Source organism: Callithrix jacchus, chromosome 10, assembly GCF_049354715.1.
Source record: "Callithrix jacchus isolate 240 chromosome 10, calJac240_pri, whole genome shotgun sequence".
NCBI lineage: Eukaryota > Metazoa > Chordata > Mammalia > Primates > Cebidae > Callithrix > Callithrix jacchus.
In genome coordinates this window covers 2,248,595-2,382,942 of record NC_133511.1, presented here as the reverse complement: position 1 = coordinate 2,382,942, position 134,348 = coordinate 2,248,595, and the positions used below count along the sequence as shown (strand labels likewise).

General features: G+C 41.9%; 1 protein-coding gene and 1 long non-coding RNA gene across 21 annotated transcripts; both read left to right on the top strand.

Annotated features, from left to right (window-relative positions):
- The first annotated feature begins 14,598 nt into the window (after positions 1-14,598).
- LOC144578021 (uncharacterized) lies at positions 14,599-18,448 on the top strand. The gene is made up of 3 exons (XR_013522966.1): positions 14,599-14,719; positions 17,718-17,806; positions 18,313-18,448. It is a non-coding gene; the product is annotated as an uncharacterized LOC144578021 (long non-coding RNA).
- Positions 18,449-19,320: 872 nt separating this feature from the next.
- LOC144578020 (uncharacterized) lies at positions 19,321-83,310 on the top strand. 20 transcript variants are annotated; one of them, XR_013522952.1, is made up of 9 exons: positions 19,321-19,439; positions 49,049-49,407; positions 52,374-52,671; positions 55,612-55,685; positions 59,350-59,529; positions 63,463-63,599; positions 77,287-77,365; positions 82,087-82,141; positions 82,516-83,310. XR_013522952.1 is itself a non-coding variant. In XM_078339355.1 (7 exons), the coding sequence occupies exons 2-6, from the start codon at positions 49,302-49,304 to the stop codon at positions 82,095-82,097; spliced, it is 363 nt and encodes a 120-aa protein (XP_078195481.1). In that variant the 5' UTR covers positions 19,321-19,439; positions 49,049-49,301; the 3' UTR covers positions 82,098-82,141; positions 82,516-83,310. The 20 variants fall into 20 exon arrangements, 2 of the variants coding, with proteins under 2 accessions (XP_078195481.1, XP_078195482.1); XR_013522947.1 differs by lacking the exons at positions 52,374-52,671; positions 55,612-55,685; positions 59,350-59,529 and adding exons at positions 64,283-64,312; positions 78,920-79,041; XR_013522957.1 differs by lacking the exons at positions 52,374-52,671; positions 55,612-55,685 and adding an exon at positions 64,283-64,312.
- Positions 83,311-134,348: the final 51,038 nt, after the last annotated feature.

The window sequence follows — 134,348 nt, the reverse complement described above, 5'->3', positions numbered from 1 at the left end:
GCCTGTGCCTCACCATGGCCTCTGCAGGCTTCTCTTCTGCCTCCTAGTGGACACTCCAGGCCATCTCCTGCCTCATGGTGGTTTTTCTTCTCTGCACTGGCCTCACAGTGGCCTCTTCCGGATCCAGCTCTATAGGTCTTTGATTGCCAGCAGCATCAAAAGGCCCGAAGCTTCCCTGGACTCTCATTTGTTCACTTTTTAGCAGTGTGCCTTGGCTGAACACCTGTCTCTACTTTTAACCTGGAGAGTGTATTTTTGACAGATTTGTAGTAAATTCTGCCTGTGTCTTTTTACAGTGATGTCTCTGTTATTTACTGTCTAATGGTTTTTCTTGTCTTCTGGGGGTTCGGGGGAATGGGCCTCTGCTTGCACTGTTTGTCTTTGCCATGGACGTGGTAGCTTCTCATTTCATGTCTTCAATTTTATATTTTTTACAGTTAATTTTTTTTTCCTTAGGGTCTTGCTCTGTCACCCAGGCTGGAGCGTTGTCATGTGATCATGGCCTCACTGCAGCCTTGGCCTTTTGGCCTCCACTGATTTTCCCAAGTCAGCATCTTGAGTAGCGTAGACTACAGGCATCTGCCACCATCCCTGACTAATTTCTGATTTTGTTTGAGAGGTTGGTTCTCATTCTGTTGCCTTAGGCTGGTCTTAAACTTTTGGACAAAAGCAATCCTCTTGCCCGGGCCTCTCGATGTGCTGAGATTACAAGCCTGAGCCATCCATAGCCTGTCGTTTGCTTGCCATGAAGTATTAAGAATTTTGATTAATATACCATGATTATATACATTTGTGAATAGATACTTTAAAGTTTTCTCGGATACCAATTTTTTCTTTTCTTTTTCTTTTTTTTTTTTTTGAGGCAAGATACTGCTTTGTCATTCAGGCTGAAGCACAGTGGTGTGATCTTGACTCACTGCAACCTCTGCCTTTTTGGCTTAAGTCATCCTCCCACCTCAGCCTCTTGAGTGGCTGGGACCCTAGGTACAAGCCGCCATGCCCATCTAATTTTTATATTTGTTGTAGAGATGGGATCTCACCATGTTTCCCAGGCCAGTCTCAAACTCCTGGGCTCAAGTGATACTCCCACCTCAACCTCCCCCTGTGCTGGGATTATAAGTGTGAACCACTACACCTGACCTGCCATTCTCTTTTCATGGATCATTAAGAATTTACCTTTTGATTAGTATACTATAAATGTATATGTAGATATGTGTGTATATTTATATATGAGTATATGTGTGTATATATTTACATAGAGTACACACACTCCCACATATACATTGTGAAAGAGATATTTCCAAACCTAGAAAAATTTTTTTTTGAGACAGAGTCTCACTCTGTTGCCAGGTGCCAGGCTGGAGTGCAATGGCGCGATCCCAGCTCACTGCAGCCTCCGCCTCACGGGTTCAAGCGATTCTCCTGCCTCAGCCTCCCGAGTAGCTGGGACTACAGGCACCTGCCACAACACCCACCTAATTTTTGTATTTTAGTAGAGACAGGTTTCACCATGTTGGCCAGGATGGTCTCGATCTCTTGACCTTGTGATCCTCCCGCCTTGGCCTCACAAAGTACTGGGATTACAGGCATGGGATTACACTGCACCTGACCCATACCTAGAAATTAATAAGCTTCTTCCAGCTTTTGAAACCACCCTTAGCACAAACACGAAATAAGTACAAATTATTATTATTAATGACCATGGACCAAGATGACCGTGAGTTAATAGTACTTTCCACCTCAATCACCTTCCAGCGGAGCATCTCAAAGGGCTGAATATATCTGAACATCATACCCTTTCACATAGATGAGGATGCTTTGTAATTATTACTTCTCTTGAGACCTCAGTGTGACCCTTAACGGGTGAAATGATAGAGATGTTGAATAACAGGTTTGGTCAGTAAATAGTTATTGCATTTGGTTTGTCATGACAAGCTCCTGGCCTAGCAAATGTAATATTGCAGAATTGTGTGTGTGTGTGTGTGTGTGTGTGTGTGAACATTCTTGATGTGGGGGTAGAAGTAGGGGGTTGAATTTGATGAAACCGGAAGCGGGCAGGTTGCTGGGAGGGGCACTTGTTTTGGCAGCAGCTGTGTAACTCTACAGTTAAGAAATAATTGTAAGCCTCAGTTTTGTCTCCTGGAAAATAAAGATTTCCAGAAATAATTCCTGCCTTGATATGTCAATTAGGTGGTCCACTACATGCAAAATATCTAGTATATAATAGGTGCTGAATAAATACTACTTTCTGCAGTTCATTCTTAATCACTGCTTATTTTAAAAAGTTTAGAATAAGAAAGGCTTTTATAAAAATTATTTGTAATTATAATATAAAATCCAAGTCCTATAGAAAAGTACAAAGAAGCTGGGCACGGTGGCTCACGCCTGAAATTCCAGCACTTTGGGAGGCTAAGGCAGGAAGATTACTTGAAGTCAGGATTTTGAGACCAAAATGAGCAACATAGCAAGATCCCATCTATAAAAAATTAAAAACCAGTTATGGTAATGGGCACCTGTAGTCCCAACTACTTGGGAGGCTGGGGCAGGTGGATCACTAGAACCCAGGAGTTTGAGACTTCAGCCTGGGCAACAGAGTGAGATCCTGTCTGAGAGAAAGAGAGATAGAGAGAGAGAGAGAGAGAGAGAGAGAGAGAGAGAAAGAGAATAGAAAAGCAAGTAATAAATCATGAAATTATGGCTGGGCACAATATCTCATGCCTGCAATCCCAGCACTATGGGAGGCCAAGCTGGGCAGATCACTTGAAATCTGGAGTTTGAGACCAGCGTGGTCAACATGGCAAAACCCCATCTCTACTAAAAATTCAAATATTAGCCCGGTGTCGTGGTGGGTGCCTGTAATCTCAACTACTCAGGAGGCTGAGGGATGAGAATCACTTGAGCCTGGGAGGTGGAGGTTGCAGTGAGCCAAGATTGTAGCATTCCACTCCAGCCTAGGCAACAGAGTGAGACTTTGTCTCAAAAACGAAAACAAAAGAAAGGTGATAATTAATTCAAAACTCTTTTTGTGCAGCTAGGTAGTTAGAGAAATAAACGGATTAAAAATAACTACGTAATTTATATGTGTTTTAGTTTAAATATATATAACTTCTATTTTGCTTGATAAAACAGAAATGGATTAAAAATAACCACGTATTTTGTATGTGCTTTAGCTTAAATATATATAACTTTTATTTTGCTTGATACAACAGAGGCTTAGGAAACAGAAGCTGAAGTAAGGTGGCAACATTTCTCAACTTCAGATAAATGCCCATGTGCAAGCTATATCTTTTCATTCAACATTCATTAAAATTATGAAAAAAGATAAGTGTCATAATCCTTTTTAATCTGCAGTTTCTATTTTCACCCACAACTGCTTCAAAATCTATTTTCTATTTTTGAAATTAGTGCATGTTTGAGACTTCCTGTTTAATGCATGTATACTTGGATGACATCTTTCTTGGGAGAATATTCTTGATTCATTTTCCATGTTTTTAGTTCTTTCTTTAAGTTCTGACTCTATTGTCATCTGGTTCTGGCTGGAGCTGTAGGCAGGTCTGAGGCTGGCTGAAGGTGCTTCTCACATATGCATTATGTTTTCCTGCTGAAAGTCCAGTGGAGTACTTTTTTTTTTTTTAATCATTGATGTTCAATAGCTTAGCCAGATAACTCTAGGCCAGTCATTCTGCATTAGTTTTTCCAGGTATATGGGGTGCCCTTTGACTACTAATTATGTACTTCCCTCTCTCTGCATTCCTTTCTTTCCTTCTTTCTTCTTCACTCTCTTTCCTTTCCCTTCCTCCCTCCCTTCCTCCCTTCCTTCCCTTCTTCCTTCCTTCCCTTTCTCCCTCCCTCCATTCTTACATTCTTCTTTCTTTCAAGACAGGGCCTTGGTCTGTCACCCAGGTTCTAGAACAAAGTGGTGTCACCATAGCTCACTGCAGCCTCAAACTTCTGGGCTCAAAAAATCTTCCCGCCTCAGCCTCCCACGTACTTGGGACAACAGGCGTGTACCACCACACCAGGCTAATTTTTGTTACTTTTCTAAAGATGGGGTTTTGCTATGTTGCCCAGGCTTTTCTTGAACTCCTGGCCTCAAGCTCTCCTCCCACCTTAGCCTTTTAAGGCACTGGGATTATAGGTGTGAGCCACTGTGCCCAGCCCTGTTTTTTTGTTTTTTAGGTTCTCTAACTGAGGGTCACCAACTGACAGCCCAGTGTTAGACTACTATCTCTAATTTCCATGACTTTTTTCAGTTGCTTTAATGTAGCTCTTTTTTCCTCTCATTCACTTTGTTTTTTATTTTTATTTTTTTGAGACGCAGTCTTACTCTGTCACCCAGGCTAAAGTGCAGTGGTGCAATCTCAGCTCACTGCAAACCTTTGCCTCCCAAGTTCAAGTGATTCTCCTGCCTCAGCATTCCAAAGTAGCTAGGATTACAGGTGTACACCACCACACCCAGCTAATTTTTGTATTTTTAGTAGATATGGGGTTTTGCCATGTTTGCCAGTCTGGTCTCAAACTCCTGACCTCAGGTGATCCACCCGCCTTGATCTCCCAAATTGCTGGGATTACAGGTGTTAACCACCGCACCCGGCTGCCGCATTTTCTTTATTTTTTCTATTGATGGAAGAAAAGTTGGGTTGATTTCTATTCTTCACCATTGTGAATAGTTGTCTGCACATTTTTTTACACTTGTCATCTCTTCCCTTGAATATGAACTTAGTGCCCTGCTTCTGTAAGTAGAATACGGTGGAGGTGTTGCTCATAATGTGCCAAAGTTAGCTCATAAAAGATGATACTGTTTCCACTTGGCTCTCCCTGGGATGGGTGCACTTAGAACTCATTCACCATTTTGTGAGAAAGCCCAGACCATGTAGGGAGGTTACATGTGGGTGTTCCACCAGATAGCCCCAGCTGAGGCCCTAGCTGACAGCCCACATTTACCAGAAGATATTTGAGCAAGGAAACCTTCGAGACTATTCTAACTCCATACTCTTTGAAGGCAACCACATCCTGAGCCAGAATTCCCTAGGTGAGTCCAATCAGCCCCCAGAATTATGAGAAGACTAACAAGCATCATTGTAACTTTATACCTTGTGGTGGTTTTTTGTTGTTGTTGGTTGGTGTGTGTGTGTGTGTGTGTTAGTTTGTTTTCTGAGACAGAGTCTCACTCTGTCCCTTAGGCTGGAGTGCAGTAGCATGATCTCAGCTCACTGCAATCTCTGCCTCCAGAGTTCAAGTGATTCTCCTGTCTCAGCCTCCTGAGTAGCTAGGGTAGCTAGGATTACAGGCATGTGCTACCACACCTGGCTAATTTTTGTATTTTTAGTAAAGAGGTTTCATTGTGTTGGCCAGGCTGGTCTCTAACTCCTAAGCTCATGATTTGCCTCCCTTGGCCTTCCAGCTACTGTGATTACAGGCATGAGCCACCATGCCCAGCTGGTATGTTACATAGCAATATGTAGCAAATACACAAAGGCATCTTCCAATATAAATATTATGTCACTTCTCCACTTGACAGCATTTAATGGTTTACAATTGAGTGTAAAATAAAGACAAAACCCAATCCTAAATGCATCTGACAAGGGATTAATAACCCTTAAGTATATACGGAGCTCAGGGGAAACAAAATCAATAGAAAAAAAAAGCTCAATAATCTGATTTAAATGGACAATAGGTCAGAATAGACATTCCTCAAAAGGACATACAAATGGCAAACGAATAAATGAAAAGGTGTTCAACATCACTGATCATCAGAGAAATGCAAATTAAAAATACAATGAGCTATCATCCCACCCCAGTTTAAATGGCTTATATCCAAAAGTCAGGCAAGAACAGATGCTAATGAGGATGTGGAGAAAATGGAACACTGGTACACTATTGGTGGGAATATAAATTAGTGCAACCACTATGGAGAATGGTTTGGAGCGTCCTCAAAAAACTAAAAAGAATGCTATTTTATGACACAGTAATTCTACCACTGGGTATATACTCAAAAGGAAAAAAATCTGTATATCAAAGAAATATCTATATTTCTATATTTATTGCCACACTATTCACAGTGGCCAAGATTTGGAAGCAATCTAAATGTCCATTAAGAGGTGAATGGATAAAGAAAATGTGGTACATATACACAATAGAATATTATTCAGCCATGAAAAATAATAGAATCCTGTTATTTGCAACAACATGGGTAGAACTGGAGATCATTATGTTAACTAAAATAAGCCAGACACAGAAAGACAAATTTTGCATGCTCCCAGTCATTTGTAGGTGCTAAAAATTAAAGCAATTAACTCATGGAAATAGAGAGTAGAATGATGGTTACCAGAGGCTGGGGAGGGTAGTGGGCTGGAAGGGGTACACAGGAATAATTAATGGGTACAAAAATACAGTTAGAAAGAATAAGATGTAGTGCTTGGTAGTACAACAGAGTGACAATGGTAAACAATAATTTATTATATATTTTAAAACAGCTAAAAGAGGCCAGGCATGGTGGTTTATGCCTGTAATCCCAGAACTTTGGGAGGCCAAGGTGGGAGGATCACCTGAGGTCAGGAGTTCGAGACCAGCTTGACATGGCAAAACACTGTCTTTACTAAAAATACAAAAAAGAGCTGGGCTTGGTGGTGTGTGCCTGTAGTCCTAGCTACTCAGGAGGCTGAGGCTGGAGAATCACTTGAACCTGGGGGTTGGGGTGGTGGATGTTGCAGTGAGGCGAGATTGCACCTCTGCACTCCAGCCCAGGAGACAGAGCTATGCTTCATCTAAAAAAAAAAAAAGAAAGAAAGAAAGAAAAAAGGAAAAGAGCACAACTGAATTGTTTGTAAAACAAAGAAGGCATAGATGCTTAAGGTGAGGCATATTCCATTTACCCTGATGTGATTATTACACATTGCATGACTGTATCAGAACATCTCATGTACCCTATAAATATATAGGCCTACTATGTACCCACAAAAATTAAAAGTAAAGCATTTTAAACCCCCAACCTTGGCCAGATGTAGGGTGCAAACCTGTAATTACAAGGCTTTTTGAGGTCAGCATGGGAGGATCACTTGAGTCTGGGAGTTTGAGACCCACCTAGGCAACACAGCCAGACTCCCGTCTCTAATAACAATGAAAAACAAATTAGCCAGTCCTGGTGGAGTTTATGCCTATAGTCCCAGCTACTTGAGAAGCTGAGATGACAGAATACCTTGAACCCAGGAGAGGTTGAGGCTGCAGTGAGCTATGATTGCACCACTGCACTCCAGCCTGGGTAACAAAGTGAGACCGTGTCTCTTAAAAAAAAAAAACAATCCAGGCCGGGCATGGTGGCTCACGCCTGTAATCCCAGCACTTTGGGAGGCCAAGATGGGTGGATCACGAGGTCAAGAAATCAAGACCATCCTGGCCAACATGGTGAAACCCTGTCTCTAGTAAAAAATACAAAAAAATTAGCCAGGTGTGGTGGCACACACCTGTGGTCTCAGCTACTCAGGAGGCTGAGGCAGAAGAATCGCTTTAACCCAGGAGGTAAAGGTTGCAGTGAGCCAAGATTTCACCACTACACTCCAGCCTGTAGACAGAGCAAGACTTCGTCTCAAAAATAAAAAATAAAAAACCAATCCTAGCACAATCTGATCCTACCTGCCACCTCTATTCTTTTCCTCTTGCTCATTGTGCATCGGGCATCTGGGCTTCTTTTCTGCTTCTGTAAATGCCAAGTTATTTCCCTCTTCAGGACCATTGCACATGCTCTTCTCTGCCCAAAATGGACTTCCACACCTCCTGCCATGGCTGCATTTCTGTCATGTTTTAGACCTCAGCTCACACATCATCTCTGCAGAGAAATTCTCCCTCATCCTGTGAAGGGAGAATCATCCTCCTCTGCATTGCCTTGTCCTGTCTCGTTCTGTCAAAGCAGATATGACACTCAACAATCAACTTGTTATTTATTGAATTGCTTGTCTGCATGTTCTACTCCCAAACTCACCTTGAATCAGAACAGAAGATCCCTATGTCAGGAGTCTCATCTTGCTCATTCTCAGAACCTAATCTAGTAATTGCACATAGTAGGTACACAATAAATGTTATTAGAATGAATAAGTATTAACAGGCTGATCAAGTTGGCTCATGCCTGTAATTTCAGTGCTTTGGGAGGCCAAGGCGGGTACAGGAGTTTGAGACCAGCCTGGTCAACATAGTGAAACCCATCTCTGCTAAAAATACAAAAATTTGCTGGGTGTGGTGGTGCAAACCTGTAATCCCAGCTACTCGAGAGGCTGAGGCAGGAGAACTCCTTGAACCTGGGAGGTGGAGGTTTCAGTGAACCAGAGGTTGCAGTGAGCCAAAAATGTGCCACTACACTCCAGCCAGGGCAACAGAGTGAGTCTCCACCTCAAAAAAAAAAAAAAAAAAAAAAAAAAGGTAAAATGTATGAATAAGCATGAAGGAAGGGAAATTTTGTGATTTGCCACCTTTACATGGAAATCCTACTTAACATTGATATTTTCTATCTGGTGTTATTTCTATAATAGAAAATTGAAACTGAGTTAATTAAAAAAAAATGAGGCTGGGCATGGTGATTCATGCCTGTAATCCCAGCACCTTGGGAGGCTGAGGTGGGGGAATCACATGAGGCTAGGAGTTTAAGACCAGCCTGGGCAACATACAGAGACCCCTGTCTCTGCAAAAGTAACTTTTATTTAACCAGGTATGCCAGGCACAGTGGCTCATGCCTGTAATCCCAGCACTTTGGGAGGCTGAGGTGGGTGGATCACCTGAGGTCAGGAGTTTGAGACCAGCCTAGTCAATATGGCAAAACCCCATCTTTACTAAAAATACAAAAAAATAGCCAGATATGGTGGTGAATGCCTGTAATCCCAGCTACTCGGGAAGCTGAAGCGGGAGAACTGCTTGAATCTGGGAGGCAGAGTTTGCAGTGAGCCAAGATCAAACCATTGCACTCCAGTCTGGACAAGAGTAAAACCCCATCTTGAAAAAAAAAAATTAACCACATGTGGTGGCATGTGTCTGTAGTCCCAGCTACTCAGGAGACTGAAGTGGGAGGAGAACTTGAGCCCAGGAGATAGAGGCTGCAGTAAGCCATGATTTCACTGCTGCACTCCAGCCTGAGTGACAGAGCTACACCTTATCTCTAAAAACAAAAACAAAGCAAAAAAAAAAAAAAAAAAAGGCCGGGCACTGTGGCTCACACCCGTAGTCCAGCACTTTGGGAGGCCAAGGTGGGTGGATCACCTGAGGTCAGGAGTTTGAGAACAGCCTGGCCAACATGGTGAAGCCCTGTCTCCACTAAAAAATATAAAAATAAGCCCAGCATGGTGGCAAGTGCTTGTAATTTCAGCTACTTGGGAGGCTGAGGCAAGAGAATTGCTTGAACTCGGGAGGTGGAAGTTGCAGGAGATGGAGGGGCAAGAGTGGGAGCAGGACATCTGGTGAGGAGCAGCCATATCAACATCTTTTGATCACTCCAGGCCATGTTTTGAGTGGGGCCTCTGCAAGAAAGTGACCCAGCCTCGGATGCCTTAATTCTGACACTCAGTGCTGGTGGAAGCCCTGTGAGGTCACACTGTGGCGGCTTCTTGGGAAAGTGTTGGCTCTTCAAAATCAACATTTTGGTTTATTCCTTTGATGCTGGAGGCAATGACCTGTTTCTCCTCACATGTCTGCTCAAGATAGTTACAAATTTAGTAAAGATGGGGTTTCGCCATGTTGGCCAGGCAGGTCTTGAACTCCTGACCTCAGATGATCTCCCCCCTTGGACTCCCAAAGTGCTGGGATTACAGGTGTGAGACACTGTGCCCCGCCCTTCTCCCATTTTTGTTCAATTTTTCCTTTTCTTCTCTTTCTTTCTGCCTCCTCATTTTTTCCTTGATATCCTGGAAACCATAGGGAATATATATAAATCATAATTCCAAGGGCAATCTAAAAAATGTTTTAGAGAGAAGGTCTTACTCTGTCACTTAGGCTGGAATGTAGTGGTGAGATCTCGGCTGACTGCAACCTCCATCTCCTGGGCTCAAGTGATCCTCATGCCTGAGCCCCCAAAGTAGCTAGGACTACAGGTGTGCAGCACTGCACCCAGCTAATCTGAAAAAAATCATTTTTGGACCAATAGAGTTTTGCTATGCTGCGCAGGCTGGTCTTGAACTCCTGGCCTCAAGTGATCCTCCTCCCTTGGCTTCCCAAAGTGTTAGGATTACAAGAATGAGTCACTATACCTGGCTACTTTTTTAATGGAGAAGAGTCCAAGAAACACTATCTCTGATATAAACACCAGCAAAACTCTTGAAGTGTCACTTTTCTTCACTCTCCATTTTTTCCCTTTGCTTGTCTCTTGACATCAAATTTCATTAAATGCCTCTAGATACAACTTTCCAATTCTCCTCCTTTTTTTTTTTTTTTTCTGAAGACATAGTGTTGCTCTCTCCACCAGGCTGTAATGCAGTAGAGTGATCTCAGCTGACTACAGCCTCTGCCTCCTGAGTTCAAGCAATTCTCATGCCTCAGACTCCCCCGAGTTCCTGGGATTATAGGTGCCAGCCACCATGCCTGGTTAATTTTTGTATTTTTAGTACAGATGGGGTTTCACCATGTTGGCCAGCTGGTCTCTAACTTCTAACCTCAAGCACATGCACGTAATCCCAGCTACTTGGAGACTGACACAGAAGAATAGCTGGTACCCAGGAGGTGGAGGTTGCAGTGAGCCGAGATGGCACCATTGCACTCCAGCCTAAGTGACAGAGTGAGACTCTGTCTCAAAATAAATAAAGAAATATATTAATTAATGGTTTAATTAATTAATTAATATATTTTTATATTAATTAATTAATATAAAAGTCAGCCCTGACACCCCAGACTTCTGGAAAAGGAGTTTGGAGCTGTGCCCAAGGATCCCAGCCTTTGCCCTCAATTGCAAACAGATTGGAGTGTCTCTTAGCTCAGGAGTTTGTGCTGCTCAAGAGTTGCACAAACACAAAGTTGAGAAACTCTGCTTGCTGAAAGTGGTCGAAAAGGCAAAGGACAAACCAGTTGTCCTCTAAAGTGGAGGCAGTTCTATTCCATGTTGGGCTAAGATCTTGGAGAATGCAGGCAGGGAGCAAGTTTTGCTGGTTTTCCAGTGAGAGACCCCCCTGTGGTAAGAGAGGCTCTTCTCTCTCTACCTGGTGAGTTACTACCTCTCTTTGGTATCCAATTTTCTCAGGTTTAAAATTACCATTGCTCATACCTGTAATTCCAGCATTTTGGGAGGCCAATGTGAGCAGATCACGAGGTCAAGAGATCAAGACCATCCCAGCTAACATGGTGAAACCCTGTCTCTACTAAAAATATAAAAATTAGTCAGGTATGGTGGCAGGTGGAAGCCCAGGAATAAATTATTCAAAAACTCATTGAGGAATTGCAAGATACTGGGAAGTCTCTACTTAGGGAGTTTTGGAATAAACAGAAGTATAAACATTCATAGGAGTTAGATTTGAAGACAACTGCTTTTAACATACAGACGCATCCGGAAGTTAGCATCTTGGCGAGAGTTATTTATTATATGTTTTCGTTTGAACAAAGAACACGCACACTGATGATCTCAAAAGTGTTCTTATCCTCATATAGTGAAGGAAATGTATGCAAGGCAAGGTGAACGTGGTACGCAGGGAGATCCAGGCACAGCTGCTGTTTGGCTTTGCTGTTGGCTGCCAGGTGGACTGTGGGCAAATGAACTCACCACTTTGTGAATGGCCCTAAGAGAGGAAATCCTAAAAAGATCCCAGGACTTGCAGCAGTCACACAGGAGATTGAGTCTTCAAGGGAACAGAGTGCTGGAGAACACAGAGACACTTAGGTTAGCTAAAGAAGATGAAACATGAGGCTGGGCACAGCGCTTCATACCTGTAGTCTCAACACTTTGGGAGGCCAAGGCAGAAGGATCACTTGAGCCCAGGAGGTTGAGGCTGGCCTGAGCGACATAGTGAGACCCCCCATCTCTACAAAAAATAAAAAGAAACCAACCGGGCCAGGCCCGGCTGCTCACACCTGTAACCTCAGCACTTTGGGAGGCCGAGGCTGGCAGATCATGAGGTCAGGAGTTCAAGACTAGCTTGACCAACATGGTGAAACCCTGTCTCTACTAAAGATACAAAAAATTAGCCATGCATGGTGTCATATATCTGCAATCCCAGCTACTCTGGAGGCTGAGGCAGAAGAATTGCTTGAACCCAGGAGGTGGAGGTTGCAGTGAGCTGAGATTGTGCCATTTCACTCCCGCCTGAGCAACAGCGTAAAACTTCATCTCAAAATAATAATAATAATAATAAGAAACCAATCAGGTATGGTGGCATGCACCTGTAGTCTCAGCTACTCAGGAGGCTGAGGTGGAGAATCGCATGAGCCTGGGGAGGTGAGACCCTGTCAAAGAGAAAGAGATTGAGGAGGAGGAAGAGGAAGAAAAAGAAGGAGAAGCAGAAAGAGGAGGAAAAGGAGGAAGAAGAAGAAGAAGGAGAAGAAAGAGGAGGAGGAAGAAGAGGAAGAAGAAATAGAATAAAAAGAATCTGGCCAAGCACAGTGGCCTATGCCTGTAATCCTAGCACTTTGGGAGGCTGAGGCAGATGGATCACCTGAGGCAAGAAGTTCAAGACCAGCCAGACCAAGATGGTAAAATGCTGTCTCTACTAAAATTACAAAAATTAGCGGGGCATGGGTAGCAGGCACCTGTAATCCCAGCTACTCGGGGGCCTGAGGCAAGAGAATCGCTTGAACCCAGGAGGCAGAAGTTGCAGTGAGCTGAGATTATGCTACTGCATTAGAGTCTGGGCGACAGAGTGAGATTCTGTCACAAAAAAAAGAAGAAGAAAAAGAAAATGAAAAGGAAACAAAAAGAAGAAGAAGAAAGAAGAGGAAATAGAAGAAGAAATTGTTTCTGAGTGGCCATGAAGAATATGGAGAAAACCCACCCTATCTCTTGCTGGGTCTATGGGGAAAATGTTGATTGAGGCAGAGGAGGTCTTCCAAGAGAGACTAGGTTTGGTGAGTAAGAGAGTCACAAAGCTAGAAGGAAGGGAAGATATTGAAGTTACTCTTACTGCATAATATGTAATCCCAAAACTTTAGGCTCTTAAAATAATAATCTGTTTTTTTTTCTCATGGTCTGGGAGTTGACTGGGTTCAGGTAGGTGATTTTCACTCAGAATCTCTCATGCTGTTGCAGTGGCTGGGACTGCAGTCAGTACAAAGCCTTCTTCAGTCTCCTGTCTGGCAACTGATGTTGACTGTCTTCTGATACCTGTGCTGGGACTGTGGATTGGAAGATCAAAATGTGGCCTCTCCCTGTGATCTGGGCTTCCACACAGCATGGTGACTGGGTGAAAGAGCAAGCATCCCGGGAAGACCACGGACAAATGGTGTCACCTCTTATGACATACCTTGAATCACTTCTGACAGTCACAGACCTTCTCAAATTCAAAGGTAAGGAGGACAGACCTGACCTCATCATGGAACAATGTTAAGGTTATGTTTGAAGAAGCACATGCAATTATTATTGTTATTATTATTAATATTATTAAGAGGGAGTCTTGGGGCTGGGTGCAGTAGCTCATGCCTGTAATCGCAGCACTTTGGGAGGCCGTGGCAGGCAGATCACCTGAGGTTGGGAGTTCAAGACCAGCCTAACGTGGAGAAACCCCATCTCTACTAAAAATACGAAATCAGCCTAGCTTGATGGTGCATGCCTGTAATCCCAGCTACTCGGGATGCTGAGGCAGGAGAATCACTTGAACCTGGAGGCAGAGGTTTTGGTGAGCTGAGGTCATGGCACTGCACTCCAGCCTGGGCAACAAGAGCAAAACTCTGCCTCAAAAAAAAAAAAAAAGAGAGAGAGAGAGAGTCTTTCTCTGTCACCCAGGCTGGAGTGCAGTGGTACAATCTTGACTCACTGCAACTTCTGCCTCCCGGGTTCAAGCAATTCTCCTGCCTCAGCCTCCCAAGTTAGCTGGGATTACAGGTGCGTGCCACCACACCCAGCTAATTTTTGTACTTTTAGTATAGATGGTGTTTCACCATGTTGTCCCGACGGGTCTCAAACTCCTGACCTCAGGTGATCCACCTGCCTAGGCCCCCCAAAGTGCTAGGATTACAGGTGTGAGCCACTGCATCCAGTACATGCTATTAATAAAAAGTCAGAAAACAGCCAGATGTGGTGATTCATGCCTGTAACCCTGTACTTTGGGAGGCTGAAGTGGGTGATCACTTAGGTCAGGACTTGGTGATCAGCCCAAGTAACATAATGAGACTCTCCATCTCTATAAAAATTAAATATTAAAAGCCAGAAAATGACAGATATTGGCAAGGATGCAGAGAAAAGGGAATGATTATACACTGTTGGTGGGAATGTGAATGAGTACAATCATTATGGAAAATAGTACAGAGACTTCTCACAGAAGGAAAAATAGAATTGCCAACCAGCAATCTCACTACTAGGTATCTACCCAAAGGGAAATAAATCAATATATGAAAAAGTATCTGTACTCATATGTGTATCACAGCACTATTCATAGTAGCAAATATATGGAATCAACCTAAGTGTCCATTCAACAGATGACTGGATAAAGAAAATGTGGTACATATACACCATGAAATGTGACCCAGCCACAAGAAGAATGAAATCATGCCTTTTCCAGCAGTGTGGATAGAATGGAGGACGTATCCTCAGCGAACTCACTCAGAAGTAAAGTCAAGTACTGGTGGTTCTTATGCGTGGGAGTTAAACAATAGGTACACTGAAGACTCCAAAAGATGGGAGGAGGATGAGGGGTGAATATTCTCCTTTGGAGTACAGTGTTCACTATTTGGTCATGGATACACTCAAAGCCCAGACCTCAGCGCTCCACAGTAAGAAAACCTGCACCTATACCTGCTAAAGAGATCAAACATTTTTTCGGTTTTAATTATTAAAAAATTCAACTGGCCGAGTGGAGTGGCTCACAACTATAATCCCAGCACTTTGGGAGGCCAAAGCAGGTGAATCAACGGAGTTTGGGAGTTTGAGACCAGCCTGACAATATGGCAAAACCTTTTCTACTAAAAATACAAAAATTAGCCAGCCTGTGGTGACATGCACCTTTATTCCCAGCTACTTGTGAGGCTGAAGCAGGAGAATCACTTGAACCCAGGAGGCAGTCCAGGAAGTAAAAAATTGTGTTGCTGAAAGAGTCTTTGTCTTAGTGCTAATTTTTCTTTGCAGTACCTAGCATCTATTTCCAACACTACCTGAGGCCAGAAGTGTGAGAGCAGCCTGGGCAATATAGCAAGACACCATCTGTATGAAATTTAAGAAAATTAGTCAAGCATGGTGGTGCAGACCTGCAGCTGGGATTACAGGCACGCACCACCATGCCCAGCTAATTAGTAGAGACAGGGTTTCACCATGTTGGTCAGGCTGGTCTCGACCTGCTTGACCGCAAGTCATCCACCTGCCTTGGCCTCCCAAAGTGCTGGGATTAGAGGCATGAGGTGCTGTATCTGGTCCCAAACTGTTTTTGTTACAGACAGGGTCTCCCTCTGTCATCCAGACTGGAGTGCAGTGGCACAATCATAGCTCACTGCACCCTTGAACTCCTGGGCTCAAGCAGTCCTCCCTCTTAACCTCCCACAGAGCTGGGACCACAGCAACTTTTCTACTTCCCACAATTCCCTCCTCTTTTACTTTATAGTTTTTCTTTTTAAACCTTTTAAAACATATTTTGGCTTAGTTGTTCTGCCTGAGTTTTTGAAAGAAAAAGCTTCTCTTTCTTTTCTCTTTACACTCTTTTTTTAGTTTTACTTCCCATCTCTATCTCTCTTTCATACACACTTTCTCTCACTATTTTCTGACATACGTCAACCCTTTTTTAACATTTTGCTGGCCAGAGAGGGACTCGCCTTGGGCTGCTGCTTGTGTTACTGGCTGTAAATACCTTCCTGCTTATCACATTGCTCAATGACTTTGCAGGGCTAAGTGCCTGGAATTTTTCTTGAAGAAATTCAAGATTTTTTTTTTAATGTTTGTGCTTGTGTGGGCCTGCAGGCTGCTGCCCCTTCTCACTTGGAGCACCTGAATTGACAGAGGCAGTATTTACACATGCAATCAATACTATCTCACTCATCAATTCCACTCCTAATGTATTCCCAATAGAAATGAGGGCCTATGCTGGCTGGGCAGGGTGACTCATGCCTGTAATCCCAGCACTTTGGGAGGCTGAGGTGGGTGGCTCACCTGAGGTCAAGAGTTCAAGACCAGCCTGACCAATATGATGAAACCCCATCCCTACTAAATACACATACAAAAAAATTAGCCAAGTGTGGTGGCACATGCCTGTAATCCCAGCTACTTGTGAGACTAAGGCAGGAGATTCACTTGAACCCAGGAGGCAGAGGTTGCAGTGAGTCATGATTATGCCATTGCACTCCAGCCTGGGCAACAAGAGCAAAACTCTCCAATTAAAAAAAGAAAACATTTTGGAGGCCAAGGCGGGCAGATCACCTGAGGTCGGGAGTTCAAGACCAGCCTGACCAACATGGTGAAACCCCATCTTAAAAAATAAAAATAAAATGTCCACCGAAATTCATTTATAGAATGTTCATAGCAACTTAATTCAATATAGCTAAAAATAAGCCAGGTGTCTAACAGCAGTAGAATGGATAAATAAAATTGTGGATATCTAATATAATGGATTATTACACAGTAATGAAAAATGACAGTCACTATCTGCAATAACAGTTAATCAAGAGATCTCATTATCTGAGTAAAGGAATCTATAAGAAGGGAAGCTGCAGGAATCCACTTACATTTATGAAAATCATTAGGGATGCAGAGTGAGGATTTTTTTTTTTGAATCAGGGTCTCACTCTGTCATCCAGGTGGGAGTGCAGTGGGGCAATGTCGGCTCATTGCAGCCTCAACCCACATCCCCGTCCCAAGACCCCTGGGCTCAATCAGTCCTCCCCCTCAGCCTCCCAAGTGACTGGAACAACAGGCAAGCACCCCAACACCTGGCTAATTTTGTGTATTTTTTGCAGACACCAGAGCTCCCTATGTTGCTCTGGCTTGTCTCAAACTGCTGGCCTCAAGCAGTCCTCCTGCCTCAGCCTCTCAAAATGATGTGAGAGGAGAGAGTGAGGATGTTTTTGAGGACTGTGGTAAATAGCCTCCTCATATTCATGTCCTGTATAATCCTCTCCCTTTGAGCATGGGCTGGACCTAGGGACTATTGGGACTCTTGGGACTCTTTTATTTTCTTCTTTTCTTTTCTTGTTTGAGATGGAGTTTCACCTTCTAGGCCAGGCTAAAGTGCAGTGGTGCAATTTCAGCTCACTTCAACCTCTGCCTCCTGAGTTTAGGTGATTCTCCTGCCTCAACTTCCCAAGTAGCTGGGATTACAGGCATGTTCCACTACGTCCAGCTAATCTTTGTATTTTTAGTCGAGACAGTGTTTCACCACATTGGTTGGGCTGGTCTTGAATTCCTGACCTCAGGTGATCCACACCTCGACCTCTTAAAATTCTGGGATTACGGGCGTGAGCCATTGTGCCTTGCTGGACCTAGGTGCTATTTTCTCAGTAGCAATAGAATACGAGAAAGTGATGGGATGTCACTTCTGGGATCAGGTTACAAAAAAGGACTGTGATCTCTCTTTTTCTTTTTCTCTCTCTTCCTCTTACTCCTCCCTGGCCCTGGGGCAAGCCAGCTGCTTCTTATGAAGAGGTGCAAGTGGCAAGAACTGAGGTCTCCAGCCAACAGACAGAGAGGACCTGAGGCCTGCCAGCAGCCATGGAAGTGAGTTTGAATGAGGGTGGTAAAGCCTTGTGAGAGCTGTAGCCCTGGCTGACAGCTTGATTGTATCCTCATGAGAGCCTGAGCCAGAGGACACAGCGAACCTCACCCAGATTCCTAACCCACTGAAACTGTGAGGAAAAAACAACTTTATTGTTTGTTAAGCTGCTAAATTTGGGGCAATTTTTACCCAACAATAGGTAACAAATACAAGGATATAGCTTATTACTCAAAATTGCTATATAAAACCCCTGAAAAATTGAAAGCTGCAACTAGGAAAACACTGAGTGTCTCCAAGAACAATGTGTTTAATCTTGGAGACAGTGAGAAAAGGGCATACATGCGTTTTCCTTTTAGTTTTGGCCACCAGGAAGCTCAGAGCCAAATGTATGACCCAATTTTAATAACTGTGTAAGCCCCTATAACCTGCTTATCTGTGTTCTTATTCCTGGCATTTCATTTTATTCTGACATTTTCTCTCTCTCTCTCTTTTTTTTTTTTGAAACAAGACGGAGTTTCACTCTTGTTGCCCAGGCTAGAGTGCAGTGGTGAGATCTCGGCTCACTGCAAACTCCGTCTTCCAGGTTCAAGGGATTCTCCTGCCTCAGCCTCCCAAGTAGCAGTTGGGATCACAGTCATGTGTCACCACGCCTGACTAATTTTGTATTTTTAGTAGAGACGGGGTTTCTCCATGTTAGTCAGACTGGTCTTGAACTCCTGACCTCCGATAATCCGCCTGTCTCGGCCTCCCAAAGTGCTGGGATTACAGGCATGAGCCACCGCTGCTGGGCCTGACTTTTCCTTAATTTAGTACTGATTTTATTAGCTCATCTATATTTTTCTATATGATATGAATTACGGTAAGCCACCTCAAATTCAGTTTACAGAGAAACACGCATTCGTAAATTTGTCTTTTTTTTTTTTTGAGACTTTTACTCTATAGCCTAGGATGGAGTGCAGTGGCACGATCTCGGCTCACTGCAACCTCTGCCTACCAGGTTCAAGTGATTCTCGTGCCACAGCCTCCCACGTAACTAGGATTACAGGGGCGTACCATCATGCCTGGCTAATTACTTATTTTTATTTTTAGTAGAGACAGGGGTTTCACCATGTAGGCCAGGCTAGTCTGGAACTCCTGACCTCAAGTGATCCACCTGCCTCGGCCTCCCAAAGTGTTGGGATTGCAGGTGTGAGCCACCGCGCGCAGCCCACAAATCATTTTTTTAAAATAGTTTTGTAATTTAAAACATAGTTCCGCCGATTAAAAAAAAAGTTTTGCACGGGTTGAACACATTCCTGGAGGTGGTGGTGGGAAGATCAGGTCCTAGGAGCGTGGGAAGATCAGGCGCTCCGGCCAATCCAGCCTCCCTGGCGGTGGCGCGCCCTGTCCCCTCCTTCCGCGCTTGCGCGCGCCTCCCCCGCTCCTCCGGCCTCACTCCTTTCGGGGCGGTTGCGCGACGTGCGTGTGGGGGCCGGGCCCGGAACACACGACCGAGCCAATGGGGTGCTGCGGCGATGGTGGGGTCGGCGGCAGCGGCGGCGGCGGCGGCGGAGCAGGAGAAGGAGCGGACCCCGAGCACCAGGCCTTCTTCAGCCCGGGGCCTTGGGTGAAGCGCTCTGCTGCCCTTGCCTCCAGGTAGCCGGCGTTGCGGAGTGGGCTGGGAGCCGCCGCGCGGGGCGAGGTGTAGGCCGGGGGTGGGGAGCGCTAGGCGGGACCTCCGGCCTGGCGTCAGCGGGGACGGGCCACGGGAGAACTGACGGGGTCGGGGTCCGGGCGGGCAGGGGGCGGCTGAGCCCAGGCTGCGCGGCGAAGGTGGCGGGGCCTCGAAGTCGCCAGGGAGGGATGAGGTGACAGAATGCAGTCGGGAGGCGGGGCGGGCGGGCGGGGGCCGCGCTGGGCTGGAGCGCCAGGGTCTGAGGAGGGTGGATCCCAGCCCGCCTGACAGGTTTCCTGGTTCTCGGGAGGTGGGCCGGGGGTATGGGACCCTGTCCCGCACCTGCGAGGCCAGCGGCCACCTCTTGCCCCTCATCGCTGCAGACGAGGCTTTGGGGCTGGTGCCGACTCGGGGTCTTCCTCGTGCCAGGACAGGTGTTTCCGTGGTCAGGCCTCTTTGTACTCCAGAGCTAGTGAGAATTTGCAGACTTCCTGGGACAGTGACATTTGCAGGCAAACACGAATTTGACCCTACTCTGGAAGAAGATACCGACACTTAACATATCTGATTTCTTTGATTTCCCCTCGTATATATTTCAGTGTGCCAGGAGAGGGAAATGGTGTGCGTTTGGGTCTGATTAAGCTTCATCGGAGTAAAGGACAAGTATGTTATGTGTTTGGTGGTGTTTTAGGCATTGGGATGACTTAAACGTTGTTGTTGATTAGAATAATCAACATTTTATTTTAACGCATTAAAATTTGGATGCAAGTTACTTTGAAAAAGGGAGGAATTTACATTTTAAAGCTGACTGCTGTTTTTTTGTGTGTTTGTTTGTTATTTGGGGGGGATTAAAAACGGAACACAAGTCGAAGGAATGATTCCAGAATTGATAGGTTATAATTTTAATAGAGACTGTGTCTAATATTTAGATGTTTATTAACATGTTTGTTAGCAGTAGTCACATTTGAGCAATTTCTTCCCCTCCTGTTGATTGGTAAATTGGTACGTAGACAGAAATGTATAGCTCACTAGTTTATTTCGACTCACATATTGTTGATTACATGAACAAGGTAGCGTTGGAGTTTGTTTTGTTATTGGCTACAAATTTCAGGGTGCAGATCTTTCCACTTAGCCTTCTCATGGACCTGTCTCATTTGCTCTTAAACTAAAATCCTCTAGCTTTTTACAGGGGAAATAATTATCACATGGCCAAATGAAACGTTTTGAAATGCATTTAAAATGTAAGTATTAGTTTACAGGGACAATACATAGATGTGACAAAAAGCTCACATATGTTGTTGGTGGTTATTCTGAACCAAGCTACTAGTCTGCTTAGACTCTCGGATACCCTTTGAGAAACATTGTCTTTTATACAAAATTTTTATGTTATTTCCACTTTGGGAAAGGACTTTTAAACTCGTAAGTACCTTCCACTTGAAGTTAGTTGAATGAATAAATATATAAAGAAAACATGCAGCAGCACATTTCAAGTATTTAAGAAATAAGAACTAAAAATAACTTTTAATCCTAGGTTAATATGGAATTTAAGCAGAATTATGATCAATTTTAGATTTTTTTTGAAACAAGTAGTCTAAAATAAATGGATCTTTTAAGATTGGGGCATGGAAGGAGTACTTTACTGTATGCTTAAGTTCTTAAGATTGGCTTTCTTTAAAAAAGACAGTTTTGAACCATTTCATAAGCATACACTCTAAATATTCTCATAGTTATATATCCTACAAGAGCTGACTGTGCATTATAAAACGTCAAGAAGTATATTGAAAGTATATATAAGTACATGTAAGACTAAAGGTAACTGGATCTCTTTATAGTTTTAAATGTAAATTTAATATGTTGTGACTGAAAGTATTGTTTCAGTGTGTAAGCTGTGGACATAAAACAGTTTAACTTAGATGCTTGTTAAAGGATAGGTAAAAAGATATGCTAATAAGAAGAGTAAACGACTTACTTGCCATCTGTACAGGGAAATTATTTTAAGAAATTTATTCGGTTTGATCAGCCTGTTTATAAACTACTTGCAAAAATCAAGTAATTTATAAGCTACTCATTGAATAAATGAATTTACAGGTCAACTTATTTTGGAATACTTTAGAAACAGTCTGATCAAAATCGCATATGTATATATACATATACAATCACATATACATATATAGACTAATTTTCTTTTGGATGTAGGTAGACAAAACATTGAAAATTTTTATTTTGTCTAGTTGAAAGAGACTTTAAGTGAAAGATGATTATTGGACACCTCAAGTTAGTTTATTTTGAGTAGTGATTTCCATGTAGCAGTACTACTCGAAGATGTGACTCTTAGGAAAAGAAAGTTTGAGCCCAGGCCTGGTGCGGTGGCTCATGCCTATAATACCAGCACTTTGGGGAGCCGAGGCAGGTGGATAACCTGAAGTTGAGAGTTCGAGACCAGCCTGACCAACATGGAGAAACCCAGTTTTTACTAAAAATATAAAATTAGGTGGGTGGGCATGGTGGTGCATGCCTGTAATCCCAGCTACTCGGGAGGCTTAGACAGGAGAATTGCTTGAACCCGGAAGACGGAGGTTGTGATGAGCCGAGATCGCACCACTGCACTCCAGCCTTGTCAACAAGAATGAAACTCCGTCTCGAAAAAAAAGAAAAGGAAAAAAAAAGTTTGAGCCCAGAGAAAAGTTAACAGATGAAAAAGATTCTGAAGAAAGTCCTCTTCCAGGATCCAGTGTCAGCACATGGTTTTGGATTGCTTATACTCAATTTGATTCTCATTTCACAATCCCCATATGTCCTGATTTAAACAGAATAAGGTAGAGGTTAAAGAGAGAATCTGGAGGGGCATGTGTTATCTGTGTGTAAAGTCGCCTATTATTTTGGGGCCATAATGATGTAAAGGGCCAGACTTTTAGATTAGAAATATTTTCCCAAAATAAGGAGGCTACAATAGAAACGCAGATTTATTTAATTTTTTTGAGACAGAGTCTCGCTCTGTCGCCAGGCGGGAGTGCAGTGGCATGATCTCAGCTCACTGCAGGCTCTGCCTCTTGGGTTCAAGTGATTCTCCTGTGTCAGCTTCCTGAGTAGCGGGGATTATAGGTACATGCCACCAAGCCTAGCTAATTATTGTATTTTTAGTAGAGACAGGGTTTCACCATGTTGGCCAGGATGGTCTCGATCTCTTGACTTCATGAGCTACCGTGCCTGGCCTGATTTTTTATTTCTACCAGGTACAGCCAATAAATACAAACATCACACCACTGTCTCCTGTCACCATCATTTCATTTAACAAAAGGATATTTACACTCAAACAGTTGGAAAGAACAGAATCTCTCAGAATAAATTTTATTTTTTATTTTTTTGAGTTGGAGTCTTGCTCTTTCACCAGTCTGGAGTGCAGTGGGACGATCAATCTTGGCTCACTGCAACCTCCGCCCCCTTGGATCTAGTGATTCTTCTGCCTCAGCATCCTAAGTACCTGGGACTACAGGCGCACCACCACACCCAGCTAATTTTTGTATTTGTAGTAGAGATGGGGTTTCACCATGTTGGCCAGGATGGTCTTGATCGCTTGACCTCGTGATCTACCCGCCTCGGCCTCCCAGAGTGCTAGTATTACAGGCATGAGCCACTGCACCCAGCCAGAATAAAAGATCTTTAAATGGAATCATTTAGTTATATTGAAAAGTTTACTTTCAGACCAGCTTGGCTAACATGGTGAAACCCTGTCACTACTAAAAATATAAAATTGACTAGGCGTGGTGATATGCACCTGTAATCCAAGCCACTCCAAAGGCAGAGGCAGGCGAATCACTTGAATCCGGGAGGCAAAGGTTGCAGTAAGCACAGATGGTGCTATTTTACTCCAGCTGGGCTACAAGAGCAAAACTTCATCTCAAAAAAAAAAAAAGTTTATTTTGTGTCCTTACTTTCTCCCATTTTCTCATAAATCGGTGAAAATTCTGCAAACTTACACCAGCCTGCCAGCTAACACTAAGTTAGCCCTCCCTGACCCCTTGGTTTGGTAAACTGAGCTCAAATCTAAGGGATTGGGCAGTGGGGGGAGGCTTCTGGCTCTCCCAGTTCTTAAACTTGTGGCCTTATGTTCATGGTGCCTCAATTTCTTATGTTAAATCGGAATTTTTACACCTACTTAGGGGTTGGCTCACCTGTAATCCCAGCACTTTGGGAGGCTGATACCTGGCAGATCTCTTCAGCTCAGGACTTTCAGACCAGCTTGGGCAACAGGGCAAAACCGTCTCTCAAAAAAATACAAAAATTAACCGGGCATGGTGGTGCATGCCTCCAGTTCCAGCTTCTTGGGAGGTTGAGGTGTGAGGATCACTTGATCCCAGGAGGCTGAGGCCACTGTGGGGTGAGCCATGATGGTGCCACTCTACTCCAGCCTGAGTGGTAGAGAGAGATCCTGTCTCAAAAAACAAACATCAAACAAACCTACTTTGACAGATGAATGTTAGGATGAAAAATGATTACATATATGTTCCTGAAATAAAGTCTGTCCTCAGTTATAGCTGTTACAATTGATTGGAGATGTTACTTTTTTTTTTCAATGTTTGATAATAAATGCCTTTAAGTATAAGTTTCTTGTATATAGTTATTTATATGTTTAAATGTTAATTGTTTTAATGTATTTTATTGCTGATCATGGCATAACATAAAGATGTGTTCATTTAAAACACTTTTGAAGTTGTTCAAGAGAAGCTAATATGCAGAATATTCTTTTTTTTTTTTTTTGAGACAGAGCCTTGCTCTGTCAACGAGGCTGGAGTGCAGTGGTGCGATCTTGACTCACTGGAACCTCCACCTCCCAGGTTCAAGCGATTCTCTTGCCTCAGCCTCTCAAGTAGCTGGGGTTACAGGCACCCACCACCATGCCCGGCAAATTTTTGTGTTTTTAGTAGAGACAGGGTCCCACCATGTTGGCCAGACTGGTCTTGAACTCCTGACCTCAGGTGATCCACCCACCTTGGCGGATGACTCAGAGGTTCCTAAAAAGTCATCAAACCAGATGACACAAAACTCAAATGACATTTCACTTTGTTTTGGTTTATTCTGTTTGAGATAAGAGTGCAATGGGCATCCAACTAATCTTTTCTGGAATCTTTTGTAGAGATGGGGTTTGTCTCTGATGTTCAGGCTAGTCTTAAACTCCTGGACTCAGGTGACCTGCCCACCTTAACCCCCCAAAGCACTGAAATTACAGGCCTGCACTGTGTAATTTGCCACATGACACAGCCCAATAACAAAGAAGAAACCCCACGGGTCCAGTGTCTATTCCTATGGGTGGATTGATGGCTGGGAAATCCCAGGAGGAGCCAAAAGAGCAGCCATGGCACCCCCCAGGTCCTGGTCCTCTCAGGGTGCCCTGAGGTGACCAGTACAGAAGTGGGTGTGGCTTAGGGCTGGGGGAGGGAAGAGGTTGGGGATGTGGTGGGATCTGAGTTGGGGAGGGGGACAGGAGAAGGGGAGGGAAGGGAAGGGGGGGATATTGGGCACCTGGAGGAGGGGGTCTGGGAAAGGATCTCTTTCAAACGAAATCTTCAAAGGCATGTGGGAGGTTCAGCTACAAGTCAGGGAGAAAGTCTATTAGGGAAGCCATAGGACACTCAGGGCCAGAAAGCAGGAAGCTCAGGAGCAATTAGATGGAGACCAGGGCTCTGGTTTCTGCCACACCTTCTCCTGTCTGGGCACTGCCTAAGCAACCCTAGGGCTTTATACTCCCCCTCCACCAATCCTAGCCCCAGAACGTGGTACCTCACAGTGGACTCCAAGGAGCACTCACTTCCTCCAATGCCCCTACCCCATCTCAGCACCCCCATGTGCCTCCCAAGGCTCTCTGGAACCTTCACAGACCAGATTTCTGGTCTTCCCCACCAGCTCCCTGTCCCTGCTTCTGGGCGGCTTCTTCCTTCCTGAGCTCCCAGGGTTTCTCATGGTCAGTCTTGGCTGCAAAACATAAGAAACAAATGGTGGCAGGATGGCAGGAAGAAACTCACACACAAGCAGAGTGGGAGGCTCCACAGCCCCCTCTCAGCCATTCATATTCTAAGCAACAAAACATCAGAAGGATGAGGAAAGTCCCAATAGTAAACCATCTCTGTCACATCCATTCAGTGATCCATCTATCATCCTGTATCTTGCCAACAAATGTTGAGCTACACTGGTTTAAGCATGCATGGTACATTTACAAAAATTAATCCAACTTATTTTGTTCTTCAAGCAAATCTCAATGTATTTCAGACAAATCCAATCACACATCAGGTTTCTGATCACAGAATTGTGCTAGAAGTCAATGATTAAAAGCTAATCAAAAATTATTATATGCTTGGAAATTCAAAGTGCTTTTATAAAATATGAGTAGAAGAAAGAATTCAAAGTAAAACAAGACTGGCTTTACACTCAGTGAGAAGATCATAACATGGCAATCAAATGGCTCCCTCTGGCCAGGGAATTCTATGTGGCACAAGGTTGTGTGGTCTCAAATCACCTCTAACACACCTAGACATGTTAACATCTGAAACAAGGTGATGGTGTCACTTATCTATATTATCTTACTGCCTGTGAAGGTGGACTTTTAATTCTGAATCCTAATGAGGGGGAGAAAACCAAGTTGACTCTCATGGTTGAGCTCCCAGGGATGTCCAAGGAATCTGTGCATTTTGAGAGACAAGGTTATTCAACCTCTCTTCTGGGGGGATTTGGCCACAATACCCAGAGGGATCGGCAGCATCATGAGTGATGGCTAGGGAGTGCCAAGCTGATGAGCAGGACCCAGGGGTCTGGTGACCAGGTCAGACCCCTACTGTCCATTATCTTTCCTGGACCCATCCTCAGCTAAATGTCCAAAAGGCCTGCTTCTGCCTAATCACACAGAGTGTGCTCAGATGTCCTCGGGCCTCTTGCAGCTGAAAATTGCTGCTTTAAATTTCGTTACAATTTACTATGAAATAAAGTTATTGTAAACTGCAAATATTTTATTCATGCTACAAATGGAAAGCCGATGCCTTTATTATAAATAGAAAAACAACCCTGAGACACAAGGAAAACAAAACCAAAACAGGGATAACACAACTATGGCATTTAATTCTATTCATATGCTCTCACCTGCATAAAGAGCCCCAGATTTGGGTTGTCTTGGTTGTAAAAGGAGAGACCGAGTAAGTGGATGTTGAAGTCAGATTAGCTCAAAAGTGAATGGCAAAGTGTACAATGATGTCCATGAAGGGTTGCTGGGGTCACCTTGATCATAGCCCAAGCAGAGATAGGGTAAGGAAGGAGATGTGAGCAGAAGTTGGGGCCTCCAACTGGGGAGGTGATTCATGCAGCCCAGGAAAGACTCCCGAAAGTTAGGGTCGACCTCCCTTGCAGGCAGTTTCTTCATGGAGGCAAGGCCAGGCACCTTAGATTTGAGGCGAGCTGTGTGACGCTGGGCTGGTTTCCTTCCACACAATGGGAGTGTCAATGTCTGTGTCAAAGACTGTCTGAGGACAGGAATAAGCAATCTGTTTAGCACCTGTGTACTGAGTGTCATCACCTCCCAGGGACATCTTTCCTTCCAAAGCTGGCACCTTGGAAGGTCCTTGGCCACTAAAGGCAATGTTGATGATAACAGCAGCAAATCATCATTTATGGCTGATGATGGAGGGCCAGGGGTTAGGGCTCCTAGGTCCTTGATAAGAATGAAGGTCTGGGGACTCCTGGGGACAGCTGAGTGAGTCCTGTAGGACTCCTGGGTCCCCAGGGGCCAGGTCTGTCTTCAGTGGCACTGGGCCTAGGCTGGGATGCTGAGGCAGCCACTGGAGCATCAACAGGACAAACAGCCACAGAGGCAGTGGATCCATCAGAGGTGGCAGGTATAGGATCATCTGTCCACCAAGTAGAGTCACCAAGCCTGGCTGACCACTGCCCCATAGATGATGCCCTGTCCCTTGCCTCATACTTTGACAGGGCAGCGGCTGGCATCTGGGGCCTCACGGGGCATCACTCTAAGACCTCTGTGTCCTGGTTATTAAATGAGCACTTAAGTCACCCAGGGTCACTGGAACAAAGAGGAAGAATCAGGCCCCACGATTTTTTGGGACCGTGTTTAGCACAGGAAAATGCACAGAATGTGTGCATGAGATGGGGAACTGTTTGTGTGGGAGCCAATATTTTATGACCTCCAGCCCTAATCTGAGCACTCTCTCGTGCAATCTGAAAGAAACAGGAGTCTTGCAGGAAAGATAGTGCCTGGATTTAACTTAAAGGAACTAAAATCCTGAATGCTCACACTCCTGATATCCTTCCAAATCAACTCTCAATGCTCCCATTTTCTCCATTGTCATATAAGGTAAGTGAGGCAGTCAGAGATTTACTAACTCAGTGTCACTCAGCTGATTCTGAGTTCATATTGGTCATAGCTGAACAAACTGCTTTTTCTGAAGTTTACCCTGTTTGCTGCTGCTGATTTTGTACAGCTCTGCGACAAACTCCACCTGGTTGAGGATAAAGCAAATCTGAGGTGACTCCATCCTGCTGTCATTTCCCATCAATTCCCCACTCTCCTCCTCTGCCCCTCCACAGTCTCCCACACAGGCTGACACCATATGGTGGCCCTAATGGAGTCCAAGTATTTCAGGTTCTCCTCCGGGCCTCTTGAAGGTGGAGGTAATTATGGGATTGCTTTGACTCAGGAGATGTGAGTGGAAGTGAAATGTGTCACCTCAAGGCAAAAGAGTTGGAAGCCGTTGAGACTGGCCACCCTTTCCCTCATCTCTTAGAGCCGCTGATAGGTCCCATGTAGAGGCTGCTTCTTTATTTTGGTGGCAGATGAGGGGATGTGGAACACAGAGCCCAGGAGAGCCATGGAGGATGTGCAGCATGATCAGAAAAAGTCTTCGGTGTTGTAAATTTTCATTTTTGGATGCTGCTTATTACCTACAATGATACCTGGTCCATCGTAGCAGGTACTCACCATCTATTCCGTGCTCTGTGAAGCAGACTAGCCTACCGTCAGAACATAAACTGGTTGAAAGGCACATGTAAGTTTCAGTTCCAGCTCTGCCTCTTATTAACTGCAACCTCAGGCATTTAACTTTCAGTCTGAGCCTTAGTTTCAACTCTGGAAAATGGGTTGGTTATACTGCTTCAGGTTGTGGAGAGAATGAAACGAAATCAAAATGCATGTAGAGCATTGAGTCCAGGGCCTGGCACACACAGTGAGTACTTTATATTAGCCATGGAACTTCATAATGCATATTGATTGTCAGTATTCAGACAATGTGGCAAAGTATTACCAAAAAAAGTAAACATTTGTATATGTATTTTTTCAATCTTTATTTAAACAGATAGGATTAAACTATGAATATTCTTTCATATCCAGTGTTTTTCTCTTAATAGTGATTGCTAAAAATTTTTTCATCTCGGGCTCACCACGATGGCTCACACCTGTACTCCCAGAACTTTGGGAGTCTAAGGCAGGTGGATCACAAAATCAGGAGTTTGAGACCAGCTTGGCCAATATAGTGAAACCCCTGTCTCTACTAAAAATACAAAAAGTAACCAAGCGTGGTGCATGCACCTGTAGTACCAGCTACTTGAGAGGCTGAGGCAAAAGAAATGCTTGAACCTGAGAGGTGGGGGCTGCAGTGAGCCAAGATCGTGTACATATATATATACACACACACACACACATACACATATAATCTCAGAAACAAAAGATCTTATGAAATCATTTTAAATGCCAAGATAATGTTTAATTTAATGAATAATTTAATTATTACTGTTGGACTTTTTGTAGATTGCACAGAGCATTCAAAACAAATGAAGGAGAATTAAAAAGTATAACATGTTGTAAAATAAATGGGATTTTAAAATTTTATTAAAAATATAGAACTATATATGTAATATAAAATGCATTTCTAATTATGAATCATGTTAAAAATAGTTTAGAAGCTGCTGATTTTGATTTCTGTTTCAAATTTTGCAAAATAATTTTTTTTTTCTTTTTTAAAGACACAGTCTCTCTCTGTCACCCAGGCTGGAGTACTGTGGTGCAATCTCGGCTCACTTCAATTTCTGACTCCCAGGTCCAACCGATTCTCCTGCCTCAGCCTCCCAACTAGCTGAGACTACAGCCATGTGCCACCTTGCCCTGCTAATTTTGTGTTTTTAGTAGAGACAAAGTTTCTCTATGTTCGTCAGGCTGGTCCTGAACTCCTGACCTCACGTGATCCACTCGACTCAGCCTCCCAAAGTTCTGGGATTACAGGCATGAGCCACAACTCCTGCCTAAATTTTGTAGGATAATAAATAGCCTTTTGAAGTACCACTGGGCACTTGTCTGGTTGTTTTTCTTTAGGTTAACATGCCAGCAATGATTCTTTTTGAGTTTCTGACCAAGGCAGTGGGTTTTATCCAAATAAGACAAGGACTCCACCCTATCTCTAAGCCACTTACATGAAAGGAAAAAGCCAGTACTGTGACTGCCTACACTTCCCCCAGCATGATCACCTGTGAGACGTGGGGCAGCAGAGACCCAGGAACTGTTCAAGGGTACAGGGCCCCATCTGTGTGCGCTCACTCACCTTCCTCAGGTACTCGCATGGGGGATGGCACTGACTTTAAGTGCTGCTGCAGCTCCTTGGTGAGCTGGCCCTGGTCATGGGACAGGAGCTGTGGGGTCAGGACAATAGAGGGCTTCACCACCTGCAGAATAGGAACAGAAACTCATGATGAGGGCCAATCTATTAGATAATTAACTTTTTAAAAAGTCTCTTGAATGAGTGGAAAAACAAGGCGATGCTTGAGCCTGTGGTGGTCAGGAGCATGGGGGCCTCAGAAAAGGTCAGAACCAAGTTCAAACTCCTGTACTTTGGATTTCTACTTCAGGCCATGCAAAACTTTTTTACCCCTCTTCACCTCAGTTTCCTTTCGTGTGAAATGGAAAGAATTTCATTCCTCATTCAGTTTCTGTCAAGGATTCTAAAACACCCAACTCATTTAAATGCATCATTATTTCTGTCATAACTAGTGGGATCAATTTCACTGATATTGGATATATAGTTCTGTGCCTGAAACCTACAAAAGGGAAAATCTTATGTCTACAAAGTGTCAGTGATTTGTCATTGCTATATTATTAATCATAACTGTATTTAACCACACAAGGCCTTGGACATGGCTGGTGCTCAGTACACACTTGCTCAATCAACGCATATGGGCTCTGCAGCCACTGTTAGGTTCTATTCAGCCTCCACCACTTACTAGCTGAGTGATCTAGGCAAGATAATTCATGTCTTTATGTCTCCATGGCCTTCTCTATACGAGATAGATAATAAGAATCCCCAGCTCCTTAGGTTGTTGCCAGGGGTGAGTGATTTGGCAAATAGTAGGGGCTTGTTAAACATTAGATGTGATGAACTCCTTCCAGATCTTCGTTTGCAGAGCCACAGAAGAGGTCATAGTGCCACCTGGTGACCGTAGAGTGTAAGTACACTTGATCACCAACATGCTCTCCCTCCACCATAGGTACAAGACTGGGTAGTTACCTCCTGGAGGTTTCTGCTGCATCTGCCTTCTCAGAGCTCATGTAAAGACTTGTATTTCCTCCTTGCATTTCCACAGATGGTATTCAGGTTGCCCAACACAGCTGGGTGATCCACACAGGGCAGTGACTGCCTGTGCCAGCCCTGTGAAGTAGCCAGAGGATCATTATTCCTTTCTTGTAAAGCTCTGGGCAGATGCCAGGGCTGGGGTAACCCTTGCCCTCAAGTTTCTTGCTTTGAAGGGTCACATTTTCTTTTGGCAAGGAAGGCAAAGGTCACAGGAAACCAGAGACCTGTGACCTCTCTGTGCCATGGGTTCAAACTATAAAGACCTGAACACTCTATGCTAAAAGCCCAAGATTCTGGTGCTCCCCAAGGCTTCTCACCTCATGGCCTCTGCTGAGGGAAGATGAGCTTTGGGAGCTTGTAGCAAGCAGTCTCCTCAGCACAAAACCTCTTGTAAACTTCAAACTGTGTCTAAAACATTCATGCACATTTTGCATACTGTTTCCCATATGTCAGCATGTTAAAAAAAAAAAAACAAACAAAAAAACCACAATTTCCTAAATATGTGAGAGAAATGGATATTGTAGAACAATGTGACTTTTAAAAACATGTTATTTAGGCCGGGCATGATGGTTCATGCCTGTAATCTCAGCACTTTGGGATGCTGAGGTGGGCAGATCACCTGAGGTCAGGAGTTAGAGACCAGCCTGACCAACAAGGAGAAACCTTGTATCTACTAAAAATACAAAATTGTCTGGGCGTGGAGGTATATCCCTGTAATTCCGGCTACTCGAGAGGCTGAGGCAGGAGAATCACTTAAACCTGGGAGGCGGAGGTTGTAGTGAGCTGAGATCATGCCATTGCACTCCAGCCTGGGCAACAAGAGCAAAACTCCATTTCAAAAAACAAACCAAAAAAACTGAGTCTCAGAATGGTGAAGCACTTTGTCTAATGTGATTCAGCTAGTAAGTGTTGAGACCTTGCATCTAATCAAAGCCCATCTCATTCTAAAGGCCATGCTATGTGTTCTCCGGCCCATGGAGAATAATTTTAATACAATCATTGACATTTCTGCACAACAATGTTTTTGTGTCAAGTCCAAGAGTGCCTCCTATACCTTCTATAACACTGGCATTCTGGTCACTAAAGATGCCATTCTAATGTGTAATCATGGAGATATGACCAAAGTCATTATGTGTGTACACCCATTATCCTGTACACATTCTTCCTTTTTCTGATGAAATTCAAGGACCCTTTTTGATTACTTAGCAAAACTGAGCTTTAAAGGGAATAAGGTTTCACCGGGTGCAGTGTCTGACACCTGTAATCCCAGCACTTTGGGAGGCTGAGGTGGGTGGATCACGAGGTCGAGAGATTGAGACCATCCTGGCCAACATGGTGAAACCCCATCTCTACTAAAAATACAAAAATTAGCTGGGCATGGTGGCACACACCTGTGGGTCTAACTACTTGGGAGGCTCAGAAAGGAGAATTGCTTGAATCAGGGATGCAGAGGTTGCAGTGAGCTGAGGTCATGCCACTGCACTCCAGCCTGGTGACAGAGCAAGACTCTACACACACGCACACACACACACGCACGCACACACACACATACACAAATACACACATGTATTAAAAGGGTTAAGGTTTTTATATCCATGAAAGTTTCTATATTGCCTTTGAAGTCTCTGGTTAAATGAATATTCTTCTAATAGTGACCTGTGATTTTGTTTTGATCAAGTCTTTTGAAACTTGACATCTTTGATGGGTTTCTCCAGCATCAAAATCCTAAATCAAGTCTTTTTGGCTTAAAATTAACCTTGGGATTTTTCAGCTGGGTCCCTCAGGGAGTATAAAGAATGTATTTCTCATCTTGTCAAAATATTAAATGATTCGATTTAGTTGGTAGATTGTGGGTGGGCATTGTCAAATGTGGTGATGCTGCGTGGGAGGGCATTGTCAAATGAGATGACATTAGATCTCATCTCAGTTATATTTTTGGGTATGTTGTTGATATACATGTTCAAAAAATTATATACATTTGTGCAAATTGAATATGTTATGACTTGTAATTTTGATTGTTAGGCTAAATATCTGCCAAAGTTATATTTGTATAAATGTGTTATTGATGTCTGGGCATGGTCACTCACGCCTGTAATCCCAGCATGTTGGGAGACAGAGACAAGTGGATCAAATGAGATCAGGAGTTCAAGACCAGCCTGACCAATGTGGTGAAACCCCGTCTCTACTAACATTAAAAAATTAGGCTGGTGTGGTATCAGGCACCTGTAATCCCAGCTACGCAAGAAGTTTAAACAGGAGAATCACTTGATCCCAAGAGGCAGAGGTTGCAGTGGTCTGAGATCACACCCATTGCACTCCAGCCTGGGCAACGAGAGTGAAACTCCATCAAAAAAAGAAAAGAAGTACAAAAATCAGCCTGGCGTGGTGGCATATGCCTGCAGTCCCAGCTACTCAGGAGGCTGAGACAGGAGAATTTCTTGAACCCAGGAGGTGGAGGTTGTAGTGAGCTGAGATTGTGCCATTGCACTCCAGCCTAGGCAACAGAACAAGACTTCATCTCAAAAAAGAATAACAAAAAAAGTTATTAATGTATTCAGAGGATTATATGAAATTTATATAAGTCTGGTGGTCCTGATGTGATGCTGTCAGTCAGGATTCTGGTTACTCTCTTAAAATGCTGCACATAAGACTACTAACTAAATTTTCTTGTGGATTGGAAACGTTCAGCAGATTTTCATCATAACTATTGATTCCATCATCCATATTTACTGTTTTGAATTCTCTAAAAATATCTGTAATCAGCAACATTCCAAATTCAAATTTTCTTTTTCTTTTCTTTTTTAAGATGGAATCTCACTCTGTCACCTATGCTGGAGTGCAGTGGTAACATCTCGGCTCACAGCAACCTCTGTCTCCTGGGTTCAAGCGATTTTCCTGCCTCAGCCTCCCAAGTAGCTGGGACTACAGGCGCCTGCCACCATACCTAGCTAATTGATGACAGTTGAGGCAGGGTTTCACCATGTTGGCCAAGCTGGTCTCTAACTCCTGACCTCATGATCTGCCACCCACCTCAGCCTCCCAAAGCCCTGGGATTACAGCCGCGAGCCACCATGCCTGGCCCCCAAATTTGCTTTTCATGGAAAAAAACTCTACCGTGTCCTCTTGAACACAGGATTCTGATAACTCACAACAATGAACTACCCAGGCTTCACCACTATGTAATATAGGCATGTCAGAAACTCACAGGTACACACCTACAATACATTAAAAATAAATTTTTTTAGAAAAATTAAAGCCGCAGGCCCAGTGGCTCATGCCTGTAATCTTAGCACTTTGGGAGGCCAAGGCAGGCAGATCACTTATTGTCAGGAGTTCAAGACAAGCCTGGCTGACACAGTGAAACCCCATCTCTACTAAAAATACAAAACTTAGCCAGGCATGGTGGTGCATGCCTGTAATCCTAGCTACTGGGGAGGCTGAGGCATGACAATTGCTTGAACCTGGGAGCCAGAGGTTGCAGTGAGCCAAAATTGTGCCACTGCACTCCAGCCTGGCCAACGGGAGCAACACTCCATCTCAAAAAATAAATGAACTTAAGCCCCTGTATGGCCCAAGGGAGGTTGGCACCAGTGTGGCCTGATATAATGGTGCCATGTAACTGTTCATTTCAGTTGGGACATGGGGAAACTTCTGCCACCTGCCAGGCTCTGGCCCAATGTAAAGCTAAAGTCTAGAGGGCTGGGGGTTGTGGGAGACAGGACTGTCACCCCAGGATTATCAGAGAGAGAGGGGCTCCTGGCTCTTATTTCTGCAGAAGCCACTATACTGACAGGTCCCTCACTCCAAGGAGCCTCCTGCACTTGCCCACAGCTTTCTTTGGTTTCACTTCCAGTTTCTTAGGGCTGTCCTTCCCTACTGTGGGTCCCTCCACTCCCCACTCAAGATCTGGGCACTGGTGGTGCTAGACATCTTGTGCCCTGTCCAAGGCTGGTAGATAAGAAATGACCCTTGTCTCTGTCAAGGTCATAATCATCCACACCCAGGTGGGGTGATCCCACCTCTGGGAGGTGTCTTGCAGAAGCGCTGCCAGGAGTGTGAGGTGGCTTGCCTCCACAAGCTGTGTGCGCAGCAGCATGGGGTGGCCAGGGAGTTGCAGGGCATCCCACACTATAACCCATGAGGCCGCCTCTATGGACTGATGGGGGATCAGTGCAGGGTGGTAAGGGCTAGGGCCAGGTCTGAAGGGAAAATGGGCTCACGTTCACGTGAGTGAGAAAGGCCGTGTATGTGTCCAGGTGTGTCAGGTCATGCAGAGCATATCTTGAAAGGCACACAAGTGATGAATCAAAGAGGTTGCCTCAGGCAAGATCACTGGGATCTGGCAATGGGGTGGGAGGGAAACCAGTTTTTTGTTGTGAAGTCATTGGATGCTTTGAATTTTTGTTTAAATCATGTGCATGCATAATTGTTTATCCCCCCAACCCCACCTCCGCTCCAAGAACAGAAGAAAAGAAAGACAGTTTGTTTCTTAAACTAGTTTGCTGGAAGGCTGGACATCCTATTTTGCTTGTTTTCCTGGAGATTTAGGTTAAAATTAATTAGGGCTTTTGAGTCAGACTGTCTGGGTTCAAGGCCTGGCTGCCCCATTTTGTAGCTTCTCGGACAAGTTGCTTAACTTCTGTGAGCTTTTATTTTCTCTCCTGTAAAATGGCACAATATTATTGACATTATTATTATTTTTTATTTTTTTTTTAAATTTTTTATTGGATTTTAGGTTTTGGGGTACATGAGCAGAGCATGCAAGACAGTTGCATAGGAACACACATGGCAGTGTGCTTTTCTTTCTTTCTCCCCTTCACCCACATTTGGCATTTCTCCCCAGGCTATCCCTCCCCACCTCCCCCTCCCTCTGGCCCTCCCCTTTTCCCCCCAATAGACCCCAGTGTTTAGTACTCCCCTTTCTGTGTCCATGTGTTCTCATTTTTCATCACCCACCTATGAGTGAGAATATGCGGTGTTTCATTTTCTGTTCTTGTGTCAGTTTGCTGAGGATGACGTTCTCCAGATTCGTCCATGTCCCTACAAACGACACAAAGTCATCATTTCTGATTGCTGCATAATATTCCATGGTGTATATGTGCCACATTTTTCCAATCCAGTCTATTATCAATGGGCATTTTGGTTGATTCCAGGTCTTTGCTATTGTAAACAGTGCTGCAATGAACATTCGTGTGCATGTGTCCTTATAGTAGAACGATTTATAGTCTTTTGGATATATACCCAGTAATGGGATTGCTGGGTCAAATGGAATTTCTATTTCTAAGGCCTTGAGGAATCGCCACACTGTCTTCCACAATGGTTGAACTAATTTACACTCCCACCAACAGTGTAAAAGTGTTCCTTTTTCTCCACATCCTCTCCAGCATCTGTTGTCTCCAGATTTTTTAATGATCGCCATTCTAACTGGCGTGAGATAGTATCTCAATGTGGTTTTGATTTGCATCTCTCTGATGACCAGTGACGATGAGCATTTTTTCATATGATTGTTGGCCTCATATATGTTTTCTTTCGTAAAGTGTCTGTTCATATCCTTTGCCCACTTTTGAATGGGCTTGTTTGTTTTTTTCCTGTAAATCCGTTTGAGTTCTTTGTAAATTCTGGATATCAGCCCTTTGTCAGATGGGTAGACTGCAAAAATTTTTTCCCATTCTGTTGGTTGCCGATCCACTCTAGTGACTGTTTCTTTTGCCGTGCAGAAGCTGTGGAGTTTGATTAGGTCCCATTTGTCTATTTTGGCTTTTGTTGCCAATGCTTTTGGTGTTTTGTTCATGAAGTCCTTGCCTACTCCTATGTCCTGGATAGTTTTGCCTAGATTTCCTTCTAGGGTTTTTATGGTGCCAGGTCTTATGTTTAAGTCTTTAATCCATCTGGAGTTAATTTTAGTGTAAGGTGTCAGGAAGGGGTCCAGTTTCTGCTTTCTGCACATGGCTAGGCAGTTTTCCCAACACCATTTGTTAAACAGGGAATCCTTTCCCCCTTGCTTGTTTTTGTCAGGTTTATCAAAGATTGTATAGTTGTAGATGTGTTGTGTTGCCTCCGGTGCCTCTGTTTTGTTCCATTGGTCTATACCTCTGTTTTGGTACCAGTACCATGCTGTTTTGATTACTGTAGCCTTGTAGTATAGTTTGAAATCCGGTAGTGTGATGCCCCCTGCTGTGTTCTTTTTGCTTAGAATTGACTTGGCTATGCGGGCTCTCTTTTGCTTCCATATGAAGTTCATGGTGGTTTTTTTCCAGTTCTGTGAAGAAACTCGATGGTAGCTTGATGGGGATAGCGTTGATTCTGTAAATTACTTTGGGCAGTATAGCCATTTTCACGATGTTAATTCTTCCTAACCATGAACATGGAATGTTTCTCCATCTGTTTGTGTCCTCTCTGATTTCGTTGAGCAGTGGTTTGTAGTTCTCCTTGAAGAGGTCCCTTACGTTCCTTGTGAGTTGTATTCCAAGGTATTTTATTCTTTTTGTAGCAATTGTGAATAGCAGTTCGTTCTTGATTTGGCTTTCTTTAAGTCTGTTATTGGTGTAGACGAATGCTTGTGATTTTTGCACATTGATTTTATATCCTGAGACTTTGCTGAAGTTGCTTATCAGTTTCAGGAGTTTTTGGGCTGAGGCGATGGGGTCTTCTAGGTATCCCCTTCTGGTACACCTATCAAACGTAGATTAGGTCTTTTCACATAGTCCCACATTTCTTGAAGACTTTGTTCATTCCTTTTTGTGCTTTTTTCTCTAATCTTGGTTTCTCGTTTTATTTCATTGAGTTGGTCTTCGACTTCAGATATTCTTTCTTCTGCTTGGTCAATTCGGCTATTGAAACATGTGCATGCTTCGTGAAGTTCTCGTATTGTGTTTTTCAGCTCCTTTAATTCATTCATATTCCTCTCTAAGTTATCCATTCTTGTTATCATTTCCTCATATCTTTTTTTAAGTTCCTTAGTTTCTTTGCATTGATTTAATACATGTTCTTTTAGCTCACAAAAGTTTCTCATTATCCATCTTCTGAAGTCTAATTCCGTCATTTCGTCACAGTCATTCTCCGTCCAGCTTTGCTCCCTTGCTGGTGAGGAGTTTTGGTCCTTTCTAGGCGGCGAGGTGTTCTGGTTTCGGGTGTTTTCCTCCTTTTTTCGCTGGTTTCTTCCCATCTTTGTGGGTTTATCCACTTGTCATCTGCGTAGTTGCTGACTTTTTGATTGGGTCTCTGAGTGGACACCCAGATTGTTGATGATGAAGTATTTCTGTTACTTGGTTTTCCTTCTACCAGCCTAGCCCCTTCGCTGTACGACTGCTGAGGTCCACTCCAGGCCCTGCTAGTCTGGGGTGCACCTCTAGCAGCTGTGGCACAGTGAGGGATGCTACCCGTTTCTTTTTCTGCTATCTTTGTCCCAGGATGCCTGCCAAATGCCAGTCTTTTGGATATAGAGGGGTCAGGGAGCTGCTTGAGGAGACAGTCTGTACTTTTTTGGAGCTCAATTGCTGAGCTGTGAGCTCTGTTGTTCATTCAGGGCTGTTAGGCTGCTATGTTTGATTCTGCTGCAACAGAACTCATTAAAAAAAACCCTTTTTTTCTCAAATGCTCTGTGTTGGGGGGTTCGGGCTTTATTTTTCGATGTCCGATGAGGTGTCCTGCCCAGCTAGAAGGCAGACTAGCCACTGTTTGGCTGCCAAGGCTCCGCCCTGCTGTTGTGTGATTCACCCTGTTTCTGCAGGCTCTGCTGTGGTCTCCGCCACGCCCCACGGCAGAGTCTCTTCGTTCTAGGGTGTTACCTCAGCAACGGCAGGCTGCATCAGCAGTGGGCGTGTATCTCAGTAGGGACGGGTTGCCTCGGCAACGGCTGGCTGCGTCAGCAGTGGGCGTGTATCTCAGTTGGGGCGGGTTGCCTTGGCAACGGCTGGCTGCATCAGCAGTGGGCGTGTATCTCAGTTGGGGCAGGTTGCCTCGGTAGTGGTGGACGCCCCTCCCCCACAGAGCGTCTCGGACCGTCTGCTCGGGATAGTTTGAAATTGCGGTTTTGTTCATCCCACTGGGTATCCCAAACGATCTGTCCCTGCAATCCCCTGGGCTGGCCTACTGTCCAAGTCTTGTTCAGTCTCAAGTCCAGCCCTCTCAAGTCTCAGGTTGCTGGTTCAACAGGGCACCCGGACAAGCGCGCCCTGTGGGGATTGCTGGGTAGGGCTGGCCGCCGCCGCCCCGGCTGCCGGCTTTGCCAGGCAGACCTACTGCCTGGCATCCTGTGTCTTTTTTATACTTGGGATTTTCCCATTCTGTGGGCAACAGAGATCAGTCTGGAAATGCAGCTCTGACTCACCATTTGCGGATTCAACAAGAGCTCCAATCCTCGACATTATTATTATTATTTGGAGACAGGATCTCCATCTCTCACCCCAGTTGGAGAGCAGTGGCATGGCGTGATCAAAGCTCGCTGCCGCCTCGACATCCTGGGCTTAAGTGATCCTCCCACCTCAGCCTCCTGAATAGCTGAGACTACAAACATGAACCATCATGTGCAGCTAATTTTTTTTTTTTTGAGACAGAGTCTTGCTCTGTCACCAGGTTGTAGTGTAGTGGTGCGATCTTGGCTCACTGCAACATCCACCTCCTGGGTTCAAGCAATTTTCCTGCCTCAGCCTCTCAAGTAGCTAGGACTACAAGCATGAGCCACCACACCTGGCTAACTTTTGTATTTTTAGTAGAGACAGAGTTTCACCATGTTGGCTATGATGGTCTCAATCTCTTGACCTCATGATCTGCCCACCTCAGCCTCCCAAAGTGCTGGAATTACAGGCATGAGCCACCACCATAGCCAATTTTTTGTAGAGACAGGAGTCTTGCTTTGTTGGCCAGGCTGGTCTCCAACTCCTGGGCTCAAGCAGTCTTCCTACCTGGGCCCCCTAAAATGCCAGGATTACTGGCATGAGCCACCCCCGCCATCAGCCTGATGTTAATATGTTGATATTAATGTGATACAAACAGTTCCTGCCTTATAGGCTTGTTGCGTGGCTTCAATGAGACAGTGCAGGGAGATGCCTGAGAAAGTGCCAGGCACCCCCATTACATGAAGGCAAGACTCAGCATCTACAGTACACTCCCACTGCTACAGGAGGTGGATTGGATGGAGATCTTCATGCCTATTTGCAGATGAGTAGGTTGAGGTTCAAAGTAACAAAGTCCTGGGGTAAGAGGCCTGGTTGGGGCCACTCATGCACTGGATCTATTAGTGACCTGCTGTGGGAACTTGGGATGGTACCTTCCCCTCATCAATGAATTGATGGGGTTAGAAAGGCTCTCCTGGGAATTGTGAAATGTGGGGTCTCCAAATGCTGGTGACAAGTGAGGTGGCAGCACCTCAGAGCCTGTTCCAGGCACCAGGGCCAGGCATCCACCCTCAGGCTTAGGGGTTTCCATCTGCATCCTTGGCCAGCACACCTGTTTTACCAAGTACACAACTTCCCTGGGGTCTTGTTCAGTAGAATCCAGATTCTGACCCAGAAGGTGCTCCCTGGAGAGGCCAGTGCTGTTGGTCCGAGGACCACACTTTGAGTAGCCAAGGTCTGAATTTGATGTGGGTCATGGTATACACCTGTGTAAAAAGCTATCAAGGCCAGACGCAGTGGCTAATGCCTGTAATCTCAGCATTTTGGGAGGCCAAGGTGGGTGGATCACCTGAGGTCAGGAGTTCAAGACCAGCCTGGCCAACGTGGTGAAACCCCTCTACTAAAAAATTTTTAGAAGGAGGATCCAAGTTGGCTGATTAGGAGCAGCTCAGGATTGCAGCTTCAAGCAAAAGCGTGGTGTGTGAGTGGACGCTGCATTTCCAGTTGGATTTTTATTGCCCACAGACCAGAAGATTCCCAGGCAAAGGAGCCACACGGGTCACCAGTGTGACTGTTCTTGCTGGTGTGGTAGGTCTCTGAACAAAATACGTGGGTCCAGGCATCATTTAGCTGGTGACTGGAGCTCCTGGGAGACAGAGTCATCCATTCAACTGATAAAAAGGGGACTGAAACAGGGAGCCAGGCCAGGAGATTCCCAGGCAAAAAATTGCCATGAATCTCCATGCAGCTGTTTCAGCCAGTGCAGAGGTTTGCTGCAAGGGAAATCACACAGATCCTGGTGCCTTTTCAATAGGTGACTGGAATGCCTGAGAGACAGAGTTGCTCATTCAGCCAATAAAAAAGGGACTGAAACAGGGAGACAAGCCAGGAGATTCCTGGGCAAAAAAGTGCCATGAGCCTCCAGCAGCTGTTTCAGCCAGTGCAGCGGGTCTACACACAGGAAATCACACAAATCCAGGTGCCGTTTCAACTGGTGACTGGGATGCCTTGGAGACAGAGTCAACCATACAACTAAAAAAAAAGGGGTGGGGGGTCTATGACAGAGAGCCAGGTTATCAGGCTCGGCCAGTCCCATCCCCACAAAAAACAATCTGAGACACTCTGTATTGAGAGTTTTACAGCAAGCACAGCTGAACTTGGGGTGGTCCAGCTCTGTGGGGGAGCGGTGTTTACCATTACCGAGGCAGTCCACCACTACCAAGGTAGTCCACTATTGTTGAGGCAGCCTGCCATTGCCAAGGCAGTTCTAACTATACTCCTATAAACAGGACTGCAGGAAAGTTCACATGGCAGCTGGATGGAGCCCACAGCAGCTCAGCAAAGCCTCTGCAGGCACACTGTGACTAGGCTGCCTCCTTACTGGGCAGGGCAGCCCTGATAAAAGGTAGCAGCATGACAGAAACTTATAAGTAAAGCCCTAACTCCCTGGGGCAGAGCACCTGGGGTTAAAAAAAAAAAAAGGTGTTTATGAGTTCTGCTGCAGCAGACTTAAACGTACCTGCCCAGAAGCTCTGAATGGAACAATGGAGCTCACAGCTCAGCACTTGAGCTCCTATAAAGGACAGACTGTCTCCTCGAGTAGCTCCCTGACCCCCATATATCCAAAGAATCACCTCATAAAGGAGAGCTCAGACACATCTGGCAGGTATCCTTCTGGGACAAAGCAGAAGAAGAAACTGGCAGCAACCCTTACTATTCTGCAGCCACTGCAGCTGATCCCCAGGCAAGCAGGGCCTGGAGTAGACCTCAGCAGTCCTACAGCATAGGGGCCTGATGGTTAGAAGGAAAAGTAAGAAACAGAAAGAAATAACTTCATCATCAGCAAACTGGACGTCCACTCAGAGACCCAATCTGAAAGTCAATGACTACAAAGATGGAAAGAAACCAGCACAAAAAGGATGAAAACACCTGAAACCAGAATGCCTCTCCCCCTACAAGGGATCACAACTCCTCACCAGCAAGGGAACAAGGCTGGATGGAGAATGAGTGTGATGAATTGACAGAAACAGGCTTCGCAAGGTGGATAATAAACTTCTGTGAGCTAAAAGAACATTTTCTAACCCAATACAAAGAAACTAAGAATGTTGTAAAAATGTTTGATGAAATGCTAATGAGAATAAACAGCTTAGAGGGGAATGTAAGTGAATTGATGGAGCTGAAAAACACAACATAAGAACTTTGCGAAGTATACACAAGTTTCAACAGCTGAATTGATGAAGCAGAAGAAAGGATATCAGAGGTTGAAGATCAACTCAATGAAATAAAATGAGAAGGCAAGATTAGAGAAAAAAGGGTAAAAAGAAATGAATAAAATATCCAAGAAATATGGGACTATGTGAAAAGACCTAACCTACGTTTGATAGATGTACCTGAATATGATGGAGAGAATGAATTCAAAATGGAAAATACTCTTCAGGATATTATTCAGGAAAACTTCCCCAATCTAGCAAGGCAGGCCAATATTCAAAGCCACGAAATACAGAGAACATTACAAAGATATTTCTTAAGAAGAGCAACCCTAAAACCCATAATTGTCAGATTCACCAGGGTTGAAATGAAGGAGAAAATGCTAAGGGCAGCCAGAGAGAAAGGTCGGGTTACCCACAAAGAGAAGCCCATCAGACTCACAGCACATCTCTCAGCAGAAACCTTACAAGCCAGAAGAGAGTGGGGGCCAATATTCAACATCCTTAAAGAAAAGAACTTTCAACCCAGTATTTTGTATGCAGCCAAACTAAGCTTCATAAATGAAGGAGAAATAAAATTCTTTATGAACAAGCAATTACTCAGAGATTTCATCACCACCAGGCATGCTTTACAAGAGCTCCTGAAAGAAGCACTAAACATAGAAAGAAACAACTAGCACCAATGACTCCAAAAATGTACCAAATGGTAAAGAGCCTCAACACAATGAAGAAACTGCATCAACTAATGGGTAAAACAGTCAGCTAGCATCAAAATGGCATGATCAGATTCATACGTAACAATATTAACCTTAAGTGTAAATGGGCTAAACACCACAGTCAAAAGACACAGACTGGCAAGTTAGGTAAAAAGCCAAAACCTATTGGTGTGCTGTATCCAGGAAACCCATCTCACATGCAAGAATACACACAGGCTCAAAATAAAGCAATGAAGGAAAATTTACCGAGCAAATGGAGAGCAAAAGCAGGAGTTGCAATTCTTGTCTTTAATAAAATAGACTTTAAACCAACAAAGATCAAAAGAGACAAAGAAGGATGTTACATAATGGTAAAAGGATCAATGCAAGAAGAAGAGCTAATGATCCTAGATATATACGCAACCAATACAGGAGCACCCAGATATATAAAGCAAGTTCTTAATGACTTATAAAGAGAGTTAGGCTCCCACACAATAATAGTGGGAGACTTTAACACCCCACTGTCAATATTAGATCAACGAGACAGAAAATTAACAAGGATATCCAGGACTTGAACTCAGACCTGGACCAAGCAAACCAAATAGACATTTACAGAACTCACCACCCCAAATCCACAGAATATACGTTCTTCTGAGCATCACATCATACCTACTCTAAAATTGATCACATGATTGGAAGTAAATCACTTCTCAACAAATGCAAAAGAATGGAAATCATAACAAACAGTCTCTGAGACCACAGTGCAATCAAGTTAAAACTCAAAATTCAGAAACTAACTGAGAACCACACAGCTTCATGGAAACTGAGCAACTGGCTCTTGAATGTTCCCTGGATAAACCATGAAATGAAGGCAGAAATAAAGATGTTCTTTGAAACCAGCGAAAATGAAGACACAACATACCAGAATCTCTGGGGCACATTTAAAGCAGTGTCTGGAGGAAAATATTTAGCAATAAATGCCCACATGAGAAGCAAGGACAGATCTAAAATTGATACCCTACTGTCAAAATTGAAAGAGCTAGAGGAGCAAGATCAAAAAAACTCAAAACCTAGCAGAAGACGAGAAATAACTAAGATCAGAGCAGAGCTGAAGGAGATAGAGACATAAAAAACCCTTCAAAAAAATCAATAAATCCAGGAGCTGATTTTTCAAAAAGATCAACAAAATAGACCACTAGCCATATTAATTAAAAAAGAGAGAATAATCAAATAGATGCAATTATAAACAATAAAGGGGATATCACCACAGAGTCCACAGAAATACAAACCATCATCAGTGATTATCACAAACAACTCTGTGCACATAAACTAGTAAACCTGGAAAAAATGGATAAATTCCTGAATCCTTGCATCCTCCCAAGCCTACACCAGAAAGAAGTCAAAACCCTGAATAAACCAATAACAAGAGCTGAAGTTGGGGCAGCAATGAATAGCCTACTACCCAAAAAAAGCCCAGGTCCTGATGGGTTCACAGCTGAATTCTACCAGACATACAAAGAGGAGCTGGTACTATTCCTTATGAAACTATTCCAAACAATCCAAAAAAAGGGAATCCTTCCCAAATTATTTTGTGAGACCAACATCATCCTGATACCAAAATCCGGCAGAGACTCAACAAGAAAAGAAAACTTCAGGCCAATATCCATGATGAACATAGATGCAAAAATCTTCAATAAAATACTGGCAAACAGATGGCAACAGCACATCAAAAAGCTTATCCACCATGATGAAGTAGGCTTCATCCCAGGGATGCAAGGCTGGTTCAACATACACAAGTCTATAAACATAAATCACCACATACACAGAACCAGAGACAAAAACCACATGATTATTTCAATTGATGCAGAGAAGGCCTTTGACAAAATTCAACAGCCTTTATGCTAAAAACCCTCAATAAACTAGGTATTGATGGAATGTATCTCAAAATAATAAAAGCTATTTATGACACACCAACAGCCAATATCTTACTGAATGGGCAAAAACTGGAAGCATTCTCTTTGAAATCTGGCACTAGACAAGTATGCCCTCTCTCACCACTCATATTCAATATAATATTGGAAGTTCTAGCCATAGCAGTCAGGCAAGAACAAGAAATAAAGTGTATTTGAATAGGAAAGGAGGAAGTCAAATTGTCTCTATTAGCAGACAACATGATTGTATATTTAGAAGACCCCATCGTCTCAGCCCAAAATCCCCTGAAACTGATAAGCAACTTCAGCAAAGTCTCAGGATACAAAATCAATGTGCAAAAATCACAAGCATTCCTATACATCAATAACAGACTTAAAGAGAGCCAAATCAAGAACAAACTGCCATTCACAGTTGCTACAAAGAGAATAACATACCTAGGAATACAACTAACAAAGAACATAAAGTACCTCTTCAAGGAAAACTACAAACCACTGCTCGATGAAATAAGACAGGACACAAACAGATGGAGAAACATTCCATGTTCATGGTTAGGAAGAATCAATATTGTGAAAATGGCCATACTGCCCAAAGTAATTTACAGATTCAGTGCTATCTCCATCAAGCTACCAATGACTTTCTTCACAGAACTGGAAAAAACCACCATGAACTTCATATGGAACCAAAAGAGAGCTCGCATAGACAAGTCAATTCTAAGCAAAAAGAACAAAGCTAGAGGTATTACACTATCAGACTTTAAACTATACTACAATGATACAGTAATCAAAACAGCATGGTACTGGTACCAAAACTGAGATATAGACCAATGGAACAGAACAGAGGCCTCAAAGGCAACACCACATATCTACAAGCATCTGATCTTTGACAAACCTGACAAAAACAAACAATGGGGAAAGGATTCCCTGTTTAATAAATGGTGCTGGGAAAACTGGGTAGCCATGTGCAGAAAGCAGAAACTCGACCCCTTCCTGACACCATACACTAAAATTAACTCCAGATGGATTAAAGACTTTAACATAAGACCTAACACTATAAAAACCCTAGAAGGGTTGGGCACGGTGGCTCACGCCTAAAATCCCAGCACTTTGGGAGGCTGAGGTGTGTGGATCACGAGGTCAAGAGATTGAGACCATCCTGGTCAATGAGGTGAAACCCCATCTATACTAAAAATACAAGAATTAGCTGGGCATGGTGGTGTGCGCCTGTAGACCCAGCTACTTGAGAGGCTGGGGCAGGAGAATTGCTTGAACCCAGAAGACAGAGGTTGCGGTGAGCCGAGATCATGCCATTGCACTCCAGTCTGGGTAACAACAGCGAAACACTATCTCAAGAAAGAAAAAAAAACCCTAGAAGAAAATCTAGGCAAAACCATTCAGGACACAGGTATAGGCAAGGACTTCATGACCAAAACACCAAAAGCATTGGCAACAAAAGCCAAAATAGACAAATGGGAACTAATCAAACTCCACAGCTTCTACATAGCAAAAGAAACAGTTATTAGAGTGAATCAGCAACCAACAGAATGGGAAAAAATTTTTGCGATCTACCCATCTGACAAAGGGCTGATATCCAGAATCTACAAAGAACTAAAAGAGATTTACAAGAAAAAAACAAGCCCATTTAAAAGTGGGCGAAGGTTATGAACAGACACTTTACAAAAGAAGACATACATGAGGCCAACAAACATAAAAACAATGCTCATCATCACTGGTCATTAGAGAAATGCAAATCAAAACTACACTGAGATACCATCTCACACCAGTAAGAATGGTGATCATTAAAAAATCTGGAGACAACAGATGCTGGAGAGGATGTGGAAAAATAGGAACACTTTTACACTGTTGGTGGGAGTGTAAATTAGTTCAACCATTGTGGAAGACAGTGTGGCAATTCCTCAAGGACCTAGAAATAGAAATTCCATTTGACTCAGCAATTTCATTTTCTGGTATATCTCCAAAGAATTATAAATTTTTCTACTATAAGGACACATGCACACAAATGTTCATTGCAGCACTGTTTATGATAGCAAAGACTCTGAACCAACCCAAATGCCCATTGATGATAGACTTGATAGGGAAAATGTGGCACATATACACCATGGAATATTATGCAGCCATCAAAAACGGTGAGTTTGTGTCGTTTGTAGGGACATGGATGAACCTGGAAACCATCAATTCTCAGCAAACTGACACAAGAACAGAAAATCAAACACCACATGTTCTCACTCATAGGCAGGTGTTGAACAATTAGAACACATGGTCACAAGGAGGGGAGCATCACACGCGGGTCTTTCAGGGGAAAATGGGGGGGGTGGGGAGTTAGGAAGAGAGAGCATGGGGAGAAATGTCAGATATAGGTGATGGGGAGGAGGGCAGCAAATCACACTGCCATGTGTATACCTATGCAACAATCTTGTATGTTCTTCACATGTACCCCAAAACCTAAAATGCAATTAAGAAAAAAATAATTTAAAAAAATTTCTTTAAATTAGCTGGGCATGGTGGCATGTACCTGTAATCTCAGCTACTGGGGAGGCTGAGGGGAGAGAATTGCTTGAATGTGGGTGGGGGTGGCTAACTGAGCCGAGACCATGCCATTGTACTTTAGTGTGGGACACAGAGCAAGACTCCACCTCAAAAAAATAAAAATAAAAACCCAAAAAGATGAATGCACTCTTACTATAGAGGTTATGCCTCCCTTAAAAAAATTTCAAACATACACACATGCACATGCATGCACGTGTACACGCACGTGTGCACACACACAAACACACACACAAACACACACAATTCTGAGTTCTATATTGACAGAAAGTTGCACATAAAATAACATAAAAAAATCCAGCCCTTGAAGTGTTGCAGATAAACTCAGAGTGTTAATGAACCATGAGCCAAATGAGGGGTACTGGCCACCCAAGGTACCCCTTAGCCCTCCTCTCCCCTCACTCACCCCATCTCCTGTACATTCACGCCCCAACACACACTTCCATCCAGGTGTCGGGCGGGATGCAGGCGCCTCACCCTCCAGCAGCCCTGCCTTTCTCTGGAAATGCATGTGGTCTCTAGCTCTTTTTGGCAGGAGACAAAGCCACCAGCTTTGTTCCTTGGCCCCAGCAGGAGGAGGAAAGGGAGAATTTCCTTAGGAGAGGTTCCAGCAGAGGGATTTCTGCTTCAAAGGGAGCATAGCACTTCAGCCAGCTGAGCGCTGTGGCACCACCCTCCAGAAGGGTCCTGGTACCCCTCGTGCCCAGCATGCAGATCCAGGCTGGGTCTGCAGTACAGACCACTCTCCTCCTGTCTCCTGCTCCCTCCCTTGCAGTTGGTGACCCCTGAGGTCTCCTCTGAGTGGCCTCTGTCCTTGGTTACCCACCCACCCTGTCCCCTGTCCTTGTCCCCTTGGTGGAGATGGATATCTCCTTCCTTTTCCCCCACCTGCCCCACTGCCTCACTCTTGTCATTTATTTCCTCACTTAGGTCCTCTTCCCTGGAGGGCCATGTTGTTGCTGAGAGACCCGGCATGCCTCCCTGTGTCCCATGCTTGTTGCTGGAATCTTCACACTGCCCTGCTGTGACGTGGGCCACTGCATCACCTCTCTGTGCCTTGGTTTCCTTGCCTCTAAAGATAGGCCTCGTGGGATTGTTTGTAAGGATGAGCATCAAAATGCAAGCTGAGTCCTTAGAATTCTCAGCACATAGCAAGTGCTCAATAAACTGCCTGGCTGCTGTTCACTGGGGATACAGTTCTTTTGCTCTCTGGATATCTGATTATGCTTTGTCCCTTCCTCACAGGGCCATCTGTCAATGCTGGTGAGCTGAGCTCAGCCAAGGAGCCAGCCCCTCCTGCTGGTCCCAGATCCATCCAGTTTGGAGTGTGTGCACCAACCCTGTGACTCCCTCCACTTCACCGCCTGGGTACAAAGGAAGAGACCAGGACAGCAGCAGAAAGGAGTGCTGCTCATGTGGCTCTTCCCAGAAGCGGGAGCCTCCCAGGCCAGGAATGTGAAACCATTTTGCAGATGAACAAGAGGAAGCCAGAGAGGTTATGAGACAGACCCAAGTGGGCTCGCTCTTCAGTCTTGCTGTCTGGAGTCTGGAATGTGGGCCCATGTCTGGAACTGCTGTGCCCAGGCAGCTTGCCTGGAAATCAGGTAGCATGGGTAAACCCCCAAATCCCCCTGTGGCAGACGATGAATTTGTCGTGGCTGCACACCTCTGTTTTGCTTCCAAGAAATTAAACTTTGGCAGCTGGAAAGGGATGGAGTGGGGCGGGTGGGGTACAGCAAGACCAGGAAACAGAACTGTCATCTAATGTCTGCAGAAGGTGGTAGAGCCAGCAAGTGGGATTAAGCACCTCTGTGCTTTGTGGCAATTACCATGTCTAAATCTCTAACTCTCTCACTGCCACAGAAAGGGTTTCTGTTTCCATTTTATAGATAAGCAAACTGAGGCTCAGAGAAGTAAAGTTTTTTGCCCAGGAGACTCATAGCTGGAAGGAGGCAGGGCTGGAATTGATAATTTTTTTTTGAATGTTCAAAAGATACTTCTTATTTGCCTGTTTAAAAAAAAAATTATCCCTTACTTTAGACAATTAGTAAAAGTTACAGGAACCAACAAAAGGTGAAGGAGAGAGCTGTCATTCAAGGCTTTTCCAAAAGAGGTATCAATGTGAAGAATAGTAAAGAGACACATTATGGAATTAAAAAATTTTAAAAACTTCTTACAATAAGTCAATATTTGTCATAAAATCTTGTTTTTGGCCAGGCACAGTGGCTCACACCTGTAATCCCAGCACTTTGGGAGGCCAAGGTGGGCAGATCACTTGAGGTCAGGAATTCAAGACCAAACATGGTGAAATCCCGTTTCTACCAAAAGTAGAAAAATTAGCTGTGCTTGGTAGCACATGGCTGTAATCCCAGCTACTCAGGAGGCCGAGGCAGGAGAATCACTTGAACCCGGGAGGCAGAGGTTTCAGTGAGCCAAGATTGCATCACTGTACTCCAACCTGGGTGACAGAGCAAGACTCTGTTTAAAAAAATATATATTGTTTTAACCAATCATTTAGTTTTGTATTACTGTATTTTAGAGATGTATTTCTAGAGATACATGTTACAGATGCATCTCTAGAATGATTTTTATAACTTCTTTATAATTATAACCAACTGAATTATATAAATTTTTTTTTTACTAACCTTATTATGACTTATATAGACCATTCACAGTGCAATTTTTTTTTTTTCAAACAGGGTCTTTGTCACTCAAGCTGGAGTGCAGTGGCATGATCATAACTCACTATAGCCTCAGCCTCCCTGATTCAAGCAATCCTCCTGCCTCAGCTGCCTCAGTAGCTGAGACTACAGGCACCCAACACCACACCTGGCTAATTTTTTATTTTTTGTAGAGTCAGGGCTCACTGTGTTTCCCAGGCTGGTCTCTAAATCCTGGACTCAAGTGATCCCCTCACCTCAGCCTCTCAAAGTGCTGGGATTACAGGTGTGAGCCACCATGCCTGGCCCCAGGCTAGATTTCAGACCCAAGCCCTCACCTCATAGGCTGCAGAACTGAGCTCACATTCCATTGTAGGGGGAGACAAGTGATGAACAAATAAGATTAATATAGGTAAATGATGTTTTGCAGGAAATTAAATGATGAGATGATAGGACAGAGGATGATAGCAAAGGTGTGGAATCTAGACCAGCCACATGGTGGAGGTGGGGGGACTCTTGGCAGAAGCCATGTTTGAACTCAGATGGGGAGGAAGAGGAGGAGCCAGGCATGTGTATGTTAGAGGGAATAGTGTCCTGGGCACAGCGACAGCATGTGCAGAGGCCCTGGGGTGAGACTGAGCCTGGTGTGCTGGAGGAACAGAAAGGCCTTCATGGCTAGAGTTCTGTGAGTGATGAGCAGGAAGGCGCTGGGGCTGCAGAAGTAGGCAGGGGCCTGGCAGGTCACGTCAGGGAGTTTGGGTTTATTCCGAGGGCAGCCAGAAACCACCAGGAAGGTTAACCAGATTTCCAGGAGGCTCCCCACACCTGGGATCAGATTCTGGCTTTGAGAGGCCGAGGTGGGTGGATCACAAGGTCAGGAGATTGAGACCATCCTGGCTAACATGGTAAAACCCTGTCTCTAGTAAAAATGCAAAACATTAGCCAGGCATGGGGGCACTCCCCTGTCATCCCAGCTGCTTGGGAGGCTGAGGCAGGAGAATCGCTTGAATCTGGGAGACGGAGGTTGCAGTGAGCTGAAATCACGCCACTGCACTCCAGCCTGGGAACAGAGTGAGACTGCATCTCCAAAAAAATTAAAAAGATGGGGGGACGGGATGTCAGCCAGGGGCATTGGCTCATGCCTGTCATTCCAGCGCTTTAGGAGACTGAGGCAGGAGGAATACTTGAGCCCAGGAATTTAAGACTAGCCTGGGGAACATAGAAAGCCCCAACTCTACTATACATATATATATATGTATGTGTGTGTATAGTATATATATATGTGTGTATATAGTATATATGTGTGTGTGTGTGTGTACGTACATATACACTATATATAGTATATAGTATAGTGTATATGTACGTACACACACACATATATATAGTACATATATAGTATACATACTATATACTATATATATGTATAGTATATATATAATTAGGCGGGAGTGGCGGCACATGCCTGTAGTCCCATCTACTCTGGAGGCTGAGGTGGGAGGATCATCTGAGTTTGCAAGGTCGAGGCTGCAGTGAGCTGTGGTAGTGCCATCCTTTCTTTGCAGAGCAGGCCTGAATACCAAGCCCTTGGTACCGAGCTGATGACCATGAATGGTGCCCAGTATTTCTGCAGTTGTCTCTGTTAGCATCCATGCAGCACCTTCTCAGATCCAAGGCTGATCACATCCTGGCTCCTTGGGGGTCCTCCTGCCCAGAGGACTTAGAGTTCACTATGTTTCCAGGCTGGTCTCTAACTCCTGGACTCAGGGTGATCCTCCCACCTCAGCCTCTCAAAGTGCTGGGATTACAGGTGTGAGCCACTGGGCCTCACCCAGGGCTAGAATTCAGACCCAAGGGGAGGAACCTGGAGATGGCCCAGCTCCCAGAGCTCCCCATTCCTGTTTCCCTTCCAGGGCCAACTCAGTGAGATTTCCATGGACATCAAGCATTCTTTCCAAGGAGGGTCCAAAGAGCAAGCTCCTGTGCCTCTGAGGATGGGTGTGGGTCAGGAAGCCTCAGTTTATCAACTTGTGAAAGTGTCACAGTAACCTCAGACCTCTTCAGCACTGGTTCCCTGATTTGAGAATTTCAAAGATCAGCAGACTTAAAAATATAAATATTGAGGCAGGGGTTCCTAAACCCTGGGCCACAGACTGGTACTGGTTTGTGGCCTGTTAGGAACCAGGCTGTACAGCAGGAGGTGAACAGCAGGTGAGTGAATGAAGCTTCATCTGTGTTACAGCCACTCCCCATTGCTTGCATTCCTGCCTGAGGTCTGCCTGCTGTCAGATTGGCATTAGATCTCATACGAATGCAAATCCCTATTGTGAGCTACACATGCGAGTGATCTAGACTGCATACTCCTTATAAGAATCTAATACCCGATGATCTGTCACCTGAGGTCAGGAGTTCGAGACCAGCCTGGCCAACATGGTGAAACTCCATCTCTTCTAAAAATACGAAAGATTATTTGGGTGTGGTGGCAGGTGTGTAGAATCCCAGCCACTCCGGAGGCTGAGGCAGGAGAATTGCTTGAACCTGGGAGGCTGAGGCTGCAGTGAGCTAAGGGTCACAACACTGCCTGGGCAACAAGAATGAAACTCCATCTCAAAAAAAAGAAAAAGAAAAAAATTGTCAGGACACCTTGCTGGACCCTCAGTAAGTGCTAACACTGCCTAAGGGCACTAGCCATCTTTTGTCACTGCCTTCCATTACCCCAGGTGGGACCATTTTGTTGCAGGAAAACAAGCTCAGGGCTCCCAGTGATTCTACATTATGGTGAATTATATAATTATTTTGTTATAGATTACAATGTAATAATAACAGAAATAAAGTACACAATAAGTGTAATGTGCTTGAATCATCCGGAAACCATCACCGCCCATGGAAAAACTGTCTTCCATGAAATTGGTCCCTGGGCTGGGACCAGTGAGCGCGGTGGCTCGTACCAGTAATCCTAGCAGTTTGGGAGGCTGAGGTGGGTGGATTACCTGAGGTCAGGAGTTTGAGGCCAGCCTGGCCAACATGGTGAAACCCCGTATCTACTAAAAATACAAAAATTAGCTGGGCGCAGTGGTGGGCACCTGTAATCTCTGCTACTCAGCAGGCTGAAGCAGAGAATCACTTGAATCTGGGAGGCAGAGGTTGCAGTGAGCCAAGATCACACCACTGTACTCCAGCCTGGGCAACAGAGTGAGACTCCATCTTAAAAAAAAAAAAAAAAAAAAGGAAAGAAAGAAACTGGTCCCTGTGACTAAAAGGGTGGGGGCTGCTGTATGGAAGGATTGGTAGAGTTAACTACCAATTTAAAAAATTTCCCAAGCACCGAGTTGTGAAGAAACCAAATACTATCTGTGGTTTTCATTCCTTCCTGAAAGGAAAGATAATTAGCTGGTGCATGTGTGTCAGCTCCTATCGTGAGATAAAAGCTGGGACCTGAAATGCCAGGTGCGGCTCTGGATGCTTAAGAACTCACTGTGGGATGCATGCCCGGGGACACAACTGTGAGGTGGCAGATCTGGGATTCAAGTCCCCAGGGGCCGCCTCCCCTATCTGCACTTTGCACCCCTAAAGCCAGTGGTCCTCAAGCATCAGCAGGCACCAGTGTTACCTGCAGCACCCACCTGGAGGTGGGTCTGAGAATGGGCATTCCTCACCTGTCCCCAGGTGGTGCCAGTGCTGCTGGCCCCAGGAGGTCACCCTTCAAGTACCACTCCTCATGGGGGCTGAGCAGGGTGGGTCTGCCTGAATTCCAGCACCCTGGGAGGCTGAGGCTGGGGGATCCCTTGAGGCTAGGAGTTCAAGACCAGCCTGGACAACACAGCAAGCCCCTATCTCTTTAAAAAAAAAACCATACACACTTACATGCATATATACATGCTTGCATACACACATACATGCATTCCACCACTCTCTGCTCTCCTATGCCCCAGATGAGTTTCCGCTTTTTGAAAAACCTACTCACTTGTTTTGGTTTCTCATTTTGCTTTGAAGACGTCGGATATCAAACCCATTCTGGGACCCATCATATGGGTCAGGGCACCAGGTCTGGGGCTGCCCCACTTCCAGGGCTGTGTTCCCATCTGACAAGTAGGAAAATAGTGACTTCCATCGTCTCTCTCCAGGAGGCCAAAGGTATGAGGAGGGGAACTCAAGAGAGATGGTTGGTGAGGAATCTTCCGGAAGATGGACACTGCCCTCAGGCAGTGTTAGCACTTACTAAGGGTCTAGGGTGTCCAGACATGATTTCCTTTCTTTTTCTTTTTCTTTCTCTTTCTCTTTCTTTCACTCTCTCTCTCTCCCCTTCCCCCTCCCCCTCCCCCTTCCCCCTCCCCCTCTTCCCCCCTCCCCTTTCCCCTTCCCTTCCCTTTCTCCTCCCCTTCCCCCTTTTCTTCCCTTCCCTTTCTTTTCTTTTTCTTTCTTGTTTTGTTCTTGTTGCTCAGGCAGGAGTGCAATGGTGCAACCTGCTAGCACACACAGATAACTTTTTTTTTTTTTTGAGACGGTGTTTCAGTCTTGCTGCCCAGGCTGCAGTGGGTTCAAGCAATTCTCCTGCCTCAGCCTCCCAAGTAGCTAGGCTTACAAGCATGTGCCACCATGTCCCACTAATTTTGTATTTTTAGTAGAGACAGGGTTTCTCCATGTTGGTCAGGCTGGTCTCGAACTCTTGACCTCAGGTGATCTGCTCACCTTGGCCTCCCAAAGTGTTGAGATTACATGCATGAAACATCACATCTGACCCAGACACCATTTTCTGTATTGATCTATCAAATTTTTGTTGTGAGCTTTTTGGGCTCCAGGCAGCCACTATTTTCCTGTTTTACATCAACTCATTTAATTTCCCTTATGAGGTAAGAGCTGTCATCCCCATTTTACAGGTGAAGAGACAGGCACAGAGAGGCTGAGTTCCTTGCCTGAGGTTTCACAGCAAGTAAGAGGCAAGGCCAGGATTCCAGGCCAAATCAGGAGGCTCCCGGCTCTCTGTTGCCCAGCTCTGGTCTTCTTAATGAGATCCCAGAATAAGGCTAGGATGGAGTGGGGAGCTGTGCCTGGCACTACTGCTAGCTTTCCAGGTGTAATAAGTTTAAAGTGTCCCCCAAAACGTAAATCCACATTCTAACCCCCAGAACCTGTGACTGTGATCTCATTTAGAAGAAGAGCTTTGAAGCTGTCATTAAGGATCTGATGATCTGGAAATGAGAACATTGGTGGACCCCAAATCCAAGGTGAGGTGTTCCTGGAAGAGAGAGGTGGAGGGAGATTTGGGACACAGATACAGAGCGGAGGGGGCCTTGTGCAGATGGAGGTGGAGGCTGGAATCACAAAGTTCCAAGCCAAGGAATGCCTGGAGCCACCAGAAGCTGGAAGAGACAAGGAAGGGGCCTCCCTTCAATCCTCTGGAGGAAGCAGAGCCCTGCTGAAGCCTTGACTTCAGACTTCTGGCCTCCAGAACTGTATGAAAATCAAGTTCTATTGTTTTAAGCCACTAAGTTCATAACTTGTTACTTTCAGCCTCAGGAAATTGACATGCTTGATAAAATCTCTCCCCTCTCTGGGCCTCTGTGTCTTCACCTCTGTGCCCACCATGCAGCTTCTGGCTCCCCTGCTCACTAAACCCTGACACCAGCTGGCCAGGGACCCCTCTGTACCTGTGGGGAGTATAGTGGGCCACCGGCCTCCCAAAACTGCACTGAGCAGGCCCTTCTGGGCTTATGCCTGGAGCTGCCTCCCTCGACAGACGCACTGGGCTGGGATCAAGAGGTGTGGGCTCTGCTGCAGACCTCAGTGGCCTTGGACAAGACACTGTTGTCCCTTGGGCCTGTTTGATCTGGGAGATGGGAGCTTTCTCACCTGCTCGGTTTGCTGGGAGAATACACAGGGTTCTTTAAACATGACAGGGTCTCAGTCTTTCGTGGACATCATTGTCATTGGTTTATTATCTATCTATCTATCTATCATCTATCTACCTACCTACCTACCTACCTACTACATATCTATCTACCTACCTGTATATCTGTTGAGATGGGGTCTTGCTGTATTGCCCAGGCTGAACCACAGTGGTGCAGTCATGGCTTACTGTAGCATTGACTGCCCAGGCTCAAGCAGTTCTCCCACCCAGCCTCTCAAGTAGCTGGGACCACAGGCACATGCCCTCATGCCCAACTAACTTTATTTTTATTATTATGTGTATAGATAAGGTCTTGCTATGTTTTGCAAGCTGGGCTCAACTCCTGGGCTCAAGCAGTACCCCCACCTCAGCCTCCCAGAGTGGTAGGATTACAGACATAATATGCTGAGCCCAGTCTTTTTTAAATTTTGAATTATTTTATTATTTTTTGAGCCAGAGTCTCACTCTGTCACCCAGGCTGGAGTGGAATAGCATGATCTCAGCTCACTGCAACCTCTGCCTTGTGGATTTTGAGCAATTCTTTTGCCTCAGCTCCCCAAGTAGCTGGGATTACAGGCGCCTACCACCATGCCCAGCTAATTTTTGATAGAGACAAGGTTTTCACCATGTTGGCCAGGCTGGTCCTAGACTCCTGACCTTAAGTGATCTACCCACCTTGGCCTCCTAACATGCTGGGATTACAGGTATAAGCCACCATGCCTGGCCTATTTTATTTTACTTTATTTTGCTTATAGAGTCAGAGTCTCACTATGTTGCCCAGGCTGATCTCGAACTCCTGGGCTTAAGCAGTCCTCCCTTCTTGGTCTCCCAAGATGCTAGAATTACAGGTGTGAGCCACCACGCCAGCCCATTGTCATTCTTGTAATGAGTTTTTCCTGAGTCTCTCCTACATGCCTGGCTGGACATGAAACCCCTCTCAAGGAATAGGCTTTCTCTCACATTCAATAGGCTTGCTCTCACATTTGCTTTCACATTCAATAGGGTGAGTCCAATGCTGATGACCTTCATTTTAGTAATGAGGACACTGAGGTCCAGAGCAGTTAAGACTTATGAAGGTGCACAAACTGGCCCAGGTTCTCTGACGTTTTAGTGCCCTGTGACTCCTGGGAGTTTGCTGGTGGATGGGCAGGGGACAGCTGGTGATGTGCCATGTTGGGATGGGGGAAGAGCAGGCAGAAGGGTGTTCCAGGCCAAAGGTACACTTGCATGAAATCCAGGAGTGTGGACTTTGATGCTGGGTAAGGCTGGGGCAGTGAGGGGCCTGAGAAGGCCGATTGGCTGCAGTCAAAGTTGGCTAAGCATGGTGTTCTTTGTGTTTCTGAGGCTGACCTCTGTGAACTCTGAGAGAGAGAAGGGATGCTTGTGTGTGCTCACGTGCATGTGTGCCCAACAGTGAGGTGTGGCAGTCTTGTGAGACGTAGCCCATGTACAAGCAGCTCCATCATGTGTGGAGGGCTGCTTGGAGGCCATAGGCCTGGGATCTTGAATGTGTGTGTCTGTTTCCACTGGTGGAAAATGGGTGTATCTCTTAGGAGGAGCTAGGAATGTGAGTTGGCCTGAGGTCCAGGGAGAGAAAGCCTATGGCTGCAAGTGGGCAGGCCACATGAGAGGGGTCTGGGAACATTTGTGTCCATGTGCATGCATGTACCTCACAGTGTATGCACCAGTGGATGAGTATATGCATGCCTGTGTATGCAGTCATGCACACACATATGCATGTGTGTGTATCTATGCTTATGTGTATGTGAGTGCATGTGCCTCTGTGTGTCTGCTTGTGTCTGTGTACAAGCCTGAGTTTATGTGCATGTGAGTTTTGCTTTCACATTCAATGCTAGTCAGAGGCTCCAGTTCCTGTAAACCTCATGGTCTCATTTTCCAGCAGACATCACACAGCAGTGGCATTGGGCACAACAGCCTAGTCTAGTTCTGGCCTATTGCCTCCCCTTTTCAAGCCTCTGGCTGCAGGGTGTAGAGGGGATATAGGAGAAGGCAGGACACCTGACGCCCAGCTGGCTGCAAGCACCACCATTCCTGGCATCTGTGGCATGAAGCCACCCATGGGAGTCTGATGAAAGTCACATTACTGGGACTGGGTAGGGCAGAGCTGTCCTGGGAAATATGGGTACACCTTCATTGTATTAAAAGTGAAAATCAGATCACGCCTCTCCTCTGTTTCTCTTCAAATGCTCCAAAGAGTCCCTGTTGCATTTAAAACAAAACACCAGTCTCTAACTGGTATCTCTGGCATCATTAGGGCCCCGCTGGCCAGAAAGACTGGGGAAGGAACCGCCCATGACATATCCACTGTGTGACTCTGGGCTTTGGGTCCCTTACTGTAAAAGCAGAGTAGGAAGTCCTTGGAGGGGACAGGGATGATCGTGTGCTTGTGGCTGTTCCTCTGGCCAGTGGGTAGATGCTGGGAGGCTCTGGAGTCTTGGCCATGAAGGAGACAGTCCTCCCAGTGGGCCAGAATCTTTTCACTTTCCATATAGCCTATGAGACAGCAAAGAGTGGTTGCTTCCTCATGCTTTTTAAAAATTTTGACTCTATATTTTATTTTTTGTGACAGGATCTTGCTCTGTTGCACAGGTGGGGTGCAGTGGCACGATCAGCACTTACTGCAGCTTCTACCTCTCAGGCTCAAATGATACTCCCACCTCAGCCTCCAGAGTAGCTGGGAACACAGGTGTGCACCATCACACCTGGCTAGTTTTTAAATTTTGTCTAGAAACAGGGTTTTCCTATCTTGCCCAGACTTGTCTCAAACTCCTGAGCTCAAGTAATCCTCCCATCTCTGCTTCCCAAAGTGCTGGGATTACAGGTGTGGGTCCCCATGCCATTTCTGTGCCACTAGGAAATAACACTGGCTTGCCATGGTTGGCATTTCTGTTTTTCCGGAGTGAAATGGATGAATGCTGCTTTTTTAACCCTGAAACTACCCCCACATGGTTGGTACTAAAATTTTCACTCTTATTTGGCAGATGGAGAACTGAGTCCTGTTAAAGAACGTGCTTAGGATCACATGCTAAGAGGTGGTCAGGTGGAATGCAAGTCCAGGCAGGTGCTAGCTTGAGAGCCACTGCTCTATCAAGCCCTTCTCAGGCTTCCACTCAGGCAAAGGGAGGAGGAAGGACCCTCGGACAGGAGCAGCGTGAGCAAAGGTGTGGAGCTGGGACTGAGGATGGCATGTCAGGAGAAAGAGAGAAGAGCTCTGTGGCCAGGGGCGGGGGGAGAAGCATGAGGTCAAAATGGAGATGCAAGAGGAGGGAAGGGTGTGGAGGTCCTTGAATGCTGGCATGAACACTCTGGGCATTCCAGGGGGTGGGCAGCACAGGGGAGGGGGTGTCTAGCCAGCTCCCGTAGTGCTCTGGCTCAAACTGTCTTTGTATCAGGCAAGGGCACCTGCATGGATCCAGTTGCTCAAGCCCCAGACCCTGGCTCCATCCTTGACTTCTTTGTCTCCCTTCATCGGGCCATAGGGAGTAGACTGAAACCACAGCTCCAGCCTCCTGGCTGGTATCTCCGCTCCTCTGCTCCCACAGCCCAGTCTTCACCTGGCAGCCAGTGGCGTCTACTGAAAATGAAAATCAGATCCTCTCTCTCTCTCTCTCAACATGGAATATCTGTCTGTTGCCAAGGCTGGAGTGCAGTGGCGCAATTTTGGCTAACTGCAACCTCCACTTCCTGGGTTTAAGCAATTCTCCTGCCCCAGCCTCCCAAGTAGATGGGATTACAGGCCGCCCACCACCACGCCTGGCTAATTTTTGTATTTTTAGTAGAGATGGGTTTTCACCATGTTGGCCAGGCTAGTCTCAAACTCCTGACCTGAAGTGATTCTCCTACTTTGGCCTCCTAAAGTGCCGGGACTACAGATGTGAGCCATGGCACACAGCCTGTCTCTCTCTTTCTCTGTCTGCTCCAGAGAATGCCTGTTCCTGATGCATTTAGAACAAAATCCAAATTCTTTTAAGTGGCCTGTGAGTCTCTACCCGATCTTGCCTCACCGACTCTTCCCCAACCACTGCGTACCCACACTGGCCTTTCTATTCCTCATACACACCAGTTCACTCCTGCCACAAGGCCTTCACATTCGCCATTCCCTCTGGTAGGAGTGCCCTTCCCCAGGCCACCAGCCCCTTCTCATCATTCAGGTCTCAGCAGAGGGAGCCTGCCCAGATAAGCCCCTCTCCCCCTCCCTCCTAGTTTATTTACTTCATCTGCATGTGCTCAGCACCCAAAACTGTCTCTTGCTCTCTCCCTGCCTTCACTAGATTATAAACTCCATAAAAGCAGGGTCTTGTTCACTGCCATACCCCAGGCATTCAGTGAGCACTCGTTGAGTGCAGAAATTAGACTATCTTCTTCTCTGTAAAATTGGGTCACATCACACTTCCCAGCAGTGCGGTGGTGTGGCTTAGGGTAGTGCTTGTACACAGCTGGACTTCTTCCCTACTGGCCCGAGTTACCTAGTCACCCCTCCTGGAGCTTAGCCTCCTCCAGCTCCCTCAAGCCCTCTGCCCTGGCAGCAAACACCTTAGCAGAGGGGCTGTCCTCCAGACCCTTTGAGTGGCCTGTGAGTCTCTACCCGATCTTGCCTCACCTACCTTTGCAGCCAGGCCTTGCTGCCCACAGATCCCTGAGGACATCTGGGGAGGTTTTCACCCAGAACCCAGCCCCAGGCTCATGCAAATTCTGTCTCCCAGTCCAGCAGCCAGTGGCCTCCTTCATTCGGCCTTTTTAAAAAAATTTTTGGGCTGACTCACACTTCCTTTGTCCCCAGCTGGGTTCACTCAAGTGTCATTGTTCTGCAAGGCTGAAATTGAGTCCCTCAGAAGCAATCTCCAGTGCAGGGGTGCTGTATGCTTCAGTGAACCTCAAATAGGGGTTAGACCCCCTAGAAAACCTCATCCCAGGACAGTTGGGAAACTCCCCCTCAACTGGTGGTCAGGGCATTCTGGGTTAGAGAAACCGCTTTGGGGCTTTGACAGGTGTCCATTTTGTCCATCCCTTGCCTCTCCACCTAACCCCTTCCCAAAGTCACTCAGAAAAGTGCCCCTGCTGCCCTGGGGGGTGCATTTCAACATCTCATGTTCCCTGCTTTCCTTCCTTCCCCATGAAATGGGGCGTTCAGATGCAGCACACTTCTCTGAAGGTTGGTTTCTTTCTGTGCAAACACGTGGAGTGATGCATGGTCTTGATTTTCTAGAACAGTTACACTTTAACATAATTGCAGTTATTTTGAAAAAAAATGTACAACAATATACTGGCTTGAGTTTCTTGTTTCTGTCCTTGGAAGAGTTTTTTTTGTGTAAATAAAGTCACACTGCTCAGAGGGAAATAAATCCCTGAGGAATTCCCTGGAGAGAAATGGATGGGTGATATTTAACCCATTTTCTCCCATCTCCAGTAGAAAGAACTGGAGTTTTGGAGTTAGGTTGATTTCTGGATCCTTTTTTTGTGGGGGCAGTAGAGACAGGGTCTTGTTTTGTTATCCAAGCTGCAGTGCAATGGCTCGATAACAGCTTACTGCAGCCTCAACTTGCCAGGCTCAAGTGCTCCACCTCAGCCTCCCGAGTAGCTGGGACTACAGGCACATACTGCCATGCCTGGCCAATTTTTTAATTTTTTGTAGAGATGGGTGTCTCCCTGTGTTACCCAGGCTGGTTTTGAACTCCTGGGCTCAAGCAATCCTCCTGTCTTGGCCTCCCAAACTGTTGGGATTATAGGTGTGAGCCACTGCGCCAGACCTGAAACTATTTTTAATAAATGGAAGTGAAATTCACATAACAAAATTAACTAATTTAAAATGAACAATTCAGTGATGTTTAGTAAATTTAGTGTTGTGTAACTACCACCTCTCTTTAGTTGTAAAACATTTTCATCATCCCCCAAGGAAAGGCAACTCTGTATCCATTAAGCAGTCACTCTTCACTTCCTCTTCTCTGTGATAGTTAACTTACTATCTTTCGTAATAGTTAACATTCTTAACTAACGTCCATGATAGTTATTTTCCTCTTCTCTGTGATAGTTAACTTACTTCTAGTTACCTATTTTCTCTGTGATAGGTACCACTGGGCTTTCTTAGCTGAGGTCCCTGAAGAGGAAAAAAGTGTTTTCCAGTTGGGCTACCACCTGTGACAAGTTGTCATACACATGGATTTTGGATTCTTTTTTTTTTTTTAATTGCATTTTAGGTTTTGGGGTACATGTGCAGAACATGCAAGATAGTTGCATAGGTACACACGTGGCAGTGTGATTTGCTGCCTTCCTCCCCTTCACCCACATCTGGCATTTCTCCTTATGCTATACCTCCCCAGCTCCCCCCAACACTGTCCCTCCCCTATTCCCCCCAATAGACCCCAGTGTGTAGTGCTCCCCTCCCTGTGTCCATGTGTTCTCATTGTTCATCACCTACCTATGAGTGAGAATATGAGGTATTTCATTTTCTGTTCTTGTGTCAGTTTGCTGAGAATGATGTTCTCCAGATTCATCCATGTCCCTACAAAGGACACGAACTCATCGTTTTTGATGGCTGCATAATAATCCATGGTGTATATGTGCCACATTTTTCCAGTCCAGTCTATCATTGATGGGCATTTGGGTTGGTTCCAGGTCTTTGCTATTGTAAACAGTGCTGCAATGAACATTCGTGTGCATGTGTCCTTGTAATAGAACGATTTATATTCACCTCTCAGCAATGGGAGTGTACCTCAGTAGGGTCCAATTGGCTTGGTAATGGCAGACGCCCCTCCCCCACTTAGCTACACCATTTTGGGTTCAGCTGTGCCCAAGTGAAACTCTCAACCCTGAGCATTTTCAAATTTCCGTTTTGTTTGTCCCCGTGGGGGTGAAACCCGCTGACCCTGATCGCCTGGCTCCCTGCCTCTGAGCACTTTTTTTTTTAAGTTGAATGGTTGACTCTTTCCCAGGTGTTTTAGTTGCCTGCTGAAAGGGCACCGGGATCTGTGTGATTTCCCATGAAGTGACCCACTGTGCTGGCTCAAACGCCACTTCCCAGGAATCTCCTGGTCTGGCTCACTGTCTAAGTCCCATTTAGTCAGATGGATATGCTAATCTGTTCTTTCAAATCTCAGATTGCCAGTTTAACAGGGCACTTGGACCAGTGCATTTTGTGTGGAGTGTGCGGAGTGCTGCTGTGCTGTGGCCCCGGTTGAAGCGGCCCCGCCAGCCGAAACAGCTGCGCTGGCGTCCCATGTCTCTCCTACACCTGGTAATTTTCCCATTCTGTTGGCAACAAAGATCCATCTGGAAATGCAGCTTTGACTCACCCTCTGCGCCTTTACTGAGAGCTGCAATCCTGAGTTGTTCTTACCATGCCATCTTGAATCCTTGACCTCAATTAAATTTCCAAACCATTTAGAAAATAAAATCCTGGCCTGGTGCAGTGGCTCAAGCCTGTAATCCCAGCACTTTGGGAGGCTGAGGCAGGTGGATCACAAGGTCAACAGATAGAGACCATCCTGGTCAACATGGTGAAATCCCGTCTCTACTAAAAATACAAAAAATTGGCTGGGAATGGTGGCGCGTGCCTGTAGTTCCAGCTACTCAGGAGGCTGAGGCAGGAGAATTGCCTGAACCCAGGAGGTGGAGGTTGCGGTGAGCCGAGATCACGCCATTGCACTCCAGCCTGGGTAACAAGAGCAAAACTTTGTCTCAAAAAAAAAAAAGAAAGAAAAAATAAAATAAAATTCTACACAACAAATAGGTGTCTAGAAACTCTAATTTTTCTCTAGAAAAAGAGAAAAGAGAGAGAGGAACAGAGACCAGAGATGACACAACTCTTCATTAAAACATGATTTTGCACTAAGTGACACAAACTGCCCTCCTAGATTACATAGAAGTGTCCTATGATCACCAGGTTTTAATTTCTTAACATGTTATTCATCTGTTTAGGTTTTGGATTTTTGTCCTTGTTTAATCTTGGTAAGTTTTGTGTGTCAAAGAATTAATTTCCACTAACTTTTCTACTTTGTTGGCATGCAATTGCTGATAGTAGCCACTAATGATTGTTCAGTTTTCTGAAGTATTACTTTTAATGTCTCCTTCCTCACCTCTGATTTTATTGATTCGTATATTCTCTGCTTTTTAGTTGGCCTATCTATTTGTCAATTGTTTTACTTTTCAAAAATTCAAGTTTTTGTCTCATTATCTTTTGTATTTTTTTCCCACTCTAATCTTTATTATTTCGTTGCTTCTGATTTTGGGTTTGGTTTGGTCTTTTTATTCTGGTTAACTAAGATGTATTGTTAAATTATTTATTTGAAGTTTTTCTGTTTTTTATGTAGTTACTTAAAGTTACTTATTTTTCTTTTATAATAGTACCTTATTTGATATATTGCACAAGTTTTGCTATACTATGTTTTCATTATCATTTGCTGCAATAAATTGTTTTATTTTTTTTAACGTTTCTATTGACCTGATTATTCAGGAGCATGTTGTTTAATGTCCATGTGTTTGTACAGTTTCTGATATTCATTTTTTTAAATTGATTTCCAGTTTTATTTTATTGCAGTCAGAGAAAATGCTTGATATTACTTCAGTTTTTTGAATGTTCATAGACATGTTTTGTTACCTAATATATTGGCTATCCTTGAAATTAACCCATGTGCTAAGGAAAAGAATGTGTATTCTGTGGCTAGTGGATAAAATTTTTGGTAAATTTTAATTAGGTTTATTTGTTCTATAGTGCAGATTAAATCTGATGTTTCTTTGCAGGTTATCTGACCGGAAGGTCTATCCAATGACTAAAGTGGGTTGTGGAAGTGGCCAGCCATTATTATATTGAAGTTTCTTTCTTTAGCTATTATAATATTTGCTTCATTTATCTAGGTGCTTTAGTGTTGGGTGCATATATATTTCTGATTATTATATTTTCTTGATATAATAAGATATATTTATCTCTTCCTACAGTCTTTTCTTGAAATCTATTTTTATCTGGAATGAGTATAGCTATTTCTGGTTTTTTTTTTTTTTTTGGTTTCTAGTTGCATGGAATACCTTTTTTTATTCTTTCATTTTAAGTCTAAATGTATCTTTATAGGTAAAGTATTTTTTGTAGGATACAGATTATTGTCTTGCTTCTCTATCCGTTCTTCCACTATTTGCCTTTTGGCTGGCTTATTTATTTACATTCAATGTTATTATTCACAAGTAATCACTTACTCCTGCCATTTTGTTATTTGTTGTCTGACTGATTTTTGTCCTCTCTTCCTTCTTTTCTTCCTGCCAGTATTCCTTTTAGTGACGGTATTTCTCTTGTAATATAATCTAATTTCTTGTTTTTTTTTTCCTGTACATCTGTGGTATGCATTTTGATTTAAAATTACCATGAAGCTTGAAAATAATGTCTTATAACCCGTCAGTTTAAACCATGGACAATTTAACACTGAGTGCATAAACAAAGAAATAAGCAAAACAACTAATAAAAACATGATACTTTAACTTCATTGCCATTCTTCTAAACTTTTTGTGGTTTCTCTTTATTCCCTATTTTTCTGGCTATGTTTTGGAAAGGTGTAATTTTTTTTTCGGTTTATTGTTTACTCTTTCTGAGATTTTTGCGCACCATAATTACTATATTCTGTGTTTTTCTGCGTGCTATTACTAGTGAGTTTTGTACCTTCAGGTGATTTCTTATTGTTCGGTAACTTTTTTTTCTTTCAGATTAAGAACTCCCTTTAGCATTTCTTATAGAACAGGTCTTTGTTAATGAAATTTCTCAGTATTTGTTTGTCTGGAAAAGTTCTTATTTCTTCTTGAAATTTAAAGGACGTTTTTGCCAGATATATTATTCTAAAGTAAAAGTCTTTTTCTTTCTTCAGCTCTTTAGCTATGTCATGCCGCTCTCTCAGCCTGTACATTTTCCACTAAAAAGTCTGCTCTCAAATGTATTGGAGTTCCACTGAATGTTATTTGTTTCTCTTCTCTTGCTGCTTTTGGAGTTCTTTATCCTTTATCTTTGTGAGGTTAGTTAAGTGGCTTGAGGTGGTCTTCTCTGGGTTAAATCTGCTTGGTGTTCCATAACCTTCTTGTACTTAAATGTTGATATCGAATGTTGGGGAATTGTTCAATAGTATTTAACATTATTTCTTTGAATAAATGTTTAACTCTTACCTCTTTCTCTACCTCCTCTTTAAGGCCAATAACTGTCAGATTTGCTATTTTGAGGCTTTTTTTTCCTGATTCTTTAGCCATGCTTTATTTTTTATTCATTTTTGTCTCCTCTGACTTTGTATTTTGAAGTACTCTGACTTCAAGTGTACTAAATCTATCTTTTCCTTGATTAATTCTTTTAAGTAATTCTGATGCATTCTTCAGTATGCCCATTGCATTTTAACTTCAGAATTTCTGCTGTTATTCTTTTTATTTTAATCTCATCGTTAAATTTATCTGATAAAATTTTGAATTCCTTCTCTGTGTTGTATTGCATTTCTTTGAATTACCTCAAGCAACTATTTTTGATTTCCTGTATGAAAGGCAACATATTTCTTTTATTCAAGGATTTGTCCCTGGTGCCTTATTTAGCTTGTTTGGTGGTGTCTTGTTTTTCTTGATGGTTTTGATACTTGTAGATGTTCGTCTGGATCTGGGCATTGAAGAGTTCAGTCTTTATTGTAGTCTTCACAGTCTGGGCTTGTTTGTGTTTATTATTTTTGAAAAAACTTTCCAGGTATTTAAAGAGACCCGGGCCCCAAATCCAATAACACAGTAATTTATGCAAACAAATAGAGGTATTGCCTTGGTGGTCTTGGATTAACATCAAGAAAAATTATCTTGATTTATCAAGTAGACTCTTGACCTCTTCTCTTACTTTCTCTCAAACAAGCAAAGTATCTTTTTCTGTTCTGAGGCATGTGGAGCTAGGATTGGGTAACATAAGCACCCCTGTGACTATCCCCACTGGGACTTTGCTGGTTCACACCTGAAGTAGGCATGGAACTTGGTCTTACTCAAGGCCCACTGTAACCACTACTTGGCCACCATATAAATTTATTCAAAGTCCTAGGGCTCTGTGACTAATAGGGGCAAAGCCAGCCAGGTTTTTGTCTCTACCTCCAGGGTGGCAAGTTATCCTAGCCATGAGTAAGTCCATAGATGCTATCTGGGAGCTAGAGATTGAAGTATAAATTTTTAATATTTACCTGTTCTTCTATTTTACTGTAGCTAACCTGGCACTTAGGCCATAAGACAAAAAATTTTCTACTTTTCCTTCCCTCATCTGCAGGGAGAGGAGCCTCTTCTGTAGCTGCCAAAACCACTGGCCCATGGAGGAGGTTCTGCCAGATCATCATCAATTTCTTACTTCGAGCCTGAGGACTCTTCAGTAAGCTTGTGATACATTCTGCAATGACTGGGACTCAACCTTTGGCCCAGGATGAGTGTAGAAATGCTGACCAAGACCCTAGGCCTGGACTAAGAAACTCTAAGATTTTGCTTGGTGCTCTACCCCACCATGGCTGAGCTTGTATATGAGGTGCAATATAGAACTTTCTTTACTTTTTGCCCTGCTTTTCTCAAACAGAAGTATTTCACCATAGCTACCACAGTAGCTGGAAATATGCTGGCTCACACCTGAAGTTAGTACTTCTCAGAGACCAATGCCTATGGTGTATGACCTGGGTGTTGCTGTTTTTTATTCTGAGTACAGAGGTGCTTTGGTGAACAGTTGATGAATTCTGCCAGATATTTACTGACATGGCAGCATTGAGTTTAATGTGAAGTCCTCCAGTCACTGTGCTGTCCCTCTCCCAAAGTCACAGGTTTCTCTGTGTTACATGGCTGCTTCTGGGTGGGGGTCGGGGAGTGGTGTTGTGAGCACTCCCTTAGCTGCTCTGGCTGGTGTCTCAGTAGGCCACATTCTCCCACCCCGACCCCCACATTCCACTGGTCCTAAGCCCAGCTTGGTAGCATGATTTGCCTAATAATTGATGTCCTGTGGGCTAGATGGCTCCTTCAGTTCTCAGGGTTCAATGGCACTTGAACTCGTGGTGGCAAGTCTTCTAAAGACTCAAGTTCCCAACATTGAGATGGGAGATTTTCCTTTTGCTAGTGCCAATTCTAATGTTTCCTTCATTGTCAGATGTTAGCTGATTACAGCCTGGTTCTGCTTTTCACTGTCACAGGGAAGTACTGAGTTTATTCCAAGGCCTCACAATCTGTGCTCTCCCTCTCCCAAACATACAATCTCTGCATCATGGGGCCACTACTGATGGTTAAAAAAGGGGTGACATTGGTGCTTTTAGACTCATTTGTTTTGTCTTCTCCAATGTCTCTTTCAGTGATTGCTCACCTAATTTTTGGTCCCTTTGACAGTGCTTCCTGCATGTAGTGAGTTGAAAAAATTTGTGTTTTTGTATGGGGGATGAGTGGCCTAGGATTTTTTTCTGCCTTCTAACTCTGTCCCTGCCTTAAACTTTTAGATTATGCAGTTTGTTACCTGGATATATTGTGTGATGCTGTGATATGTGAAATATTGATCCCATCACCATGTTAGTGAACATATATTATGGGATATAATTGATCCCATCACCAAGGTAGTGAGCATAGCACCAGTAGTTTCTCACCTCTGCCCTCCTTCTTTCCTTCTTTAGCTAGTAATCCTCAGTGTCTATTGTTGACATCTTTATATTCATGAATACCTATGTTTAGAACCAACTTATAGGCAAGAGCATGTGGTATTTGATTTTCTGTTCCTGCGTTTTTTTCCTTAGCATGATAACCTCCAGATGCATTGATGTTGCTGCACAGTATTTCATGGTGTATATGTAGCATATATTTCTATTCAATTCATTGATTTACACACAAGTTAATTCCATGCATTCCCTATTATGAATAGTAATATGATGAACATACAAATGCATGTGGGTTTTCTTTCTTTTGTAGAATTTTAAATTTTCTTTTGGATATATACTCAGTAATGGAATTGCTCGTGGAATAATACTTCTGTTTTAAATTCTTTGAAAATATTCCAAACTGCTTTTCACAGTGCCTGACATTTTGGGGGGCTAGAGAATGACAGTGGCAACTGATTTGATTCAGATATCACTAATTCTAATATGAGCTGTATTGGAGGATCATCGCAGAGTGAATTGCTGCTGTATCCACAAGAAAATAAGTATAAAACTCTCAGGATAGCACCTAATTTTTGTATTTTTAGTAGAGATGGGGTTTCACCATGTTGGCCAGGCTTGTCTCAAATTCCTGACCTCAAATGATCCACCTGCCTCGGCCTCCTAAAGTGCTGGAATTACAGATGTGAGCCACAGCACCCAGCCAGCCCTATTTATTTATTTTTTCTAATTTTTTTATTGCATTTTAGGTTTTGGGGTACATGTGCAGAGCATGCAATACAGTTGCATAGGTACACACATGACAGTGTGTTCTGTTTGCTTTCATCCCTTCACCCACATTTGGCGTTTCTCCCCAGGCTATCTCTCCCCACCTCCCCCTCCCCCTGGCCCTCCCCTTTTCCCCCCAATAGACCCCAGTGTTTAGTACTCCCCTCTCTGTGTCCATAAGTTCTCATTTTTCATCACCTGCCTATGAGTGAGAATATGCAGTGTTTCATTTTCTGTTCTTGTGTCAGTTTGCTGAGAATCATGTTCTCCAGATTCATCCATGTCCCTACAAACGACGCGAACTCATCATTTCTGATTGCTGCATAATATTCCATGGTGTATATGTGCCACATTTTTCCAACCCAGTCTATTATCAATGGGCATTTGGGTTGATTCCAGGTCTTTGCTATTGTAAACAGTGCTGCAATAAACATTCGTGTGCATGTGTCCTTATAGTAGAATGATTTATAGTCCTTTGGGTATATACCCAGTAATGGGATTGCTGGGTCAAATGGAATTTCTATATCTAAGGCCTTGAGGAATCGCCACACTGTCTTCCACAATGGTTGGACTAATTTACACTCCCACCAACCGTGTAAAAGTGTTCCTTTTTCTCCACATCCTCTCCAGCATCTGTTGTCTCCAGATTTTTTAATGATCGCCATTCTAACTGGCGTGAGATGGTATCTCAATGTGGTTTTGATTTGCATCTCTCTGATGACCAGTGATGATGAGCATTTTTTCATATGATTGTTGGCCTCATATATGTCTTCTTTCGTAAAGTGTCGGTTCATATCCTTTGCCCACTTTTGAATGGGCTTGTTTGTTTTTTTCTTGTAAATCTGTTTGAGTTCTTTGTAAATTCTGGATATGAGCCCTTTGTCAGATGGGTAAACTGCAAACATTTTTTCCCATTCTGTTGGTTGCCGATCCACTCTAATGACTGTTTCTTTTGCCATGCAGAAGCTGTGGAGTTTCATTAGGTTCCATTTGTCTATTTTGGCTTTTTTTGCCAATGCTTTTGGTGTTTTGGTCATGAAGTCCTTGCCTACTGCTATGTCCTGAATGGTTTTGCCTAGATTTCCTTCTAGGGTTTTTATGGTGCCAGGTCTTATGTTTAAGTCTTTAATCCATCTGGAGTTAATTTTAGTGTAAGGTGTCAGGAAGGGGTCCAGTTTCTGCTTTCTGCACATGGCTAGCCAGTTTTCTCAACACCATTTGTTAAATAGGGAATCCTTTCCCCATTGCTTGTTTTTGTCAGGTTTATCAAAGATTATATAGTTGTAGATATGTTGTGTTTCCTCCGGTGCCTCTGTTTTGTTCCATTGGTCTATACCTCTGTTTTGGTACCAGTACCATGCTGTTTTGATTACTGTAACCTTGTAGTATAGTTTGAAATCCGGTAGTGTGATGCCCCCTGCTGTGTTCCTTTTTGCTTAGAATTGACTTGGCTATGCGGGCTCTCTTTTGGTTCCATATGAAGTTCATGGTGGTTTTTTCCAGTTCTGTGAAGAAAGTCAGTGGTAGCTTGATGGGGATAGCATTGATTCTGTAAATTACTTTGGGCAGTATAGCCATTTTCACAATATTAATTCTTCCTAACCATGAACATGGAATGTTTCTCCATCTGTTTGTGTCCTCTCTGATTTCGTTGAGCAGTGGTTTGTAGTTCTCCTTGAAGAGGTCCCTTACGTTCCTTGTGAGTTGTCTTCCAAGGTATTTAATTCTTTTTGTAGCAATTGTGAATGGCAGTTCGTTCTTGATTTGGCTTTCTTTAAGTCTGTTATTGGTGTAGACGAATGCTTGTGATTTTTTCAGATTGATTTTATATCCTGAGACTTTGCTGAAGTTGCTTATCAGTTTCAGGAGTTTTTGGGCTGAGGCGATGGGGTCTTCTAGGTATACTATCATGTCGTCTGCAAATAGAGACAATTTGGTTTCCACCTTTCCATTTGAATACCCTTTATTTCTTTTTCTTGCCTGATTGCTCTGGCTAGAACTTCCAGTACTATATTGAATAGGAGTGGTGAGAGAGGGCATCCTTGTCTAGTGCCAGATTTCAAAGGGAATGCTTCCAGTTTTTGCCCATTCAGTATGATATTGGCTGTTGGTTTGTCATAAATAGCTTTTATTACTTTGAGATATGTTCCATTGATACCGAGTTTATTGAGGGTTTTTAGCATAAAGGGCTGTTGTATTTTGTCAAATGCCTTCTCTGCGTCAATTGAGATAATCATGTGGTTTTTGTTTTTGGTTCTGTTTATGTGGTGAATTACGTCGATAGACTTGCGTATGTTGAACCAGCCTTGCATCCCCAGGATGAATCCTACTTGATCGTGATGAATAAGTTTTTTGACTTGCTGTTGGAATCGGCTTGCCAATATTTTATTGAAGATTTTTGCATCTATGTTCATCATGGATATTGGCTGGAAGTTTTCTTTTCTTGTTGGGTCTCTGCCTGGTTTTGGTATCAGGATGATGTTGGTCTCATAAAATGATTTGGGAAGGATTCCCTCTTTTTGGATTATTTGGAATAGTTTCAGAAGGAATGGTGCCAGCTCCTTTTTGTGTGTCTGGTAGAATTCGGCTGTGAACCCGTCTGGACCTGGGCTTTTTTTGTGTTGTAGGCTCTTAATTGCTGCCTCGACTTCAGACCTTGTTATTGGTCTATTCATAGTTTCAGCTTCCTCCTGGTTTAGGCTTGGGAGGACGCAGGAGTCCAGGAATTTATCTGTTTTTTCCAGGTTTACTAGTTTATGTGCATAGAGTTGTTTGTAATATTCTCTGATGATGGTTTGAATTTCTGTGGAGTCTGTGGTGATTTCCCCTTTATCATTTATTATTGCATCTATTTGGTTGTTCTCTCTTTTATTTTTAATCAATCTGGCTAGTGGTCTATTTTGTTGATCTTTTCAAAAAACCAGCTCTTGGATTTATTGATTTTTTGAAGGGTTTTTTGTGTCTCAATCTCCTTCAGCTCAGCTCTGGTCTTAGTTATTTCTTGTCTTCTGCTGGGTTTTGAGTTTTTTTGATCTTGCTCCTCTAGCTCTTTCAATTTTGACGATAGGGTGTCAATTTTGGATCTCTCCATTCTCCTCATATGGGCACTTATTGCTATATACTTTCCTCTAGAGACTGCTTTAAATGTGTCCCAGAGGTTCTGGCACGTTGTGTCTTCGTTCTCATTGGTTTCGAACAACTTCTTTATTTCTGCCTTCATTTCATTGTTCACCCAGTCAACATTCAAGAGCCAGTTGTTCAGTTTCCATGAAGCTGTGCGGTTCTGGGTCGGTTTCTGAATTCTGAGTTCTAACTTGATTGCACTATGGTCTGAGAGGCTGTTTGTTATGATTTCAGTTGTTTAGCATTTGCTGAGCAGTGCTTTACTTCCAATTATGTGGTCAATTTTAAAGTAGGTGTGATGTGGTGCTGAGAAGAATGTATATTCTGTGGATTTGGGGTGGAGAGTTCTGTAAATGTCTATCACGTTTGCTTGCTCCAGGTCTGAGTTCAAGCCCTGGATATCCTTGTTGATTTTCTGTCTGGTTGATCTGTCTAATATTGACAGTGGAGTTTTAAAGTCTCCCACTATTATTGTGTGGGAGTCTAAGTCTCTTTGTAAGTCATTAAGAACTTGCCTTATGTATCTGGGTGCTCCTGCATTGGGTCCATATATGTTTAGGATCGTTAGCTCTTCTTGTTGTATCGATCCTTTTACCATTATGTAATGGCCTTCTTTGTTTCTTTTGATCTTTGTTGCTTTAAAGTCTATTTTATCAGAGATGAGAATTGCAACTCCTGCTTATTTTTGCTCTCCATTTGCTTGGTAAATCTTCCTCCATCCCTTTATTTTGAGTCTTTGTGTATCCTTGCATGTGAGATTGGTTTCCTGAATACAGCACACTTATGGGTTTTGGATTTTTATCCAGTTTGCCAGTCTGTGTCTTTTGATTGGTGCATTTAGTCCATTTACATTTAGGGTTAATATTGTTATGTATGAATTTGATACTGCCATTTTGATGCTAAGTGGCTGTTTTGTCCTTTAGTTGTTGTAGATTCTTCATTATGTTGATGCTCTTTAGCATTCAGTGTGATTTTGGAATGGCTGGTACTGGTTGTTCCTTTCTATGTGTAGTGCCTCTTTCAGGAGCTCTTGTAAAGCAGGCCTGGTGGTGACAAAATCTCTGAGTACTTGCTTGTTCGCAAAGGATTTTATTTTTCCTTCACTTCTGAAGCTCAGTTTGGCTGGATATGAAATTCTGGGTTGAAAGTTCTTTTCTTTAAGGATGTTGAATATTGGCCCCCACTCTCTTCTGGCTTGTAGTGTTTCTGCCCAGAGATCTGCTGTGAGTCTAATGGGCTTCTCTTCGTGGGTGACCCGACCTTTCTCTCTGGCTGCCCTTAGTATTTTCTCCTTCATTTCAACCTTGTCGAATCTGATGATTATGTGCCTTGGGGTTGCTCTTTTTGGGGAATATCTTTGTGGTGTTCTCTGTATTTCCTGCATTTGATTGTTGACCTGTCTTGCTAGGTGGGGGAAATTTTCCTGGATGATGTCCTGAAGAGTATTTTCCAGCTTGGATTCATTCTCTTCGTCCTCTTCTGGTACACCTATCAAACGTAGGTTAGGTCTTTTCACATAGTCCCACATTTCTTGGAGACTTTGTTCATTCCTTTTTGCACTTTTTTTTCTCTGATCTTGGTTTCTCGTTTTATTTCATTGAGTTGGTTTTTGACTTCAGATATTCTTTCTTCTGCTTGGTCAATTCGGCTATTGAAACTTGTGCATGCTTCGCAAAGTTCTCATATTCTGTTTTTCAGCTCCTTTAGTTCATTCATATTCCTAAGTTATCCATTCTTGTCATCATTTCCTCAAATCTTTTTTCAAGGTTCTTCATTTCTTTACATTGATTTAGAACATGTTCTTTTCGCTCATGGAAGTTTCTCATTATCCATCTTCTGAAGTCTAATTCCATCATTTCATCACAGTCATTCTCCGTCCAGCTTTGTTCCCTTGCTGGTGAGGAGTTTTGGTCCTTTCTAGAAGGTGAGGTGTTCTGGTTTCGGGTGTTTTCCTCCTTTTTGCACTGGTTTCTTCCCATCTTTGTGGATTTATCCACTTGTCATCTGCGTAGTTGCTGACTTTTCGATTGGGTCTCTTAGTGGACACCCAGATTGTTGGTGATGAAGTATTTCTGTTACTTGGTCTTCCTTCTACCAGTCTAGCCCCTTCGCTGTACACCTGCTGAGATCCACTCCAGGCCCTGCTTTTCTGGGGTACACCTGTAGCAGCTGCGGAACAGTGAGGGATGCTACCAGTTGTTTTTTCTGCTATCTTTGTCCCAGGATGATGCCTGCCAGATGTCACTCTTTTGGATATAGAGGGGTCAGGGAGCTGCTTGAGGGGATAGTCTGTGCTTTATAGGAGCTCAATTGCTGAGCTGTGAGCTCTGTTGTTCATTCAGGGCTGTTAGGCTGCTATGTTTGATTCTGCTGCAACAGAGCTCATTAAAAAACTGCTTTTTTTCTCAAATTCTCTGTCTTGGGGGGTGGGGCTTTGCTTTTGGATGTCTGTTGAGGTGTCCTGGCCATGTAGGAGGCAGTCTAATCACTATTTGACTGCCGAGGCTCCGCCCTGCTGTTGTGAGGCTCGCCTTATTGCTGCAGACTCTTGCTGTTCTGCTGCCCTGCAGCGGAGTCTCTTTGTTGTGGTGGGTTTCCTCGGCAATGGCAGGCTGCGTCAGCAGTGGGCGTGTATCTCAGTAGGGGCGGGTTTCCTCGGCAGCTGCAGGCTGCATCAGCAGTGGGTGTGTGTCTCAGTTGGGGCGGGTTGCCTTGGTAATGGTGGACGCCCCTCCCCCACGGAGCACCTCAGGGATGGTCTCCACGGCGAGACCATTTGGAATCGCCATTTTGTCTGTCCCACTGCGGTATCCCACACACTGTGTCCCTGCAATCCCTTGGGCTGGCCCACTGCCCAAGTCCCTTTCAGTCTCGAGTTCAGCCCTCTCAAGTCTCAGGTTGCCGTTTCAACAGGGCACCCGTACAAGTGCGCCCTGTGGGGATCGCTGGGTAGGGCCGGCCGCCGCCACCCCAGCTGCCGGCTTCTCCAGGCAGAGCCTCTGCCTGGTGTCCCACATCTCCTTTATACTTTGGAATTTCCCCGTTCTGTGGGCAACAAAGATCAGTCTGAAATGCAGCTCCGACTCACCTCTTTGCGGATTAACTGAGAGCTTCAATCCTGGGTTGTTCTCACAGCACCATCTTGAATCTCCCCCGCCAGCCCTATTTCTTTAAGCCTACACATTTTGCCCTTGTTGAAAGTATTTAAACATACAATTATCAAGCTTTTTTTTTGTTTATGTATGCTTAAATCTTGCCTTGGCCCCAAAAAGTGCTGGGATTACAGGCATGAACCTGGCCTTTGTTGGTTCATTGTAAAGAAAAAAGAAAACTCTCATAACATGTGCTACCAGGAAGCATGGACAGTGAGGATTTTTTTTAATATATTTGTTGCGAAGACCTGGATCTTAGAAATTCAATTGAATGTTTTTTTAAACACATTATTTTCTTAATCTTATCTGAAAGCATAGGCTTTGGGGATACAGCGTGGCCACATCTCTTATCCTATCTGAGCCTTAGTATCATCCTCTTCTGTGGTCATGAGAACTAAAGACCTACCTTAAAGATCTGATAAGATAGTAAAGTGCTTAACATAATGCCTGGCATATAAATACATAATAAATGCTTCCTCCTCTTGTCTTTATTTATTTGTTTGTTTTTTCCGACAGAATTTTGCTCTGTCACCCAAGCTGGAGTGCAGGGGAATGAACTCGGCTCCCTGCAACTTCTGTCTCCTAGGTTCAAGCAGTTCTGCCACCTCAGCCTCTCAAGAAGCTGGGATTATCGGCATGCACTACCACATTCAGCTAATTTTTGTGTTTTTAGTAGAGACGGTTTCACTATGTTGGCCAGGCTGGTCTTGAACTCCTGACCTCAAGTGATTTACCTGCCTTGGTCTGCCAAAGTGCTGGGATTACAGATATGAGCCACCACAGTCAGCACATGTTTTTATTATGTTATTAAATCAGTACTATTGTGAGTAAAAATAGTTGGCTATTACTGTTTTATAAATTGGCTAAGACAGTATTATAAATGTCAGTGTTTTTATAAGGTGAAACAGATTATGTTGTGGGGCTTTTGTTTTGATGGTGATTTATTAGATTATTTTGTTTAAAGACAATGTTCAGTTACTGTGAAACTATAAAAACAATATTCACATTTTGTAATTCTAAAGCAGTCTTAAAGGTGACTGCCTTAAGTAAAGATACTTTTGTTTTGATATGTAAGTGTGATATTCAAGTTTACTGTAGAGCAGAGGACATTAAACCTAAGTCAGCGCTAATGTGCACTTGAAACTTCAGTACAAATACCAATGTGTAGCAAATAGACTTTATAATGATTGCCAAAATATGGAGCTGTTCTGATGGGAGACCATTGGTTATGCTTGAGTTTAATACTCCTCATGCTTTTGACTTTTTATTTTTCTTTGTTACCTAGGCTGGAGTGAAGTGGCACCATCTTAGCTCACTGCAACCTCTGCCTCTCAGATTCAGGCCATCCTCCCTAGGGACTGGAGGTGAGTGCCACCACACCTGGCTAATTTTTGTATTTTGAGTAGTGATGGGGTCTCCAGCTTCAGACCTAAAGTGATCTATCTGCCTCAGCCTCACAAAGTTCTGAGGTTACAGGTGTGAGCCACCGTGTCTGGTTAGCTCTTGACTTTTGGTAGCTGTTGTATTATTTTAATCTTTAGTAAATAAATGCAATCTGAAATGTATAGTTCAGAAAAATTTTCTGCTTCTGTTATTTAAAAAATATATGTTTTTTAAGTTCAATAATGTTACACTGATGTTTGTTTTAAAATTATTACCTCTTCTATTTAGTACTGCATGTATTAAATAATATTAGCTAGTATGTTTTTTTGGCTTTATAATGTGGTTCAGATTTCTATAAAAAGTTTAGCTGTTTCTATATTGCCTTAAAGTCATGAAACATTTCTATTTTTCCCTTCCTTTTTTCCTTCTTTGCTTCCTTCCTTCCTTTCTCCCTCCCTTCCTCCCTTTCCTTTTATCCTTCCTCCCTCCCTCCCTCCCTCTTTCCCTCCCTCCCTTCCTTCCTTCTTTCCTTCCTTCCTTCCTTTTTTCCTTCCTTCCTTCTTTTTCTTTCTTTCATTTTTTCTTTTCATTTTCTTTCTTTCTTTCTTTCTTTCTTTTTCTTTCTTTTTTTCCTTCCTTCCTTCCTGGAATTTCTCTCTTGTTGCCCATGCACTAGCATGATCTCAGCTCACTGCTTAGAAGGTGATTCACTCAGAGAAGGTGAACCCACTGTTAGTAAAATATGTCTAGTACCAGATGCTTTTTGATCACCTAATGACCTATCAAACTGCAGGTCTTTTGGCTTTGTCATATATTCAGTTTCACATTTTTTTTCTTTCTTTTTTATTGCATTTTAGGTTTTGGGGTACATGTGCAGAACGTGCAAAATAGTTGCATAGGTACACACATGGCAGTGTGTTTTGCTGCCTTCCTGTCCCTCACCCACATTTGGCATTTCTCCCCAGGCTATCCCTCCCGAGCTCCCCCCCACCACTGTTTCTCCCCATTCCCCCCAAAAGACCCCAATGTGTAGTACTTGCTTCCCTGTGTCTATGTGTTCTCATTTTTCCTCACCTGCCTATGAGTGAGAATATGTGGTATTTCATTTTTTGTTCTTGTGTCAGTTTGCTGAGAATGATGTTCTTCAGTTTCATGCATGTCCTTAAAAAGGACATGAACTCATCGTTTTTGATTGCTGTGTAGTATTCCATGGTGTACATGACTTTTTATATCCTTATCATGTGCCAAGCACTGGGTGGGACACTAGGTAACAGAGACGAACAAGCTCTCTTTCCAGGATTTTACAGTGGATGTTAGGATTTAGTGCCATTTAGCTTCATTCCAAGATTTTCCAAGATGATCTTGTCTTCAAATGTCCTGTTGATTCAACTTCAGAAGTGTTCTCTCTTCACACCTTACTGCTGCCACTCTGCCATTATCTCTTACCTGGATTATCTCAGTAGTCTTCTAACTGGCTTTTTTGTTTTCATGTTTGCCTTCTTCAGTCTACTTTCTTTCTCTTTCTTTTTTTTCAGATGGAGTCTTGCTTTGTCACCAAGTCTGGAGTGCAATGCTATGATCCAGGCTCACTCTAACTTCTGCCTCCTGAGTTCCAGCAACTCTCCTGCCTCAGCCTTTCTAGTAGCTGGGATTACAGGCATGATCCACCATGCCTGGCTAATTTTCTATATTTTTAGTAGAGACAGGGTTTCATCATGTTGGCCAGGCTGGTCTTGCTCTCAAGTGATCCACCTGCCTTGGCCTCCCAAAGTGTTGGGATTACAGGAGTGAGCCACCGTGCCTGGCCACTCTACCCTCAATACAACAGCTAGTACAATCCTTTCACAGTAAAATCAAGATCATAATTACGTCTCTGTTCAGACTCTCCAGTGGCTTTGTTTTGTACATGACCTGGCCCCTGCTACCTGTCTCACTGTTCTTCCTGCTACTCTCCTGCTCTTACTCCTCTTTATAAACACTGAGCTCATGTTGTTTCCTTTAGCATGCTAGACAGGCTTGATCCTCTCCTGTCTCTGGGCCTTGCTGTTTCCTCTGCCTGGAACATTCTTCCCCTACTCTCTGCATGGTTCACTCTCTCACTGCTTTAGATTGTGGTTCAAAAGTCACTTTATCAAGGGCTTCCAGGCTGCACTGAGACCTGTGGAGCTCTGTCCTGCAGACCTTGTCTGAGCAACAAATGAATGAAATACTCTCTTTCTTACAGAATACAGTACAAGAGTTGGGCTAAGGGGTCCTCAGCTGCTTTTAGAGGGTGATTGCAGCTAATTGACTACAACTCCTTGTTTCTTCTTGCATTTATTCAGTATAAATTTAATAACAGGTTTTAAGTCAACATAGTTGTGAATAATTAACATGTATAATAAAGTGGATTTACGAATCATAAAAACCTTTGGTTCTGAGGCCCAGAATCAACACCATTAACTAGTAATTCTTTTTCAACCTCCCCCGGGAGGGCCATCTAGCACAAAGTTTATATGAGTAAACAGAGTAGAGACAAAGGAATGTGGAATAAACAGATTTAACTGGGGAATCTTTTATTATCTTAATTTCCATCTTGTGACTTAAAGCTCTAAGATAAGAACTGGCTGTCTTCAACCCGGCTCATTAAAACATTTTGGCTTTCCAAAAAGGTTTGATACTATAATCTATAACTTCCCTAATATTTCCCTTAATATTTTGACAGCCACCCTGAGTGAATCCCAACACTGCTCTGCATAAAATATATCCTTAATTTATATTTTCTATTTGATGTCTGACTCCCCTCTGTCCTTCACTAAAATGTAAACTCCATAAGGGAAGGGATTTTGTCTGTTTTGTTTTGTTGTATCCCTAAATACCTAGAAGGTGCTCAGTAAATACTTGTTGGTTGAATGAATAAGTCAGCCTATTATTGAATCAGTCAATGTCTTCTGTAGAAGGGACTTCTCCTACCAGTGGTGCGTATCTGTATGATAGCTGGTGTAGGGAGGGATGTGGTCAGAATGGCTCTGTCTGTGTGGACTAGTTTTGCTTAGCATAATCCCAGCAGGCTCCTATTGGGGCTAAGCCACAATTTCAGTCATATTATTATCATTCATTAATCATAAAGCCAGAGGATGTTAAGATTGGAATTGATCTGGGAGACTATTCTGTCTGCCTTTCTTGTGATTTATATGAGAATAACAGAACCTAGAGAAAGTAAGTAAATTACTCACAATTGTAAAGCTGTAGAGGTCAACCTGAAATTAGGCTTGTGACATCAGATTCTGTTGTCTTTCCTACATGTGTTCCCCCCTGGCTGAGACAGTTTGTGGGCTTTCAGATTTGACAATTTTCTCGCCAGTCTCTAAACAGGAGCTTTTATCTGCACATTATAGGTTAGCATAGATGAATCATGACCCTAAAATGTGTGGGAAAATCCCAAAGGTTGACCACTGTGAATGGGAACTACCCCAAATGTGTCAGGAGCACCACAGACATGCTCACTTCTTCACTAGCTGGAGCTGGGTAAGATGGAAAGGAAACCCAAATCAAGGCACTTTGCTGCTTCAGTTCTTTTATTGCATGTCAAAGTCCAATGTATCCTTATTTAAAGTCAGATTTTTTGATGAAAGATCACACCAGTTGCAGGCCCTTTGGGTCAGAAGTTTTGAAATCACTAATTGTTCGTTTTCTAGATGGACTTTCATACTTCAGGCATTTGTGTGTAGCTGGTCAATTGTGAAGTTCTCAGAGTGGTGTAGAACCCTCTCTTTTTGGGACAGTTGGTTCTACTTGTGCAGCATGTCCTGAACCTGGCTTATCTCCATCTACTTTCTAAATGTGTGAGGTCTTTGGTTAGGCAGCATTAAGTGAGAGAGGACTCCTAAAGAGGGAGAAAAACTCCTCCAACATTTGCTGAAACATGTTTGTAACCTGACCAAGATGTAATTGGAATAGCATAAAAAGACTGAAATTTATTTAATTTCTTGCCATCTGGCTTGTGATATATAGTGCCTTCAATTGAGTTTAGAAGTAACTTTGATAATAGGTCAAGAGGTGAGATATGTGTGTGTGTGTGTATACCTTTACCTCTATCTACCTATCTATCATCTATCTATCATCTATCTATCTATATAGAGAGATGAAGTTATGCTTTATTTCCCAGTCTGAAGTGTAATGGTGCAATCTCAGCTCACTGCAACCTTGGTTTTTCAGGTTCAAGTGATTCTCCTGCCTCACCTCCCAAGTAGCTGGGATCACAGGCATACACCATCACATCCAGCTAATTTATGTATTTTTAGTAGAGACCGGGTTGCATCAAGTTGGTCAGGCTGGTCTCAAACTTCTGACCTTATGTGATCCACTCACCTTGGCCTCCAAAAGTGCTGGGATTATAGGTGTGAGCCACCACACCTGGTCGGATAATTGAGTTTCTTATTATATCTGGGTTTCTGCAGAATTTTAGTGACTGAAGAAAGTATACTAATGTTAATTTTGTTTTTCTTTATGAAAGAAGTAATTTACTTTTTATATAATTACTTGTCAGTCACGGGAAGGAAAAGTCTGAGTTTTTGTCCACAATGATAGGAATTATTGTTACATTACAGGATTACTCTGTGAATGCCTTTAGGAATAATCCCTAGTCATATCTTGACCATTTTACTAGCTGTGAGACTGCCATTGTACTGGTTACTGTAACATTTCTTGGTTTTCTTTCTAGACCTCAACTAGTTGCTACTGTCCTCCTGGAATGTCTAGTAAAATAAACACTAAAGGTAAGAGATTACATGTACTTCTTATTATATTTCACTACATTAAGACATTATTTATCAGCATTCCTGAAATCATACAGAATCATTGCCCAATGTCTTGTGGGAATTGCAGTTAGTTTCTTGGCTTTTTAAGGTATTTTATTTAATGGACATTTTTTCCCCTTTTCTTTCTTTTTTTTAATTTACTGAAAATGTCACTTCATTTATGTTTCCAAGGTTTTGTGGAGCCCCTTTTGGAGGATTACACTACAAGTTTAATTCTGCAGGTTTCTTTGAAATTCACCAAACTGTATGAGTTTTATACTCTGCTCTTATAAAGCATCTTCCTCTGTATTTTTTCTATAATATACTAAAGTAATTCTGTGCTTATTTTACAGCTTTGCAGTCCCCTAAAAGACCATGAAGCCCTAAGAGTAATGTACAGATTCCTGAAATTGAAAGGTAGGGTAACAGGGAAGAAGACACATGGCCTGTTCTTGAACATGGAATGTGAGCTCTGTAACATAGACTGTCTCTCATAAAGACCTTTTTAGCTCAAACAGCAAGGCTCAGACAGCTTGCTCTTGTGCCTAACAGAGAGCCTTCTGTCTGAAGACTGGAGAAAGAGCTCCAGTGAGATTTACTGTGAGGTACTGGCTCAAGTAACTGTGAAAGCTGTAAAGCTCCACAGCCTTGCATCTGCAAGGTGAAGATCCAGGAAAGCCCATGGCTTCGTTCAAAGGCCTGAGAGCCAGAAAGTCAAGGGCAAGAGAAAACTGGTGTTCCAGCCCCATTTTCAGCCAGAGAGGGAATTCAATCTTCCTCCACATTTTGCTCTCTTCTGGTCGGCAGAACTTTGGACAAGACCAGCCCATGATCCTCTCTCAGTTCACTGATTCAAATGCTCATCTCCTCCAGAAACATCCTGATAGACACGCCCAGAAATTATGCTTTAACAGCCATCTGAGCCTCTCATGGCCCAGTGAAGTCGACACATAAAATTATCACATAAGAACAAACCTTCAAATTCAGGTTGTTTTTGAATGCCTAAGTATGATGTTCTAAAAAGCATGTACCTATGAGGTATTAGAATGAATACATTCTTGTTTAATTACCATAATAGAATATGTAAAGTAATATTTTATTTGTCTTAAATATGTCTTTAATATAAATATACCTATTATGTTCCATCATTTTGTAGTATTTTGTGGTTTCAATTCAGTCCAACCTAATGTAACTATAAAAAGGATATTGAAAAGTTACAGGAAAGGAAAACTAAGACAGGTGCAGCCTTGACTTGAAAGAGTTTACAAATTAGGAAGAAATACATGTGCACAGAAGGCCTTGATACAAACAATGCTTGTCAGAGTATTCTAAAACAGGTCTTTCCAAAACAGCTCTGATTATGAAAAATGTCCAAGTTTTTCACATTGTCTGCAAGAGAAGACCTAACCCCATAGACTTTCCTACAGAGACATTTGTCATCAGAATTCATTTTTGCTCTTCGTCTTCTGTTTCCTCCTAACCTGCATTCAGAACCCTTTAGCTTTTAGTCATACCCACCCACTCAAATTTCTCAAAAATCATGTTCTCCAATGTGTCCTTGTGTGTTTAATGTGATTTCTTTACCCTAGAATTCTTGTTTTCTTTTCTACCCTGAACATTCATCAAAACTTATTTAAATGTCAACTCCCTGCTTAGCATCCCCCACTTCTCCAGGCAGGGTTTGTCTTTTCCTCTCTGGCACTTCATGGACATACTGTGTGTACCTATTACAGATTTTCAATACAAAATTACAATGATTCATGTACTCACTTGCTTTGCTTGACTGAGAAATCCTCTGGCCCGGCCTCTCTACTAACCTGAAGTTCCCTGAGGAGCCTGGGTGCACCCTAAAGATGCGAGGTGGGAAAGTGAAGTGACCACACAGGTGAAGGGGTCTCAGGACTAACCTTATTTCTTTATCTTTGATATTACAAGTAATATTTCTCCCTAAGATATTACAAATAATATCACAAAGTGTTCAAACATACTCTACATTGGCTATGACATTAGGAGTAATATCTCTTTAAAATATACACACATATCAACCCGACAGTGATATTCGGAGTAATATCTCTTTAAAATGTACACCCACATTAACCACCCGCCATAGGGCGAGTAATATCACCCGGGTTCCCCCTGAATATTACAAACCATATCACAGAGGAGTGGCCATACCTGTGACTTGTAGTATCTCTCCCTAATATGAATGATATCACAGGGTGTACACAAATACTTTACACACACTTTGATATTACGAGTAATGACATGCTGAATATCACAAACAAGATAAAAAAGTGTTGAAACATACTCTACAACAAAGATATTAGGAGTAATATCTCTTTAAAACATACAACCACACCCACGCAACGTCGATATTAGGCGACATATCTATTTAAAGTATACACCCAGAGCAAACCGCCACCAGAGGGTGAGTTATACCCCTCCAGCCTCCCGTGGATATTATGAACCCTCTGGCTAAGGGGCCGTGCCCACAACCCCGTCAGAGGGAGAGAAATATTCCTCCAGCCCCCCTGGATATTATAAACCCGCTGGCTAGGGGGCTGTTCACACAGCCCCTGCCGGAGGGCGAGTAATATCACCGCGGCCCCCATTGTATACTACAAACCCTCTGGCTAGGGGACTGTGTCCACAGCCCCCACCACAGGGCGAGTAGCAGCACCCGGCCCCCTCCCTTGGCTGCTACAAATCAGCTATTTAGAAAAATTGGAGTAATATGATACTGGGAACCATATCATAGGGAGAAGATAATGTTAATTTGGTTTTCTTTTATATTGGGCACAACAACACTAGTTCTAGTTACACCTCTGCAATATTGACAAAAATATCATCCTCGCCCCTAAACACATTAGACTTGAAATCACAGGGGGGGTTCACTCCTTGCAATATTTAATTCGATATAATTATTTTTTCTGTGGACATTAATTACCATATAAGAGAGTGGTGTACACCTCTTGCCATATTGAGAGTATTACCATATGGGCAGTAACATCATCCTCTCCTTCCCTGGATATTAAGAACAATATCACAGTACAGGTGTACAGCCTCAGCCACATTGTAAGTAATATCTCTTATTCCCTAGATATAAGAAACAATATCACTGGGGGTTTGTGCACTTCCTGAGATATTTGGAGTAATATCATCTTTGTTTTTGGATATTAGAAATGCTATTACAGTGGTGGTGTACACTTTCTGCAATATTTAGTGTATAATCATCTCCTCTCCCCAGGATATTAGAAACTATATTACAGAAGCGTTTCAATATCACCGTCTATGATATTGGAACAATGACAGAGTGTACACTTGCCTTCACAATGAGAGTAATATCTACTTAGGACATGATAAATAATATAACAAAATGTACAGACATGGGTGTATACCCACTTTGATATTAGGAGTAATTTTCATGTAATATACTAAAAATAATATTCCAGAATGTAGCCGTGAAGTGTACATTTATTGGGATACAAAAAATGTATATAACATCTACCATATGTACATTTACTATGATGTACTTATGTGTACAAAATACATATGTACAATAAATGTTAATTGTGCAATATGGACATAAAATGTCAATAATGTATACACATACATATGTACATGTGTACAATATGTACATTTGTTGTAATATCACAATATCATATATAATAAAAATAACATATAATCAGTATATATAATACAGATCACGTTAAATGTACATATTGTACACATTATGTACATATACATTTATTGCGATGTTACAATATGACAAAGTGTACATAATGTGCACACATCATATATACATGTACTATATGTACACGTGTAAATATGTGTGCACATTGTGTACATTACGTACACGTGGTGCACAGTATGTAGATATGTACATCAAGTACACGTGTACCTATATGTATACATTATGTAGATATGTGCCATCTGTAAACAAGTACATCATATGCACAATATGTACACGGGTACAATATGTACACACATGGGTGTATAAACATTTTGATAATAGGAGTAATTTTTATCTAATATACTAAATATAATATCCCAGAATGTACTCAAAATGTGTACATTTATTGGTATATTGCAATAAATGTACATATCTACAATATGTACATTTACTATGATGTACATATGTGCACATAATACATATGTAGATGAAATGTAGATAATCTGTAAAATATGTAAATTTATATTTATATAATGTGTACACAATACATAGGTACATAACACGTACAATATGTCCATTTATTGAAATATCAGTGATATCATATATATAAATCACAATAACATATAACCACAAAAATATATGCCTAATACATAATATCACAAGAAATGTACATATGTACACATTATGTACATATTATGTACATATACAGTTATTGTGATAACACCATATATCCACGTGTACATAATGTACAAACTATGTGCATACATACTATATGTACACGAGTATATATAGGTGCACATTATGTAAATTATGTACACATGTAGAAATAGGTGAAAACCATGTACATATGCAGTGCATGTAGCAGCCGCCCGGCCCACACTGTCTGCTAGAAACTCCTGGCTAAGAAGCAGTAACCACAGTCCCCGACAGAGGTCCCCAGCCCACCCTGGCTGCTGGGGAACAGCTATTTTGAAAATGTAGTGTAATATGATACTGGGAACCATATGATAGGAAGATGTTAATCTTATTCTGGTTTTTATTTATATTAGGCACAATAACACTAGCTCTAGTTACACCTCGGCGATATTGACAAAAATGTCATCCTCACCAACCTTGACATTAGAATTGAAAGCACAGAAGGTTTTCACCCCTTGCAGTGTTTAATTCAATAAAATTGTTTTTATTGTGGACATTAGAGACCATATCAGAGCATGTTGTACACCTCTTGCCATATTCAGAGTATTTCCACAAGGGCAGTAACATTATCCTCTCCTTCCCTAGATATTAGGAACAATATCAAAGGACCACTGTACAGCCCGAGTCACATTGTGAGTAATATCATCTGTAATCCCCTAGTTATTAGGAACAATATCACTGGAGGCTTGTGTGCTTCCTGACATATTTGGAGAAATACTCTCTCTGTTTTTGGGTATTAGAAACAACACTACATTGGTGGTGTACACTTCCTCCGATATTCAGGGTAGAATCATCCTCTGTCCCCAGGATATTAGAAACTATATCACAGAAGCGATGTACATTGCCTGTGATATTAGAACAATCAGAGTGTACACTTCCTTTCACATCATATACTTAGTATATGATGAATAATATCACAAAATGAACACACATGGGTGTAAACCCACTTTAATATTGGAAAAATTTTTTTATCTAATATACTAAAAATCATAACCCAGAATACACTTATAATGGGTTTACTTACTGGGATATAACAATAAATGTATATAATATGTACTGTATGTACATTGACTGTGATGTACATAAATGTACACAATACAGATGTACAATAAATGTACATAGTGTACAATATGTACATTTATATGTACATAATGTGTACACTATGTACATTTATTGTAATATCACAATGATATATATATAATCACAACAGCATATATAATCACAAAACATATATAATTCATAATATCGAAATAAATGTACATATTGTACACATTATGTACATATACATTTGTTGTGATATTACAGTTTGCACACATGTACATCATGTACATATTATGTACACATGTACAATACATACATGTGTACATAAGTGTGCACAATACATAGATATGTACACTATGTACACGTGTAAAGAAATGTACATAATACGTATATATGTACCATCTGTACACGAGTACATAATATGCATAATATGTACACGTGTAAAATATGTGCACACAGGGGTGCATACACAGTCTAATAACAGAAGTAATTTCTATCTAATATACCAAAAAAAAATCCCAGAATGTACTCATAATATGTACATTTATTGGCAGATTGCAATAAAAGTATATAATAGGTACAATCTGTACATTTACTCTAATGTACATATGTGTACACAATACAAATGTAGAAAAAAATATACATAATCTGTAAAATATGTACCTTTATATTTATGTGTACACAATGCATAGGTACATAATGTGTACACTATGCACATTTCTTGAAATATCAGTGATGTATATATAATCACAATAACATATAATTACAATAATATGTATATAACATGTAATATCACAAAAAAGTACATGTTGTACACATTAGGTACATATGTATAGTGCACATATTATGTACATATATATTTATCGTGATAACACCGTATGTACACGTGTACAAATGTGTGCCCACTATGTAAACTATGTACACATGTAGAAATAGGTGCAAACTATGTACCTATGCACACCACGCTATCCCACAGCCCCTGCTGGAGGGCCCGTAGCAGCCCCCAGGCTCACCCTGGCTGCTAGGGACCGGCTATTTTGAAAATGTGGTGTAATATGATACTGGCAACCATATCATTGGAAAATAATAAAGTTATTCTGTTTTATTTCATATTAAGCACTAGCTCTAGTTACACCTCTGCCATATTGACAGAAATGTCATCCTCACTCCCCTTGACAATAGAATTGAAATCATAGAAGGGTTTCACCCCTTGCAATGTTTAATTCTATATAACTGTTTTCTTGTGGACATTAGTGACCATATCAGAGCATGGTGTACACCTCTTGCCATATTCAGAGTATTTCAATATGGACAGTAACATTCCCCTCTCCTTCTCTGGACATTAGGAGCAATATCACAGGACCAGTGTACAGCCCTAGTCACACCATGAGTAATATCATCTGTAATCCCCTAGTTATTAGGAACAATATCACTGGGGGCTTGTGCACTTTCTGAGATATTTGCAGTAATATCCTCTCCGTTTCTGGATATTAGAAACAATACTACAGTGGTGGTGTACATTTCTTGCGACATTCAGGGTAGAATAATCCTCTGTACCCAGGTTATTAAGAACTACATCACAGAAGCCTTGTACATTACCTGTGATATTGGAACAATCACAGAGTGTATACTTGCTTTCACAATGAGAGTAATACCTACTTAGGATATGATGGATAATATCACAAAATGTACATACATGGGTGTGTACCCACTTTGATATTGAAAGTAATTTTTATCCAATATACTAAAAATCATATCCCAGAATATACTCATGATGTGTACACTTATTGGAATATTACAATAAATGTATAGAATATGTACCATACGTACATTGACTGTGATGTACATACGTGTACACAATACAGATGTACAATAAATGTACACAATGTGTACAATATGTACATAATGTGTACACAATAGGTATGTACATAATGTGTAAAATATGTAAATTTATTGTAATATCACAATGATATAGAATCACAACAGCATATATAATCACAATACACATGCAATACATAATATCAATATAAATGTACATATTGTACACATTATGCACATATACATTTATTGTGATATTACATGTACACATGTACGTAATGTACATATGTACCGATGTACAATATATACACGTATAAATAAGTGTGCACAGTATATACATATGTACACTATGTACACATATGTACATATGTAGATATGTACCTTCTGTACACGAGTACATAATATACACAATATGTACACGTGTAAACTATGTACACACAAAGTGTAAACCCACTTTGGTAACTGGAGTAATTTCTAATATACTAAAAATAATATCCCAGAATGTACTAATAATGTGTACATTTATTGGCATATTGAAATAAATGTATAAAATAGGTACAATCTGTACATTTACCCTGATGTACATATGTGTACACAATACACATGTAGAAAAAATGTTCATAATCTGTAAACTATGTACTTTTATATTTCTATAATGTGTACACAATGCATAGGTACATAATGTGTACACTATGCACATTTTTTAAAATATCAGTGATATCATATATATAATTACAATAAGATATATAATCACAATAATATATATATAAAATGCATAATATCACAAAAAAGTACATATTGTACACATGTACATATGTATTGTGCACATATTATGCACATATATATTTATTTTGATAACACCATATGTACATGTGTACAAATGTGTGCCCACTATGTAAACTATGTACACATGTAGAAATAGGTGCAAACTGGCCAGGTGCGGTGGCTCACCCCTATAATCCCAGCACTTTGGGAGGCCGAGGCGGGTGAATCACGACGTTAAGAGATTGAGACCATCTTGGTCAACAAGGTGAAACCCCGTTTCTACTAAAAATACAAAAATTAGCTGGGCATGGTCGTGCGCTCCTGTAGTCCCAGCTACTCGGGAGGCTGAGGCAGGAGAATTGCTTGAACCCAGAAGGCGGAGGTTGCGGTGAGCCGAGATCGTGCCATTGCACTCCAGTCTGGGTAACAACAGCAAAACTCTGTCTCAAAACAAAACAAAACAAAAAAACAAAGAAAGAAATAGGTGCAAACTATGTACCTATGCACAGCACACTATCCCATAGCCCCCACCAGAGGGCCGGTAGAAGCCCCCAAGTCCACCGAGGCTGCTTAGGGAGCCCCCTGGCTAAAGGGCTGTACCCACAGCCCCCCTGGAGGGCCCATAGCAGCCCCCAGGTCCACCCTGGCTGCTTAGAAACCCCCTGGCTAAAGGGCTGTGCCCACAGCTCCTGACAAAGAGCCTGTAGCAGCCCCCAGGCCCACAGTGGCTGCTTAGAAACCCCCTGGCTAGGAGGCTGTGCCCATGGCCCCCGTCAGAGGGCCCATAGCAGCCCTCAGGCCCACCCTGGCTGCTTAGGGACTTTCTGGCTAGGGGGCTGTGCCCTCACCCCCCTGCTGGAGGGCCTGTAGCAGCCACCAGGCCCACCCTGAATGCTTAGAAACCCCCTGGCTTGGGAGCTGTACCCACAACCCTGCCAGAGGGCTCCTAGAAGCCCCCAGGCCCACCCTGGCTGCTTAGGGAGCCCCGGGCAAGGGGCTGTTCACACGGCTCCCGCCAGAGGGCACGTAGCAGCCCTCAGGCCCACCCTGGCTGATTAGGGACACCCTGGCTAGGAGGCTGTGCCCATGGCCCTTGCTGGAGGGCCCGTAGCAGCCCTCAGGCCCACCCTGTCTGCTTAGGAAACCCCTGGCTAGGGGGCTGTGCCCACAGCACCTGGGGACCAGCTATTTTGAAAATGTGGTGTAATATGTTACTGGCAACAATATCATAGAGAGATGATAATGTTAATCTGTTTTTTTTTTGTTTTGTTTTAGGCACTAGCTCTAGTTGCACCTCTGCCATATTGACAAAAATGTCATTTTCACCCCCCTTGACATTAGAATTGAAAGCACAGTGGGGTTTCACCCCTTGCAATGTTTAATTCAACATAATTGTTTTATTGTTTACATTAGTAATTATATCAGAGCTTGGTGTACACCTTTTGCCACATTCAGAGTATTTCCCTATAATTAGCAACATTCTTCTCTCCTTCTATGGATATTAGGAGCCATATCACAGGACCGGTGAGTAATATCATCTGTAATCCTCTAGTTATTAGGAACAATATCACTGGGGGCTTGTGCACTTTCCGGGATATTTGGAGTAATATCCTCTCCGTTTCTGGATATTAGAAACAATACTACAGTGATGATGTACACTTCCTGCGATATTCAGGGTATAAACATCCTCTGTCCCCAGGATGTTAGGAACTACATCACAGAAGCGTTGTACATTGCCTGTGATGTTGGAACAATCACAGAGTGTACACCTACTTTCACAATGAGAGTAATACCTATTTAGGATATGATGGATAATATCACAAAATGTACAGATGGATGTATACCCAGTTTGACATTGAAAGTAATTTTTACCTAATATACTAAAAATCGTATCCCAGAATATACTCATAATGTGTACACTTATTGGGATATTACAATCAGTGTACAGAATGTGGACCATATGTACATTGACTGTGATGTACATGTGTACACAATACAGATGTACAATAAATGTACATAATCTGTACTATATGTGCATTTATATGTACATAATGTGTACACAATAGGTATGTACTTAATGTGTACAATATGTACATTTATTATAATATCACGATGATATAGAATCACAACAGCATATGTAATCACAATACACATGTAATACATAATATCAATATAAGTGTACATATTGTACATATTATGCACATATACATTTATTGTGATATTATGACATGTACACATGTATATCATGTACACATTAGGTACAGAGGTACAATATATGCACGTGTACATAAGTGTGCACAGTATGTACATATGTACACTATGTACACATATATACATATGTAGATATGTACCTTCTGTACACAAGTACATCATATGCACAGTATGTACACGTGTAAACTGTGTTCACACATGGGTGTACACCCACTTTGGTAACCGAAGTAATTTCTATCTAATATACTAAAAATAATATCCCAGAATGTACTCATAATGTGTACATTTATTGGCATATCGCAATAAATGTATAAAATAGGTACAATCTTTACATTTACCCTAATGTACATATGTGTACACAATACACATGTAGAAAAAATGTGCATAATCTGTAAAATATGTACCTTTATATTTCTATAATGTGTACACAATGCATAGGTACATGATGTGTACACTATGCATATTTTTGAAATATCAGTGATATCATAATCACAATAAGATATATAATCACAATAATATGTATACAACACGTAATGCCACAAAAAAGTACATATTGTACACATTAGGTACATATGTATTGTGCACATATTATGTACATATATTTATGCACATATATTTATCGTGATAACATCATATGTACACATGTACAAATATGTGCCCAGTATGTAAAGTATGTACACATGTAGAAATAGGTTCAAACTATGTAGCTCTGCACAGCACGCTATCCCACAGCCCCCTCCAGAGGGCCCGTAGCAGCCCCCAGGCCCACCCTGATTCGTTTGTGACACTTTCATGCATGTTGTTAAGTACAGCTAATTGTCACCCAAATTCCATTGTTCCATGAATACATCATTATTTATTTGATCTGTACTATATTCATTAACAGTATTTTTCCAGTTGTTTGCCCTCAGGGGTCACATATCAATAAATATCATTGTACATGTTTCACATATGTGCAAGGATATTCATTAGGCAAATCTTTATACTTTGAGCTTCTTGATCAAGTGTATTTTTAATTTTGAAAGGAAGTGCTAAATCACTCTCCGTAGAGATTGCACTGAAGTCATGAGGTGGAAGGAGCAAAGGGTATGATATGTATTAATGTGCAGCAGACCCTTTTGTTGCTGTTCTTCTCATCCTTGAGGTCCATCTCTGGTCTCAGCTCTGGCTATGCTGGATAGCACAACTACCCAAAACTTGGATTGATGAATTCTGCATTTTACTTCTCATTCACTGAGAGCCTCTTTGAGCTTCTTTTTTTTAGAATTATTATACCTTAAGTTCTAGGGTACATGTGCAGAACGTGCACGTTTGTTACATAGGTATGTATGTGCCATGGTGGTTTGCTGCATCTATCACACTGTCATCTATATTAGGTATTTCTCCTAATGCTATCCTTCCCCTATCCCTCCCTAACCCTCCTCCTCACTGCCGACAGGCCCCGGTGTGTGATGGTCCCCTCCCTGTGTCCATGTGTTCTCATTGTTCCACTACCACTAATGAGTGAGAACATGCGGTGTTTGGTTTTCTGTTTGTGTGTTAGCTTGCTGAGAATGATGGTTTCCAGCTTTATCTGTGTCCCTTGTTTTCTGCAGCAACTTTGAAAATGTGCCCTCTACTGGCCTTTCCTCTTTCCTGTCTCACTCTGTTCCTTCACTCCTGCACACAGTCACAGCCTCCTAAATTCCTCACTCAGATTCTGTTTGCAGGGAAATACAAAATAAGGTAGAATGTGAGGTGCTAACCTCTTGGCCACATGCAAAAATGATAGGTATTATTAGGTTTACAATTTAAAAGTAATGCTGGACGGATAACCTAAACAATTGACAAATCCATTCTGTTGCCTGTACTTTGAATGCTGCCTTTGTGTGCTCCTACAACCTAGGACCTTCCTTGTCATTAAACAACATTCACAATTCCATGTAGAATATGTTAATTTTGGAGATAATAAAAGAGCCATTGGCAGGAAGAATTAATTCTTTATTTACTAAATCTCCTCAGTTAAGTCTTCACTTCCCTTTTCTCTCAGGAATGCCTACGTATCTCCACAGACTCTAAGCTCTGGGGCTGATCCTTGTTTTTTATTGTGGGGGTAAACCACATAGACTGGGCAACTGAGACCTCTTCAGAACAATAATAAAATTTGAGACTCGTTAAGTGCACATTTCCTTTTGGGCATTCTGCTATAGGAAGTTCTGAAGGTAGCTAGAGGCTGTTTCTTCCATTACAGGAACACACTGTAATATATAGGATTAAGATTCATATATTCTTTTTTATTTTTTATTGGATTTTAGGTTTTGGGGTACATGAGCAGAGCATGCAAGACAGTTGCGTAGATACACACATGGCAGTGTGCTTTGCTTTTCTTCTCCCCTTCACCCACATTTGGCATTTCTCCCCAGGCTATCCCTCCCCACCTTCCCCTCCCACTGGCCCTCCCCTTTTCCCCCCAATAGACCCCTGTGTTTAGTACTCCCCTTTCTGTTTCCATGTGTTCTCATTTTTCATCACCCGCCTATGAGTGAGAATATGCGGTGTTTCATTTTCTGTTCTTGTGTCAGTTTGCTGAGGATGATGTTCTCCAGATTCATCCATGTCCCTACAAACGACACGAACTCATCATTTCTGATTGCTGCATAATATTCCATGGTGTATATGTGCCACATTTTTCCAATCCAGTCTATTATCAATGGGCATTTGGGTTGATTCCAGGTCTTTGCTATTGTAAACAGTGCTGCAATGAACATTCGTGTGCATGTGTCCTTATAGTAGAACGATTTATAGTCTTTTGGATATATACCCAGTAATGGGATTGCTGGGTCAAATGGAATTTCTATTTCTAAGGCCTTGAGGAATCGCCACACTGTCTTCCACAATGGTTGAACTAATTTACACTCCCACCAACAGTGTAAAAGTGTTCCTTTTTCTCCACATCCTCTCCAGCATCTGTTGTCTCCAGATTTTCTAATGATCGCCATTCTAACTGGCGTGAGATGGTATCTCAATGTGGTTTTGATTTGCATCTCTCTGATGACCAGTGACGATGAGCATTTTTTCATATGATTGTTGGCCTCATATATGTCTTCTTTCATAAAGTATCTGTTCATATTCTTTGCCCACTTTTGAATGGGCTTGTTGGTTTTTTATCAGCCCTTTGTCAGATGGGTAGACTGCGAAAATTTTTTCCCATTCTGTTGGTTGCCGATCCACTCTAGTGACTGTTTCTTTTGCCGTGCAGAAGCTGTGGAGTTTGATTAGGTCCCATTTGTCTATTTTGGCTTTTGTTGCCAATGCTTTTGGTGTTTTGTTCATGAAGTTCTTGCCTACTCCTATGTCCTTGATAGTTTTGCCTAGATTTCCTTCTAGGGTTTTTATGGTGCCAGGTCTTATGTTTAAGTCTTTAATCCATCTGGAGTTAATTTTAGTGTAAGGTGTCAGGAAGGGGTCCAGTTTCTGCTTTCTGCACATGGCTAGCCAGTTTTCCCAACACCATTTGTTAAACATGGAATCCTTTCCCCATTGCTTGTTTTTGTCGGGTTTATCAAAGATTGTATAGTTGTATGTATGTTGTGTTGCCTCCAGTGCCTCTGTTTTGTTCCATTGGTCTATATCTCTGTTTTGGTACCAGTACCATGCTGTTTTGGTTACTGTAGCCTTGTAGTATAGTTTGAAATCCGGTAGTGTGATGCCCCCCGCTGTGTTCTTTTTGCTTAGAATTGACTTGGCTATGTGGGCTCTCTTTTGGTTCCATATGAAGTTCATGGTGGTTTTTTCCAGTTCTGTGAAGAAAGTCAATGGTAGCTTGATGGGGATAGCATTGAGTCTGTCAGTTACTTTGGGCAGTATAGCCATTTTCACGATATTAATTCTTCCTAACCATGAACATGGAATGTTTCTCCATCTGTTTGTGTCCTCTCTGATTTCGTTGAGCAGTGGTTTGTAGTTCTCCTTGAAGAGGTCCCTTACGTTCCTTGTGAGTTGTATTCCAAGGTATTTTATTCTTTTTGTAGCAATTGCGAATGGCAGTTGGCTCTTGATTTTGCTTTCTTTAAGTCTGTTATTGGTGTAGACGAATGCTTGTGATTTTTGCACATTGATTTTATATCCTGAGACTTTGCTGAAGTTGCTTATCAGTTTCAGGAGTTTTTGGGCTGAGGCAATGGGGTCTTGTAGGTATTACATTGATAGACTTGCGTATGTTGAACCAGCCTTGCATCCCCGGGATGAATCCTACTTGATCATGATGAATAAGTTTTTTGATTTGCTGTTGCAATCGGCTTGCCAATATTTTATTGAAGATTTTTGCATCTATGTTCATCATGGATATTGGCCTGAAGTTTTCTTTTCTCGTTGGGTCTCTGCTGGGTTTTGGTATCAGGATGATGTTGGTCTCATAAAATGATTTGGGAAGGATTCCCTCTTTTTGGATTGTTTGAAATAGTTTTAGAAGGAATGGTACCAGCTCCTCCATGTGTGTCTGGTAGAATTCGGCTGTGAACCCGTCTGGACCTGGGCTTTTTTTGTGTGGTAGGCTATTAATTGCTGCCTCAACTTCAGACCTTGTTATTGGTCTATTTATAGTTTCAGCTTCCTCCTGGTTTAGGCTTGGGAGGACACAGGAGTCCAGGAATTTATCCATTTCTTCCAGGTTTACTAGTTTATGCACATAGAGTTGTTTGTAATATTCTCTGATGATGGTTTGAATTTCTGTGGAATCTGTGGTGACTTCCCCTTTATCAATTTTTATTGCATCTATTTGGTTGTTCTCTCTTTTCTTTTTAATCAATCTGGCTAGTGGTCTGTCTATTTTGTTGATCTTTTCAAAAAACCAGCTCTTGGATTTATTGATTTTTTGAAGGGTTTTTTGTGTCTCAATCTCCTTCAGTTCAGCTCTGATCTTAGTTATTTCTTGTCTTCTGCTGGGTTTTGAGTATTTTTGATCTTGCTCCTCTAGCTCTTTCAATTTTGATGATAGGGTGTCAATTTTGGATCTCTCCATTCTCCTCATATGGGCACTTATTGCTATATACTTTCCTCTAGAGACTGCTTTAAATGTGTCCCAGAGGTTCTGGCATGTTGTGTCTTCGTTCTCATTGGTTTCGAAGAACTTCTTTATTTCTGCCCTCATTTCATTGTTTACCCAAGTCAATATTCAAGAGCCAGTTGTTCAGTTTCCATGAAGCTGTGCGGTTCTGGGTCAGTTTCTGTATTCTGAGTTCTAACTTGATTGCACTATGGTCTGAGAGGCTGTTTGTTATGATTTCAGTTGTTTTGCATTTGTTGAGCAGTGCTTTACTTCCAATTATGTGGTCAATTTTAGAGTAGGTGTGATGTGGTGCTGAGAAGAATGTGTATTCTGTGGATTTGGGGTGGAGAGTTCTGTAAATGTCTATCAGGTTTGCTTGCTCCAGGTCTGAGTTCAAGCCCTGGATATCCTTGTTGATTTTCTGTCTGGTTGATCTGTCTAGTATTGACAGTGGAGTGTTAAAGTCTCCCACTATTATTGTGTGGGAGTCTAAGTCCTTTTGTAAGTCATTAAGAACTTGCCTTATGTATCTGGGTGCTCCTGCATTGGGTCCATATATGTTTAGGATCGTTAGCTCTTCTTGTTGTATTGATCCTTTTACCATTATGTAATGGCCTTCTTTGTCTCTTTTGATCTTTGTTGCTTTAAAGTCTATTTTATCAGAGATGAGAATTGCAACTCTTGCTTTTTTTTGCTCTCCATTTGCTTGGTAAATCTTCCTCCATTCCTTTATTTTGAGCCTTTGTGTATCCTTGCATGTGAGATGGGTTTCCTGTATACAGCATACTGATGGGTTTTTGATTTTTATCCAATTTGCCAGTCTGTGTCTTTTGATTGGTGCATTTAGTCCATTTACATTTAGGGTTAATATTGTTATGTGTGAATTTGATACTGCCATTTTGATTCTAAGTGGCTGTTTTGCCTGTTAGTTGTTGTAGATTCTTCATTATGTTGATGCTCTTTAGCATTCAGTGTGATTTTGGAATGGCTGGTACTGGTTGATCCTTTCTATGTGTAGTGCCTCTTTTAGGAGCTCTTGTAAAGCAGGCCTGGTGGTGACAAAATCTCTGAGTACTTGCTTGTTCGCAAAGGATTTTATTTTTCCTTCACTTCTGAAGCTCAGTTTGGCTGGATATGAAATTCTGGGTTGAAAGTTCTTTTCTTTAAGAATGTTGAATATTGGCCCCCACTCTCTTCTGGCTTGTAGTGTTTCTGCCGAGAGATCTGCTGTGAGTCTGATGGGCTTCCCTTTGTGGGTGACCCGACCTTTCTCTCTGGCTGCCCTTAGTATTTTCTTCTTTATTTCAACCCTGTTGAATCTGACGATTATGTGCTTTGGGGTTGCTCTTCTTGTGGAATATCTTTGTGGTGTTCTCTGTATTTCCTGCATTTGAGTGTTGGCCTGTCTTGCTAGGTGGGGGAAATTTTCCTGGATGATGTCCTGAAGAGTATTTTCCAGCTTGGATTCATTCTCTTCGTCCCCTTCTGGTACACCTATCAAACATAGGTTAGGTTTTTTCACATAGTCCCACATTTCTTGGAGACTTTGTTCATTCCTTTTTGCGCTTTTTTCTCTAATCTTGGTTTCTCGTTTAATTTCATTGAGTTGGTCTTCGACTTCAGATATTCTTTCTTCTGCTTGGTCAATTCGGCTATTGAAACTTGTGCATGCTTTGCAAAGTTCTTGTATTGTGTTTTTCAGCTCCTTTAATTCATTCATATTCCTCTCTAAGTTATCCATTCTTATCATTTCCTCATATCTTTTTTAAGTTCCATAGTTTCTTTGCATTGATTTAATACATGTTCTTTTAGCTCACAAAAGTTTCTTATTATCCACCTTCTGAAGTCTAATTCCATCATTTTGTCACAGTCATTCTTTATCCAGCTTTGTTCCCTTGCTGGTGAGGAGTTTTGGTCCTTTCTAGGAGGCGAGGTGTTCTGGTTTTGGGTGTTTTCCTCCTTTTTTCGTTGGTTTCTTTCCATCTTTGTGTATTTTTCCGCTTGTCATCTGCGTAGTTGCTGACTTTTCGATTGGGTCTCTGAGTGGACACCCAGAATGTTGATGATGAAGTATTTCTGTTGCTTGTTTTTTCTTCTACAGGTCTAGCCCCTTCGCTGTATGACTGCTGAGGTCCGCTCCAGACCCTGCTTGTCTGGGGTGCACCTCTAGCAGCTGTGGCACAGCGAGGGATGCTACCAGTTTCTTTTTCTGTTATCTTTGTCCCAGGATGACGCCTGCCTAATGTCAGTCTTTTGGATATAGAGGGGTCAGGGAGCTGCTTGAGGAGACAGTTTGTACTTTATAGGAGCTCAATTGCTGAGCTGTGAGCATTGTTGTTCATTCAGTGCTTTTAGGCTGCTATGTTTGATTCTGCTGCAACAGAGATCACTAAAAAAACCCTTTTTTTTCTCAAATGCTCTGTGTTGAGGGGTTTGGGCTTTATTTTTGGATGTCCGTTGAGGTCCTGCCCAGCTAGGATGCAGACTAGCCACTGTTTGCCTGCCGAGGCTCTGCCCTGCTGTTGTGAGGCTTGCCCTGGCTCTGCTGTTCTGCTGTGTTCTCCGCCACGCCCTGCGGCGGAGTCTCTCTGTTGTAGCGGGTTGCCTCAGCAATGGCAGGCTGCGTCAGCAGTGGGCATGTATCTCAGTAGGGACGGGTTGCCTTGGCAATGGCTGGCTGCGTCAGCAATGGGCGTGTATCTCAGTTGGGTCGGGTTGCCTAGGTAATGGTGGACGCCCCTCCCCGACAGAGCATCTCGGGCCGTCTGCACAGGGCTTGTTTGAAATTGCGGTTTTGTTCATCCCACTAGGCCACTCCTAACGCTCTGTCCCTGCAATCCCCTGGGCTGGCCCACTGTCCAAGTCTAGCTCAGTCTCAAGTCCAGCCATCTCACATCTCCGGTTGCCGGTTCAACAGGGCACCCGGACAGGCGCGCCCTGTGGGGAGCGGTGGGCAGGGCCGGCTGCCGCCACCCTGGCTGCCGGCTTCACCAGGCGGAGGTTCTGCCTGGCATCCTGCGTCTTCTCTTCACTTGGGAATTTCCCCGTTCCGTGGGCAACAAAGATCAGTCTGGAAATGCAGCTCAGACTCACCTCTCCGCAGACTCAACGCGAGCTCCAATCCTGGGTTGTTCTCACAGCGCCATCTTGAGTCCTCCCCCAAGATTCATATATTCTATAGCAATTCCTTGGAAAGAAAATGAATAATAGGTTAAAAATAACTTCAAATCAAAATTAATGGCAGAAGCGGAAGATGAGAAGTTGGATATACTCTTCAAAGAAGTTCCTGGGATAAGGCTTTAGGATTCAAAACTCTCTTCCTCTGGTGTTTTTCAAAATAGTAGACTTCCTTTTCTTGAATTATTATTTGTTTTTGTTTCTTAAATTATTTCACCATTTTTTCCTCTAAAATGTAATAATGGAAAAGGGTGGAAAGAAAAGAGTCAAGAATAAGAAGAGTATGTCACATTGCATGCCTGTATCAAAATATCTCATGTACCCCATAAATACATATATCTGCTAGATACCCACAGAAATGAAAGTAAAATAAAATATAAAGGAAAAAGAAGGAGTGGAAGCAGAGATAAAACAAGAGGAAGAAATTAATTACCAACTTGGGAGAAAACAGAAACCATGTGTAGAAGTAAGTTTTACGTTTGCCTTCCTTGGTTTTCTTCTATGGGAACAAGACGCATTTTGGAAAGTTTCCAGAGAATTCACCCTGGAAATAAACATTTCCACTATCTCTGAAAAGGTACCTACAAATGGAGTTTTAAAATTTATTTTTATTATACCTTAAGCTCTGGGGTACATGTGTAGAATGTGCAGGTTTTTTACATAGGTATACCTGCAATGATATTTTGCTGCATCCATTACACTGTCATTTTCATTAACTATTTCTCCTAATGCTAACCCTTTCCTAGTCCCCTACCTCCTGACGGGCCCTGGTAAGTGATGTTCTCTTCCTGGTGTTCATGTGTTCTCATTGTTCAACTCCCACTTATGAGTGAGAACATGTGGTGTTTGATTTTCTGTTCTTGTGTCAGTTTGCTGAGAATAATGGTTTCCAGATTCATCCATGTCCCGGCAAAGGACATGAACTCATCCGTTTTATGGCTGCATAGTATTCCATAGTTTATATGTGCTACATTTTCTTTATCCAGTCTTTTTTACACCTTTTGCCTAAAAATGTGGAGATCAGTAATCCCAGAGGCAAGATTACATTAGCAATGAAAGAGTGGGGGAAGTTCCAGTGTTTAAAAGTTTCTCTCTTATATCAATAACACTTCAGTCCATTCTGAACTTTGCTTTTGCTTTGTCGATGAGGCTTTGGTACCATGACCATAGGTAAATGTCTCCTCCAACTCCTTGACTTCTGTTTGTAACATTTGTCCTCCTGCTGTTAGTGACAGAACTTGCTTTAATAGGAAGCAAAGGGTAGGACAGAAATTTGTCATCACACTGATGGTGCATATCTTGTGTGCATGTGTGCAGAAGCATGTGCTTTGTTTGCTTCCGAGATTTTTTAGGGTGAGCCTGTGATCAAAAGCCAGACATAAAAGTGTGAAGGGGCTGGGCACAGCGGCTCATACGTATAATCCCAGCACTTTGGGAGGGTGAGCCGGGTGGATTACAAGGTCAAGAGATTGAGACCATCCTGGTCAACATGGTGAATCTTCATTTCTACTAAGAATACAAAAATTAGCTGGGTATGGTGGTGCAGCCTGTAGTCCCAGCTACTTGGGAGGCTGAGGCAGGATAATTCTTGAACCCGGGAGGCAAAGGTTGCGGCGAGCCGAGATCGCGCCATTGCACTCCAGCCTAGATAACAAGAGCGAAACTCTGTCTCAAAAAAAAAAAAAAAAAAAAAAAAAAAAACCGTGTGAAGCGAGTTGCCTATGATTTTGAGATGTCTTCATGTCAGCTTTCCTTTCTCAAGGTACTAAAAGAAGGTTTCCTTACTTTCTAAAAGATTTACGGTTGGTCATGAAGGGGTGAACTAACTCATCAGGGAACTGTTTGTCTTCAAAAGGCCTCATTGCCAGTGGAAAGAAAAGAAACAGGAAAAATAACCGTGCAGAAAGCAAGTGCTCTGATGATTCATGCATTACTTGCAGGTTTTTTTTAAGAAATAATAACTAAAAACTAAACAATGCTTGAGGCTGGGAATTTCTGTAGGGGAAAGGGTAAAGAGTTATTTCCCTCTAAGGACAACACCTAATATTTGCACAGCACGGGAAAGTAATTTTCAAAAGTATTATTTTGTTTGCCCATTTTCATCCTCAGGCTGAATTAAACCTCAGTTTTCATGTTTGATTGAATCTGTCTTTGCTGACAAAAGTTTTCTGGGCAACCCAGGAAGTCCACAATATGAGATAATGTGATAGAGGATACAGTGAATCAATAATGTCTCTGCTGGAATTGCTTTCTGGAGACTTTGAGATGTCAGGATTGAAATGTTATACAAGAAGTCACTGGGCTGGGAGATAACTGGAGATGTGACTCCATGAAGGCATTGCTCATCCCTGTTCCAAGCATATTTGGCTGCTTTTGAGAGGGAAATAGGGATGGATGAAAAGGGGGAGTTTTAGTCCCAAATTTGTACCCTGGTTCTGCCACTTGCCAGCTCTGCTGCTCTTGCTAGGGAGATTACGTAACATACTAACTCCAGTAATAATCACTGAAGGTCATGAGTCCTTTAAAGTAAATAGCATTTGCCCCATTTTACAGAAGAGGATACAGCATCAGAAAAGTTAGTTACTTTCCCTAAGTTCCCTGGGCACATTTATTACCTGAATGCAAACTCAGGCTTTGTGATGTCATGTCCTGTGAGGATTCCATCACATCATCACTGGCCATAACTGGAAGCAGGAAAGACCCATTGCTAAGGAGTAATAGCCACATCAAGAAGTGGTTGGAACTCCCAGTATGCTGCCCACAAGTAAAGCTCACATGTATTCTGTTGGGTGGTTTGTATAACTAGAAAAAACTGGGGGTGATAGTGCTTAGATATTGGCAAATAACAAGACTCTTTTGTCTTGTATTCTCGCTCAAATTCTGTGCTCTGATGAGCGGCTGAATCTCTTGTTTCTACCAAATGATTCAATTCACGTCAACTAGTATATTTGTTTGTAGCACTGCCTCTGCCTGTGAAAACTTAGTGAAGTAACATCACTCCAATTCTTGGTAAAAAAAAGAGAACAGAGACATCTTCCATAAAATTAATGGAGAGATGACTGTAACAATGCATTTATAGTGCTTAACACAGTGCCTGGGACAGAATAGCACCTGTTATCAGTCAGAATTATTAGTGCAGTTTTAAACTAGCTGTGCTTGCAAGTACATCACTTGGTCTCAAACATTCACAACTGCTGCCCTTGTGTCTGCAGCAACACCCAGCCCCAATATGCACAATTTCTAAAGTGTCCGACATCAAGGTTTTGGATGTGAGAATTGCTCACTTTGTTCTCTCTTTCAGAATTGATCTCTGCTTTTTTTTTTTCCATGACTACTGGTGTTTTTAAGATAAACTAATTAGAAAATACAAAGCACTCTTGCCTCAAAGGTACCGTAAATATAAAATGATAATGTGAGACTCTTCTTGGCAACCTTACCATAACCTCTCTAAAGCCGATTATCTGCTTTTTCAGGTCCAACCCTCCATGGAGAGGCAATGCGAGTTAAGCCCCACGCCCATGTCTCCGGGCCTGTTGAATCTTAGAAGAGAACCTCCTCCCTATGATTACCAGGGAAGACAGTGGTGAATTAATTCTAATGAACATGGAACAGTCAGCCCCTGCTTGTCCCTGAGATGTGGCCCAGGGGGTTAATCTCCCATCTCCTAGCTAATCACTTTCATCCTCAGGCTGTATTAAGCCTCAATTTTCATTTTTTTTTCATTGAATCTGTCTTTGCTGACGGAAGTTTTCTGGGTAACCCAGAAAGTCCTCAGTATGAAAGAATATGACGAAGGATGCAGTGAATCCATAACGTCTTTGCTGCACTTTCTGGAGACTTTGAGATATCAGGGTTGAAATGTCACACGAAGTCACTGGGCAGGGAGATAACTGAAGGAATGGAACAGAAATGGCTTATCTCTCTTTCAACCATATCCGGCTCCTTCTGAGAGGTAAATAAGGATGGAGGAAGAGAAGGAGAGTTAGTCCTGAATTTGTACCCTGGCTCTGCCACTTACCAGCTGGGCTGCTCTTGCTAGGGAGATCATGTTAACATATTAATACCAATAATAATCACTGAAGGTTATGAGTGTTTTATATCCTCACTACCCAAAATGTGGTCCTTAGGCCAGCAACATTAGCATTTCCTGGATGCTTGCAAAAAATGTAGACTCTCAGGACAAATTCCAAATTACCTAGATATTCTGATTGAATGAACAAAAATATTCATCTAATCAAATTCTCTGAGTAATTTGTATGCTCTGTAAAGTTTGAGAAACACTTGCAATTATTTCATTTCTCCCTCATGATGATACTAAAGATGTTCATTTTGTAAAGTCTGTCTTCTGGTATTACTAACCACTACCCTGCTTTACATGGAAGGAAACTGAGGCTCAGAGGTCAAATGGCTTTCTCGATATCATACCACCAGAGAGAGGGTTTGAAGTTAGGTGCCTGCCAAAGCAGATGCTCTTAACCCTATGCAGGTGGGAGGCTTAAATAAGATTCTAAGTATCCATCACTCAGCAGAGTACCAGGCCCACCATAGATGGATGATACATGTTGGTGACCTTCTCTGTTCCTTCTATTCTCTTTCTCTGTTCTGGTTATTTTTAGACTTCCAGATGCTCCCTTGTCATGGCATTTATGTTGGTCCACCCTAGATAGGCTGGGTTTTTCCCAAATTTTTGGTTCCCCCTTGACTAGGGCAGTGGTTCGGAGGAGTGCTGTCTGTTTTCCCGTGGCATCCTAGAGGGTCTCCTGGAGGGTGTTGCCGGCCCCTCTTCTCCATCCCCACTGCAAAGAACTTGATGATGTTTGCTGCTGACCATAAAGCTGGGATGGAAAGCAATCCCCTGATAGGCTGGCTAGCATCTTGTTCCCTTCCTCTAGACAGGTATCATGGGTTTTCCTAGGGCAGACATGGGATGAGTTCAGGATTTTCACCTGTTATTCCTTTTGGTCCTGGGAGTTGCATAAATAAACTAGTCTTTGGCAGGGGTGGGGCTTGTGGTTTCACAGTTTACTTTTTTTGGAAAAATAAAGGGTTCTGATTTATAGATACATTATTTCTATAAAGGATGAGCACATTTATAGTTAATTAGTTTCTATGGCTTTGGTTCCTCAGTAATAAGGATGTTAAATCATACAGGACAGGAGAATGGTAGAAGGATTGAAAGAGAGAAACATGGAATCTGAGTTAAATAAACAAGAGTATAATTGAGTTCCCTGATCCCACCTTTTCTAGATCCAGTTTTTCAAGCAGGTGTAGCTCAGATCTCATTAGATGTTTCTTAGCAGATCTAGAGCCTGTGACAGTCACACACTAGTCAACCTTATCTCAGGCTTTCAACATGAGTATATGATGAGGAAATGCTTTGAAACAAAATGGAAAACCCCTGGGGAAGCTGGGTGAAGACTATAGTGAATCAGATCATTGAAGTACCTTCTCTCATTTTATTAATATCCTGGACAATGAGTTTAGGGAACTGATGACAAGTGGATTTGTGACTGTTTTGGGGAAGGAAGACTGAAATCAGGAGAAAAAAGGAGAATGTGCATACACCTTGGAGAGCCTAGTGGCTGTAACAGAAAATATGTGAGTTACTTATTATTGCATAACAAATCTCCTCAAAAACTAAGTGACTTCAGCAGCAAGAAATGCTTATTATGAAACAGTTTCTGTGTGTCTGGAATCAGGAGTGATTTAGCTGGGTGGTTCTGGCTCAGGGTCTACCAGAGTTACAGTCAAGAGGTTGGCAAGGACTGCAATCTCTGAAGGTTTAAACAGGATTGTTAATGGGACCAGAGGATCCATTGCTGACTCACATAGCTGGAAACGTGGTACTGTCTCTTGGCAAGATGTCCTTGCTCCCTGGACACTTAGGAGCCCTATGAAGTGTTTTGAGTGTCCTCACAACCTTGTATCTGCCTTCCTGCAGAGCACATATTTCAAGAGAGCAAGACAACAGCCACAATGTTTTTTATGACCTAGCTTCAGAAGCCACACTTTGACATTTCCACTATATCCTGTTGGTTATGCAAGTCAGCCGTCTTCAGTGTGAGGAAAAATTATATAAGAGTGTGAATAATAGGTGGGGAATCACTGGGGGCATCTTTGAGGCTGGGTATTACAAAAGATAATATATAATTATCTAGAGGCAAGGGGGGCATTCTGGGTTTCTAAAACTCTCCTTAATTGTGTGATCTTAGATTATTTGGAATCTCTTGGTCTCAGCTTCTTAACCTCTAAAGACATTAGAATGATTTCAACGACTCTAATGCTATGGGCTTTTGGTCTGATGGAAAGGTAGAAAACTTGTCATTTGAGGACCTCAGTTTGAAGTCCAACTCTCTCTCACTTGCTAGAAGTCTAAGGCAAGTCACTCCCAGTTCTGAAGAATAGATTTCCAATCTGCAAAGTGGGGATTGTCCTGAGGATTAAAAGAGATAATGGATGTGGAAGTCTTTTAAAAATCTGTGTTCATGCGCTTGTAAGATGTTTTATTTCCTCATAAAAAAGCTGAAGTAGAGGGAGCGGGAAGGCAGTATCATTATCGTGAAAATAAAATTACCTTTTACTCTTCGATGTATTATGAGCCCTGAAAACAGCCTCTTCTATCTGTCAGGCTAGGCTTTGATTTTTTCAGCTATTACAGGTGGTTATTGTAATAGAAACAACTTATAAAGAGCTTTTACTGACATTATGTAATTTAGACCTCATTTTTTTTGCCAGTGTAAAATACCTTGTTTATGGAAGTACTTTTTAAACTAGTATTTTTTAGAAATGCAAATGTATGGTCTTAGAAAATTCATTCTGATTGTCATATTTAGAATTACTTACCACGCTCAACCATGAAGTGGTTAAAGTCAGTCAAATAGGACTCCTCCTTATATTTTAACACATGAGAAATTTGCATCTTAGAGAAGTTAAGTGGCTTATCAAAGACTCAGAGCCACTCAGGATGAATCTGTAAAGGCAAATATTATGTCTACGGCTATTTTTTATTTTGAAAACTGTGCTTTAAACCACTAAGATAAAAATGACAATCAAACTAATCAAATCTATTATTATTATTAAACTCTATGAACCCATCTATGTTTTTTCTGATGCCAAGTACTGGAGTCATGAAGATGAAGAAAATGTGTTTTCTAACATTGTGTAACTCATTCGTGGGTGGAGATGGTGGGTCAGGCTAGACACGCAGGTGAATAGTTTCAAGGTAGCATCATATCTCACTGTAGAAGTTTATTAAAAAGTATGTGCTCTGGGGAAAAACTGGTGAACAAAACATGATCTTCTGATTGAGGTCGTAGGAAAGCGGAGGGGCTCTAAAGCTGTAGGTGAAGATGAAGGGCATGGCACAGTATGGTGAGCTGAGCTTCAGGAGGCTTGCTCCACAAGTTACAGGCAGGCAGGGGCCAGGTGTGAATGCCCTGGGATACTTATCACAACTGTGGCTTTGTTCTGTGAATGACAGAGAAACATTGGTATATTAAAAATACATGTTTCCCCTGATTATTAAAATACAGTCATCCCTCAGAACCTGTGGGAAATTGATTCCAAGGCTCCCCTGAATGCCAAAATCCATGAATGCACAAGTCCCTGATATCAGTGGCACAGTATCTGCATGTAACCTATGTATATCCCCCATGTACTTTAAATCATCTCTATATTGCTTATTATACCTAATACAGTGTAAATACTATGCAAATAGTTGTCATACTGTATTTTTTAGAAAATAATGACAAGAAAACTATACATGTTTTGTATACGAGCAATATTTTTTTAATATTTTCTATTCACAGTTGGTTAAATCCACAGTGCAGAACACATAGATGTGGAGGGCCAACTGTATTTAGAAGGCTTTTGAACAGGGAGATGGCATGAAGACAGTTACAAATACATTTAGAAAACAGGCAGGAATGAGGCATTAAGTTTGTAAGAGGCTAAGAAGGAGGGTCAGGTGGGAATGTAAGGGAGTTTTGTGTTGTCTCACACTGCGAGGTAAGTGTACATGTAGCCTCTGCCCAGTAATGTGCTATAGCTCAGGGGCCAGCAAATGTTTTCTGTACAAGAATATATGGTAAAAATTCTAGACTTTGTGGCTCACATGGTCTCTGTAGCAATTACCTAACTCTGCTGTTGTAGCAATGTATTAGCAAATAAGTGGGGCTGTGTGCCACTAAATCTTTATTTATATATATTACATTTTGATTTCATGTAATTTTCACATATCAAGAAATGTTATTCTTCTTTTGAATTTTTCAATCATTTAATAATGATTAAATCATTTTTAGTTCATGAGCCTTCCCAAAACAGGCGTGGAAGATATTTTACCCACAGACCATAATTTTGCAACCCCTCTGGTAGCTTCTGGAAATCCAGTCGCCATGTCTACCTGATGAACTTGGCAAATTAACTTACACCAGTTGTAGTAAATGGAAACGTTACAGAGAAGTCTACTGCTACACAGCATTTTTTTCCAGGTCACATGTGGAGTTGAAACATACTCCTAAATAACAAAAGTTAAGTGTAAACAAGGGGAGGTAGGTGTGCCTGTTCAGGTTATTTTCCATAGCTGGCTGCTGAGATTCTGTGGGCAGGTCATGACCTTGCTGAATTCCTGAACAAGACTTTTACCCTGTGTCTCCATGCTGGTGGTTCAAGGCTGGCTGTGCTGTGACTGCTGTCAGGCCAATAGTTGAAACAACTTGCCTCCAAAGTAAGACAAACGTGTGCTTCTTGGATGAATCTGGCATTATACTTAGCTGAGCTGTTTAAAGTCTAATCTTTTAAATGACACATCTGGGACTCTTGTCTGTGCATGTTAATAAATATTCACAGGAACATACAGAGTACTTGCATAATGTATTGACAAAACTCATTGAAAATACTCGTACCCTTGGTTGGGCACGGTGACTCACGCTTGTAATCCCAGCACTTTGGGAGGCCAAGGAGGGTGGAGCACCTGAGATCTGGAGTTCAACACCAGTCTGGCCAACATGATGAAAGCCCATATCTACTAAAAATACAAAAATATTAGCTGGGTTTGGTTGTGTGTGCCTGTAATGACAGCTACCAAGGAGGCTCAAGCAGGGGAATCGCTTGAATCCAGGAGGTGGAGGTTGCAGTGAGCAGAGGTCGTGCCACTGCACTCCAGCCTGGGTGACAGAGCGAGACTCCATATTAAACAACAACGAACAACTCAGCCTTATTTCATAGGTGGGAGGAAGGGTTCCATTTACAATTCCACAATTAATGGATGGGAAAAGTTGCGGCTCACATCCAGATTGTTTGACTTCATTTATCTTTTTCCCACCCCGCCTAGCTCTGTATATGGTACATTTTGAATGGGTTGGGTAGGCCTAGGTAGAGAAAGAAATAAATGGAGCATCCGGGAGACTGCCTCTTCCATAGGAGCATGGCACAGATGTATTTATTCAGTCTCCTAAGAAGCGAAACCAGCTTTCTTAATATAGTTTTATTTGACCACCTGCTGTCCTTGCCTCTTCTCTCCATCTCTCTTGCTACCTTCTGCCAGCAGGTGGAAGAAATTATTGCTATGCCCAGGGAAAAATATATGAAGGCAAACAATATCTAAGCAAATGGGATTTTTGAACACAATAATCCAAGTGTTTGAATCTCAGCAAACATGCAGCTGATACAGATTCTGTTTTGTATCAGTTCTATTTTTGGCAAAAAGCAAAGGACAGAACTAAGGGGATTACGTGATTCTCCAGTGTGCCATAAAAAAATCCCTGGTTCGCTGCTTATTAGGATGGTGAAATCCAACTAAGAATAGTCATGAAAATTCGCCAGTTCTAACTCTGTCATCTCCTTTCTCAATCATCCATGTTCCTCCAATGGTTGTTGGGGAGTGTTTACCTGTGTCATTCTCTTCTAGGCATTGGGGCAGGTTGGCTGGCCAGCTTTATGAACGAATAATATATGTCTACTTTATAAGCTGATTATACTAAGAATGGTATCCTGTAAACCAAAACTGTTTCTCAGATTTTCTCAGATCGTGCAGAATTGGGTGATTTTCTCCCCTACTCCCTCTATTTGACTTTAGCCACACCTAATAAATACAATCTAATTCCATAAACACAACCTAATTCCATAAATGCAACCTAATTCCATAAAACCTCTCCTCTTTCTCACCCAACATACAGCATGGGGCCCATTGCTTTCCCCTGAGATGCCTAGATAGAGTCTGCCCTTGTATGCACAGTTTTCCCCCTTATCATGTTTATACAGGGGTTAGCTCTTTTTTGTAGTTTGTAGACACATAGGCATTTGTATGTAGTCCAGATTTTTATAATGATTCCAAAGGTTGAAGGGAGAGGGAGTTTACATTGTGTGTGGGAAGCAAATATCTCAAATCCCTTTGAACATATTTTCCCTCTCCCCTGCCCTTCTTTCTTCTCACTTCTGAATCATCCTCAGGTCTCTTGAAGTCTCATCCCTTTCTGATGAGCAGTTTAGCTTCTCCCCACTTCTACTTTCAAAATTCTCCAGCTACCAAGGCCCACCTCCTCAGAGAGTTTCTGGAGATTTTAGTAACAAAAATTTTCCCTGTCACATTCAGGAGATGTGCTTTCTTATCTTTGTTCTATCAAGCTGGGTGAAATTACACAAAACACTTTCTATATTAGAACCAGTTTCCTCTCTGTAGAATGTAGCTAACCTCTATTCTGTGGTCACAAGGATCATCAAAATAAAAAATAATCATAGTTAATATGTGTGGCTTACTAACCATGTTCTAGAAACCATGTCAAGTGCTTTCTGCAGATGGTTCCACTTTTATTATACTATTGGAACTATCGTCAACCCTACTTCACAGACTACTAAATTGAGTGTCTGAGCTGCTAAGCCACTTGTCCAATGATTTACAGCCAGTAAGTAACAGAATGAGGATCAGCATTTGAGATAGAAATATTCTACACAAAATGTACCGTTACAGTGAAACTAGAGTGGTATCATCTCAGATAAGCGTTCATGCCTGTTCGCTTATCGAATCGGCGGAATACATTAAATGCATTCAGGAGATTGGGAGACATTGTTTAAATTTTCCCCAAAACCCAGAAGAACTCAAAAGTACTCATTGTCTTGGCCTTATTGGTATTTGACTATGAATACAATAGATCCCACAGAAGCAAGTCTAGTAGAGTGGCCTTGGAAAAAGGCTAGGATTTAGGAGCAGGTTTAGGCAACTCAAGCCTTCTCGGCTTCCATTTTCTCATCTGTACTTTCATAATTCTGATTTTTAAGAGCACCTTTGTTGAAAGTAAAGGTTCAGTGAAACAGCACAGATGAAGTCCTTCCTATTTGGTCTGGCAGGTATTAGTAGTTGCTCAACACGTCTTGTCTATTAATGACGACCACAATGATAATAGTGGACTAATAATGAATTGATAAAATATGATTATGTAAGTTCAAATGAGTTTTGATCTTGCCCCTCTCCTCTGTTTCAGAGGCTGTATGGTTTTTATGTTCTACATTGTATGGTTTAACGCTGGCCGGTGGGGGATTTTGATAGACACATGATAAAATCAGAAGCCCCAAGACTTGTATTTTCATCACAGAAATGTATTGCTTCCTTGAGTTGTGACCTGGAGAAAGTTACTTTGTCTAAGTTAACCTTACTTGTAAAAATAATCATAAATATACCTGCCCTTTCTCGTCATCTCAGCCTCTCCGCAGTCAGTGTGAGGTGCCATTGGTATAGTGTATATGAAGGGGTTTGCAAGCTCTGGAGTGCTGTATGTATGCTATTTTGCCTCTTCAATTGTGAGTGGTGTTTTCCCATTCTCCTTAAATGACCCAACACTACGCTCTTGGTGAAATAAATGCATTTGTGCATGAACATTTGGCAAGTAATAAGAGCTGTATTTGCAAGATTTTTTCCCTTGAACAGCCAAGTGAGCCACTATGAGCTGCACTGTAGCAGTGACATTTACAATAATTTGTTCAGAAGAGCAATTGCCAACTTGCCTATTTGACTAGTATGGAGTACTATACGTTGTTTAGGGTGATGAGATCAGTAAACCAGCAATTTGGTAGAGCCATCAGAGAAGAGGATGAAAAGAAATGAATATCTGAGATCCTGAGTTTCCAATCAGATCAAGAAAAAGAAGCCTATAAGAATAGGTCCCATTTATTTGGGGGAGAAACATACACCACTTTGTATGGAGGCTTCATTTTCTAGGAATATTTTCTAATGCTTTCAAAAACATTGTGATATATGTAGGACTATTCCCATTTTACAGATGAGAAAACTGAGGCTATGAGGTTTAAGTCACTAGTCTGCTCCTTCTTCCATTCTGGATTTTAGAAAATGGTGCCACCACCTATCCAGTCACACAAGCCAAAGTCCTATGAGTGAGCTCTGGTTTATCCCTTTCTCTCTCACTTCTCATATCCAACTTACCATTCAGGCCTGCTGATTTTAGTTCTTAAATATCCCTTAGCTTCTGTTTTTTCTTTCCATTGAAATTCTCATTGCAGCCCTTCTGTGGATTACCTCCTGGCCTTCCACCTGTGTGTCTGTGTCCATGTTGTCTCCAGTCTGTCCTCCACATAAGTCAGACCATGCCCCATACCTCCCAGTCCTCCTTAGAATGAGGACAAACCTCCTCACCATGGCCACAGTCTTCTTTCCATTTCTCTGTCCTCACGGCGTGCCCCTCCTCTCTTCTCTGCACTGCAAAGACTCAGCATCTTGTACTGGCCAAGGTCCAGGTCCCCCTGCACCACATATTTGCCAGGAATGCCAGATTATTCTTACTTTGCCCACTTACTGCCCACTCATGCTTCTGATCTCAGTCCCTCCCTAGGGGAAACCTTTCCTGACCTTTGTAACTAAAGCAAAGCCTTCTCCTGGGTGTTCTCATTGTTCCAGAGACCTGCCTGCACAGCACTTGTACCAGTTAAACCTTTACATTAACTGGAGTGACAGATATGTTAGTGTCCACTGCTGCCTCGCAGGAATAAAGCCAGAAAAGGTAAGGCCCTATCCGTGTGCATTTCTACAGTCTAGTGTGCTTAGTGAGATATTGTTTAAGAAGAATGAGTTGGACATGACAGCATGGCTAGAAAGTGATGGATTGAGGATTTAAACGTACTTCTTTCTGGTTCTAGAGAGTTGGCTGCTAACACTATTCACTTTGGGACAGTGTCATTTTAGGACTGATAAGGGTACTTTTTGCTAAGATCAAATATATTTTGGGTCCATCAGATGAAGTTTGATAAAAGTGGGTTATTAAGAACCCACTGATAAGCAGAGCTGCCTGACCAAGATTTCCAGATTTTGCATCAAAGAGAAAAGTAATGAAAGTGGGCTGATGGGAGGGGAAGGAGGGCTGAAAAGTGAAGCAGGAACAACTATTTCTATAGTGCCCTTGACCCTGCCTTTCTCTGTTCTCCACTCTGGCTGAAATTGACCATTCTGAGTGCGTTCAGATAATGATAAATTATCTCTGTCACACTGTGTGTGTGTGTGTTTGGCTATGTACAAAAAAGGCAGCTTCTGTGAATAAATGAAGCCTTGTAATTAAGGAATTTGTTGTAAATGGCAAGATGCATTGGTGCTTGGTCTTTAGTACTTCTCCCTGAGGCTATATTTCCTTGAACTGGCTTGTATTTGCCACTGACACTACTAGCAGCAGGATGGAGGGGAGGAAGGGAGACACCAAATGTTGCAATGCTTAGCACCGGCTTTCAGCTCTGCTACAAACTAAAACACTGACTGACTTTGGTTAACCCCCTAACCTCTTTGAGCCTCAGTTTTTTTCATCTGAAAAAATCAATGATGGTTTGAATTTCTTCAGAATATAACATTCAGTTATCTCTCTCTCCATTGTGGAAGCACTGGGAGCTATTGTTCTACTGTCTCTGGTGGCCGTTATGACTTCTGCATTATCAAGGGGCCCTCTCTAACCTAAATAACCCCTCAAAGAAATTAAGTTTGTAATCATTTCTGCCTGGTAAGCGAAATGACAAGAGAAAAAAGCTAGTTGTCAATAGCCCTGTGGATGGCAAATTAATGGGATCTGTGCAAACAGTTGCTTATAGAGCCATAATTTGCCTTTCCTTTTCCTTTGCAACTCAAAAGAAAGTGAATAATCTTCAAAGAGCCTCTCATTGAACATATTTTAAAAAAAAACATGTCATTGGCAAAACGGGCACTTGGTTGCTTGATTGCCATATATCTCTGAGTATGTGGAACAGTTATTTTTAGCTGGGGGTAATTAGCAGAGAAGAAAGCTGCAGAATCTTGGAGGCAGAAGAATCTTTGAAGTTCTTATGTTGGCATGAAGAAAGCAAGGCGAAAGGGCAGAGTATAAAAGGTCGTTAAATAACTAGATAAGTAGTCAGCTGCATTTCCTCTGGCTACTCAGAGGTGAGGCCCTAAAGCAATGGAGACAACATTGTGGGTGGGAATGTGTTTGCAGGGTCTAATTAGTTTACCCAAAAAAAGCAAAAAACAGAAAGGGCTAAAAATATGTAGATTGTAAAATTCATGGCTTCATTTGCTCTTCTTTGCCTTTGAAACCTTTTAAAAACCTTATAGTAGAACAATTTATAATCCTTGAAGCCTTTTTGCTACCACTCTTGTCAGCTTGTCTAAGGCCACCGTAGCTTATCAGCTACTGGGGAAAGTTGTTTAAACTCTCTGGGCCTCTTTTTTTCCCACTGGTTTACTTAGGGGCACTAATTCCTAATTTTTCTGCCTGAGTTATTGTTTTTCAGATCCCATAATTGTTTGCATATGTGCTCTATGAGATGCGTCACCTAGCACACGTTGTGGGCAACCTCAGGTGTAGAAGTTAGGACATCAGTGTGCCTGGATTTGGCTGTTAATAACAAGATAGAACGGGGAGGAAGGGCAGAGTAGACAACTGTAGAATTTTTCTGGATTCTTTTGGTTTCTCCAGAAAATGATACTGTTCTTATATTTAAAGATAACTATCTGCCTAGGCATATTGAAATTCTAAGGTTGACACCACTTTGCATGGATCCTAGGGCAGGGTTTCAGGATTGCTGGAGCAGCATCCTCCTTTTACAGTATAGATTTCAGTCAGCAGGCTGGTCATGGCCTCCTCCGTGTGCAAGAATCTTCTTACTGATGGTGGACGTCAGTGGGCTGGACTCACAGTTTCCATCTCTTAGGCTGGGCAGGCCCATGGCGGCAATGGTAAAAATTTAATGGGAACATACATCAGAAGTAATAAGAAATCAATCTTCTTAAAGGCTTCATAGGAGATTTCCTGAAGATTTATAAAAGGCACTTTATTGATCAAATGACTCTGATGTTTCCCCTCACTGGAAGAAATTCAGGTCACCAGCCCACTTAAAATCATTGTGTTCTCCTTTTGCAGTAACCTCTGCTCATATAATTTTTTTATGGCATATTATATACTATTTAACTTAATATCCTGATTAGTGGAGCTAGCAAACACTCAGTATCACTATAAACTGCAGTATCATAACTGACTTCCTTTAAAAATAATCTAATGTTTCTTTAAAATCACTGGTGCTTTTGTAAAGTAGTTCATATTTAGGAATACGAACATTTTATAATGCTGGAAAATTATTTGAATTCCTTTTCATTTAAAACCTATAGCTTTCTATTTAATCTAGCTTTCACAAATATTTCATTTTCCCACTATAGAAAAATCGAGTTTAGAGATAAATGTTAAGTCACTCATAGCTTCATCCAAAAGTCAACAACTCTTAATATCATTATTTTTGTTCTTGTTCTCAGTATTTTTGCTGAATCTATGTTTCATAGAGTTTCATCATATGTCAGAAAAAACTGCATATATATGAGTTTTTAAATAATACATTTTTATTGTCATAAATAAAATACACATTTAATATGGTATGATTAGGACATATAAAGAGATATAACAAAGAAAATTAAAGTCATTTAAAATCTTACCAAATCTAATAACCATAAACCTTTCGATGTATTTTCTCAGAATACTTTTTCCTATGCCTTTTATATTTTTCTTTATTATCAAGTACTTCAAGCGTATAGAAAAGACAGAAAATAATATAAGCAGCAATGGAAAATTTTAAAATATGGGTATTTTTCTGCATGTGTTTCAGATTGTTTAGTTTTTGTTGTCCTTTGCCCTCCCCACGTGTCCCTTTATTTTCCTGGCAAAACAAAGCATTACAGATATAGTTGCAGCTTCCTATACTCCATTTTATGTTTCTAAAACTTATTGATATTGAAATGTCTACCTCTGGTCTACTTACTTTCCCTGCCGAATAATACTTTACCATATGGAAATACCACGATGTACAATTACATGCATAGTGCCATATATATTTGTTTACAGGTTTCTTGGGAAGAATCTCTCTTACTGTGCTCCCAGAAGAGGGATTGGTAAATTGTAGGGGAGGCTTGTCTTCATTTTTACTATGAATTTCCAATTGTTTAAGGTAGTTGTAACAATTTGTATTCCCACAGGAAATGTGGGGAAACTTGTTTTGTGTTTGGCTTCACTTGATATTCCTAGGCTTTTACTTTTTGTTTGTCAATCTTATGAATGTAAAATGGTATGTTTTAATTTATATTGTGCACCGACTTTATTATTCGGGACACATGTAACCTTTCTCATGCACAACTGTCATGGATTTGTTTTCAATTTAACTCATTTATTAAGCACGGAAAATTGCCAGGTTTCTCAAAGATGGCGATGAGAACTGCTGATGGATTTGCTGCATTAGCTCTACCCTCTCCAGCTCTGGCCCTCTAGTGTCAGTATTTCTGCCTTCCAGTTATAGTGCATCCTTTTTTCAGGTTCTGGGAACATTCTGGCTGTAGAAATCAGTTGCAGTAATTGGAAGGACTTTTATTAAAGTGACTTACTTGTCTTCTTACCTAGTAATTATGCAGACTGTAAAATATATTTATGAAAAAATTCAAGTTATATACAAAACCAGACACTACCAAAGCATATACAAAGTTCATGATCCCTTTTATTTTTCTCTTCTTCCTCTTCCAATATATAACCACTTGTAGAGAGCCCCTACTATTTCCTTTGTATTTATGTTTATGTCCAAATGCAATAGATATTCTCTAACATATCTCCTTGGATCCATGAGAAGAAGGTGAATGTAATTTTTAAAAATGAATATGATATCTCTACATCAGCACAGTATTGCATTATATGGAAATAAGAGAAAGAATCTAACTCTTCCATGGACATTTAGGTTGCTTGTAGTTTTCTATTATTTTAAACAATGTTGTGGAAAACATTCTTGTAAATGTCTTTGGACATCGATGTGAAAATTGTCTTAGGAGATATTTGTAGAAATGCTATTTACATGGTATTTTTGCCTACTTTATTAATTTTTATTTAGAAAATTTTATAGAACTTTAAAAATTGGTGACTTCTAAGTAGGTGTAAAACACAGTACCGGGCCAGGCATGGTGGCTCACACCTGTAATCCCAGCACTTCGGGAGGCCGAGGCAGGTGGATCACAAGGTCAAGAGATCGAGACCATCCTGGTCAACATGGTGAAACCCCATCTCTACTAAAGATACGAAAAATTAGCTGGGCATGGTGGTGCGTTCCTGTAGTCCCAGCTACTTGGGAGGCTGAGGCACGAGAATTGCCTGAACCCAGAAGGCGGAGCTTGCAGTGAGCCGAGATCACGCCATGGCACTTCAGCCTGGGTGGCATGAGCGAAACTCCGTCTCAAAAAAAAGAAAAAAGAACACAGTACCTGGATTCTCTGAGCTTTATGTTCTGTTTGAAGCAGGGGAAGTGACAGTAACTACCTGTTAGGGTGATTTTGAGGATTAAATGAGATACTGTGTACAAAGTTTATAGCATGGGTTTTGGATCACAGGAGAGACTAGAAAGTTCAGTTTTGCCTCCTCTTAGTCGGTCCCGAACCCCAATATACTTTTGGATATTTTTACAGAACAGATTTTAGAGTTTGATAGAAATAGAATCATATTGTGATCACTCCATATGTAAGGTTTCTTTTAGTCAAGAAAATGTTTTTGATATTCAGCCATGTTGTTGCACATGTCAATAGTTCTTTCCTTTTTTATCCTCCTATCTCAGGTCTTAGAAAAGGAATACTGCAAAAAAAAAAAAAAAAAAAAAAAAAAAAACAATATTTCCACTTGTATTCGGTTTTGGTCTACAGTTGACATTGTTCTCAAGTATCTCTAACAGGTTCCTATAGAGAGAAAAATTTATTTTCTGTCCACAACATAACAGGAATTATAACAGATGCAGAAGGCCCACTAGCCCTGTGTGAAAATCATCATGTTGACTATATTTCTCAAAAGTTAAACACAGGTGTAGGCGCAGCTGTCAGTCTTTGTTTCCTCACTATCAATCCCACCCCTTTAATTTTTTCATTTGGGGAAAAATAATGACTGTAATAACAATGAAAAAATAATAAAAGAACAGTAAAAAGGTTGAATGCACTGGCTGTGGCAGGGAGCAATCAGAAATGGTTTGTTATTTCCCTTCACTTCACCAAAGTTGCTACGTGGACTCATTCTTACCCACCTGTTGGGTAGAATCTTTGATATTTTCTATTCCACTGAGCAATTTAAGCTATTAAGAAATTCCGTCTAGTTAAACACAGGAGCAGAAAACCAAGCACCACACTTTCTCACTCATAATTGGGAGTCGAACAGTGAGAACACATGGACACAGAGAGGGAACAACACACATTGGGGCCAGTTGGGGGTCGGAGGAGGGTGAGACGGGGAGACCATTAGGACAAATAGCTAGTGCATGTGAAGCTTAAAACCTAGATGAACGGTTGATAGGTGCAGCAAAGCACCATGGTACACATATACCTATATAATAAACCGACACATTCTGCACCTGTATCCTGGAACTTAAGAAAAATCCTGTTTAGTTTAATTTCCAAACTCAAAAATCTCATTCAGCTGAAAACTTCACCCTTTATTACATATTTTAACTCATAAAATAATCAACAATGAAAACAGGTAGAGGTTGAGTATCTCTAATCCATAAACCCCAAAATCCAAAATATTCCAAGATCTGAAATTCATCCACATCGATGGCTGAGATAGCGACATGTGTGCTTTCTGATGGGTCAATGTATACAAACTTTGATTCATGCACAAAATTGCTAAAAGTATGTAAAATTTTATTTGCGTTATGTGTATGAGGTGTACGTAAACATAGGTGAATTTTGTGTTTAGACTTCAGTTATATCTTTAAGAGATCTCTTTATGTATATGTAAATGTTCCAAAATATGAAAAAAATTTAAAATCCAAAACACTTCTAGTCCCAAGGAATTCAGATAAGGAATATTCAACCACTACATCTAATAAGTCATGGATACTTTAAAATGAAATTTTAAAAGTATTTAAAGAGTCCAAAAGACATCAGGAGAAAAGGGACAGGACAAAAAGTGGGGAAGGGGATGCAAACAAAAACAAACAAAATAATGAAACAAATCATTAAATTGTAAGCTTGAATCCAATTACATCATTCAAGCACTAATAAATCTATATTTAATAATGTTAAGTGTTAATGAATCATACCACATACTCCAATTAAAGTGCAGAGATTGCCAGAATTGATTTTAAAAACCCACAAGACCCAGGGCTGTATATGAAATACACACTTTGAATAAAAAAAAAAGACAAATATACGTAGGTCTAAATAAGTACATTTGATTTTATTTTAGACAGTGTCCTACTCTATCTCCCAGGCTGGAGTACAGTGGTGCAATCTCTGCTCACTGTAAACTCCGCCTCCTGGGTTCGAGCAATTCTCCTTCCTCAGCCTTTTGAGTAGCCGGGAATACAGAAACCTGCCACCACGCCTAGCTAAATGTGGGGGTATTTTTAATAAAGCTGGGGTTTCACTGCATTGGATAGGCTTGTCCTAACCTTTTGACCTCAAGTGATCTACCTGCCTCAGCCTCCCAAAGTGCTGGGATTGCAGGTGTGAGCCACTGTACCTGACCCTAAATGAGTACATTTAAAATGATATACTATGCAAACAGTCAGTAATGGAAGTGTGAAGAAGCTATATTAATACCAAATAAAATATGCTTAAGTCAAAACAGTATTTCCAAAGATAAAGAGGGATAGTTCATGATTACAGAAGAGTCATTTCATCAAAAACATGGATTAAAAATAACTTGTGCGTCAATTTGCACAAAACAAAATTGAACTAAAGGAATAAACAAACAACCACAATTTTGATTGGTGATTTTAATACCCATCTCCCAAGCAATTGATAGATAAACTAGACAAAATCTTAGTCAAGATGCAGATGACCTGAACAACACTCTCCACCATCTTAAATAAACCAATGGAAGACGACACCCAATAACCACAGAATACCGTATGTTTCAAGTACATGTAGTGTTCACTAGGATAGGTCACATGCTAGGTCATAAAACCAAACTGAAAAATTAAATCAAATTGAATTCATGCAGTGTATGTTACCTGACCACAATAGGAGTAAAACAGAAATTAATAAGAGAACTAGGAAAGCTCCAAGTACTTGGAGATTAAATATAATACACAAGCCCAAGAAGAAATCAAAAGGTAGAATATAAAATATTTTATTCTAAGGGATAATCAAAATACAACATGCCAACACTTATGAATTACAGCTATGGGAGTTCCCAGAGGGAAGTATAGCTGTACATGCTTATATTGCAATAGAAGAAAAAAAGAGCAAGGTCTAAAATCAATGACGTAAATGTTCACCTAAAGAAGATTGAAAACACACACACACACACACACAGAGCAAAGAAAACTCCAACGAAGTAGCAAGAAGGAAACAATAAAGGTAAAAGTGCAGAGACAAACCAAATTGAAGACAGACAAAATAATAGAGAAAACTAACAAAGCAAAGAAGCTGGTTGTTTTAAAATATCAACATTAATAAACCTTAGGCTACTCTGATCATGAAAAAAAGAGAGGAAACACAAATGGTCAGTATCAATATCAGAAGTGAAAGCGAAGTGAAACTATCACTACAGATCCTGCAGACGTGAAAAGGATAATAAGAGACTATCATAAACAACGTCATGGTGACAAATTCTGCAACTTAGATGAAATGAACAAAGTATCTGAAAAATACAACAAAAACTAACACAAATTTTCCAGAAAATGTGTCTGGAAAATTAAAAGATACATTAAACAAAAGAATATGCAAGCCACAGCCTGACAGAAAATGGTCATAAATCTATTTTCAGTAAAGAGCCTGATTTCCAGAATATAGAAAGCAGTTTTATAACCTGAAAATAAGGCTGGGCACAGTGGCTCAAACCTGTAGTGCCAGTACTTTGGGAGGCCGAGGAGGATGAATGGCTTAAGGCCAGGAGTTTGAGACTAGTCTGGGCAACATGGTGAGACCCTGACACCTAGTATAAGTACAAAAAATTAGCCTTGTATGTTGGCTAATATCAATACAAAAAGTTAGCCTGGTATCAGCTAATTGGGAGACTGAGGTGGGAGGATCGCTTGAGCCCAGGAAGCAGAGGCTGTAGTGAGCCAAGATTGCACCATTGCCTTCCAGCCTGGATGACAGAACAACTAAAAGAAAAAAATATAACAATTACTGTTTAGAAGGGGAAAAAATTTGAGGAGCCACTTTGCAAAGATAATATACAAGTGGGACAAAATGGTTAACATCAAGGAAATGCAGATTAAAACCACAGTGAGATACTACTACACACCCCACAAAATAACTAGGTTGGGAAAGACTAAACACCAAACGTTGGCAAGAATACAGCACAACTATAACTATTGCTAATGGGACTATAAAACAGTACAACTACTTTGTCAAATTTCTGGAATTTTCTTATAGAACGAATATACATCTCATCTCTAATAAATTTCCGAGTTAGGAATCTACCCCAATTAGTGAAAATACATGTTAATAAAAATACTTACAGAAGACCACAATAGCTTTACTCATAATAATCAAAAGTTGAAAATATTTCTGGTGACCACAAATAGAGGATCAGGTAGCGAACTACGTTATTTCATAGCATGAAATACTACTCAGCAATAAAAATGAAAGAGATACTGATATGTGTAACCTGACTGATAAATATAAAAATTATTTTGTGGACTGAAGGGAGCCTTATATATAGGGTTATCACAACATGATTCAATTTACGTGGAATTTCTAAAGTTGGCAAACTTAGTCTACAATGAAAAAAATCCAAGGGTACAGAGCTGGAGACTGAGACAGGTCATGAGGAAACTTTCTGGGATTGTATTAGTCCGTTTTTCCACTGCTGATAAAGACATACCTGATACTGGGTACTTTATTCAAAAAAGGTTTAAGGGACTCACAGTTGCACCTGGCTGGGGAGGCCTCATAATCATGGCAGGAAGTCAAAAGGACATCTTACATGATGGCAGACAAGAGAGAAATGAGAAACAAGCAAAAGGGGTTTCCTCTTAAAGAACCATCAGCTCTTGTGAGACTTATTCACTATCACAAGAACAGTATGGGGGAAACTGTCACCATGATTAAATTCTCTCCCACCAGGTCCCTCCCACAACACGTGGGAATTCTGGGAGCTACAATTCAAGAAGAGATTTGGGTGAGGACACAGCCAAACCATATCGGGGATTATAGTAATGTTCTTTATTTGATAGAGTTTTGGGTTACACATATGTATACTTTTGTCAAAATTTGGTAAATACATACTTAAAATTTTTGCATTTCATCATTTGTAAACTTTACACCAAAAGGAAAAAAAAGGTACCAAATTCTAGTTAATGCACGTTGAGTTACTGATGTCTGCAATTTACTTTAAAATGCCTAAAAACTATAATGGATTACTGGATGGATAGAAAGATGGATCTATGGATGGACTCCAAGTTGGTGAAGATACAGTTAAAGTGTTCACTGTAAAGTTTTTTCAACTTTGTTGTACGTTTATAAATGTTCATAATAAAATATCAACGAAAACAATTTTCATCCCTCCTCCTCTGTGACAGCCTCAGCCTGAGAAACCCACAGTGGGAAGGGAAAGGAGGGCAGTGTGTTTGGTTATGACCATCCACCCTCACTCCTTAGCAGTGCTTTCTGGCTCTTCTAGGGTTGGCTAGGGGCAGAGAGAAAGGAGAGACAGAGGAACAGATAGGGCCTTATTGAATAGTTCAGCTGTATTATGGTGTCACATTTTAGGAGCAGGCATGCAGTTTTGGGCCCTTTCTCATGCGTTCCTGAGAAATTCTCCTGGTAGGGATCTCTGACAGCAGTTCACTACCTCAGGTAATACAGTTTCTAGGAAGCCACTAAGAGCCCTCCTACCACCTGCCTCTGGGGGTCCTGGGCAGCCTCTTCGTTACCCCTGGCAGGAAGCTTTTCAGGGCAGCGTCCTCCTTAAAATCAATGGTTTTCTCTATTATGGAATTCCTATTTTGCCCATATAAAACATGCAAACACCTTTGTTTGGCTTAACTTGAAGTACGGGCCACTCCCAGCTCCAGTCTTTATTGCTTCTATCTGCCCCATTATTTCAACTTGGCCACAGCCTTTTGCGTTTGGATTTTATTCAGATAGGATAGCAGTTCCTGAGTTCTCCAGCCTTCAGGGACGTGAGTTAATCAGTTTGAATGGTTAAATAGAAGTTCCTGTTCAGGCAGCTCATTAGCTTTAAAATGAAGCAGCAGCCTTTTCCCATCCATGAGAATTGGGTGAGGAGGGAGTTCATACAGCACACAACCCTTTCAAAAGTCTTCAGTGTAATTAAAAAAAAGTGCCCACCATGGTGGCTCACATCTGTAATCCCAGTACTTTGGGCAGCTCAGGTAGGCAGATCATAAGGTCAGGCTTTGGAGACTACCCTGGCAAACATGGGGAGACCCTGTCTCTACTAAAAATTCAAAAATTAGCTGAGTGTAGTGGTGGGCCCCTGTAATTGCAGCTACTCAGGAGGCTTAGGCAGGAAAATCACTTCAACCTGAGAGGCAGAAGTTGTAGTGAGCCGAGATCATGCCACTGCACTCCAGCCTCGGGAACAGAGCAAGACTCTGTCTTAAAAAAGAGAATTTTTTGTCTTGTCCTATAAAGGTAAGAGGTAGATAATAACCTATTCTGGCAAAACTGGTTCTTGCCCACATCATTTGAAAAGTCTATAACCTGATTGTAAATGAAAGGATTCTTGACAACTACTGTTTGGCGCTTGATCTTTGACTCCAATGCCAAACGTGGAGAAGACAGCATGTTTCCACTGTTCTGAAAACAGTAGCTAATCGGTGCTTCCCTTTTCTGTCTCGAGTATAGTAAAACATTTATGAGGTACAGAGGCTTGCAGAAAAGTATTTTAGAAGTGGAGTCAGAACTCCACTGTGGAAAGGGGGCTGAGAGAATCATGAATCCTATTCCTTCTCTTGCCAGAGGAGACTCAGATTTGTGATGTGGTTTCTCTGGGTAAACATGAGTAAGTAACAGAAGAGATCAGTAAAACTCTGGTCCACTGCTTAGAAATTAGTGTTTTATGACCTCCCCTCTGCCAGGGAAATAAGCATGAAGACAGCGCTTTTCCTCCCACTATTTTTAAAACTCAGATGAGCAGGTGTTCTATTGCTCCACGTGGTGCGCTTTTGAACTGAGAGGGACTGAGCACGGAGAAGCCAGAGTAGCACTGCCCCCACCCCGGGCCACCTGAAACTCATCATGCTGCTTTCTTTGGAGTGGCTGCCAATTTAAAAGAAGACTTAAGGGGTTTCATTTGGCTCTGTGATTCTGCTGGAAGGAGGCCTGAGTAAGGTTGAGCTGAGGTTGCAGAGGAAAGGGGCCGTTTGTCCCACAACCTGAACAAAACAGAACTATGATGGAGCAGCATTGTCCATCTGAGGTAATACCCAAGGTACGTTGCCTCATGTCAAGAAAATCAAGGATGTGAATACACATGGAGTGAGGTTAAGAATGGAGGTTTTACAGGCAAAAGAAGAAAAGAGAACATCTCTCCTGCAGAGAGAGAGGGGCTTCTGAGTGTGTTTTCTGGTTTTCTGGTGAACTGCACAAGGTTTTATAGACTTGTTGAGGAGGTGGTGTTTGATTTACATAGGGTCCAAATATGGGTTGGACCAGGTGAGAGCTTTACATAGCTCGTGAAGAAGCTGGCTACCCACCCTAATCTTCTTATGCATATAGGTTTTCTACTTGGCCAGTGCATGTTTTCTGTCCCTTACTGCACTTGTGGTTGATAAAGAAAAAGGAAGATGGAGCCATCAGGTTGAGCATGCCTGGCACCCAAGTAGCCTTCTATTGTTACAGCTGCTGACGTTCGCCTGTGCAAGCTTCCAGCTTGCTTGTCTATATCTGCAGCTAGATTTTACAGGCCGCTCTTTGTTAGAAATGGTTTTGGGGCTGCTTTTTATTCAAAGGGAAACCTTACCAAAGACTTCCTTACTTTCAATCTCTGACTAAATAATTTCTTTAGAACTCCTGTATCAATGGGACTTCTGGATTACAGTTGACGTAGTTTTGGCTGATCATCAACTCTGCCTCCACTTAATAGTGAATGCTTTTATTTTCTATGTTTCAAGGAGGGTCTCTTTGCTTCTTGCCCTTCTTCAGAATAGCAGTGTGGAAATTGCATTTAATAACACCTGTTGGGCACAGTGGCTCACACCTGTAATCCTAGAAATTTAGGAGGCTAATATGGGAAAATTGCTTCAGGCCAGGAATTTGAGAGCAGTCTGGGCAACTTAGCGGTACCCCATCTCTCAAAAAAAAATTACTGGGTGTGGGGATGCATACCTGCTGCTCTGTTGGCCCAGCTTCTGTCAGGAGGCCATGGCAGAAAGGTCACTTGAGCTCAGGAGTTTGGGGCTGCAGTGAGCTATGGTCATGCCACTGTACTCCAGCCTGGGTGACTCCATCTCTTAAAAAACACAACAAAAACCAACAAAAGCCCACTTCCTATCTGGAATGGGAACTGGTAGAGCTTTATGACAGTGAGTGACTCAGAGGCAGAGCAAACGTTTGGCCACAGCTTTAATGGTGCAATTTGAACCTTGTGTTTGTCCTACTGACCAAGGCTGTGGCTGTCTTAGGGTCCTCCATATGGTCTGGCCTTGGAGGAGAAGAAACTGTTCTTGTTCAACACTTTCTGTTTGTGGAGCCCAAGATAAGAACTTTATGTTTGTTTCACAGATGAGAGGGTGCTAAATAGCTTGCTTAGAATCACACAAGTCAGAGGTAGGAGGGCCACGTCCTTTAACCAGTTTGTGAGTAGATGTCTTCCCAAGAATGCACAGCTGATGGCATAATGCTGACCTTAAGCCTAGGTTAATCCAATTGATGTTTAATGAAAAGCAATAGATTTCCTCCTGTAGCCCAAGAAAGAGCCACTTGACTACAGCTAATCGGTGAGAGAAATACCTCTATCAAAGGAATAGGTGATCAGAATTCATGGGCAGCAATGGGACATAGGAATGTGGAAATGAGAGGTGTGGGCTCCAGGGATGCTGGAGAAAACTCCTCCTCCAGTATTCCCTAACTCTCGAATGCTGCTGTCTTTTCAATACAAATACAAACCCACTCTGTTGTTTTGCACTGCCCCGTGCCCTGAATCTCTTGTTTGTGGACTGTATCCTCCAGTAACTTATTCAAGCAAGGATACACTGAAGCAAATTGTTCTGAAATATGACTTTATTTCTTCTTACACTTACATGACTGGTGGGGCATAGAATTTTTGATTGAAGATAATTTCCCATTCAAGTTTTAAAGATACTACTCCATTATTTCCCAGCTTCTGGTAGTGCTGTTGAGAAGCCTGAAATCATTCTGATTTTTGATTCTTTGTAAATACTGTTTTTTAAAAAACTTTTCTGAAAACTTAGGAGAGCTGTTTTCCTTTGTCATATATTGCAGATTTTCAAGACAATGTTCCTTGGTGTGAGTTTGTGTTCATGTGTTTAAACCTAGGAGGTTATGTTATTCAACTTGAGAAGTTGCCTTTTTTTTTTAACTTTTATTTAAGTTCAAAGGTTTAAGCACAGGTTTGTTATTTAGGTAAAGTCTGTCATGAGGTTTGTTGTACAGATCATTTCATTACTCCGGTATTAAGCCTAGTCCCATTTAGTTGTTTTTCCTAATCTTTTTCCTTCTCTCATTCTCCACTCTCTGAAAGGCTCTAGTGTGTGTTGTTCTTCCGCCTGTTGTATGTTCCTGTGTTCTCATCATTTAGCTCCCACTTGCAAGTGAAAATATCTGGTATTTGGATTTTGTGTTCCTGCATTAGTTTGCTAAGAATAATAGTCTCCAGCTCCATCTATGTCCCTGAAGAGAACATGATCGCATTCTTTTGTGGCTGCCTAGTGTTTTTTGTTGTATATGTACCACATTTTCTTTATCCAGTCTACCATTGATGGGCATTTAGCTTGATTCCATATTTTTGCTATTGTGAACAGTGCTGCCATGGACATATGCATGCACATGTCTCTATAACAGGATTTATATTCCTTTGGGTACATACCTAGTAACCCATTACTAGGTTTGCTGAATCAAATGGTATTTCACTCTTTAGGTCTTTGAGGAATCATGACACTTTTTCACAATGGCAGAACTAATTTGCATTCCCGAATACAGTGTGTAAGTGTTGTTTTTCTCTCTAACCTTGCCAGTATGTGTGTTCTTTTTTTACTTTAATAATTGCCATTATGACTGGTGTGAGATGATATCTCATTATAATTTTCATTTGCATTTCTCTAATAATCAGTGACGTTGAGCTTTTTAAATATAATTTCTTGTTGCATATATGTCTTGTTTTGAAAAGTGTCTGTTTATGTTCTTTGCCCACCTTTTTATGGGTTGTTTTCCTCTTGTAAATTTAATTTCCCTACCGATGTTTGATATTAGATTTTTGTGGAATGCATAGTTTACAAACATTTTCTCACATTCTGTAGGTTGTCAGTTTTCTCTGTTGATAGTTTATTTTGCTGTGTGAAAGTTTCTCATTTTAATTTGACCCCAGTTTTCAATTTTGCTTTTGTTACCTTTTCTTTTGGCATGTTCATGATGAAATCTTTGCCTGTGCTTACGTTTTGAATGGCATTGTCTCGTGTCTTGCAGAGCTTTTATAGTTTTTGGTTTTACATATCAGTGTTTAATCTATCTTGAGCAAATTTTTGTATGTAATGTAAAGAAGGGGTCTAGTTTCAGTCTTTTGCATATGGCTATCCAGTTATCCTGGCATCGTTTATTGAATAGGGAGAATCTTTTCCCCCTTGCTTGTTTTTGTTAAGTTTGCCAAAGATCAGATAGTTGTAGAAGCTTGGTTTTGTTTCTGGATTCTCTATTCTGTTCCATTAGTCTATGTGTTTGTTTTTGTACCAGTACTATGCTGTTGTTTCCTGTAGCCCTGTAATGCAGTTGGAAGTCTGGTAGCATGTTGTGTGAGCACTGCTCAGTACCAAGCTTGGATTTTCTAATCTTTTCAGGCAGATTCGTGGGAAGAAAAACACCAGCCGAGGTATATAGAGAAAAAGAGTTTATTTACAAAGAAAGAGAAAAAGAGTTTATTTACAAGGATACCTAGAGATGCTCACAAACTTCAACACCGGCAGTAAAGCAGCACGGGTTTTCGCAAGTCCAAACCAAATCACCATCGAAGCTCAGTTCGGCTTCTGCTAAACAAGCTTTTATACTTTTTAAAACAAATAAGGGTCAAGTCAGGACACTGTCCACATCTTCATCATGTAACTAACATCCTTGAGGTGTTTACCAAAAATTGGATCAGGGAACTGGCCAGGTTTTCAGGTCCGGCTCTTCAGAGCCTTTTTTTGCATTGGGAAAATTCTGAGCTCGGAATACTCCCAATAATAAGGAAATGAAGATATAGAGTCTGTCCATGACTTGTAAACATAATTAACTCCTTCTGTTCCATTACAATTCGGCCCTAGGCATGGGCAGACTTATTATACATATAATAGTTGTAAGTAAATGCATCATATAAATTCTTAATGCGTTGATATAAGTACAAAGAACAGCAACAACTACATATACTAATAACTATTAAAATGAATACTATCATGAATAGTGGGACGAATCTATATGTCACTGATGAGTGTGTGAATAACCAATCCCACCAGTTATGATTACTATCTGTCGCTATAGCATGGGAATAGTCCTGTAGTTTATGACTTACTATGGTGGTTTGTAGTCTATATTCACTTAATTGTCGATCTCTTTTCTGTAATGTTGTATATGTACCACATTTAAAGCTAATTTAAAGCTTTATTTTCATATAATATAGTAGTTAGATTTAAATAGGTTTCCAACTTTGGTTGGGGCAGGCTTATTGGGGTGAAAGTGATATTTTCATAGTCAATGATTGGGGTTAAATAAATAGTAGAATTATGCCAGGGAAAAATAGAGATATTATAAATACATCCAACAAATGGAAAATCAACTTGCATATATGACAATACTTCAGATTGATTGGATACAATACATAATGTATGGGGCTGTACTTCAAAAAGGGCAGTGTAATCACTTACTGGTAATAAGGTAAAAATACAATGATTAACAGAAAAATGCAATAGACATGGCTCCATCTGTTGTTGTAAATCAGTACATACTAATCCTTTTGTAGTTACAGCACAATCATTGATTTTATAATGTTATATTTCTATTGTCAATGTGGGTACCATAAAATCCTGGTTGCAAATAATAATAAGGGTATGGAATTGGCAGCACATGATAGGGACATAGCATAGTAGTATTTTGGGGTATATAATATGTTATTATACCATAACAATATGTGGTGGTACAATAAAAGGGATTATGATCTTCTACCCATATATCTGCATGGCGTTGTTTGGAAATTATTAAAAATTCAGACCAGCGTACTCTTCCTAATTGTAACTCCTGTTGTAGATTTTGAATTTGTATGTAACTAAATAAGTATTGAAGAGAACATTCTGTCCAAGCAAATAGATAAGTAATATTATTAGTAGTAGATACTATAGTTTGATTAAATATCTTTAAGAATATCTTTTGATAAGCAAGATTAGAGGTTAATGGGCTTATTACAGTAGGGATCCAATTAGCAGTAAGGCTAGTAGCTAATGCGGCATTTTTCCCAGTATTTTTTAATTTGTATGATAAGCTATCTAAATCAAAGCGATTAGCAAGTCCAATACCTGTTCCTACTCCGCCGAATAATGTATCATACCATTCCCGTTTTCGTCTAGCACAGGGATGTAATTTTGGGAAAGTTACATTTAATTGTAATTGATATTGCTTTGCAAAAAAGGTGGTGTTAGTACAAGCATGAGGTATACGTACAATAGTAGGTTGACTGTATGTCGGTGTTTTATGAATTATTACATGTAAATGTTGTGCCCATATAGTTCTATTGTTGATTGCACTAGAATTAATGCACCATAGATATGTACTAGTATTAAATGCAAATACTGTAGTGGTTTCATCACAAGACAATTGGTTTCTCCAAATAGCTTTTGAAAACATGTTAGTATATAGAATAGTAGTTAAATCTTGTTGACAACAGGAAATATTCACTTTAGAAGTCATTAATAGTAATAATATCATTACTATAAATTATGCCTCGAGCAGGTTTCTGTCCCATCCAATAGGTAAGTGTAGTGTTGGTATCTCCACTAATAGTAAGATTTGTATGCTGACAAACTTGATTAGCAGAACAATTATAAGAGTCTTGGCTTCTTACTATTTTGGAGTTGACCCATCCCCACTGTAGAATCATGTGTCCATTGCTGGAAGTAGTTTGGTGAGACAAGATTTGTCCGGGGGAAATGGTCCAAGCAATTCAGACGTGAGTGCTAACAATAATACCTGTGAATACACAAATCTATACACGATGAAACAAATGATTAGTAGGTACTAATATAGGAGTATCAGCGGGGGGATTAGGACATATACACAGTTATTTCTTCCTTGTGCTACTATCTCTCCAGCTTGTAATGGTTTATGGGGAGACGTTTGTACCCAAACATGACCTGATATTTGTTTCTTTTCGTCAGTACTGCCAAATCCTAAATGAGCTGATTTTAGAGGGAAGCTTTGTGATTCCCATACTGTGTTTTGTAAAACTGGAATTATTAATAGTTGTACTATTCGGTGGCCTTTAGGCAAGATGATATCTTCTTCACCAAGGTTATAACAAAGCACTTTGATTTCACCATAATAATCTGCATCAATTATTCCCCCTAAGATTGTCATTCCTTTTTGTGCTAGACTAGATCGAGCAGCTATTTGTCCATAATATCCTGAAGGTAACTGTAAACCTATTCCAGTGGGTATTACATGTTGAGTTTTGCTATTTAATTTAGTTACAGAGTAGTTAAATAAATCATAACCTGCAGCAGTACTAGTAGCATTCCAAGGTTGTATTGCATCTGGGTGGAATCTCCACCAGGAGATAGTTATAGGCTCATTTGTTACTTGGGATCTGATCTCAGCTGTATTAGAGGAATATATCATCCGTTGCAACGGGGTTCGGCCACTAGTTAGGGGTCTATTATTAAGTTGTTGTAAGGCTGGTAATAAAAAAGTTTTCCATCCTGAATACATTGGATTGGTTAATTTCTGTAGTTTTTCCTTTAATAACCCATTCATCCTTTCAATGAGGCCTGCTGCTTGTGGGTAATAGGGTATATGATAAATCCATTCTATATTATATTGAGCAGAGTAATCAGTAATTAACTTACCTTTAAAATGAGATCCGTTGTCACTTTGTATTTGTAATGGCACTCCATAATATAAAATAATATAATCTAAGGTTTTCAGAGTATTTTGTTGTGTGGCCCGTTTATAGGGACATCTAATAAGCACACCAGAATAAGTATCCACAATAGTGCATATGTAAGTGCACCCTTTAGAAATGGGGAGCGGCCCTATGTAATCTATTTGCCAAATTTGTGCCACTTGTTTTCCTCGAGCTAATTCTCCTGTGACGATACGGGGGACATTTTGCAACCGTTTTTGGTTACAAACTGGACACTGTGTTGTGATGGTTTTACATACATCTAATGGCAGGTATATGCCTCTCTGTTGTGCCCACCTGTACATAGCTTTGGCTCCTGTGTGTCCAGTGTGTTCGTGCACCCATTTTGCGCACTTGGGATGATCTTCAGGGTAAGTATTAGAGCTAATTTTAGTTAATTGGTCAGTCTTCTTATTGTAAATATGTTCAATAGAATCAGTAGGCACGTGAGCGTCTACGTGGAAAACAGAAATATTAGTACTTTGCAATACAATCCATATATTTTGCCATAAGTCCTTTCCCCATAAATCACGGTCTCGAATCTTCCAATTATCATGCTGCCATTGTGCAATCCAAGTTAATAATCCCATATACACAGACCAGGAATCTGTGAACACATGACATTCTCCCCCATATTCCTTTTCTAGGCACAGCCAGGCTGCGTGTAATTCGGCGAGTTGGCTGCTGCCATTTGCTCCACTAGCTTCTAGTGTACAATCCAGAGCAGGATTATACGCTATAGCTTTCCAGTGCCGCTTTCCCCCTATGTACTTAGCAGAGCCATCTGTAAACCATGCGTGCTTCTGTTGTTCCTTACTTAAAGAGTCATATCCTTTATTAGCCCAAACTTTACTGTCAATATGTTTAACGAGTTGATCATGATTACCTTCATCAGTTGGGCAAGAAAAAACCTTTTCATGTAGCTGGAAAACTCCAGTGGGGCCTGGTTTAGCACAATTTTATATATACCATTTCCATTTAATGACATGGGATTCTTGGGCATGTCCAATCTTATGTGATACCGGGTCAGAAAGTACCCACTGCATTATTGGAATTTGAGGGCGTAAGATTACTTCTTTATCGGTGGTTAAATGTTCTGTTTCAGACAAGGCCCAGTAAGCAGTTAATAATTGTTGTTCTAACTGGGTATATGGGTTTTTACATTGGGGCAATTTTCGAGGCCAAAATCCTAATGGAACTCGTTTACCATTCTGCTTTTGCCAAAGACTCCAATTAGCATGTTCACTTTCTACACTAGTCATTAATTCAACAGGTCCTGACTGTAGGGGCCATAAATCTAAGGCTTGCTGGATTGCCTCTTTAGTTCTCTCAAAAGCGTCCTGTTGATCTTGAGTCCATTCAAATTGGTATTTTTTCCTAGTTACTTTAAAAAGTGGTTGTAATAGCATTCCCAAATGGGGTATATGATGTCTCCAGTATCCAAATAAGCCAATATATTTTTGTGCCTCCTTTTTGGTAGAGGGAGGGGGATGATACTTCCTAGCCTCTTTATCTAGCTCATCCCAATCAGGTTCCTCGTTAGTATCATCTTAAATGTCACCATCCCAAGTATCAGGGTCCCAATCAGCTTTAGCAGTTGCAATGACAACATGCACCTTCCTTGCATTCACTTTCCCCTTTCGTTTTATGTATTTATACTGTGCACACCGTACAGCAGCCTTTTCAGCTACTCCCTGATATATTCTTGCCTGGTCACCAAGGATAAAATTTTGACATTGTAACATAGACAATTTGCCTTGTAAATCAGCCAATTCTTTTTCTAACTGCAATTTTTCCTGTATAAGGGCTTGGCGAGCTAAGTATTGTTTCCTATAAGCAGACAACAAAATCCAGCCTCGTCTACTAATGGCAGCTAACTCCTTTCCTTTATCTACTGTCACCAGGTCCAAAACTTCACATACCTGTGCGGGATCAGCCATCCTAAGGCGGCCGTCGCAATTTTCACTTAGGCCAGTGCCAGAGGCCCAATTACGAGCAACAGAAACAAACACAGGATCT

Coding starts and splice junctions, on each gene's coding strand:
- LOC144578020 (XM_078339355.1), top strand. CDS start 49,302: ATGAGACAGACCCAAGTGGGCTCGCTCTTCAGTCTTGCTGTCTGGAGT. Junction 49,408..63,462: donor GCAGCTTGCCTGGAAATCAG/GTAGCATGGGTA, acceptor TTCAAATCTCAG/ATTGCCAGTTTAACAGGGCA. Junction 63,600..64,282: donor CCATGTCTCTCCTACACCTG/GTAATTTTCCCA, acceptor TCATCTGTTTAG/GTTTTGGATTTTTGTCCTTG.